The sequence below is a fragment of the Platalea leucorodia genome (assembly GCF_965183815.1).
Source record: "Platalea leucorodia genome assembly, chromosome: 5".
Lineage (NCBI taxonomy): Eukaryota > Metazoa > Chordata > Aves > Pelecaniformes > Threskiornithidae > Platalea > Platalea leucorodia.
The window spans coordinates 12925720-13064011 of record NC_138827.1 but is presented as its reverse complement, the minus strand read 5'-3'; the positions used below and the strand labels follow the sequence as shown (position 1 = coordinate 13064011).

The 138292-nt window shown below is 50.7% G+C and overlaps 6 protein-coding genes across 11 annotated transcripts; 5 read left to right on the top strand and 1 right to left on the bottom strand.

The window, feature by feature from the left end:
• Positions 1-26176: 26176 nt before the first annotated feature.
• Positions 26177-29631, top strand: PSMG3 (proteasome assembly chaperone 3). 3 transcript variants are annotated; one of them, XM_082313231.1, is made up of 3 exons: positions 26177-26289; positions 26802-27019; positions 29096-29631. In XM_082313231.1, the coding sequence occupies exons 2-3, from the start codon at positions 26804-26806 to the stop codon at positions 29246-29248; spliced, it is 369 nt and encodes a 122-aa protein (XP_082169357.1). In that variant the 5' UTR covers positions 26177-26289; positions 26802-26803; the 3' UTR covers positions 29249-29631. The 3 variants fall into 3 exon arrangements, with proteins under 3 accessions (XP_082169357.1, XP_082169355.1, XP_082169356.1); XM_082313229.1 differs by lacking the exon at positions 29096-29631 and adding an exon at positions 28861-29089; XM_082313230.1 differs by lacking the exon at positions 26177-26289 and adding an exon at positions 26384-26690.
• A 2428-nt stretch (positions 29632-32059) lies between these two features.
• Positions 32060-39262, top strand: TMEM184A (transmembrane protein 184A). Its single transcript, XM_082313824.1, has 8 exons — positions 32060-34866; positions 35574-35739; positions 36684-36774; positions 36866-36941; positions 37566-37657; positions 38064-38233; positions 38333-38530; positions 38974-39262. Exons 1-8 carry the CDS (start codon positions 34642-34644, stop codon positions 39222-39224), a joined length of 1269 nt encoding a protein of 422 aa, XP_082169950.1. The 5' UTR covers positions 32060-34641; the 3' UTR covers positions 39225-39262.
• Positions 39263-47050: 7788 nt separating this feature from the next.
• Positions 47051-58038, bottom strand: MAFK (MAF bZIP transcription factor K). The gene is made up of 3 exons (XM_082313825.1): positions 57952-58038; positions 49675-49754; positions 47051-48471 (listed from the first exon to the last, which is right to left on the bottom strand). Exons 2-3 carry the CDS (start codon positions 49708-49710, stop codon positions 48037-48039), a joined length of 471 nt encoding a protein of 156 aa, XP_082169951.1. The 5' UTR covers positions 49711-49754; positions 57952-58038; the 3' UTR covers positions 47051-48036.
• A 2460-nt stretch (positions 58039-60498) lies between these two features.
• LOC309591450 (lysosomal alpha-glucosidase-like) lies at positions 60499-71351 on the top strand. Its single transcript, XM_082313823.1, has 20 exons — positions 60499-60565; positions 61757-62273; positions 62482-62627; positions 63593-63758; positions 64270-64366; positions 65411-65530; positions 65793-65911; positions 65979-66110; positions 66904-67014; positions 67862-67975; positions 68148-68232; positions 68594-68711; positions 69074-69207; positions 69328-69479; positions 69672-69820; positions 69911-70052; positions 70250-70348; positions 70476-70640; positions 70721-70867; positions 71109-71351. The coding sequence occupies exons 2-20, from the start codon at positions 61767-61769 to the stop codon at positions 71169-71171; spliced, it is 2766 nt and encodes a 921-aa protein (XP_082169949.1). The 5' UTR covers positions 60499-60565; positions 61757-61766; the 3' UTR covers positions 71172-71351.
• Positions 71352-71939: 588 nt separating this feature from the next.
• Positions 71940-105126, top strand: INTS1 (integrator complex subunit 1). Of its 2 annotated transcripts, none has more exons than XM_082312723.1 (47): positions 71940-72038; positions 72164-72454; positions 73033-73229; positions 73471-73608; positions 74349-74508; positions 74869-74974; positions 75260-75446; positions 75585-75730; positions 76036-76177; positions 76528-76704; positions 76977-77085; positions 77693-77813; positions 78483-78560; positions 79088-79245; positions 80443-80539; positions 80942-81033; positions 81363-81423; positions 81807-82004; positions 82264-82393; positions 82578-82757; positions 82849-82998; positions 83581-83760; positions 83951-84055; positions 85003-85170; positions 85527-85638; positions 86095-86256; positions 87460-87606; positions 88019-88117; positions 88492-88616; positions 89280-89534; positions 90240-90399; positions 91021-91161; positions 91572-91752; positions 91836-91959; positions 92499-92617; positions 93668-93755; positions 94392-94618; positions 95520-95643; positions 96117-96250; positions 96650-96842; positions 97106-97233; positions 97710-97822; positions 98400-98513; positions 99415-99485; positions 100010-100101; positions 100218-100327; positions 100746-105126. In XM_082312723.1, exons 1-47 carry the CDS (start codon positions 71981-71983, stop codon positions 100859-100861), a joined length of 6564 nt encoding a protein of 2187 aa, XP_082168849.1. In that variant the 5' UTR covers positions 71940-71980; the 3' UTR covers positions 100862-105126. The 2 variants fall into 2 exon arrangements, with proteins under 2 accessions (XP_082168849.1, XP_082168850.1); XM_082312724.1 differs by having other exon boundaries at positions 86098-86256; positions 100746-105116.
• A 5805-nt stretch (positions 105127-110931) lies between these two features.
• Positions 110932-135723, top strand: MICALL2 (MICAL like 2). 3 transcript variants are annotated; one of them, XM_082312503.1, is made up of 17 exons: positions 110932-111095; positions 117427-117475; positions 121105-121246; positions 123728-123888; positions 124569-124690; positions 125081-125752; positions 125962-126137; positions 126997-127072; positions 127390-127505; positions 128029-128175; positions 130970-131025; positions 131518-131641; positions 132244-132334; positions 132711-132784; positions 133124-133238; positions 134206-134252; positions 134345-135723. In XM_082312503.1, the coding sequence occupies exons 1-17, from the start codon at positions 110953-110955 to the stop codon at positions 134440-134442; spliced, it is 2409 nt and encodes an 802-aa protein (XP_082168629.1). In that variant the 5' UTR covers positions 110932-110952; the 3' UTR covers positions 134443-135723. The 3 variants fall into 3 exon arrangements, with proteins under 3 accessions (XP_082168629.1, XP_082168630.1, XP_082168631.1); XM_082312505.1 differs by lacking the exon at positions 110932-111095 and adding an exon at positions 112602-112656; XM_082312504.1 differs by lacking the exon at positions 133124-133238.
• Positions 135724-138292: the final 2569 nt, after the last annotated feature.

Genomic DNA, 138292 nt, shown 5'->3' with positions numbered 1-138292 from the left:
TAAGAAAGAGAAGGTCGCCAATGGATGGAGGAAGCCACGGCATCCACAAGGAGCTGTTCTGGAGCTCAGCCGATGGGAAGGGCAGCGCACATGTCCTCGTGGCCCAAAGTCTCCTTAACTCTTCCCTCCAGCTGAGTGGCAGGCAAGAAGTAACCTCAGTGATTGCATTTCTTTGTATGACCCCATCTAAAAGTTTTGGCATCAGATAAACAACTCCCAAGGGTCAATTAACATGTCTTGAGATGATTAGAGTCTGACACTGATGAAACCCAGCAGTAATTAGCAAATTAAAAAAAAAAACAACCCTTTTGATTAGTACTCAGCATAATTCCCTCCAATTATTCAAAGTTCATGACTACAGGGGGTGGAATATCTCCAGGAATATTTATTTATATCCCTATTTTTTCCCAATCAACTTTGTGAATCTAGTTAATCATCAGCACTTGAACTTGTTAACTTGGAGAGTTTCAGAGCTGTCACTCTGTCTGATTGCTGGAGACAGCCTGGAGAAGAGTTTGGGGAGCACAAAGAATCCAAATACCTGTCTCAGGCAAAGAAAAAGCAATGAAAAAACAAGAAGAAAGCAAAAAAAAAAATCCCAACTCACTGCAGCAGCAGAGAAAATAAAAATACAGTGTTTTCCCTCTCTTTGTTTAGAGTCACAGCTTGGTGCTGGCATGTTTTGCATCAGCCTGTCAGACGGTGCTTTGCAAAGGCAGGCAATACACCTCCTTCTGCACATGGACAAAATCCTCTCCGAAGAGATGCTCGTGCCTGCAAAGCCCAAATATCTGGGCAGGAGCAGCTCAGGCAGCCAAGCTTCCCCTGAAAATGTGCTCCACAGTAATGCAGGCAAAGAATGGCCTTAAGCTATTAAGCTTCTTGGCTGCAGGTGCAGTAAATCAGTCCCCCAGCCAGCTCCCCTCCCTGCCCCCTGTTGCGGCTGGGGCAGGGCTGACCTGCCCACCACCCATGGGAAGCAAAGGCAAGCTGCAAAAAAAGCCAGAGTTGCTCTGGAAGTCGTTGTTGCCTGCAGGGAAGCTTTGCTAAAGCATTTCATGCCTGTCTTCAGATGGTATGAGAACAGTTTTCCTGCCCTAAATCCTCCCACATCCTTTCTAGCAGGAGGAAAGGGACTGGGGACCATGAAACCTCTCCATCCCTGTCCCTCCCCAAAGCTGCCCCAGCGACCAGCACTTGCGGCTGCCTGAACGTGGAGGCGGGGTGGGGACCAGCATCCCCACGCTGCCCTCAGGGGAGGGTGGATGTGTGACCCCATCCCACAGCCCTATCTGCCCCAGAACTACTGCTGTTTCCTAGCTCTCACAGATGCTTCCAGACCTACGGGAGAGGCAGATGAATGGGGAGCCACAGATGCCTCTGTCTCAAAGGATCAAGGTGGTCGGAGCACTCCGGAGCTTTATCAGGAAAACCCTGCAATGGAGTGAATGCAAACCTTTCGGGCTAAAGCTACACTTTGCAGATAGGACAGGTACCCTCTCGTCTCCTAACACAAGGTCTCAGCAGCCCCATCTCCTACAAGTCTACAAACCACATTGTTTGGGCAGAGACACTGTCGGTCCTGGTGGCATGGAGGGACTGCCCTTGCTGACCTACATGGGCAAGCACCGGGGGCATGGAGACATGACCTCCTGGAGAGTGGGCTTGCCAGGCTCTGCGCTGCAACTTCTCCACCCTCTGCTTCATTAAAACCTTCTTCCCTGCCTGAGCGAGCCCTGAGGGATGGAGAAGACTAGTCCCAGATAGGAAGACATACGCTTAAACCTTTCAAAGCCATTTTTCATTGGACTTTTCTACATTCATCACTGCAGACTAACAGAGATTTTCTCTCTAGTTTAGATTTTTTTTTTTTTTAATTTAATCCTATCCAGCGAGAGCCCTCTAGGGAGCTCCTAACCCTGCTTTAATAACATGCTCATTAGCAAGGTTATTCAGGGAGTGGTTTCTAGTTGACACTCCAGCATCTTTCCAATTAATGTTGCTTTAAAACAAGCAAACCTTAAAAAAGAGAGCATATCAAACAGCTCAGAGTCAGCACTGCGGGAAGCCAGCAATTTTCTCTGGATTTTCATCTCCCTTCTCTCCAAAATTTGGTTCCTAGTTTCTCAGCCATTTGCTGAGACAGGACTAAATTAAAAGACTACAAGGCCCTGCCATCCCAGCAGCTCAGGGATCTCAAACCAGCAGCCAGCACACCAACTGGGACACCAAGGGGGGTTTTCTTGAGCTGGATTGGGTCCTGCATGATGCACGCTCCGTGTCACGCATGTGCAAGGTTGTACCAATGCACACAGGCCCTCCCACGGGCCAAGGGACAGCAGAGTGACATTCCTTTCCACCTCTGCAACTGGAAATCCCTCTGTCAGCTCAACACCTCCCAGCACAGGAAGTCTTTCCCCTGGTCCCTCACTTGAGTATGGCAGCATCCGTGCATGGCAGCGTGGGCTGCTGCAGCAGTCGGCAGGATCCCGGGCATACAGGTTGTGTGAGCAAAGGGATGTTGCCACAGTTGCTGGAGCAGGGACACAAAATTCTTCCAATCTCTCTCCAGGTAACCTGGCTTACCTATATATTTACAGATTGACTTTTCCCTTTGGCTTAGTTATTCCATAATGGAATGGTCCAAGGGCTGAAACAGCTCAGAACTGAGCTCTGAGCTCACCTCCATCCAGTGACCTCGCACATGGTATTTGCCAGGCACGTGCCTCAGTTTCCCTTCCATGAAGGTGAGCTCTGGACATACATCCCACAACCAGGCGCTGAGGTCTCTTGGTGACCAAGAAGATGGAGAGCTTTGCACAGCAGCTGCTGCAGAAGGTGAAGCATTGCAACATCAGGACACAATTTACTGAAAATGGTTTCAAAACATGCTCTATTTGCCCACAATAAGTGGGACTGAAGTGCTTCCTTCGCTGCTTACCGCTTACCCCACTGCAGTAACAGGACCCATTAATTTCATTTTAGATGTAGAAAATTGAAATCTGGGTCGGAAGCAGGGAAAGCAGAGGCACACACGGTATACAGCCAACTGCAAAGAAATACCACCCTTGGCAAGTCGGCAGCTCCAAAGGGAGCGCGACAGGGACAAATTCTGCCCCATCAGAGGGCCAGCACCACTCCACCGACCAAAGAGAGCTGCAGCCGTTTGCATCCCAGCTGAGCTTGGCCCTGGAGGGCTGAGAGCAAGTGCTGCTTGGGCCAGGAATGAAATCAAAGCGGTAAAACAGCAAGAGAAGAGATAAGAGGGTTAAGAGCCCGTGAATTCCTAGAGCTGGTAGCAATACCAAGAAGAGATTTGCACAGGGCTTCCCTCTGTGTTGTCCTCAAGTCATTCCCCACGATTTGGACTGAAATAAGTGGATAACTGTGTTGCCTACCACAGCTTGCCGAGCACATGTCTCTGCCTGTGACGCAGGGAATAATGTCGGTGTTACCCGGTTGTGCGAACAGCTAAACTCTGAGTAAGTCTGCTGGCATCCTCCACTCTCTATTATCACAAGCCCCCCTTAGGCTCTTCTCTTTGCCTTCCCCAGTCTTATGCAGAATTTTGGCTCTTTCCTTGTTAATTAAATGACAACCGTCTGCAGCTAGAGCCTGAATTACACCTGCCTAAAGCGATCGACAGTGATTGGAATTGTCGTATCATTTTGATTGCAAAGATTCCCATGCAAGTCAAAACAAGCAGGGAGCGCAGGCATACGCCGAGCGCTATTACCAGGGCTGTGAGACGGCCTCCCTTCTGCCGACACACACCCAAGGTCTATCCTGAGCTCTTCCTTGCAAAAGCTTAAAAGCTAGACTGAACAGAATGATTTATTATTTTTTTCCCCTTGGGCTGTGCCTCCTTGCAATGGTTTGCAGCGGGAGCAGAAGATGCTGACGCTGGCCGGAGCTGTTTGTGGGACCCGAGGTAGTGCTAGAGATGAGGCACAGCCCACGTGCATCCGGCTCCGCTGTTTCAGGATTATTTCTTTACATCAGGCTTGCAGCAGCTGGTGTTTCCCCGGCTTGTTTTATGGCTGTGGTGGAAGAAGAAAAGCCCATGAAAGGAATATAACTGAAATAGGGTAAGTTAGAAGCAGGCACATAAAGAGTACAGAACAGTGAGGCTATATGGAAGCTCTCCGCTGCAAGCATCGTGCCAGGATTTCCCCAGGGATTGTCCACTCCTCTCCACGCTGCACTGCGGTGCTAAGGCCGGTCCTCCTCTGCAGTTGGTCTCCACTCCCCCGTAAAGTCCTGATCATACAGCAGCAAATGGGACGCCCAAGACTCCTCAGTGTATTGGGAAAAGTCTGTCCCTGTTTGATATAGGCAGAGCTCATGGGAGGCTGTGATGGCACAGCTACGTTGGGAGTGCTGGGAGAGGACCTGCGAGCAGCCTGGGGAGAGGAGGGTCAGGCATTGGCTGAACCCCTAATCCCCTATTTCCATCGGCTTTCCCATTGAACTGGGCACAATGTTTTCAGTAAATATCAAACCAGCCAGTAAATGGACAATCCAAGAAGCAAAATCATTGGTGAAATCAGGCAGAATTTGGGAAAATTGCCATGAAAATCCCTGAGGGAGTGAGGCAGAGGGAAGATGTTGCCTTCTGTAAATGAAACTTTCCACCTTGGTTTCAAAGGGCAGTTTTTTTAAGACCAGACCTCGCTTTAAAAGCGAAGCAGGAAGAAGGCAGGAGAAGTTTTTGACAGGTCAAATAACATAAAGCAAAACATTTCAGGTCAGGACCAGTGAGACAGATGTGGTCCCCAGCTGAAACATGATGGGAGAGGAGAAGGGGGGACCTGAATGAAATTCTTCTCCCTGATTTATTGGATCGGATACCAGCCAAAAGCCCTCTGATTTGCCAGCTCTGCTCTCCAGCCCAGGACCATGTCAGGGGCAACCACGGGACACTGCTGGGTGAACATCTCCCTCCTGCTTAATCCTGCTACGGTGTCATCACTCGGTAATTGCGGTGCCCCTTTCTGTTGCTACAGAAACAGCCATGATGTCATCCCCGCAGATGAGGAGCTAGCACAGGAGCTCCCGGGAAGGGCAGAGAGGTCACACAGGATTGTGTCCTCCCTGTGCCGAACTCCAGGCACTCTGTCCCCGAGCACGTGGAGGTGTGTCAGGGAAGGCAAGAGCTGCAGGAGGAGAGGTGAATGGCTTTGTGTCCCCAGGCAGCACATTTAAGCTTTCCATACTGAAAAGTCACATTTTTTGGAGGTCTGGAATAGATTCTTCGATGTATTTGTTTGGAGCAATAATGACATCCAGTGGCTGGTTAGCTTAGTCCTCAAGGGGAATCGTGCATGAGCATCCCCTGTCCTGTCCCTGTTCAAGGGTGTTAAAGTGGGACAGGCTGGAGCAGGCAGAGTTGTTTGCAGGTCACGCCAGGCTTGTGTCACACCTGGAAGGAACAGCACTAGGATGAGCCCTACGGCTCCCCCAGCCACCAGAGAACCTGCTCCTGGGATGTGCTCCTGCCAAATCTTCCCCGGCAAGCCCCAAGCCTGCTTCTTTTGAAGTTAAAAGTCTCTTGATTTCAGAGCAAAGAGCTCTGCTTCTTCTGGCCACCCTGGGCATACCCCGAGCTGGCTGGAGGAGCACGTATGGTGAACACCAACCTACAGAAGCGAGTCAGGCAGTGCGGGCACTATAAGCTGACAGAGTTTGTGGCATTGGGTGACAACAGCTGAGACATTTGAGGCCAGGCTGAGCTTCCTCTGTGCCCAGGGAAACAAGGGAACCCTGAAACACTGGGACACCATGACAGGATACATGGGCCACAGGATGCCAACACAGGCCAACTCAGTGGGGTGTTGCTGTGTCCATGCCAAGGGTGACACTGACTGCTGTGCCCCACAGCTTTCTCAGCATCTGCCCTGGAAGGGGTCCCCAGGCACATACACCATGGGAAGGGGACAATGCCTGGGGCACATCTCAACTCCAGCAACCTCAGCATAGGAGAAGCACCCTTGTCTGCATGGTGCACAGGAGCACGTCTCCGTGGTGTCAGGGGGATGGTCCGGATTCAGCATCTCCTCCCAGCCATGCTGCCCCTCCATCAGTCCTGGCCAGGCTGCGTGTGTGGCATTTGCAGAAGCAGAGTCTGGAGATCCTCTTGGCAGCCCTCCTCCTGCAAGGTCAGGCTCCCAAGCAGGCACAAAGCCAACCCAAAAAAACCAAAGCAGCATCTCAGGGCCTTTGGCAAGACACAGGAGTTCTTGTCCCTTTTGACCAAACCAGGGGCTGGGGCACCACCATTTGGAGATCTGAGGCACCACATATCAGCAGGATTTACATGGGATGAAACGAGACTCAGCAGCTGGGGCTCAGCCACCACAGTGGTTTCGTCACATCCCCTGATGACAGCAAAGGCAGGCGAATTATTTATTTGAAGTCAGAGCCCAGCTGTTGGGTCTTTAAGGTCTCTGAATGCGTTCCTTGCAGAAAGCTAGGTTGGCAAAGCCTGTCAGGAGCAGTTTCTCCGCTCACCCCTGCCAATGATTACTGGGTCAGGCAGAGGTTTCACTCCGGATCTGATGGTTTTACATGCATGGATGTCCCTGGTTCCCCTCAAGGCTCCAGCAGCAAATGCAGCTCAGCTCACGTGCGCCTGCCCAGACCCCGAGCAAGTCACTGAGACGTGAAGAATACAGTTACGCAAGCGGAGCAGCAAGCACTAGTGCCTCTGCTCCGGCAGCTCGCAAGATGGGCTGAGCTGGCAGAGGGGCTAGCAGAGGCCACGCTGCCAGCGCTGCCAGCTGTGGCCAAGCATCCCACGAGGGCTGCACTTGCCACAAGGGCTATGGCACCCTGCATCGCTGCTGGAGTGGATTGGATGATTGGGATCGATGTGGGTGCAGGCCATGGCCACGGCATGGTCTCAGGAGCCTCTCACCCCTTGGCAGCAGCCATGAAGCTCTCCCTCGCATGTGCTGTAATAAGAGTGTGAGGTTTGCCCCACGTCTGCTTCTCATCTGCTTCTCATCTCAGCTGTAACTGCATCACAGGAAGAGCTGCCTTTGCCCTGGATTAGCAGATGGAGCCATTCACCTCAAAGGAGCCTGGGAGAATGCTAAAGTAAGTCAATTAAGCCAGGGGCGCTAATGGCAGAGGGTCAACAGGCATCTCTCACTGCCCTGGAAGATGTGCAAAGACACATGAACAGTCAGGGACCCGGAAGATTAGATGCTTTAAGGAATCACCTCTTTAAAAAGCCACCTTAACAGTAAGGTCACCACCTTATTGCATGATCTGTGCTCTCCACAGTGGCTTACATTTCCCCAGCACCAATTGCACCGGTTTCTATCACAGTCTACAAGCACTTCTACACCTTCATTTCAGTGAGCTGGTTGCTGCGATGGCCTTGCTCATACTCCTCACTCCTTGGAGAGGATCACTACAGGTGCCCTGCACCCCATACAGGGGGAAGATGCCTCCTGCCATTGCTGTTAGCAGGGCAAATCCATGGTTTAACAGTTGCACAGGCCTCAAAACTGCCTCTCTCCAGCTCACAGGGGAAAGGGACTCTGTCAATGTGGTGCTTCTCCACTGGGTGTTTCACCTAGGTGATTAATGAATAGGCTTCTTGTTCTTTTCTGCTCTTAAAATTAATAGCAAGTGCTCAGAGTCGCACCTGCATGGGAGATGCACTGTAGAGTCCAATGTGTCTGTCTCCTGCTGTTTCTGATGGGCCACCAGTGTTTAAGCAATGCCAGGAGAGGAGAACCCCTGAGGCTCCCCCCTTGAAGTGCCATGTGCCGGTGTGACAATGAAACCTCTGCTGAAGCAAGGGAGAGATCAGCCACAGCTTGTCCAGGCGTTACCTTGGCCAACACATCAACTGGATGGGATGCCATCATCCTCGCAGAGCCTTGGCCAGACACTGCCTGGGCCCACGACCCTGGTGGTCTCAGCCAGCTCTTCTTGGCCAGCTGCCGGTGCACGGAGAGCAGGAGGCAATCCAGGACCAGCCCTGCTGCAGAGGTTTCTCCAGTGAGGAACAGAAAAGCTTGTTGCACAAGTGCTGGAAAAACTCCTCAAATGTTTGGTAGGGATTTTTTCTAGGGGACGTGAGGGAGATCCAGCCTTCATTAGCGTGCAGCGCAGTGCGAGAGCAGGGAGGCAGGATGCAGGCCCGACCCCAGCAGTAAGCGGGTGCATGGCCGCAGGCAATGCTGCCAGTTGGTTTGCAATCTCCTTTCATACAGATGCTGTCTTCCCTGCCTTCAGTTCATTGCTGTTGCCCATTTCTGGTCTGTGGGGAAGGGAAGGAAGGGGAAAGGAAGGGGGAAAAGGGAAAAAAGAAAAAAAGGAAAGAAAAAGGAAAGAAAAAAGGAAAGAAAAAGCTAAAAGGTATTGCAGACCCAAAGGATCCTTCCAGCACAACATTTAATAGGCTTTCTCCTGTTATATTAGCACTAGACAATCAAACTGTTCAGCACAAGGTTATTTCCCTCTAGGATAGAACGGTGGCTTGGCGAATGCTTAAGGAGATCTAACAGACATGTTATTGCATTGCTGACGGCTGAGGGATCACCAACAACCCGTGCTGGTCTCTAATTGCCTCTGTGCTGCTGGGCACGCTGGGTTTGGAACAAGACAAACTGGAGGTCTCGGCTGAGGGAAGTCACCCCAAGCCCTGCCTGTGCCCCAGAGAGGAAAGGACCCCATTCCCTGGCCAGCCGCCAGTATCTGGCATTCCTCTCCCAGCTCACCTGCGCAGACGCACAGCTCCGCTGGGCTTCCCAATGCACTGTTGCCAGCTGCCATTGAACAGCTGCCACTTCGCCCCCCTGAGAGGTCTGTTTCCTAATGCCGGCGTCAAATCCTCCATCACTTTGCAAAGTGCTGCGGGAATGAATACAAATTGTACCCACAGCGTTCACCGATTACCTGCAGCAACCCCTCCTGCCCATGCTGGAGACCAGCTGAGCACAGCGAGTGCTGTGCACCGAGCGATCCGCTGCCTGCTTCCACTGCGGGTCCCAAACCCCAGCCAGTCTTACTGCTAAAAAGTGGGTTTTGGTTATATAAATTGATTTTTTTCTCTTCCAGCTCATGCCCACGAGGTACAGTTTTGTCAGTCACTAATTAAAGAAAATAATTTATTTCCTTCCTTTAGGCAGTGCTCCTTACAGCCTTACATCTTAGCCTGAATCTCCCCTGGTTTCCTCCACGGATTTAATTTCCTTAATCTTTTGTCCTGTAACTCCTACTGCAACTTGTCACTCTGGTGCCTTACTGCTGTGCCCCAAGCCGGATGGGATACCCCTGTGATCTCCCCTGTGCTGTACAATGCAAAAAAGCTCCTGGGTCTTACATGCAGAACCTCCAAGTGGCACATGACCTGCCACAGGATCTTTTCTCACTCTTTCTTTCTCTCTCTCTCTCTTTCTTTTTCTCTCTCACTTTCTTTTCTTTCCTTTTTCTTTCTTTCTTTCTTCCTTTCTTTCTCTTTCTTCCTTTCTTTTTCCTTTCCTTCTTTCCTTTCTCTCTTTCTCTTTCTTTTCCTTCCTTTCTTCTTTCCCTTTTCCTTTTCCTTTTCCTTTCTCTTTTCTCTTACCTTTTTTTCTCTTTTCTTTTTTCTCTTTCCTTTTTTCCTCTTCTTTTGCATTTATCTTCTCTTCTCTTCTCTAACTTTTTAATCTTTCTTTATTTCTCTTTCTTCTTCTCTTTCTTTTTCTCTCATACCTCATTTCCTTTGAATGCTCTGATTTCAACCTACAGTAATCATTTCTGTCCTATTGTCCTATTGCCCCCCTATTACTACATTTTGTTTTAGGCCTCTAATTTACCTGGATCATGTTATATTATCAAGAATAAAAATGTCCAAGTAATTAAAGCTCTGGGTCTGAGAGATATGGGTTTAACTCCCAGCCCTGCCACATTCTGTTTGTACACTAAGGTGCTCAGATGTGACAGCAGTGAGCCTCATAGAAAATGCCTCCTAGGCTTATTTATAGAGGATGGTACAGTGCATTTGAACATCTAGTCCCTACAGGTGCAGAGATGCTCAGTCCCACATTTTCCTAGTCCATGCAGCTCTTCTGGGGAGTTCAGAAACCTCAGTGCCTCCCCAGCCTGGCACCACTATGTTGCTACATAAATCCTAGCTCCCCTGTGCTGCAGCAAGCCATTTAGAGCGCTTTTAAATGACATATTACCTTTTCCTTGTATACTTTTGATCCAAAGCACAGGAGAAAGCTAACAGAGGGAAATCAGCATTTTAACTTGGTGATGTGGCAGTTCATAAGCAAGTCAGCTTATACGTGGGTTTGGATGATAAAGAAATTGGCTAGTGGGAAGAATATTTACAGGAGTCTTTTCCCAGCTTTGGAATTAGAGAAAATAATCCTACTAAATTAAACAAAAGTGATAATAATATAAGAGAGTGCTTCTTAAACATAACAGCTTCCTTCCTTGCCAGCAACATAGAACTCAATGTTTTCAACACATGTATAATGCATTTTTAATGTAAACAGCGGGAGGCATAATTCCAGCATAGGATGTGAAATAGAAAGAGAAATTGTTCAGGAAGGGAGCTGGGGAAATTGCTAACGTTGCACACAGAATGAAACTTTCTCTAAATCCCAAGCTCTGTCTGCGGGGCATTACAGCATCAATACCATTATCACTGCACACCATGGACAGCTTATTGCTATTAATTATGTTAGCAAAACAAAGGATCCTTTCTGGCCGGCCTGGATGGACAATGTTAAGCCATACTGGAAAAGCTGGATAAACCTCATTAAGGAGAATTTGGCACTGGGAGAGGGAAGGCTGCATGCTCACAGAGTTCAGGATACTTCAAAGGGAAAAATGGCTTGTGATAATGGATTTCTCAGGAGTCAGGGCATGACTGGGCACCTTACTCATCCTGCAGCCAGCTGCTCACAGAGGAGGGGAGATCCTCCTGGGAAAGCGCCCTCTCGCCTTGCCGCCTTCTCAGCCACGTGCTGTAATGGTGCTGCATCACAACTGTAATTTTGGGGTCACAAGCCTCTGCGCCTTTGTTTCAGGGCTCCTTGGTTAAAGAGCACGTGGTGAAAGGGCTGTTGCCCCAGGTGTGCACATAACAGGATGGCAGATCCCTGGGGAGCTGCTGTTTCCAACGGTTCTGTGTCTGTATGGATGGCTGGGCCGCACATTCTCCTGGCCCCTGCTCCATCTTGTGTCTGCATTGAAGACATGGGTGAGGGATGAAGGAGTAGGTTTATTATGCATGCAGACAAAAGCGATCAGGAAGGGATGGCAAGGACACTTTGGGGACAAGGTTAGAATTCAAAATGATTTAGACAAGTTGGATGAAATGGCCCCAAATACTGAGATGAAACGCAAATTGGGGAAAACAGCAAGGCACTGCACCTCAGCAGGAGGCGCAGACTGCTCACATCCAGGGTGAGAATGAATGGAGGCATGGCCTTTCCTCCAGAAAGGAGCTAGGATAATGGCAGACATAGGGCAAGGGTCTGTTATGAGAAGGCACTGAGTCCTGCAGCTCTGTACCGTAAGAGGAATGGTCCCTCTTCTTACATAGCCTAAGAAGTAGCAGGGGAGGGATGTTAGCCTCATCTCTCCCCCAGCTTAACTGCTAAGTCCTTAAGGCCTTTAAAAGATAACCTTCATGAGGAAGGGAACGGTCTGTTCTCCGTAGCTGCAGCGGACAGGACAAGATGTCATGTGTTTAAACTGCAGTAAGAGCAAATCAGGTTAGACACGGACGACTGTCTAATAGGGCCTCTGGAGCAGATAACCTTGGGCTGCTGGGGAGTCTCCATGTTGAGGGACTTCACAGCACAAGAGCTGTAAACTCTTCTCTCCTCTTAGTGTACAGGTCTTTTCTCCCTTCTGTGGTGTCTAAAATTCCATCTGTGCGGCAACAGGAATTTGGTAATTTTACTCATCCTCAAGGAGAGGAGCTGGTCTGAGTTCCCTTGAAGCATTTTCCCTAGCACAGGGAAGGCAAGGCCAGCTCATCGTCCTATGTACTAATACTGCTCTGAATATTGGGAAAAGATAGAAGTGATGCTATTTTTGAAGGCAATATTAAACATAAATAGACATGGCAAGGTGCCAGCTTCAAAACATAACTGTTTCCAATAGAGCTGGGTGAGGCATTCAGAGAGTCTTTTGAAAAATCCATTAAGGCTCCATCAAAACAAGGAGCTTTTCAGGATGAAAGACACATAGGTGCCTCCTTCAGCTCATTCACTGAAACAGAAAAATCAGGCACATTTTCTTCTCATTTTCTTTCATTCAGATTCAGCCCCTCCAGGGGAAAAAAAAATCATTAAGGTTTCTGTTGCGGGGAAGAAAGTAGCACCATTTCAAGTTTTAACAGATCTTCTGTTGATCAGGCTTAAATCCGCTGCGTGCTGCCTCCAGCCAAGCTCTCGGCTTCGCTACAGTACTGCTGACATGGAAGGGACTTAGCAGGCAAACGGAGAGCTCACCAGTCTGCAACCCTCATCCGGCACTCAAAGCTTCAATATGCAGAAGCCTTTCAAGACTGAAAAGCCCAGGCTTTTGCCTTTCCACCAATAGGTCTTTGAACACCTCTGGGTCTTCATAATAGCAGCGTCTGCTTCATCATTTCAGTTTCTGCATGAGTCACAGTTCCCCCCGTGTACTACTTTTCCTTTCCCGCTCTGCCTCAGAGATAAGATTTCAGTGTCCCAGAGCAGAGATTTGAGAAACCTCAGGCAATGAATTCATGTCCAGAAAAAAATGAATCTTATCTACGACAAAAAGGGAAAAGGAAGGTGGGGAAAAATGGGTTTGTAGTAAAATTGTTAAGAGACAAAATCGGTGCTTCCTTACAAAGTCCCTGGGATGTAAAGTACCAATTAATGTGCACATGATGTGAAATATGAATAGCCCAGGGTTTTGACTCATCCCTGATACAAACCAAGTGAAGAGCTTGAGTCGGCAACACAAGTAGCAATTTGAAGAGGGAAAAGGAAAGCCTTTCATTTTGATCTGGATGTGCCTCCAGCCATAGCAAAGGGACAGAAGAAGAAATACAAGTTAGGAGATGCCAAGACATGGACACATGAGCCAAGGGTGCGTGCGGTCTGCCTCGGACACACGCCAGATGAAGCCCAGGTCAACACAATGCTTTCCCAGTCATGAATCCAACAACCATTGCAGACTTGCGCACATGAGCCAGGACCTCAGAGTGAAAAAGAACAATAAGCACTTCAGCTGTGGATCCCCAAACACTGGGTCACACTAATCAACCAACCCACTCAGTGCCTCTGGCAGCGATGTGTTTTTAAAAGACTATTTTAAGAGATAGGACAAGGACCAAATTGTTGAGAGAGCCACCAGAACTCGTCATATGATTAAAGAAGATGCTTGTTCTACATGTTTGCAAGTGAGCTGAAAGCTAAGGAGATTAGGCCCTCCTCTAGGAAAGGTCCTCAGGACCTATCCCTGGCTGTGCCCTCAAACCGTCCCAGGCAAGACAGCTTCGGTACCCATGTCCTGCCTGGCTGATTGATGCTCTGGACCAAGCAGGGCTGGTGCTCAGGCACTGAGGACAAACCAAAGCCACGTTTGGTGCATCCTCTATTTACAGCTGCAGCACAACCAAATCCATCAAACGGGAAGAGGAGTTCAGTTGTCACTGTCACATCCTGGAGGAAGGCTGGGCTGACTCAATTAGAAGACGTAGATGAGTATTGATTATTGCCAAGTACAAATTCTTTTTCTCTCTCAACTATGTGGTACACTGTTAGTTTATTTGCCCCCTCCAGGTTATTCTTAATTTCAAAACGTGATTGTTGTTGTTCCAAACATACAATACAAATTGACAATATAATATAGCTTGTATTACCACAGTCCCTACTGGCCTCTGATGTGTTAGTAATTCACATACACGGTAATTCAGCCATCTGATTACCTCTTTTTTTTTTTCCTTTTTGCTTGTGGATTCCATGCTCTCTGAAAATGTATTTCTTGTTCATGTTCAAAGCAAAGCCCTGTTGCAGCCATAGGCTGTCTGAAAGATTTTTCTTGCCCTTCAACTCCACCATAGAGGAGGCCGGATCTGTTCCTAAGATGTCCTCCTGTAATAGCAGCCATCAGTCACTTATCTCATTCACAGGGAAACTTGTGCCCAAGGCATTGGTGCGTGGTGAGGGCATGTTCCTGGGAGCCAACCCCTCTCTGTATGCTGGGACAGCTGTTTCGGAGGGGACAGTAGAGCCTGTGAGACCCCTACCTCAGTTTGCACACAAAATGCATAGGCTGGCGCTAAGCAAGGAATGGATGTAGCAAGCTAAGGTCTTCCAGGATAAAGTGTTAGATCCTCACCGAACGCATCTCCCTACAGAACTGTTTCTTCAAGTGGGAATTCATGACCTCTGCCTCTGGAAATAAAGCCATTTGAGTACCTTGCTATAAACTTATGAGCCTAAAGACGGTCTCCCGCGGCTGAAAATGGAGATCTCAAGGTCCTGCAGCTCAGTCAGAGCAATCAGAAAGGTCCAGCTTTCTACACAAGCATCATCACTCTCCTGTCCTTGCAGTGCAATCTAGGAGCCCAACTTCTCTTGCACCTGCAGTTTCTTGCATGGAACTGGCAAAATGCACTGACTGCATTGAATAAGGCTAGGGACTCAGAGGTCCCATGATCTCACCAGAAGATATTAAAATTCTCCATCTTCCTCTTGCCTGATGAAGGAGGGATGAACTGTGCTTGGGCCAGTTAGAAATTAAACAATTTCAAGTGTATAACATCTATTGCTCTCCTTGGGGATGACTCAGGATGTGAACTACACATTTCTGGTGGAATGGTACTGGAGAGGACAGCAGGGCCAGCACTTCAGTTCTGTATTTATGGGTATCATCAGAAAAGCTTTATTGGATACATATTTTGCATCTCTCTCTCTCTGGAGGATCCAGCTGACTTTCACAATATTTTTGTTCTTTTGCTTTCAGTAACCGATTTTATACATGTATGTATATACATATATATATATATATGTTACACAGAGGGGATTTTGGTAAGAATTCCTCAAAATATGGAGAAATAGTAGGTGTTTCCCACTTGACGTAGGGCGGGAACATGGAACTCCAACTTTGAGTGCAAGGCCAAAGGGGCTGGAGTGGGTCTGACCCTCCTATCTGTTACTGCACCATGCTTCCCTCCTCTGAAGGAGAACTGCAAAGCACTTGTCTTGCACAAAGACTACCTGCCAAAGCTGCTTTTTCTTCTGGCTTTCCGCCAAGAAGTGCTGCTTTCTCCATTTAAGCCACCTGTCAAGGGCACCCGAGTGCCCTCCCTGAGGGCTAATTGTGAGAAGTGCCAGATTCCCTGAAGGCTAAATGCCAAGATGCACTCCTCCCGCCAGTGATCCCTGCCAAGGAGCCCTGCGTTGCATTTCAGAGGGCGTGAAGTCTTCAGCACATGGTCCCAAACTCCTGCCTGCCAAGCACTGAGCCCAGCTTCCCCCAGGAACAGTGCCCACACAGTGGCATGACCAAAACATGGGACCGCTACGTAGCTAAGCAAGAGACCCATCTGCATTCAGATGTACAATAGGGTGATTCAGTACCAACCCTGGTTTGGCACCTTAATTTTGGCCTCTGCACCAGATGCTCTCATCAGAGTGCATTCTTCTTTCTCCAAAGGGTAAGAGATCCTAGGATTTCCTCCCAAACAGGGAAAAAGGAAGCAATATTTTGAAAGTCTGCACAAAAACAGCGTGTCCCATGGGCAGTTTGGGTCAATCAAATGTTTTCTTTTGCTCTCTTTTCCCATGTAAGATAAAATGTGGATGAAAAAATGACATGAAGTGAAATGACTGTAACTTTGTTTGAAAAATCATCAAAGCAGAACACTGTAACCTAAAGTTACTTTTGAAAAGGGAGTGATCAAAACAATATGGCCTGATGTGTCAAAATAACATTTCCAACAAAAATTGCTTTGACAACATTTTTCTCAAAAGCTCTTCATTGCACCGTTCCCAAAAGGACCATTCCTGATGATAGCATCCAGGATTTTTCTCATCTTATACTTCCTTTTAAGGCAGTGGCAATGTGCACTGGCCTCTCCTGCTCTCTTTCTGTACTGTCTTTGAGACTTTTAGTCTTTTGTACAAAGGTCTTGTTATTATTGTTGGCCATGGGGAGCATGCGTGTGAAGATACACAACATTATAGACCCTTGCAGACTTCACAGCTGTATCATGTTTGCCTGCAATAGCAGGGGATTGGTCTGAACTGACACAGATGTCCCCAACACAGCAGTGATTTATCAGAAGTGCAGGCACATGAAGGAAAGCGAGCCTGACATGAAGGTCGCACTACTATGCCCCATTCATATTCATAAGTCTAATGTGCATCTGTTAGCTGATGCACATGTATAGCACAGATATTTAGATAGGATGGTGTGTGCTTATGCACTCATCAGCATAGCATTAAGATGTCCAGCACGTAGTAGAAATATATATAGGAAATGATAGCTGGAGAATGATTGTGTGATCCCTCAGCTCGAGATAGTACATGCTGAACTCCGTCCACACAAGCGGGATGGTACAGACCTGAACAGAGCATAATGAATGCCCTTCTTCATCATGCAGGTGTCACTTCTCCTGACTCAGATTCAATTACACTCGTGGAGCTGATTGCAGATTTCAGCCTACTCTTGCATATCAAGAGCATATTCAATGTTCCAGGGACTCGATGAAACAAAATGTCAGCACGTGGTCTTCCTTACAGCCCCTGGGACTTGTTCATTCCTGGTGGAGCTACCTAAAGAACAAGTTTGGCCTATTTTGTCAGATGCAGGGATATCTGCGGAATAGTATGTTCAATCCTTTATGTCAGGCCATCTATCTCTTCTCAGCAAAATGCATCTGCGATTACTTCTCCGTTTGCCATTTTTTTTAAATACAGAATTATACAGTAACCCTCAAACAGAAGGAGGGGGGAATGAAAATGTTTAATTTAAAAGTTTATCTAGTCAAAGTAAAGTTAGGGAAAGCACTGAGCATCTCAGGTGCTGGTTAACCTATAAATGAAAAATAATGAAGACAGGGAAGAAGAATATTAAATGAAGTGAATTCTTAGGGGAATCATGTCTTGGCTCATATACAAGTCTGAGCTGCTTCAGGAGAGAAATGGGAAGGCTGGGCTGGGGGGAAAGGGACAATCAGTGTCTTCCCATGGAAAACAAGGGAAAACCTCAGTGGGGCTCGGGTATGATGGAAAATAGCTCCACTTACAAAACAGTCTAGGTCAGATTCACCCCACATAACAGCAGTGATGGGTTTTGCCCTCAAAAACAAATAGCAAAGCAAGTCCCATGCTCACACAGAGCTTACCCACACATGCAGCTGACATACAGCCCTGTAAGGATTGTTCCCTTTGCATGGAGCTCCTGCCTTATCATAAAGAAGGGGCTGCAGTATCAGGAAAGTGCCCGCAGAGATGGAGTTGCACACTGCTCTTTCTCCTCCAGACAGGGATCCTGTCTCTTGGGAACACACACAGGCTTTTTGCAGATACAGCCCCCTTCATAATTTATGGCAGGCTGCCTTGACATGGTCCCTGGATTCTTTCCTTTTACCCACAAGACCCAGGACCAGCGCAAGAAACATAAAACCCCACAGCAGGTCACTCATCTGGTGGCAAAGATGGGTACTGACACATTTTTCTCTTAGTCCTGCTCTCTCCTGCTTCTCTGTGGGAGCTGATGCTGCGGGACCCATGCTGCACTGTTGTGTAGATAAGTAGAAACTCCTCTCAAGAGCTCTAACTTGGCTTCCAAGTCAACAGCAAATAAACTTCTGCAAAGAATGCTGAGTGGTAATGCGGGTCCCAGCTGGTTTTGGGAACATTGTTCTGCTGGAAACCATATTTCACGGTACGTAACTGTGACAGGGTTCTCTGAAGAAGGCCAAACATGTGGGAACATTTCTCACTCCCTGGAAGTTAATGGTTGTTCCTCAGTACAGATTTACAATTTAATTGAAAAACTGAGAGCAAGAGAAGTTTTGATTAACGCTGCTCTTAATCATCAAAGCTTTCACTGGGCACCACCTGGTTCTGCCAGCCCAACCCATAACATGTATTAGAGGACTGACAGTAAAAACATTCAGAGAGGAGAATAAAGCAAAAATGAGGCAAATGCTGGTCTTGCTTGCTCAGGAGTAATTCCATGACATAAGTAGCTATTCCACATTTATGTGGCCGCAGAAGCTCAGCTGGGCCCAGTGCCTTCTCCATACTGAACATTTTTCCTGCCTTCTAATCTTTAGGACCTTTCCCAACAAGCATCCCTTCAGGCTCCTGTTTGTAATGTTTGCATGATATACCAGGAAACATCTCTAAAAAGAGACATCAGTCTATGGCATGGTATCCTCTCTGGGAAACTATCTGCTGTGCTGCAAGCTGTGAAGGGGAGATCTGTTACCATTCAAGAGCTGCCCCATTCAAAAACTGCTGAAGCAAATAGCAAAAATTCTCTGAGTCAACCCTGAACCAAAGTCCCAGCCAATATCAGGGAGCCCTATTCTCTTAGAAGAGCCTCTTTTTAGATAAGACTTTCATCCAAGGTTATCTGAACACTTGCAATCAAGTGGCATTTTGTGCTAACATTAATCCTGGTGTCCTGGCCACATTCCAGTTCAAGTAACAACGTTCTGCCAACATAAATTCCTCCAGAGTTTTCAGCAGGATGCAATTTTCTTCTTCCTTTTTGTTTTCCATTTCTGGGTAGTTAATTCTGGACAGTGTAGAAGACTGACCGTGTTCCACCCCAGCGCTGGCTGCGTTTCACTGATGGGGAAAGTGGACCTTGAAGTGCGCAGGACCAAAATACTGCGTGAAAACACATTATTAATAATAATTGGCATTTAAAACACATTTGCACTTTTCTTTTAAATTCCGGTATCAGTTTAAAATGTAGAGCTGCAATACTGCTGAGATCCCTCAGAAAGATTATTGGCAATCCCAGCAATCAGAACAGAGAAGTGCATTTTAAGTTATAATCAATACACTTATGACACAAATTAAAGGGCGATGTTATATAAGGATTTTTTTCCACTGGAGAGAGCCCTGACAGCCAGTTACTGCAGTGAGGAAAGGAAGTCATCCAGATGGACTCTCCGTCACACTAATGAAGCTGTCTCATAACTGTAACAGAGACCTCATGTATCTGCTGTGACACTCAGCAAATCCAGGCATGAATAAATAACCAAAGTCCAAGTGAATTAACCTCCAGCTGATCAGCACTACTAAACAGATTATTCCAAACTCTGAACAAGATTAGAAGGACTGGCACAGGCCAGAATCATGTGGCAGGAGTGTTAATTCAGTTTAACAAGTTTAAACCTAATCCCCCAGTGTTCTCTGATCTCAGGGTTTCAGGGCAAACTGGTTCCAAAATGCTCTTGGAAGAGACAGGAAAGGAGGCTCACATGAAGTTAAGAGCAAAAACATGAGCTCAGCCTAGAGTCGCCTAGAGAAACAGAAGAAGAATTGCAAGTGCAGAGCAGAGAAAGACTTCAGCAGAGCATTTCTTACAGACACAGAAGAGAGTAGGAAAGTGACATTGATTTCCTTATGGAATATTCCAACCTCATTTCCAGGATGAAACTTAAAAAGTTGATAGCACATCTGCTTTTCTTGATTATCATGTTTCTTGTAGAGAAACAGGAGATAAGCACCTGTGAAATAAGGGACAATATTTTAATGCCATTTTCCTCAGTATATAATTGTTTTTTTCTCCTAAGAGTACATTTCTGTTGTCCATCAAATGCACAATTCAATTATCACAAACTTCAGTCCATTACTTAGAATGGCACTAACAAACAATTTCAATACTTATTTGTTTTTATGTTGATTCATAAAATTCTTTATGTGGTCAGTTAATTTTAACTTTAAACTTCAGCTTTAACAGACTCAACATTTTGCATGTTTCTGAAATGTCAAATCTGGCTCCAAGAGAAAATATTTATTCTATTACTCTCTAGAGACAGGAGCGGATGTAGTAAACTCCACAAGTTTTCTGAAATGGAGATAACTAGGATTTGAAGCACTTCTAAATACCAATTCCTGCAGCATATGCACATGCCTCAGAAAATATTTCACATCACAATATTCCTCATAAATGTATTTCCAATCTTCTGTCGTAGATAAGTCCTACAATATGGCTTCCAGTTTCCTAAAATCTCACACTTTTACAGAGACAGCAAGTGAATCAGGTTAGTGTAGGTAGATGAAGACTGAGATCTGAGAGCCTCTACAGCCCACTGAAGGGTATCTGCCTACATGCTTTTGCCTTGTCATGGTAAGTCTTTATGCAGGTTTGACTTTGATTCTTTATTCTGATCTACAGCATAACTAATGCTTTATGTCCTAAGCTTCAGCAACAGAGAGGATTTTAATTTTGACTAGATGGCAAAGAAAATTTAATGTACTACGAAAGGGGAAGCATTCAGACACCAGGCATTTCCACCATCTCCACCTTCAACTTCTATAAAGAACTTAAAAATCAGATGGGGCCAATCTTCACCTAATATTCAAGAGTAATTTGTAATACCCAGAAAGCATTTTGTTATTGTTTCATTGGCAAGGCACAGAGTCGCCCACTTTGTTGGGAAATGCTTCAATGCTTCCACATATTTAAGTTTTGCAAAATGAATACCTTCTGTAATTCTCGAACTTTTGTTACACAACCCTCAAAATCGAATCATGACCTGTCTACCGCATACTTTGCTGTTATTTATGCAGTATATAAAGGAAAAGTAAATATTTATTCTCATTTTCCACTGTGTGCACTGACTGATATCTCCCAAAGTTAACAGCAGCATTATGAACTGCAAACGATGATACATTGTCAAAGTTGAAACCATTTGGTTATATGCCTCTTACATTTTCAAATATTCCCAATGCAATTTCATAACTGTCTTGAACATAATGAGACAATAGATTTTTCCTCTTTCAACTGTGTAATAATGAACAACTATTAGAAACACTATTATTTCCAGAGTTTGAGGGATCGGTGGCCACAGAGAAAATATGCCCTTTTCAACCAAGTTTTTAATTGTTTTCTCACTTGAAAGAGGAGCTAATTTATTACTGGCAGCGCACAAGGCATTTGTCTCATCAAGATATATCATTTTAGCTATGGGTGAATTCTAGACAACAACCTTATTTAATTTGCTGTTACAATTAAGTGATTTATACAACTGACTATACTATTAGTATCATACTAACACTCCGACATTCTCTTGTTGCTTCTGCAAGAGCCATGTTGTTATTTTCTGTGCTTTCGCACTTCTTATGAACAGAGTGGTATGAGTTTTGTTCTTAGAAGCTATGCTACAATTATTTTTATGGTCCACTCCATTTGCATGCTGTCTTTCATCTGACAGACCGCCACGAGCAGCTGAAAAACTCCTGCATAAACTATAGTGAGCTTTATGGCAATTACTGCTGTCTTTACTGATCCATGGAAATAATTTCTTCAGCCATTCCAGTAATGCAAAGCTTCTGCTGTTCACAGGGTGGATCTGTTGATAGATGATACCATCCACAGGCGCTGTCATGGTCATGATCTATGTAGGGCTGTTATTTGACAAACGAAAATTATGTAAACAGTACTCAAACTCAATCTTGCTTCATGATGACTCTGTCTGCTCCATACCCCCTGGCTACAGTGTCCAGTACAGCCAGCTGTTATCTCATGATAAATATAGGGGATAAAATTATCATTAGACAGCACCAGGTTGACTGCATGATGTAATCCTGACTCCTTCAGGTAGCTGGAGCTCTTCTAGCTCTCTTAGGTAGTCTGGAACTATTCTGGAGCTGTATTTCACACATTTTAAGAATATCGTTTTCATTTCAGTGGTTGTTGAAATAATTTCTAGAATTTTTTTTGCAAAGAAATGTAAGATCTGCTGGCTTTAAAGGTACTGAATATATGAAAACTACTGCTGTTCGAGATCAAGCACCCAAGAAAGTGTTTTCAGCAACATCCTTCTGTAGGTGTGACTTGCCTCACGTTTGCCAGGCTCTGCAATCTCAGCATTAGTCCCCTTCTGAAACTCTCCCCCAGCACCAAGGGAGCTCCTTTCTCATCCCAGCCCCGTGGATCTGAAGTCCTCCTTCTCCAGCCTGCACAGCAGTTCAGAAAACACAAATGACACAGCATAACAAAGTCCTACAAGGGCTGGAGTACTCCTCTATTTATAGGATGCTAAATCTGACTAAAAAAAATTTCCAGAGAGCTCCAGTCAAATTGCTACCTAGATGTTTCCAGGCCCAGCCAGAGTGTGCTGGCTTACTGCCATGTTTTTAAATCCTACCCTGCACGTTGAGCTTTTGCAGGAAAATATGCTAGTGCTCATATGTGGGCAGTTACTATTTACACAAACATTAATGAGCATTCCCATATTGTTTCCTTACTAAGTTTCAAATGCAAGAAAACAAACCAATAGCATGACCTGACAGTCTCAGGCATGCAGAGACATCCGGCATTTCCATTTCAGATGTGCAGCTGAGTGCAGCTGACACAGAAAGGGAAAAATTTGTTTTTGAGCTTTATGTTTCTTTTTTCTTAAAAGACTGTGTTTTTTCTGTCTGAATTCTACACTGGGGAAAAAAAAAGGTTTAATCGACAACTAAATACCTTAGAGTGGTTCGGCAATGCCTGATTGCTTGTCTTAGCCTTCCTCTTACTCGTGCAACAAATGAAGTAAGAGATGTCCCATACAATAAGAGCCGTGTGGACAACTTAAGGACAAAGCAAACCTCTTCGACTTGTCTCTCAGAATAAGAAATGATACTACTTGTTATCCTAGGGAGCACAGAAAAGGAACAAATGCACAGAAGAGCCAGAATCCCCTTACCTGCCTTCAAAATATGAGCACATAAAATGAGAGCCTCAGAGCTTTAACTCTGAGAATGCTGTTCAGCTGTCACCTAATCCTGGACAGGTCTGAACTCCTCTGGTGCTCACGCTTTAACCTCAGGCTGTCCCTGCAAACCTGATGTCCCATTTCTGTCCATGTGCAAAAGCAGTTGCATTTTGGTCATGTTTGGCAGGCCCATACCCATGTCAGGCTGAGATCCAGAAACCAGGAGATAAAACAGCCAGCTTCTGCCACGGCAGGCTTAACTCCTGACTGTGGATAGCCAGGTTCAAAGCTGTGTTTCCACTTTGCACCAAGCAGTGACAAAGCCTCTTTCCACTGACTGCAGAGAGCACCAGCCAGGCAGATCAGACTTCTGGAGCTAAAGCTAGTCTTTGAGAACAGCCCCAGATGTGCTCCTCTACCCACTTCCCCAAGGGCCTCGATTCAGCAGTATTTTCTGAACATTGCCTCTGCCAGACTCTATTTAAATGCAGTGGGAACCACTTGAAAGCACCAGGAGGTGGGTTTCTGCCATCCCTCCTACCCCTTTGACACAACAGCCTCATGGAGAGAGTGCTCACACAACCCCGCACTACCCACGACCCACTCGACCTTGCTGTGACAGTAATAAGGGGAAGAGGAGCACTCTGATATTGTCTGGCCAGAGGAATGTATTTAAAGGCAGCTCTGCTTCACGTACCTGATTTATAACAAGGGTCAGAATAATTCCCAAGCAGCTCCTGCATCGGGGAGCAAACTAATTCCTTTCCTCTCTTCTTGGCTGCGCAGCCCAGAGCCCAGCTGCACCTGAGGTTCCAGCTCACAGTCTATATTCTGCATCATAAAAGATACAAGAGAGAAATCTAAACTAGAGAAGTAATAACCTGTAAACTAATAAACCAACCCAGCACTTTGATAGCTAGGCACTCCCAAGAGCAGGGATTATTAATGGATGTCCCGAAACACTGTGTGTCTAGTTTTCGAGAGAAGTGGGAAACATTTCTGATGCTCTGTGGATCTTACGCATTTGGTCTATAAAACCAGTTCAGATAAATGCAGAGATTATTATAAAAAGCAGCCTCCTTCCAGTCTACACACACACACAGGTGCTTAAGCAATTTAAAAAGAAGAGTAGTAAGAAACTGCTCAAATAAATAATAATAAAGATATAAAGCTGCAATGTTATGGGTAGTTTTTCTTGTCAAAGTATGGGGCTGCACAGTCATTGATTTTCTCTGGTAATTGAGATAGTGACATGCATGACTAATGTTTCCTCAGCAGTGAGTGCATGGGAGTGGAAGAAGGGATCCTGAAATCCTGCAGAATCTCCAGCCAAGGATTTGATGGCTCTGACCTGCTGTCTGTCTCAATTCTTTCTTTCCCTCGGACTGTAAAATGGGGTATATTAATAATCTCTTGTGTTGAAAGAGAGTTTATGAAGCTAAATGTAACAATGTTTGCAATGTCATTAGGGATCTTTGGAGGAAGTGCTATAGATAACGGGAGTATAAGTACAGATACACGTCCTTCTCAGCCAGAAAATGCTGGGAAGCAGGTGGCAGGCAGACAGATCCCTCGGGAAAGGTCCCGTTATCTGCCACGGTGTGTATTCTCAAGTCTCCATCCCCTGCCTCAGTCACACAGACAACAGGAGCCTTCTCCTTAGTTCATGTTTTTTTAACGTATTTACTGTCAATGATGAAGATTCAGTGCTCAGTTATCTCCTGCCGTCTGCCTCTTGAGTTCGCTATAACCCAGCTCCGCTCCATGCCAAAATGAGATATCCAATTGATTGAAACTGTTAAAGATAATTCTTTTGTCCCAAACTAATGAAAAACAGTGAAGCACGATGTTTCCATGTGAATCTGAACTAGAGTGGACTTTCTTTGTCCCCTTGTCATGGGGGGACATGACAAAATAAAATGGAGGCTGGCAAGGACGGCAGGAAGAATCCGGTCCTTTGTGTTTCCTGAAGTAAAACTATTCTCTGGAGAAGGCAGAGCAAGAATAAACTTCTTTATGAGTCAGGAGGCTTTACTGACAAGAGCTGCTATTATCTCCGTCAAACAGGCAAAGCCTCGAGTGATTGTGGTAAGCAAGAAAGAGGAATGTTGGTTTTTCGCAGTGCTGGAAACAAACTATTTGCCAGATTGCAAGGAGTGCCGAAAAGGTATCAAGCCTCTCCGTCTGAATTAACCACAAGAATAACCTGCTGAATTAAAAGCTTTTCCGTGGACCTCTGCTGCTCTCTAACGGTGCCTTAAAGGATACCCGGCACAAAGTTTACATGCTCTTGCTATAACCATAGTCAAGTTTTGTTAAAACTTCTAATGTAAAACAAACAAAAGAAAATCATGAGGTCCTTAAGAGATGCTACCTGAAGAGATAACCCACAGCTGAGGTAGCTATTGCTGCAGCCACAGCTGGGACATTTTGTGTCTGGTGGGAATGACGGTAAAGGAGAGCTAACGCATAGAAGGGAAGGTCTGGAGCATATTTTAGAAGCAGCAATTGCAGAAGTCTGGAAGGGTGCAAACCTCTAAGAAATCTCAATTTTCAGAGCTTCGTATAAATTAGTATACAAAATTATTATTCATGAGTACTAGTATTTCAAATAAAAAAATTAGCACTGAATTAACTGCATGCAATTAACAGAAACTAACGTTTGCATGTATTGCTCATGGGACATTGTTTCTTTTTGCACTCTTCACACAGATGTCCTCATCTCCCATTACAGCACCATGGGGCAGCTGCCATCGCTCCCTCAAGCCCCACGCTTTGACGAGGCACACGCCGCTGCTCGCAGCGAGGCTGGGCGGCCGGCCTGTGACGGGGAGGGCAAGGCCGAGGGCAAGGCCGCTCCAATGGCCCAACACCAGCCTTCTTTTGATGGGAAAGCACGCTCGGGGGCTCAAAGTGTGCCCTAACACCACACAGGGGGTGGGAGCGGGCGCATCCCATGTGGAAACGGATGGGGGGGGACGACACCAAAATTAGCAGCCCCCAGGCTCACCGTGGCCCCCCACGGGCCTAAGGAGGGGCACACGCCACTCCGCACGGCCACGGGTGGGGTTCCTGCCGTGTGACATGCCCCCCCACCCCGCCACCATGAGAGCCAGTGTAAAACGGGCAGAAACCGGCCGAGGGGCCGGGCCGCGGGAAGGGGCCCAGCCCCGGGGCCGGCGACGGGCGACGTCCCTGAGGAGAGCGGGGGGGGCTGGAGATGGCGCCTCCCCGGGCGCGAGTAATGGCGGCGCGGCGCTGAGGGGAAGGGACGGCGGCGGCCGCCTGCGCCATCTCCCGGCGCCGCCGGCCGGCGAGGGAGGGGAGAGGCGCCGCTTCCGCCGCGGCGGGGCGGGCCTGGGCGGAGAGCGGCGGCGCGGCGGGGCCCGGCGCGGGTAGGGGCGGCGGGGGCCTCTCCTCGGCCTCGGCCTCGGCCTCGGCCTGGCGGGGGGGGGGGGGGGGGGGGCGGTCGTCTCCCTCAGGAAGCGCCGGGGCCTGCGGGGCGCGGGGTGGAAAGCGGGGCTCGGGGGCCGCCCCCTCGGTGCCAGCCACCGGGAGGCTGTGAGGGAGGGCCCGGGCCGGCGGGCCGGGCTCGGGGGCGGCCGGCTCCGTAGGTGCGGTCACTGTTAACCCGTCGTTAGCAGGAAGCCCTGTCAATGGCGGCTCCTCCGTGCGGGGGCAGCGCCGGCCGTTGCTGCGGGGCGGTTGAGGTTCCCCTCCGGGATGTGGGGTGCTGGCTGTTGTTCTGTGCAGACACACGCCTCCGGAGGCTTTTCTGCTCTGAAATCAACTTAACGTGGGTATTTCAAATGAAGGGAGGGATTCAGGCTTTTTATAGCCCGTGGTCCGTGGTTTTAATCTAATGTTATTTTATTGTTATTGTTGTTTTATTGTTCTTTTTCCGCAGCGATGGAAGCGAGTCCCATCGTGACGTCCAAGCAGCGAGAGGAGGTGGTGCACGGGGTCCCGACGGAGGTGGTGTGCACGGCGTTCTCCAACTCCGTCCTGGTGGTAGTCACACAGTACGGCAAGATGGGGACAATCGTCTACGTGGACCCCAACACCGTCGGTGACAACGTGGGCAGGCCCTCGCTCACCACAAAGGTGCTGCTGGGCAAGGATGAGGTGAGAGCGGATATACAGCGCACAGGCAGCAAGGATAAGGGGGAAATGTGGTAGGTGGGGCTGTGCAAGTTGCCAGGGAGTTGATGAATCACAGCAGTTACGTAGTGTTTGCACAGTGGTAAGATTAATTTAAAAATCTCGTCGGAGGGAAGAGGGGTTCATCAAAAAAGTATGCGTGCTCATCTGCTCTTTGACATAACAAAAGTTTAACTGACCATGAGTGGGTTGGGGATCTGTTATTTTGTGTCCTACAGGATACGGATTGCTTCGCCGTGTTTATGGAAGGTTTGATAAAGCTCCTGTTGATTTAAGGGTTGCAAGATCAAACATGCAGGCTTTGATAACCTTTTTCGTGTTTCTGTTCCAGTGAGTTTGTTTTCCTTTTCAAGTCCCTTTTCTCACACACCCCCCCATCTATGCCAGCCCCGTAGTGGACTTTAGTTGCCCTCTCCCAAGTGTGCCTGCCAGCACCTACCCTTGATAAAGTTTAATTTGTTTTGCTTCAACAAAATGAGTTTTTATCGACCATTTCACAAAGCTGGAGAGAAAGTAGAAGAAAATGTATTTCTCAAAGCGTCAACTAGTCAAGCATTAAAACAGAAAGTTACAGAGCTACAAGATTATGAGGCTTTCCATCAGGTTTGGAGCTACCAAATATTACTTGCTAACCTTAACTAGAAAAACTCTAGCAATACAAATTCTGATTCTATCTGCAGCTTCCCCTTATGGAGTTCCCGTTCTTCAGCAATTTTGCCTTCTCTGGATGGGACATGCTTTGCTTTCCCTGGTGTGATGTCTGCTAATTCTGACCACCTCCACCCCCAAGCTATTTTTATGTTTTATTTGGAAATGGGAAGTGCCTTTGTTTACTTTGTTACGTAGTATTTTTAAATTATTTTACCGACTTAATCATTCTAAACTTTAAGAAAAGGCTTTCACTAGTTTACTGCCTTCCTGCTTGTTACCGTTAACGTCCCCGTTTGGGATGGTGCACACTTCCAAACCACACTGGTAGCTAAAATCAAGCAAACTCATCCTTCTGATAAATACATAACTGTGGGTGTAAATAAAACCTAGACAAGCTGAATGGTTCAAAGCTGCACCAGGAGAGGTGTAGACTGGACAGGAGGAAGCATTTCTTTACCAAGAGGGTGGTCAAACACTGGAACAGGCTCCCTAGAGAGGTGGTCGATGCCCCAAGCCTGTCAGTGTTTAAAAGGTGTTTGGACAGTGCCCTTAATTACATGCTTTAACTTGGTCAGCCGTGAATTGGTCAGGCAGTTGGACTAGATGATCACTGTAGGTCCCTTCCAACTGAAATGGTCTATGCTACTCTATTCTAGTCTATTCTTGTTAAAGAAACTTCATTAAGAAGATTATATCCCTTTTCTTCCCTCCTTCAGCCTCACTACTTATTTCTGTTTTTCATTATTCTGTTAAAATCAAAACCAACGTCTTTTACACATGGTGTGCAAAAACTATGTATATAACACCATTTTGGGGTCTCTAGAAATTGCAAAAATAAGAGGTTTTTTCCCAGAGCTGTCAGCAGAACATACCCTCTTCAGCAACAAGTTTTTAAAAGAAAATTGTATTTGGAGACTTCTTCAGAAATCTGGCTGTGATGGAAATAGAGGCATTTTGATCCGTGGCATTTGATATAATTTGATATTTGGTGACGTAGTTTGGGTGGGAGGATTAGCGGAAGGAAAGATTCTGCATACCGACTTTCCAAGTTTTCCAAACCAGTGCAAAACTCGATTCAAGTGCAGCTCCACTTAAGTTGTTTCAGGGTAGTTTGGGTGGCTGTCACTCATGGGCCCAAACTCTTCCCTTTTAAGCTGGTTGAGAAAGTGCTTTCTGAAGTTCCCTGTGCCGTGGCTTTGCTGACCAGCCAAACACACGTCTGTTCCCAGTCATGTTGGAACCACGCAGCAAACTGCGCGCTCAGTCCGCGTCTGGCATCGACAGGCTCTCGATGTGCTCCGTGTCGCGGCAGGACTCTTCCTCTCCTAACTCGTGCGGGAGGGCTCTCCCAGCTGTAAGAGTGTACATCTGTATACCTTTGCTTTTCAGCCCCTCGTCCATGTCTGTGCCAAAAATCTGGTGGCATTCGTCTCTCAGGAAGCTGGGAACAAACCTGTTCTTCTCGCCATGGCTTTGAAGGACAAGACCATGGAAGGAATACAAGCTCTACGGGAAGTGATCCGAAGTTGCCAAGTGTGGTGAAGTTGTGCCATCTGGATTCAAGGAAATGATCTTGAGTCCATGACTCATCACCACTTATTTAAAAGGACAAGAAATGAAAATGATGGAATGTCTTTGTGCTGGTTTTGGACGTACCGAGGAATTTCATGAATTTTTCTCTACTGTGTAGAACATTTGTGGGTTTTGTTACTGTGACAGGTTTGCGGTCCATATAGTCAGTGATGAGACAAGAACAATTGTCTCAACGTACAAGAGAAGTATTATTTTTATCACATTGGGTGGGATATATATTTGGGAAACGGCAGGGCTCTGCGTTTGTGTCCTGAGGAGCGGTAGATGCCAAGCTCTGTAGCTACGCTGTACCGCAAAGGGGGAACACCCAGTGCCGAGTGAATAAAAGAAACATTGACGAATCTAATTTTACCTGTTTTCTTTTTTGCTCTGTGAAAATCACTTCAATTGAAATACAAGCCTCGGTAACAAATCAACAGCAATTGCATAATAGGAAAGATTTTCTTGCCTGTTTTTAAGGAAATGAGTCCTATATGACTGCTTTTGTCCTTATGTCAGTCCCTTTCCTGATGTAGTCTGAATCCATTTTCCACTTTCACTCTGATTTTAAAGAGAGGCAGATAATTATGCTCTGCAAATTTCATGAAAGCTGACGTCAGGGTGGAAGACAGGAACCCAAATTAGTGGTGAGAAAAAGACAAAATAACAGCTTATGGATTACATGGTACCGGCACATTGGAGAGGCAGCACATACATAGCTTGGACCACCTGCAGCGAGCTGTCCCTCTCCTAAAGCACCTGTCGGGGGAGACGCAGGGACAGAAGGGTTTGGGGGGTTACCCAGGGGTGTTTCTTCCGAGGCTCTTGCAAAAAAAAGCGTTGGGTGAAGTTCTGTGAGTGAGTGCAATGCTTAATAGCCAAACTTTTGCCATTGGCTTGGAAAGCACATTTGTTTTTACCTTGTCTTGTTACAAATAACACCAAGTAGTAAATTTTTAAGTGAGCTGTTACACACTTTTGTCAGTTATGAACTTGACTGAGCAGAGAGAGGCCAGGTCTTGGGTTCTGGGCAGGGAAGCCTTGTGCTGCGTTAAGACCTGCTGGGATCAGCAGTGTCAGCACAGAGCCTGGGCCTACCCCGTGTAGATCCAGTTGCTGGGTCATTTCGGTTGCTAAAAAAATCCCCTAAAAGTAGAAAAGCAGAAAATGCATTTCGAAAGGACTCTTTTTCTCTGAAGTAAGGGTTATTTACAGTATTTAAAGGATTATGAGAAATGAAACTTTTTTTTAAAAGTACATCCAAACACTGCAGGCTTGCAGCTGCCCTTGACAAGAAATTTTGTCTAAAAATAATTTTCCGAACTGTGCTTCCAAGAATCAAAGATTTGCATCTGTCAGAACTCCAAATTTTCCCTCTTTTACACCCTTTTTTTTTTTTTTTTTTTTTTGTCTAGGAGGGCTGCAAGAGGCATGTGGAATTTGTTAATGTCAATCCTGGTTTGCTAGTAGGGATTATTTCCAGACACAAAATTCAATGTAGTTCCCAAATCCTGGTGCTCTTATGGTGTCCGTAGCTCCAGCAACTTGTGGAAACCATACATTAATTAGCAAATTGAACGTAAATCGCATCTTCCACCGTGGTGATATGGTGGCGTACCACCGCGATGGCCCAGAGACACGAGTGTTACTACCTAAAAGCCAACCACGAGTTAACTACCTTAATTTCCTGGCTCTGTGTGCCACCAGGTCTGCGCAGGGAGGCAGGTAAAGAAAGGATGTGGAGATCTCTCCCGTTTGATGCTCGGAGCCAGGGCAGACTTATCTTGCTGCCTTTCCACGGGCGATAAATTAGACCACGAGCAATTGGTCCTTCGACTTTGCTCCTCTCTGCTCTGCAGTTAACCAGGGAGAAGGCCTGCCCCAAAAAGCATTCACAGGTCTGACGGTACCACCGGCCACCTGCCTTCTAGTCATCGCCATCCTCCAGGTAAGGATTAATTCCCAATTGCGGGAAAACCTGCCCTCGCCGTCCAGGCAGGGCTCTCACCCACAGCTGCTGGATGTGCGCCAGGCTGCGGGCAGCGGCGTGGGGCTGCACCGTGGCTTCCCATCCGTGTTTGCTTTCCGGGCGTGGGTGCCGAACGCGGCGGACTGGAAAGGTAAGTTTGGTAGCTTTTCCGCAGGAGGCAAAGCCCAACCTGCTGCTCCAGCTCCCGCGGGGCCCGGGGTGCAGCGAGGGTGAGCAGGGCGCTGGCAGGGCCAGCTGCCAGCGGGCGGGCAGGGCTGGGAGGGTGCCCGGAGGAGGAGTCTCCCGCGGGTGCAGGTGGAGGAGGGCGCAGGGGATGCGGAGGCAGGTGCACGGCAGCCAGACCCGCTCCCGGAGGAGCCCTGCAGGGTGAGTGGGGCCCCTGGGGGGATACGCAGCAACTGGGGGCACCTCTCCAAGGAGCAGAGGTTGCCCCAGCCATCGGTCCTGAGCACCCATGGGAGCTGCTGGGGGGGCAGAGCCTGCTGCAAGAGCCCTGTGCCTGCGTCACCCACTTCTGGACGGGCTTTAAGGAGGGCTCGATGCTGCCCTGCCTTAATTTATACCTGTGTGCTGTAGGTCCTTCCTCCTGGGTGGCCTAGGGGTGGTATGGAGAGGCTGGTTGGGTAAATAACACCCGTACCCTGGCTTCATCTGAAAGCGATCAGGAGGAAAGACATGTCTCCTGCGCTGGTGGGGCTGAGCCTGGATGCTCCCCTCCCCGGGATGGGGGTCAGGGATCTCCCCCCCTTACCGGGGCACACAGCCAGCACCATGGAGGCGCTGGTGGGGGACTGCGGGAGCTCGCCTTTCCTTTCTGACTGCCCCAGCCCCACGGGGGCTGCTTCAGAGGTGGGGATTTGTCCCGGGTGCTTCGGGACATGGGGAGGGATGTGAGCTGGGAGTCCTGGCTCTGGGAGGCTGCAGATGGAGGGGAATCCCTGGCAAAGTGAAAAGCCCCATTTGCAGGTGGCCTGCCTGAAGACAGGTTTCACTGCTCAGTTTATCTTCTGCTCAGTGCTCACTTAGCATCTCTAATATCCCAGGGAGTGAGTGTAACAGGTAGACACTGTGTGGCAGGTACCTGCAGGGTGTCTCAAAACAGCCAGACTGGATGTGGCACTGACACAGTTCCATCGAGGAGCTGAGTTTTGCAGCTAATATTATTCTCCACATCTCCTCCCCACCTTTGTTTTGGAAGCAAATGGCCCTCTAACTGCATTGAATTGCCCGGCTACCTTGCACAGCCAGGATCTAATTACCTCTGGAGCTGGGAGCCCTGTCTCCAAATGGCACCGAGGCTTTTGTTTTTAATGACTTGCTCCGCCACATTCAGAGTGTGACAATGTAGGGGAGCCTGCCAGGACCGGCTGCTGGTGGCACCGTGCTCGTACCACGATGGCTGGGAAAGCTAATACGAGTTGGGATGTCTTGGGCCAAGCGTCTGTGCACGGCACTGGGCCGAAAACAGAATAAATGGGTCTAGCGATGAGCACATCTCTGCCATGTCCTGGGAAGCGAGCTGGATCGCCTCCTTCCCTATCGTGATGCTCTAGCAGAGGGAAAGTGTATCAAATCTGGCTGTATGGCCCCAACCTGTGGCAGGGCAGCCCCCAGAAAGAGCAAGGAGCTGCGGGGAACAGGGCACAGCTGGGCTTTCGTTTCCCTCCCTGCACTGCAAGCTATCTCCGGCCTCCTGTTAATGTTTACAAGGCAGGTCCAGCGTTGTCTGTCCAAAGACCAGATCCCTCCCCGGCTCTCTCTGGGATCCTGCTTCCTGCTGGCCGGGGCAGGGCCACAGGACGATCACAGGGAGGAAAAACCCGGCTCCCCGCTGCCTCCGTAACACTATCAGCCCCGCTCTCCCTCCAGCCACCTCCGGCTCCGCTTCCCCGCTGGCGGGTGCAGGTACGCCGGGGTGAGCTCCTGGGCCCTCGCCAGCACGCCGCCGCCCCGAGCATCTCCGCTTACAGGCGGCTCCTGCCAGGCGGAGGGGGGGGAAGGTATTTTTAGGACTGTTGATCTGACACCAGCTGAGTTTCCTCTCCTGTGAAGTTGGGGTTCGGGGAGAGGGCAGGAGAGAAAGCCACCAGGCGAGATCCTACTTTGGGTTCTGTGTTTAACTGGACCGAGGTCGTTCCCACCACTCTTATCTGTGGCAGATATTTTCTTGCCTCTCACCAGTTCATGCTTACAGTTTTACCTCTAGGCGATAGTTACTCAACAGCTAAAATCTTTGTTTATTAACAATGCACCGAGAAGCATCTATATAGTTAGAGCTCTGCTTGCAGATTGTTGGTTTTGTTTTTTTTTAAACCGCTATTGTTATACTTGGGAAAAAGCAGCTTTCCATAGATTAGCAGAAAGAGAGGCCCAACATGGCAGTTTATGCATCTGTTGGCCTTGAGATATGACGCTGCCCTATAAATAAGAGCGTATTATTAGGTTGGTGTGGAGCCACAGGGTACACGGTGCCCGTACGCCCCAGCCACTCTCTGCAGTGGGAATGCTTGGTGCCTTCGGGCGACTGGCTTCGAGGAGGACAGACCTGTCGGGGAGATGCTGGAATGCTTCAGAATCCCCAAAGGGCAGCAGCTCTGCCTGCTCTGCCTGCAGCATGGCAGGCTTGCTCCCTTGTGCTTAATTTGGGTGCGGGAGGGACTGCTGGCTGCCCTTCAGTTCTCAGGATTGGCATTGCCAGCACCCCAAGACCCCCGTGATCCCAAAATGGCCGGGGCTGGCCAAATGCCCTGGTGATGCCAAACCTCTGGCTTCTTGGGCAGCCCCAGGGTTTGCCGCCAGCAGGCCACACGTGAGGAAAGGAGCCAAATTTTGAGGGGGGACCAGAGGGATCCCAGCATTTTCTGGGCTCCCAAGGAGGACATCAGTGTCCTGATGGCTTGTTGGTAAGGGGCTCATTATTATCATGGGTGAGGGAGGAGTTTAACCCTTAAGTCTCTGGTTTCTGATGGAAAAGGGTCCTGAGCCACAAGTGTGAATGCACAGGGGCACAAACGCAGGCAGGTCTTTCCCTTTCAAGCAGGATAGTGACCCCTGAGAAAACCAGAAGTAGCAAGGCTGGGAAGGAGAAGCGTGTGTTTTGGGGGACACAGGGACTGCACACACCTCCTTGAAGAAAAGTGGGTCCGCTCTTGAAGGGTGTTTGCATTTTCCTGCTGGGAGAAGCAGACCCAATCATGGTGAATAGACTGGTTTGGGTGAGAGACACCCTGGAAAAAGCCTGGGGAGGAGATAAACCTCACAGGAGGTTTGTTCACACTGTGTGGGCTAGGAAATCCGCTGTGACTTTCCCCTTCACCAGCTTACCTCCGTCCTGCCTTCCTGCACTGCTCCCTTTGCCTCTCCCTCCCTGCAGATGAGTAATGCCACACGTGCCTTGCCCTCTCCTGTGGCACCCGGCACCCCGGGGCCCAGCACGGTGGCCAGGCTCGCCTCAGCTCCCCCATCCTCGGCCCTCGCCCTGCTCACAGCCGCCCACAACGACTCTGAGGATGGCCAGCAGCTTTTCCTGACCACGACAGCAGCGCAGGTCATCTCCGGCATCTTCGTGTGGTTGGCGCTCATTGTCACCTTCCACCAGGTACGGGCTGGAGCGGAGACAGGGCTCAGCACTGGGGTTGATGCAAGGGCAAAACTATTCATTGCCCCCAAGTTCATTGCAGATCACTCAGCTCTGGGTAAATATTTCCTCCTGTTGCTGCCCGGAGGGGATATCTCCACTGTCGGGAGCCTGGTGCTGGCAACTCGGGAGGGTGGACTTTGCCCACGCGTTCCCCAGGTGGCTGCCAGAGCCAGGAGAGGCTGCAGGGCATCGGCACTGCCTGAAGGCAACACCCAGTGGAGTTTCTCATCTGCCACCCTGGGGTCTGTGCCTTTGGGGTGTGCGCCGCTGGCTGCCTTGAAATGTACTACCAGTGGGCATGTTTTTGGGTGCTGCATGGATCCGTGCTGCTGAAGGCAGCCCTGGGGCAAGCTGGTGCCTCTGAGTGCTGGGACGGGGCTGCACGTGGGCTGCCATGGAGGAGGGCACGCTCCTTGCACAGTGCCAGGGAAGGGACCCTATTTCCATGTGTTTTTGTAGAGGGGATTGCCCCGGGGACCAGGATGGAGCCTGTCTCATGTGTCTGCTCACTGTGGTGGGTCTGTGGTGGAAAGCTGGCAGTGCTTTCATCCCTGGGAGGAGGGTCAACTTGGGACGAGCCTCCTGCAGGCCCCCGGGCTGGGGGCACCTCTGGTTCCCCTCCTGAGCAGTGGTAGCCACAGCTCTATGTGCTGGGCACTTTGCAGATCTACACACACCTGAGGAATTACACCATCCCCAAGGAGCAGCGCTACATCATCCGCATCCTCTTCATTGTGCCCATCTATGCCTTCGACTCCTGGCTCAGCCTCCTCCTCCTCGGCAGCCACCAGTACTACGTCTACTTCGACTCAGTGCGCGACTGCTATGAAGGTGAGTGCAGCCTCTCGTTGGCACGGAGGCTAACGGCAAAGCAGGGCTCTCATCTTGCTGACCTGTGTCTCTGGAGTGTCCTGGATTGCAAAAAGTGTCAAATCTTCATCTCTTTCACTTCCCACTTTCCCTTCCTCCATGCAGCAGTTTTTCCCCATCCTTCTCCACCAGCAGCAGGGAGGGGATGCCCCACTGGTAGACACGAGCTGGTGCCTTTCCACTGCCTGCCTGCAGGCTCAGAGGGACCCCAGCATCATGCTCCTGGGGAAAGATGTTTTCTGGTTGTCTTTGGGGTAGAAATGCAGCTTCTCTAAAGCAGAAAGTAGATGTACCTAAGAAATAGGGGAGTTGGGATGTTTTGAGGCGGAAGGGAAGCTCATCAGGGTTGAGGTTGCTCTTCCATCTTGTTGCTCTCCCCCTGGTGAACAGAGGGGTGTGGGTATGTGTATTACTTCAGGTTTGGAGTATATGAAAAATAAGTGATGGGGATGTTCAAGAAAACTGTTCAGGACCTGCTCCTTGCTGGCCACCAGCCACTTGTGCTGCCTCTTAGCAATTCTGAGGTCCTTCCACGCTGATGGTCCCTGGCCATTGCACTCCTGCCTGGGTTTGTCTGGGTGTGCATGGAGGCCAGCTCCATGAGCACTGCTGGGACGTCCGACTGCTGCCACGTGCACACAGGGTCTGTGTGTGCACAGAGGAGCTGCTGCATCTGCAACGAACCCTGTGCACGTGGTGCGGTGCATCTGACTCTGCTTGGAAGTCAGATGAATTTGACCTGCTGCTCCTCTCGCTGCGCTCCCACCTACCAGTGTCCCAAATTCTGATGCTGTGCTGGGGTGGATGAGAAGACACCTGAGCAGGAAGGGATGTGAAATGTAGTAACACCCCCCCTCCTGGATCTCCATAAGCCCTGCTGATTGTGTCTGCCCTTGCCTTGCCAGCTTTCGTGATTTACAGCTTCCTGAGCCTGTGCTTTGAGTACCTCGGAGGGGAAAGCACCATCATGACAGAGATCCGAGGGAAGCCCATTGCGTAAGACCCAGCATCCCACAAGTTCCTTGGTCCTCCCCCCGCTTTCCCCATCCAGCAGCCCCAACAGCATTTCCTTGGCTTCTGCTTCTAGGTCCAGCTGCTTTTATGGGACCTGCTGCCTTCAGGGTATGTCCTACTCTATCGGGTTCCTGCGCTTCTGCAAGCAGGTGGGTACCTAATGGGGCGCATCAGCTCCGCTCCCCTCTGACAAGGGCTCTCCAGGCGGCAGGTCCCTTCCCTGCTGCCCTGCCAAGAGGGCTCTGCTTCACTGCTCTCCCGAGATGCTCTTTTGTTTTTTTTTTTTTCTCCAAGGGAGGCAGCTCACCCAGCTTGCCAGCACCTGGCCAGCAGCAGGGCGCCTCGCTCGCTCTCCTTGCCTCTGACTCACTGCTGAGTCAGGGTCTCCTCCCACTGCAGAGCTGAGATTGCCATCTCTGTCCAGTCCCAGGTTAGCCTGGACGGCTCTCTAACTCTCCAGGGCTGCGCTGCAGGCCAAATCCTGGCACCGGTCTGTCCCCAGCCACCCGGTCCCCCTCCTCGGAGTGGCTATGCTGCCTTTCAGGAGCTGCCTTTTGGGAGCCCTGCTCCCTCCCATCTGCCGAGCTTGAGCTGGTTCATATTTCACCCTGCAGCATTGGTCACTCCTGTGATGAACTGCTTTCTCCTCTGTGCCTCTGTCCCCAGAGCAGAGGGGTTGGCTCACATGGAGGAGCCGGGGGTGGCAGGAGCTGCAGGGAGGGTGGTGGGATGTCCCTGCTGCTTGGGGTGCACCGTGTCTCTCCCCTGTGCAGGCCACGCTGCAGTTCTGCATCGTGAAACCCCTCATGGCGATCATCACCATCATCCTGCAGGCGTTCGGGAAGTACCACGACGGGGACTTCAAGTGAGGATGCTGGGTCGGGCTGGGGAGGGTGAAGGGGACAGGACAGGTCCCTGCTCCATCACAAGGGATGGGGAGTCCTGTCAGCCCCCCCCAGGGAGCTGCTCCAAGGGTAGTGAGAGCACAGGGAGGCCAAAGCACCGGGGAACAGGGACTCACTGCCCCCAAATAAGAAAGGGACGAAACTCCTGTGAGCCATAATTTAAGATGTCCCACCAACAGAGGAAAAGCTGAGAGTGGCCCCCTGCTCCCCCCTTTCTCCCTGCCTCTCCCTCCCCTCCTGGGCTGTGCTTTCCCCATGGCAAAGCCATGCACTTCTCCCCCTCCATTTCTTCCTCCTTTGCCTCTGGTTGCACTCGCTTTGCTTCTCGCAGGCCAGGGCAGCAGCTTGCTCTCTCTCTCCCCACAGTGTCCAAAGCGGCTACCTCTACATCACCATCATCTACAACTTCTCCGTCAGCCTGGCACTTTATGCCCTCTTCCTCTTCTACTTCGCCACCATGGACCTGCTGCGCCCATTTGAGCCAGTCCTCAAGTTCATCACCATCAAGGCAGTCATCTTCCTCTCCTTCTGGCAAGGTGGGTCTCACCACAGACACCCAGTGCTTCTCCTCCCATAGCCCCACCTGACCCAGGGATGCAGGACCAGAGCTGATCCCTCTTCGTCCCCCTGCACAGGGACACTGCTTGCAATCCTGGAGAAATGTGGGGTGATCCCTGAAGTTCAGATCATCGATGGGAAGGAGGTGGGAGCTGGGACGGTGGCTGCTGGCTACCAGAACTTCATCATCTGCATTGAGATGCTCTTTGCTTCCATTGCCCTGCGCTATGCATTCACCTGCCAGGTGTACAGAGAAAAGAAAGAAAACTCAACAGGTAACTCTTCCTCTCTTCTTCCTTCCTTCATTGGTGAATAAGGAAAGAGGAGACACCCCCCCCTTATAGCATTACCAATGGGATGCTAAAAGCCACCAGAGGAGTTGTTTCCTTCTCTTGTGCTCCATGAGTTCCTTCTCCCTCTTCTCTCATGATACCCATGAGCCGCAGCGAGTGGATAGGAAAAGAGACCTTGGTGTGGATGGGCAGAATTAGGGGATTATGGTATTACAGCACATGCTGCTGGAGAGGTTCCATCCTCTTACAAACATGCAGCTGGGGTTGCCTTTCTTCTCCTTGACGCTTGCCACCGCAAGCTGACGTGGCCCACAATGAGGCCCTGCTTTTGAATTTCTAAGGAAAAGTGTCACTCCAGTATTGGAGCACTTGGGAACATTGACTGTCTGATGTCCCATCGCCCTCCCGCTCTCCCTGTTTTTCAGCAAACCTTGCCCCGATGCAGAGCATCTCCAGTGGGCTGAAGGAGACCATAAGCCCCCAGGACATCGTGCAGGATGCGATCCACAACTTCTCACCCGCATACCAGCAGTACACCCAGCAGTCGATGCAGGAAGCAGAGCGCAAAGTACCAGGGGAGAACGGGCACATGGCCTCCAAGGTGGAGGGACCGAGTGGCAGAAAGAGCAAAAACATTGAGAAGAGAGTGCTGATCCTGTCGGACGAGGAGCTGTAGGAGACGTCAGAGGGGACAGTGACACTGGAGAGGTTTAAACCCATGCAAATGGGAGCTGTCTCAAGGCTGAGACCACCTGGTCTAATCAGAGTACCGAGAAGCCAGGAACTCTACCCAGAAAGCCAGTCTCTCAAAGGGAAGATACAATAACCCAGGGAAAGGTTAAATCAAAAAGTGCCAGCTTCTGCTGTCCCATCTCTACTGGTGTGAGGGAGTGGGCTGACTTTTCTCCTGCGACTAAGGAGCCCTGCGTTGCTGTCTGGGCTTTGCTGCCCCACTGCTGGTGTCTCGATGCCAGCCCCGTGCCCATGCCCACACTGAGGGATGCCATGAAGAGAGGGGAGCCAGGCTGCAGGACAGACCAGCTGCCCTCGCCCTCCTCTTACCTTCAAGCAGTGCTGAGGCCTAAGAGAAATGCTTTTCTCAGCACAGTTCTGCTCTAGTTTCTCCCAATTTGAGTAAAAAATGATCTCGAAGGGCCCCGTGGAGAAAACCAGCCCAGGAAGGTGACTTCACTTCACCTCAAAACCCGGTAACGGTTGAAAGACGTCATTCCTTATTTTTACCTCTTCTCCCCTCTCCTTCTCCCAGAAAAGCCTACGGAGTTGTGCAGAAGACCTTTACTAGGAAGAGTAAGTCATCCTCTTCTCCCTCCAGATGGGGATGCAGCTGTCTGAGTAACTCCCCTGGGAGCGGCAGTGAGGTCCCACTCGGGGGCTAGCTCGGACTCACAGCTGCATTTCTGAGAGCTGCCGGTGACAGAAGCACTTGTTTATGTCTAAACCAACTTATCTCTGAACGGATCAGAAGTTAAAAGGGATTCCAGCTTCCTTATCAGAGCCTTTATTAGGAACCAGACTGTGACTGGTGGTGGTAGGAATGCGCTTATTGCGAACTGTCTGTTCTTCCTAACCCCTCACTATTTACCGTCCCTGGGCTTTGCCCAACCTGTGGGAAGGCAGGCAGGAGCTGAGCCCAGCCGGATGATGGTGGTGGGCATGGAGAGGTGCCAGGGGTTGCCACCGCTCAGGGCAGGACCACTGGCAGGGGAAGATACTACGTGGAGGGATTTTCCCTGTATCAGTGATGAAGAGCACACATCCTTCTGTTAAACTTCCTCTCTGGGGTTTTTTTTTTCCCAATTTTTAATTCAATTTCTATTTCCCTGTTAATCAGATGATCCCTGGGAACTTACTTAGGCACTGGCCAGGCTGTTGTTTGGGGGTGGGAGCTGGGTAGTGAAAGGACGAGGGCAAGCCTACAGCCTCAGATTTGCAGTTGTGTGGCAAACAAACCGATGGGTAAGGCTTAGAGCTGTTTTACACGCAACTCCTAGTGGGTTTTTTTCCCTGCTCTTAAGCTGCAAAATGTAAATCACAGCATGAAATTATTTTATTTATGAATTTTTTTCTAATAAACAGCAATTTCTACCACGGAGCGAGCGAGTGTTTTCACTTAGCTCAGCAAGCAAAGCCCACGATCTGCCTGTTCCTGCTCTAATGCTGATGCTCTTAAGCTCAACGTCCTCCCTGCCCCTTGATGCTGGCCCAGCAGAAATACCTGCACACGCAGCATCCTTCACATTTTGGCATTCCCACGGGATTTGTGCTCATCTTTTTCACTCCACAAAGAGCATGTGTGTCCCCTGCTTCCTCTCCTTGCACTGCACCTCTTCCAACCCTCGCCTAAGCTGTGGGATGCAGCAGTTCAGAGCTGCTGGATCCGCTTTAGCCAAGCTAAGCCCAGACTCCAGCAGCAACAAGACAACCCCTATTTATTATTATTGGAGAAATCTTATCGTGCTGGAAGCCTGGACTCCACACAAGCAGCCTACAGCTAAACCAGTCTTCCAAATCCCTCCAAAGCACCGCTGCTCATACCTCCTCAGCTGGTGAGACTGCTGCCACTTTTCCTGCAACGAGGTCCATAAACAAGAGCCATATGCTCTGTGCATCCAGGCATCCATTCAGGGTCCTGCACATCCTGGGAGCAGGACCCTCTTGCCCGTAAAGTGCAGCCTTGATGCTCAGGGATGAGGCTGCTTGGCTTTGTAACGCAGCCAGCACCAAAGCTGGGACATCCCTCAGCTGAACATCTTGGTCCCCTCCACCCGTCTGGGAGAGGGCCGGCCACAGCTGCAGAAACAGAGGCTGCTCTGGCTCCCGGGGTGAGGACAGACTGCAAAGGTGACGATGGTGCATCTGTCGGCATGCTCACAGCCGCTGAGATAAAGACTTGCACTAGAACACAGCAAGAAACGTAGTTGTACTTCATTGCACAAATGATCAGCTCCGGTGCATAATGGGCTGCATTCATTGCTCTTGCCAGCAGGTGCAAGTCCCACTGCAGACAATAACATTTGCCTATTTATGTCAAGCCCTGATTACTGTATTATATGTAAAACAGGTCTTTCTTGCAAGCAAAACAAGGAGGGGGAAAAAAATCAGCTGTGACTCATCCAAGTCAGCAGTGTGATACCAGCCTGAAGGAGCCGCGCTGGGCTGGACACCAGCTGGCTGCCGCGCCGTGCAACAGCAGGCAATGCTCCTCTCTCCAGCAGGCGCGAGCTTGGCCTCCTGGTCGTCCTTTTTCTTGGAGAGGGGAGAGGCAAGAGCTCACGGCTCAGGCTGGGTACTGTCATGGCCCTCAAACCATTATGCCGTCAAAACGCACCCACAGGGAACAGAAATACCGATGATGGTGTAGGCTGAACACGTTCCCCAGCAGACACGGTCCTGTGCTCCCCTGCTAACGCGTCTCCTCCACCTCTTCAACAAGGACACGGGGAAAGCTGGCGGCGAGCACACGGGTGACCTACACAGGAGCCCGGCTGTGCCTGGAGCCATGCCAGCAGGCAGCTTGGGAGGAACAGGCTTTTCTCGCTGCCAGCAGCAGGCTCCGGTGGTCGGCAGATTTGTTTTCCAGTTGTCGCTTGTCCTCGAGCTTTCCCCAAGGACAAGGCTGGGCTGCGGCTATCGGTTCTCCTGGTGCTTTTTGGGCTCGGGTCAGGGATGCATCCTCGCGGGGCACACCCTGCCATCGCACCCACGCGAGCTGGGGCCAACCACGTGTCCTACAAGTGGAAGGGAAGGAAGGTGGCCGCCAGCACTGCAGCAGAGCCAGCGCCCTCACGCACGGCTGCTTGCCTCACAGCACCCAGTCGGAGACAAGGACTTCTTTTATTGGGTGCTAGCACCTACCAGCAAGCATGGTGAAGGTTGAGTTTCCTTTCTCTGCTGAACCTTCACTTGCCCATTCCTGATGCCCTTTTCCTCCTGAACGAATGCTCCTCCATCCCTCCAATAGACACAACCAGCCCACCTCCCTCTCTTCTCTCCGTCACCGGCTCCTCGCTGCCATCTCTCCAGGCAGGAGCTGAAGCAGCTGATGATTTTCTTGCTAAGCGTGGCAACTGCAATCACCCCCCGGGCTTCACCCACGTCCCTGCTCAGCCAAGCCTGCCTGGCCCCACCTCTGGCGCCTAATGACCATCCATTACCTGCTGACACACAAAGCCTTTTCAGCCCTGCTTCTCTCCACTTTGCCCTACCTCTAATTCCAACTTTGGCCAATGCACCCATCTGCCTCCAACCTATTGCCTCAACCCAGCACAGGCCAAGCACTTTCCTCCTTCAGCTGTCCCCTAAAGAAAATCAACCACCTGGAATAGGGGATTAAAGCTAACACAGACCCTAGGAAATCACTGGGACAAGGTACCACCTCTTTAAAGCCCAAACAGGGAAAAACAGAAAGATGAAATATTAATGTAAGGGGTTAAAGCAGTTTATTCACAAGCAGTCGCATAGGAAAGTGGTGAGGGGATATTTCACAACCCGAAGGAGGAGAGTGAAGCATCTTTCTCCAGCACTGCGACCTGTCTCACAGCACAGGGTCTCCAAGCCAGGAGTGGCCTTGCACAGCCAGCTCTCAGCATCACACCTGCAGGCAGGTGCCGGCTGAGCTATCGGTCCCCGCTTGTGCTACCATAAACACCCACTGATTATACACAAAGGCACAGCCTGGGTTAGAACAGATATACGTGGTCTGAGCGTGGGATCTGCCAGACAGGCAGCTTGGACAAGAGTTATCCCCTGAGCACGTTCCGAATACACGAAGGAAGCACCACAGCAAGGCTGGGAGATGGGCGAGCTGGCTATGCCAGGCTGGGTCAGACACCTGCAAAAGCCCAAGCAGCCATCACACTCTCCTTCGCCCAACCTGCCTCCTAAAAACACATCGCTCACCGGCAGCGCCGCAGCCAGCTGTATGCTGCACCAGGGACGGGCAGGCAAAAAACTGAGGAAAACACTCCACTGAAGATCAATTCAAGCTCCAAAATGCTGACCATAGACCAGGGCAAGTCTGAAACCAGAAAATGCTTTATTGGAAAGGTACAAAAAAACCAGTCACTGCAGCTAAATTTACAGCAATAAATTACGTTGTGGCTGTCAAGAGAAAGTAATGGACACATACACAGGGCTATTCGCCTTACAAACAGGAATCCACATTGCTTGGTATATCAATAATTTATTTTATAATAAAAAAGCAGCACAAAAATAAATATTGAAATGAAATTACTGAGTAACCACAGAGGATAGAATGAGCTGGTGATAAAAAACAACTTAAAACAGAAGACTTCTATCATTAAAAAAATGAAAGCAAGTATCCACCATCTACGGAAACACCCCAGCAGACTGAAATACAGACGAAGGAAAACAAATCCACATTACAAAAGTTTTTCATTTTTGTTTTGTTTCTTTTTTTTTTTTAAATAAAAACAATCATGACAATGAAGTTTAAATGATTCGAGAGAGAAAAAAATGCCACCTTCTCCTCCTCCCCGGGTCTGAGCCGTCCAGTGGCCTGACCGCTCCAGACTCCCATGGCATGACGCCCAGCCCTGCCACAGCTCGCCTCCGCACCGGCTCACCCGCCAGCACCTCGTCCCCTCCCTGGCTGTCCCCGGAGCTGTGGTGTCACCAGGTCTCTAAGCTTGCGCTTTGCGGTCTCCTCCGTCAGACGGTAGAGTTGGGCAAGAACAGAGACGCTGACTTGCTTCAAAGGGATCTGGAGCTGCCCTGGAGGGAAAGGTTCCCCACTCCCAATTGAGAGCACAGCAAACACATCTACAAGAACAGAGATGTCCCTCCCCGTCCCTGCCCAACACTTGCGTCTTCTCCTGCCTCCCGCCCAGCCCGCGGTTCCCACGTCACGCTGTGGATGGGGAGCAACCAAAGAAAGGCCAGGCCCAGGGGAGAGGATCCCAGCACTCAAATCCAGAGCCCTCGCTCCTCAGTGGGGCAGGGGGGACAAATTAAGAGGGGCAGAGAAGGGAGCCCCGGCATCCAAACTACTGCAGCAAAGAGACAAGCGAGAGGTACGGCTGCAGGGGAACGCTGCCGGAGCCGCCGGGGCGACTCCGCAGGCAGCAGCCAGCTCCCCACACGGTGCTCGCCCTCGGTGTCAGGCTTGCAAGTGCAGGACGGAGAGGAAAAAAAAAACAAAACAAAACAAAAAAACAACAGAAACAAACCAAACCCCAGAGGAATGCAATGCGACAACCCCAAGCTGGAGGGCCCTCCAGGGCGGAGGGTGGAGGAGCTGGGTCTCCAACGTGCTCAACAGCTTTCGGGTCATTCCTCCCTCCACGTTACCTTGCAATTCTGATCCCTCTGTGGAAGTTTAGCCAGGACATTTCATTCCCCTCCAGGTCACCACCCAGGGAGCCCTGGACTGGCAAGTTCTTTTAATAAAGATTTACAGTATCAAACTTGGAAAAAAAATTATTTTTTTTTACGAAAAATCTGTACGATAAAATGTATATAATTATATATTTATATATATATTTCTCTCTCTTTAAATATTTCCACGTGGTCCTTATGGATATCCAATATGGATTACCTACCATGGCTATGGTATCAACAGCTTTAACAACACCCAGGCCTCTTGTTCTTTATCGAGTGACCAGAGATTTAAGTGCCTACCAGCACTAAACTAGCAATCACTTGGACAAGCCTTTGGCACCCTTCCAAGAACTGGAAAAAAAGGAATACTTGGCCGCAAGGGAAGTGCCACGTAAAGATATGTTTCTCAACTCATTCCAACAGCAAGAAGACCCCATGGAACAAAGTTCGACCTCTATCCCCCTCAGTGCGACTGGTCTGATTTCCCCAGCAGGGGATCAAGGGCAGCCAGAGGGTGTTCCTATCTAGCCAGGAATGTTATGGAGCTCTGGAGCTGTTTTAAAGACTGGAAGCATTTGGGCATTTTCAAGTCAACTGGCCTTTTTCATTAAAGTTTTCATTTAAAGCCCCAACAGTGCCAGGAGTCTCCATTTTGCCTGTTTTCGGAGGCACCTGTAAGGTCTGGGAAAGTTTCCAATGTCTGTGAGCTGGAGAACATGAGAGGACCAGGAAATGACAGTAACATCTTTCTCTTCCTCAGCTTCTGCTGTGGGAGTCAATAACTGGTACTGATACACAGGACATCGATCTGCCTGTTCGGAGATAGGGAGGGAGTGGAGGAGAAATGAGGTAACGCTAAGTGTCATCCAAACTCCACGTGTTGGAAAATCACTTGAAGGAAACTCCCTGCTCCCCTCCATAACACGTGGATCTGGCAGGGGTAACGAGCCTTCAGGAAGCGTTTCACTTACACCCTTTCTGGCTCAGTAAGGTCACGGATGTCAATGTTGAGGACTGAATGAGAACCAAGTCTGAGGTTTCTCTTTTCATTAACCTATTTCACAAAGGACCCTCCTGGGAAATCCAGAGACTCCGATGACAAGGTGAAAAAAAAGAAAAAGCAAGCTAACAACTTCTTCCAAAGACAAGTAGGGCTTCACTAAATTTCTACAAACTTACTGCCATTCAAGGCAAGACAAAGCCTCAAACAACAAATTATACTGGGTGTCAGATGCCAGTTCACTGTCCCCTTTGCAACAACAGTGGCACTTGATTATTCTCTTTCAGTCCAAAACACTCATGAATTCTCCATGATCTTTGTTTTCTGTTCTGGAGCCCAAATCCTCTAAGCTCTTCTCCTCATCTTAAACTTCAGCCATCTCATTTTCTTCTCACCTGCGTGACAACAGGCATCGTCCATTCCACAAGTCTCTGACCTGCTCTGCAAAACTCACAGTCCCTTTTCTTTCCTACTTCAAAAAGAAAAAAAAAAAAAAAAACAACAACAAAACACACAAACACCAACATAGCTATTTTTTTTTTTTTTACAGTGACCTGGAAACATTCGTCTTTTCAGCGCTGCTGTGCAACAGCAGAATCTCTCCTTTCAGCTTCCCACCTCCTGCCCATTGCCAAGCCAGAAATCCCTCTCCCAAACCATTGCTCAGAGCCATACGAACGACTTCGCGATCCCAATTCTTCCGTCCCCTACACACACAGCCCGATTTTCCATCCTGCCCTCCGTGCGCCTCTCGGGATAATTCACCCATTCCCAAGAGAAAGCATCAAGTTTCAGGGTCACATTCACACAGGTTGTCTGAACACTGAGGGTTGTACACTGTACTCTTTGGATCCCAACTTCAGCGCCTGACGTGCTATGGAGAGGAAAAGACTCTTCCAGCTCCCATCAGACCTCCCCATAGCCCTTCTCTGGTCATCGAAGACCGGTGAGCCCAGCTCTCCAGCTGGGATGTTCATTGCTAACCTACCAACGCTTTTGTCAAAGAGGAGCCTCTATGACTTCTCTCCTCCCGTCTGAACCCTATTGCCCTCTAGTTATACTTCAGTGCTTTAAAAACATCTTTCTAAAAACACTCTGCACCAACCCCTTCTCATAGTGCTGATCCCAGCAGAACTGTCCCACCTTCTCGCAGCCAGTTCTGCCTCCACCTGGTAATACTTGCAGCATTTTTCCTCCTCGTCTCCCCTTCTCCTCCCCATCACACAGCTCTTCACAGCATTTACTGTGCCTCCTTCCCTTCAGCTTCAGGGAATCCAGAAAAAAACAAAGCCGCTACTTCAAGACTGCGGATCATTTGGAAGAAATAAACTGCATAAATATACCCAATTCACAGGCACACCTTAGGGAAGGAGCTATTGGGAAACTTGGGCTTGGAATACAGGAGGCTGCAATGTAGTTTTCATAGGCCACACAGGTAATGGGGCATATTAAAATATGTAAAATATATATTTTTCCATATTTTAACAGCATGGATTGAAAACAAACGGTTATTCCTAATGGGTGTGATCAGACCCAAGCATTAGTCTCCATCGTCCTCCTGCTCCCACCCACTCATAGCAGGATGAAATCTAATCCAAAAAGCCTATATCCCTGCCCTCGTAGTATCAGATGGAAGTGGGGAAGGTAGGGGAGACCCTTCTTACAGGGAGTAGGATGCCACTAAAGGAAACTCTTTTTCCCATACATTCATCTCACATGATGATTTCTATGGTCCATTTGTTTCCTGGCTCTTGAGCATCATTCACGAAGACTCTGGAGGCTCCTCTAGGTATCTTCTCCCAGCTGGAAAGCTGCCCACGGCTGAGAGGGGTTTGGGGAGGCAGGGGGAAGGAGGAAGCAGATCTTGCAATTTGTACTGCATACAGAGCTCAAATCCTGGACACGAGAGGTTGATGGAGCCACCGAGTCCAGATAGAAGCAGCCAGTTAAGTTCCCTTTGTAGGTTTGGGTTTGTTTTTTTTTTTTTTCTCTTTTCTTCTATTTTTTGCACTTTTGGAAGAGAATTGTTAAAATGCCAATTCTTGACGTGACCAAGGACTCCGGAACAATGCATAAGAGCCTTTTCCCCTCCCCTCTGAAAGGCTGCTAGTTCCCCCCACCGAGGGCACTAGGACGCTGCTGAAAATGGCACAGAACTGGATGAGATTTCGGCTGATTTCACAATGGTGATGACACTGGTGGTGGCAACTTTGGTCGGGGTAATAGGCCCTCGCGCCACAGTACGAGCAAAGGTCTGGAGTGCTTCGTACTTGGAGCGCAAGGCGTCCAGCTCTAGCTTCATGCTGCTGTTTTCTCTGGCCAGCTTCTCCACCTCTTGCTGCAGCTCAACCCGCTGCCTCTCTAGCTCCTCTTTCTGCGTCACGCGCTTGATGCGGCAGCTGGCAGCGTAGCCCCGGTTCTTCAGCGTGCGCCTCCGCTGCTTCAGACGGATGACCTCCTCTTTGGTGAGACCCCTCAGGTGCTGGTTCAGCTCCCGTACGGACATTGACACGAGTTCATCATCACTCAGCACTGGGGCATTCTCTCCTGACTCCTCCTTTACCTGCAAATACCAACAGCATAGGGGTAGCAGCAACCCTTATGTGAACGGCTGTTCTGGACAGCGAAAAGAGACAGGCCACCCTCAGCAACATGACACCCCTACCTGGAAAACACCCCCAAAGCACCGTAGAGAGCACATGCTCCACTAAAACAGCTGGATAAAACATGGCAGAGATTTGAGCACTGCTGTTGCCTGGGTTTGGGTAACCCTCTTAAGTCGGAGAAAGCAGTGAGCCTTACACACCCAGTATGAAATGAACAATAAGATTTTTAAGACGATAAATGTAAAGGAGACTGAAGCCCTTTGTGTTCCCTTGTCAGGACCCAGAATTCATACTGAATGCTAAAGATGACACCTTTTCCCAGTATTATGCTGGGACACCAGTGCAGCATCTCAAAAGCAGAAAAGCCAGTTGTATGCAGGGTTTAATTCAGCATTTTGTGGCTTTCCATGGAAGACTGCTCATCCAAGTAGTGAACAAAACCAACCCTGCTTGGCTTCAGGGACCACAGCCTGATTTGGTTTTCCTGGTGCACAGGCCAGACTCTGAAGTTACATGAGAAAGACACCAAGGCCTTGCGCCTTTTTCTCAAGCAGATTTGCTACCAAAATTATTTTCAGAATCATGGAATCATTTAGGCTGGAAAAGACCTTTAAGATCATCAAGTCCAGAACCTTTAAGACATCATCTTTTTTTCTCTTCAGGGACTGCAGGACATCTGGAATGAAGAGCTAAGACACTGGAAAGAAACTGTGACAACACACGCACAACCCATGCGCAGAGCGCCACCAAGCCAGTATGTCCGAGGCATTTACTGCCTCGTGGATCTGAGAGACACCAGCTGAATGCATCCTTTCCCCAGTGCCTCCCAGTCCTGAGAGTAGAAGTACTTCATTGACAGGCCTATGAGCACTGGTTTCAGGACATTGCCAATACCTGCTATAGTCAAAAGTCTCTTGGATAGCAACTGAGATACTCCAGCCTCCTCGCCATCCCAGAGGCTTTAGACTTCTTTCTGGGTATCACCAGCATTCTTCTACCCTATCCTTTCCTGTAGATAGTGGGAAATTGTATCGGCACCCATTTGTAAGAGTCTCTCAGAATGAAAAAGAACAGTCATGTACGACCGACGTCGCACGGAGCGTGGTTCTACATCAGCCTCCCCTGCCACCCAGCATCACCCACTCGGCCTTCTTTCCTACCTTTAATGCCTTGTTCGGTTTGGGATTAGTCGTCATAACCTGAGCACAGTCTTCCGGACAAAACTGCTCAGAAATTGCAACTGGAAAAACAAAACAAGATTTTCAGGTTACGATCATCTCAGAGATGAAGGCAGGAAGAAGATACCCAACACACAGTCCAAACCCCCAACTCAACCACCATTAAAAGAAATAACCACACAGTTGTATAAAACACTGGGGTGGATTCAGAGATCAGTTTACCCCATTCAGATACAAGAAAGAGAAATTTGTGTTGATAAGTGCATTGCTTTTTAATGCTAAAGACCTCATATTTTGCTATTAACTATGCTCAGATTAAGCAACGAAGACAGGGCAGGGAGGGGGGAAAGGACAGCAGCTCCTGCCTGTAAACAACAGTTACGCTAACCGCCCACCATACGCCGCCCTGCAATATGCTGCCCCTTCTCGAGGGAGGGCAGACTGTGGCCTCCCAGGCCCAGTCACTTGCTCACCTCCCTCCGGAGGAATCCCAGACGCTCAGAATGGCCTATTAGGGACTGAATTAAGAGTTACCTCCACTCATAAAAGGCACTGAAAAGCCACAAGACAACAACTCCCTTCATTCCTATTTTGATTATTATTAACCCGGCTCGAAATTGAATCAGCAACCCAGAAAGAAGCTGCCTGGTTTGTAACCTGCTTTCAGTGCCGTCCCCACCCAACGGAGACGCTACCAGAAAACCCAAACAACAGAAACAAAAGCCCCCCCGATAACAAAGCAAGGCAGGAGTTTGCCTCTCCCAACACACCAAGACTGTTGCTTCCCAATCCTCTTGGCCTCAGGCTGCGAGAGCTGACCTGCCTGATATTTCTGGTGACGTGGAGGCATGTCCACTGACAGAGAGACCATCCCCTGCCGAGATGCTGCCCTTCACTCTCACCTTAGCCAGTGGCTACACCTCTTCGATCAGCGCCTTGCGGAAAATCCACCTGCCCGCACCTCCACCCAAAACCTTCACCCCGCGGTGACGGCAGCACGGCGGTCCGTTGGGTACCTACCGCGAGAGAGGCGGCCGCAGCCGTGCCACCATCACAGCCTCTGCCTATCGCTCCCCCAGCGGGGAGGGCGCGAGGTGCCGGTCCCCCCCTCCCCGACGCACGGCGGCGGGCGGCTTCGAGGGCTGCAAACCCAGCGGCACCGCAGAGCGCACAGCCTGTCTGGCGGGAGTCCTCTCTCTCTTCGCCCCCCTCTCCAGCCCAGCCCAAACCCTCCCCATTTCCACGTCTGCATCGTGTCACACATCCTAATCATTCATGAAAAATCCAGCCAAAGCATCCCAAGCATGATTCCCTTCTGATAGTTGCCATGGTGACCTTGGGAAAGTAGCCAACCCGGAGACAGTCACCATGGAAACAGAGAAGCCCAAAAGCAATAATGACTTCAGGTCATGTCTGTGCAAAGACATCACGAGGTCGTCGGAGAGTAAACAAACTCATTCATATCTGCAAACAGGGGGTGGTGGGATGCGGGGGGGCACAAAGGTGGGGTGCGGGGACCAGCGGGAGCCGTGTGGGTGAAGGTGCTGGCTCAGCTCGCGCTGCTGTCACTTGAATTTTATCAGTTGAGACACCTCATCGTCACACAACTTACGTAAAAATCAAGATGAAGAGCCGGGGGGCAGGGGGGAATAATCCTATAAGTGCAAAGCTGCAAGATACTATCCTAGATATTAGGGAGTGTATTTAGGCGCCTCCTCTATTTTTAAGCCGGAGACAGCACAGCTCTCCATGTCTGGAGGAGGGACAAGGACAGCCGCACAGCGCACAAGCCAAGATGCTCGGTGATGAATGGACCACTCGCAGCAACTGGTGTGAGCTGTGTTCTCCAGAGCATCACCGAGTCCTTCCCTCCTCTCCTCCAGCACCGAACCCCACCCCGGGCACACCTCCAGCAGCCCCTGCCTCACCGAGGCCGCCGGAGCGAGCTGGGCACAGGGCAGGGGAGCGAGTCCCAGCCCCCAGCAGGCACCTCTGAGGGCTCGGGATGCGCCCGACCTCTGGCTGCTGCCACACTGCGTGTTTCGCACGAGGGCTGACTGCAGGCAGGCGGGCGGGCAGGATCTCCTGCGAGCACAGGCGCCTCTTCAGACCCCAGCGCTGCCCTTTCGCTGTCCATCGCTTCCCCTCCGCACCGGGCGTTCACCGCCCACCCCTACCTCCAGGCCAGAGGCGCAGACGTAGGCGTTAGCACAGAGGAGGAAGGAAAAAGCTCCTCGTCTCGGCCAAACGGTCCCGGCGAGTTGAGGAGAGCAGAGGCGCTGCCAGTGCGTAAAGGAAACGTCCGGCAGCCCCCTCCCTGCAGACGCACAGCGCCGCGGGCCGCGCAGGCAGTTGGTGCCATAGTTATGCAGTGAGTCACCAGCTGTTTACAGAGTTTGAGAGCTCACATTCCCACAGCATCAGAAACTCTTCCTTCCCTCGGCATCCCCCCCTCCCTTGCCGCCCCCATCCCTACAAGGAAAGGGGCATGCTGCCGTCCCGCTGGCGGCACTCCGCGCTGCTAAAACCGGAAAAGGAAAGTCAAAACGGAGAGGGAGGCCGACGACAGACCCGTCACACCCACCGATTACACAAAAACCCCTTTGATCCTCACCCAGAGCGTCTTCAAAGCACTTTCTACGCCAGCCGATGGAAAAACTGAACAGGGCCGCTTGGCTGCACGGAGACGGAAAGAAATGTAAAATAGCATGGAAAACAAGAGCCGAGGGGTGAGGTTGCCTCCAGCGGGGGTCGGCGCACGGGCTGGCCTGCCAGCCTGAGCAATGCTCCGCTCCATGTGACAAAACCCCTTACAGTCACCTGTTGCTCTGTGTTGCCAAAGCGACATCTCCTTACTCTGCACATCCCTCAGCGGACAGCACAGACGTCTCTTCACGCTCGGTACGGGGTCTTGTGCTGCGCGCCCGTCTCCCTCTGCACACCAAAGCACCCTGGATGGGCCAGCATCTCTCCAAGATGGGCTGGGATCCATCCTATTGCACCAGGGGCGGTGTGCCAAAGCTGCTGCTGGCACAGAGATAAGCAAGGCGGTTCAGGGCACCATCAGGAATCGCGACACCGGGCCGTCTTCAAACAAGGGTGGGAGATGGGGCCTTGCCCTGACTCTAAGAGCAAGATTTGGTAGTGCAAGTAGGAACACTCAAACAAGCTCGAGTCTCGCACTCAGACACGAGTGCCAGCGTGAGTCTTATCTCTGCACTAGATGAACCCACAGGTGTGGTCCGGGCTGCGCTTGAAACCGATACAACACCACTCACAACCCTCATCAACAGTCCTCCAGGGCCTTGGGCTCCGTCTTCATCTCCCCACTCACAAAATCCTTCCCATCAGGACTATTTGGGACTATTCAGCTACTGACAACAAGCAACTAAAATCAGCACAGCATCTCCCACAGTTAGAAGGCAAAACCCTATGACAAAAAATCATAAACCATCCCGCAAACATGCCATATCCAGCAGCATTCCCTAAACATGCCACACAGGGGTCTTCTGGGACCCTGCCTGCAATTTGATTACTAGAACCCTTTTAGTCTTTACCCTATTCCTGCCCTTCTTTTCTTAATTGCATTTGCTGCATCACGTCTAAAATTAGGAGCTCAGCTTTTTGGAACAAGGACCGCATTACATCTCTATTCTGTAAGCAGTACGACACACTTTGAACGCTACATAAATAAAGCGGCGAGTAGTAATACACCAACTGTAAGGGGCAAAGGCTTTTCCAGCGCAACTCCGCACTTGTATTTAAAGCAAGTGTTTTGACTGTGGGTTACATAAAGAGCCCTTGTAATCCTGCAATAAAGTTACCCATTGACAGCCTTGCCAACACCCTCTCCCTCTCTCAGATGACTCCTATGCCTCTTGCGGCATCGTCCCAAAAACATGGAGGTCTCCGGCTGACATCCCAAGCCTGATGGTCTCAGCTTGGACCATCTAGGGATCCCCAGTTCCTTTGCTCTGAAAGGGGAAGATAGCAAAAAGCCTGACTCGGGCAGAGGTAGGACAGAGCTTTCCACACAAGGCTTGCAATTAAGAAAACATGCCAGAATGAGACTTCAGACTTTCCACGCTACAGGGTTTTCAAAGCGCATTACGCATTAAGGAATTACTATAAAGTCACTGCTGACACCTGACAACTGCGGATGAACTCAAATTTTAAAACTCTTTCTACGCTGAAAGACAAACCCCGGCCAGAACATGAGTGCCTGGCAGACAGCCGTGCTGGTGTTTAGCTTCCATCCTCAGACACATACAGCAAACTGAAAACATGCAACTCTCACCTTCAGCCAGGCCAGCGATGACTTCCAGAGGGCAGAAAAACAGCGTAAGGTTCAAGCAGCGATGGGGATCTCTGCCATCGCGTCTCAATTCAGCACCGACAGTCACGCCGGGAATACTCTACTCATTCCCAAACGCAGTAATTGAATTCCCAGGCAGCCGTTTTAGTAAAGTTACCCAAATTTCTCACTTATCCGCAAGTTATTCCCAGCTCCAGAGCGCTAGCCAAACAGATGTGCCTACCAAGGATAACACGAGAGCTGACAGGTGAAGGGAACTACAGATGCTTAAATCTTCGTCGCCGTGCCTCTGCCGCTCGGAGGCATGACACCGATTCCCAGCACATTGCAGCATGGTAGGCAGAGCACCATCCCTCTCCCCATCATTCAAAAAGCCATTCTCCTGCTCTGGCAATCTTCACACATCTTGTAAGGCAGACTGACGCTTGTCACTCATTTGTAATGAGAGCAGGGAGGGACGGGCTGATGGTGTGAATCAGAGAGTAGAAGCATATGCGAGGCAATATATTTGACATGAAGAGAGAGAAGACACAAGGAGGGGGTGAGTCACTGTTTACTGTTCTAGAGGAGCTCCACGCAGCCCTCGCCCAGCTGGCCAGCTTTCCATTTCCCTTATGGATCGGAACCAGCATCCAGCAGCAAAGAGGAGATTCAGGAACCTTCAGAGTGCATTTGAGAGCTGCCAGGACACGGCTCTCTGAGGCGCTCTCTGGGGAAGCCTGGACATGGATCAGACAGTCTTCAGTGGTTTGGTAAACAACCTAGTCAGATGCTGCAGAGAGCCTGTGGTTAGGAGCAGAGGATACAGAGTACCAGGAGGGTACACACTTGTCTGTCACCTCAGAAAATTCATGGAGGAGGTGGCTGAAGGGGAAAGGTATGCAGCAGACAGCCCCGGTACTGACAGGCATACAGCACTTTTTCCATCACGCGCTTATAAAATGCAGTGACAGAGCTACACCAGAATTACGCCTCAGCATCACTAGCCCAGAGACGCATCTCCCCCAGACAGCCAAGCTGAGCCACCGAGCAACAAATAACTTGCTTGGATGCACAGACGGATCCTGGGGCAGAGCTGAGATTCCCAACTTCACTGCTCCTGACTCCACATGCCAGCCACCCAGTCGGACATCTTCACCAACTGCTAATAATGGAACATAACGGCATCGCTATTCGGGGTCCTGCAATATCGCAAAGCAGTGGGATTCGCTATGCAACCCGTCCCTCCGCTCGGGAGCTTAGCAACAGGGTAATCGCTCTCATTACTGACTTTCCCCCCTCGGTTCTTGTGTTGATGGTCACAGAGCGCTGCATCGCTTTGTGCTTGTTTCATGCTTGGAAGACTCTCTGCCTGAGTTTGAAGATAGCCTGAAACAATAGCTCAGACAGGAGTAGAAACTGCCTGTTCATCTCTACAGGGTGCTGAGCCTGAAACTTCCTGATAATTGAAAGTGCTAGCGCTGCTCAAGTATTTCACAGCTGGATGTTTACAAAAATGATCAGTGAGCAAGCTTATCCCACAAACCCCGACTGCCGCGGGGGCCAGTGCTCCCAGCTGTCCTTTCTTCGCTTCCCAAACATCTCACACAGCTAGAGATTTTCAATACCAAGTTCTGCGGCGCATTCCACGCCATTAATCATCTTCCAATGTTGATGGAAATAAGAGTGTATCAAGCTGATCTGTATTTTTCCCTTTCAGGAGGCACACAGCAGTACTGAACTCCTTGCTGCAACAGATTGCCGAGACAGGCGACGGCGCAGAAATGAGATAAAACATGACAAAGCACACTGTCCTTGACAGGCAAGGGGCGGGGGGGAGCTAACAAATTTCTGCCTCTGGTTCAGAAACACTCGCGAAGCAGGGTACAAGCCTGGCGTAATATAGCCGGGAACATCTAACACGGCTCAGGTACAAAGCCCTGACAAGCTCAGAGCCCGCAGAGGCGGGCAGGGCGTCCTGACGGTGAGAGTCACCGCACGCCCCAATCTTGCGGCAATCACCCCGCTGCTGCCGGACCGCCGTCCGGCACCTCTGCCGGGTCTGAGCGGAGTTAACTCCGGTGCCGCGCAGTCCTGCGTGCTGCCATTGGGCAACCGTGGCGTCCATCACCTCTAGGAAGTGACTGCACGAGGAAGGCTTCTCCGCAGGCAGCGCGGCGTACACACGGAAGGAGAGGGGGGAAAAAGCAGAGGAACGCACGCCCGTTTCATCAGTGAGAAAAATCACAAGGTAAATTCATTTGCTGCTAAAACCCTGACAGCACCGTGGCGCAATGTGCCGGGCTAGGGCGCAGGGCTGCGCTTCTCGACGGACAGAGCTTATAAAGACTGAAAGTTCAAGAAAGAGGCGTGCAGCTTTCCGGGGAAACACTTTCCTCTTACCAGCTCCCCCCGCCCCCCGCAGCCCCCGCTCAGCTCTAGGACTGTGCTGGCGAAGGAGGGGGCAGCCAGGTGAAAGTGAAAATGGAGGCCTTTCCCTTTTCTGTAACAACTTTGCCCAAAGGGGGCTCGTTCCTAATTTGAGACCTCATGGCCTGCTTTCGGCAGAATCTGTAAAATAAATCCTCCACGGAGGAGCCCACGAGGGAGGGGAGCGGGCGCTCAGCCTGAGGAAGAGGAGGAGGAAGGAGGCCTTTCTCAAACAGACCCTGACACACTATGAGAGTTTGGAGATCTCAGTTCCCCTCGCTGGTGGCCTGGATGTTTCCCCAGCTTATGCCACTGCCTTCACTGGGAGCTCGTTAGAGGTTCCCCCACCCACCCCATTTCTGACTAAATCCCCAAACCGTCCCGTGCCCACCAGACAGTCATGTGGCAGCGCCCACTCCCCGAATGTCACCGTCCCCTTTCCTCCCACCGGCACGTCCTCGGCAGGCCACGGAGCACCCCGTTTTCCGGGCTGCCCCCCCGCCCCGCACACGCATCCCTCCCCACAGGCTCCGGGACCAGCCCCAGCACCCCACGCGCCTCTCCCCCCTCAACCCACAGAGAAGCCGTGCTCGGGGGAGATAAGCCCCCCACGGCCCTGACCTCCCCAGCCCACCCGAGGGGGAGCCGCCAGCCCGGCCGGCGTTTCCCACCGGCGGCTGCTGCTCCCGCCCGATAACGCGGGGCGCAGAGCGGCTCACCGAGGCCGCCACCACGCCCGGCCGCCGCCGCACGCCGCTGCCACGCTGCCCGGCACCGGCTGCGCCCCGGCTCCCTCCGTACTATAAAAGCAGCTATTTTTAGACGGCGGAGCGCGCGGCGTCACAACAGGTTTCCTCACATGTATTTTAAGAACCATTCAAAGGCAGAGGCAGGCTGCGCGCTCACCCTTGGGGGGGGGGGGGGGGGGAATAAAAATAATAACAAGAGAGAGGAAAGCATCACCCGGGCGCAGACCCGCTGTCCCCTCCCGAGGGGTCCCCAGGGCTGCGGGGGGAGCCGCCGGCCCCGACCGGCGGGCGGCTGAGCGCCGCGCCGGGTTCGAGGCGGCGGGGAAGGTGTGACCGCCGGTCCGCGGGGCCCGCCGAGCCCCCGCCCCGGCTCCCTCGGGGCGGCCGTGCCGCGGGGCCGCCCGGCAGGCTGGGGCAGGGCAGGCTGGGGCTGGGGCAGGGCAGGCTGGGGCTGGGGCAGCGCCGCCCGGGCCCCCCGCTCCCCGCCCCGCCGGGGCCCACGTGCGCTGCGCGCCGCCCGGCCCGGCCCGGCCCGGTGCGAGGGGCGGCGGCACCACGTGCCCGGCGCGGTGGTGACTCAGCACTTTTACCTCAGCCGCCCCGCCCGCCCAGCGCCCGACCGGACCCGACCGGACCCGACCGGACCGCACCGAGCCGCCCTCCCCCCCCCCCCCGCACCCCAAACCGGCGGCAGCGCGCGGCCGCCGCCGCCGCCGCCCTCCCCCCCCCCGCCCCAACTCCGAGCCCCCCCCGCCCCCGCCCCGCCGCGCCCGGGCGGCTCCTCACCTGCGTGCCGGCGGGAGCGCGCGCGCGCGCCCGGGGCGGGGGCGGCGGCGGGGGGCGGCGGCGGCGGGGGAGGGCGGCGGGGGCGGCGGCGGGGGCGCTGCGCGGCTCCCTCCCTCCCTGCCAGCGAGTCCCGCGGACAACAACAAGCGCGGGGCGGCCCCCTCCCCCCCGCCGCGCCGCCGACCAACCAGCGCCCCCGCCGCTTCCGGCATGGCGCGTCACGCCGCGCGTCACCCCCGCCCGGCCCCGCCCCGACGGGGCGCGTCACCGCTCCTCGGCCACGCCCGCGCGGTTCATTCATGGGGAAGGGCGCGGGGAGGGGGGCGGGGCGCCGGCGCCGCCGTCACGTAGCCGCCCCTCCGCGCCCCCCGCCCCGCACCGCGGCGTGCAGCGCCGAGCACCGCGCCCCGGCCCCCCTCTCCCCACCGCCGGGCTCTCCCCGGCTCCCTGCGGGCCCCGCTGCCCCGAACCGGCCCCGACGGAGGGGGCGCGGCGCGGCCGTGGGGTTGTGCACCCCCGCGGGTGGGTGGGTTTGCAGTGGGCCGCGGGAGGCGGCGGCGAGGGAACATGTCCCGGACACCGTGAGGCTCTCGGGGGTGATGGGAGGCGATTTTGGTCCTCGGGCTCCGTGGGGTGGCCACTGGCGGGGCTTGCCCTCCTCCGCCGGGCGCCGGAGCAGCCTTCGCCCCGGCGCCACCGGCTCCCAGAGCCCCCCCGAGCGCTGCCGCAGGGCCAGATCCTGCCGCAGGGCCAGATCCTGCGCCCAGTCCTTGCTCTTTGCTTGTGCAATTGCGAGAGCTGCTAACACAACACCCCGACCCCAAGGGCGTCAGCGGCGTTTCGGACCCCGGGAGCATCCAACAATGATGAAAACGCATCCGAAAAATGCAGTAACGCAGGTGGTTGACCAAACCCAACTGCCTCCATCAAAGCAGGGCTCCCTTTGATTTTTTTGTGTTTGTAACTATATTAGAAAGTCTGTGTTGGCCCCATGCAATTTGTGCTTTCCAGCCTCAGGGCCAAATATCCTTCTTGGAGCGGACCGTAGTTGGCCATAGTTGAGGCTTTGAGTAAGATCCCGTCTTTTGCTGCTCCCTTTGCACAACATGAGCTGCAAAACACAGGGAGCCACACACCTGGCACAGCCCCACGGGTCTGCGTGGCCAGAGCGAGCCCTGGTTGAAGCAGGGTTTGGGCAGATGCACCACCCTGCTGTAAAGAAACCCCTGTTTTTAATTGGAACTGAGCTAATGAGGTTGGTTAAAGCTCCCAGGCGATGGCACAAAGCTGGCGCCTGGTGTGACTGCAACAGCATTGGCCTTCACCTCTCCCAGATTTTCAGACTCTGGTTGAAAACTTGCCCTGGGCGCTGGGATGGGATGAGCTCAGGGTTGGAGGGCAGATTTCACCCATCCCTGTGGTCCCTGCTGATGCCTCTGAGGTTTGTCTCCAAATCTCCTTTACAGCCATGGAGGGTTCTGGTGGCTCAGAGAGCCAAGACAAGCAAGGAGAAGGGTGATGGTGCTGGGAGCCTTGGGGCCACCGATGTCCCCAGCATGGCCACCTGCCCCACTGCCTTCTCCAGGTGGTAATAACCAGACCAGAGCTGTCCTGCATCATCCAAGACTTCTCCCTGAGACATCCATGAGATGGTGGCCCCCAAGGGCAGGAGGGATGGGCTGGCTGCATCCTGGGTGGGGGGTCTCCCCCTCCATGGTGACAGCCCCATGCATGGGGGTCACCAGAGTGGAGGTGTTTTCCCCTGTCTTTGCGACGACATGGGTTTGATGGATCACATATGGTATAGGGGTTTGTGTCGCCTGAAATTCTGTTTCTGGGTGAACCGTCCTGTTCACAACGGCTCTTACTTTTTGTTTTCATTCCCTGGGGAAAGCAACTCTGCTCCAAAGGTCTGTTGTCCTTTGCTGCTGACCTTTAGACTGCAGTAGCCTTCAATACTAAACAACAAGCAGCTCTCCAGTCCCCCAAGAATGGGAAAGGCTGGGCAGGGAGCGTGCAATTGTATACACTCGCTAACCAGATGAACAGGAGTGCATGGGAGAAAGGACCTTTGCTGAAAACCTGGATGGAAAAAGGGCTTTGTTTTGGGAAGTGTGGGGTTTTGTGGGTCTAGCCCACCCACTATGTGCTCAAAACACACCCGGCATCACGATTCCCCGAAGCCACGGTGCAGGATTCAGCACAGGCACCTCTTTCATGCTGCTTTGGGTAAAGTGCTCTTACCCCTAAAAGGAGGGTAGAAGCATTAATACACTGAGTTTTGAGCCCCTGCGTGCATCCAGGCTGGGGAAAATCTAAAAAATCGCTAATCTCCCGTATTCTCCACCTCGGGGCTTTCGAACAGCACTGAGTGTAGATACATACGTGTAAAAAATAAAATACAAAGGACACAGACCAGAAGAGCGAGCGGCTGAGAAGTCGCCGGCGAGGCGTGTGGGAGGCGCTGCTACTAGAGAGGAGCGGTAGGAGTCGGGCGTCTTGTAGGGTTTTTACGGTGGAGCAGGCAGCGCTGCAGCGGCTGGGAGCCCTGCCTGCCCGCTGCCTGCTGCCTGCTGCCTGCTGCCCGCAGCCACAATGTCAAGAGGAGACACGTGTATGTAAGCGCCTGGCATGGCCGGAGCGGGGCCCAGGCGGGCCGGGCAGGGGGGTTCCCGGGGTGCGATGCCTCCCGGTGCCGGGCTGGGACCCCCCCGCCCCCCCGGTGCCACCGCTGCGGGGTGACATCGCGGGGCGGCCTGGCATGAGCACGGGGACACGGGCTGGTGGCATGCCGAGGTCCCCGGGGTTCGCATGCCGGGGGCGGCGGGTGGGTGCTGCCGCCCCCCCGCTGCCACCCACGCGTGGGGAAGCGACCGGCGATTGCGTAAGGCTGAGGCGCTGCGTGGGGCAGGCGCTGCCGCTCACGGGTGGCTTCGGAGCCAGGCCCCGGCAGGTTGAGCCGTTTTGGTGCCGGAGCCGGGGGCAGGGCTGCCGGGGAATAAAATCTGCTTTTGGGGGAGAGCCGTTTTGCTGAGCTTTTGCAGATCGCAGGGCGGAGGCGAGCAGGGTCTCAGTGCTATGGCTTGGGCAGGAGGTGGCAAGAAGAAAGTTGTGTCTCTTATTTAAGGTGCTGAGATTGCTCCCTGCACTCAGCAGGAGCGTGGGGGTCTCCTTCGCTTACAGTCTGGAAGATGTTTGCCTGCGAGGCTGTTAAAATCAGATTTTATCAGTGGGAGGCAAAGACTGACGGCATATTCCCTGCCATCCCTCGCCCAGCTCTCCCTGGGGCTAAAATCTCTGACTCAGGGCTTTGGGCGCTGGCAGAGGATGCTCAGGAGCGGAGCGGAGGATGCTCGGGAGCACCTTGGAGCCGTGGTTCCCAGCACCATGGCTCTGCTCCGATGGGTAGAGGGAGCTCGGTTTTGCCTGCAGCTTCCAGAAACACTGAAGCCCATAAATTCAGACCAGGGAAAAACTCCTTGTGGGGCCGCTCTGCCACCCCCTGAGAGCAGGTGGGGTTCAGGCGGATGGCGCTTAGTCCCTTGGGGCTGCCAGAGAGTCGTGTGGCAGAGTCTTTCCACACTCCAGCAGGGTCAGGACCACCTGGCCCTGGCAAAGCCACCCTTTGCCGAGTTTGCTGTGTGCATCTTAGCTGACATCATGGTGCAAGGTGCCGAGGCAGGCAGAGGGGGTCGGGCTCTGCCTGAAGCGCGGGTGTCGGGAGCGGGGAAGCCATCCACAAGGCTTGGATGAGCTCTCCCCCTCCAACTCCTTCACACCTGCCTCCCTCTCCCCCTCGCTCCAGCACCAGGGCGATGAAGTCATACCAGAAGCTGACGACGGCGGTGCCGCAGCCAGGGGCATGCCAGGTGGAGGAGGCCGGCCGCGGGAAGCTGGCCCCGTGGTGGGTGGGCAGCGGGCTGTTGGTGGCCGCTGTGCTGCTGAGCACCATCACCGTCTGGGTGCTGCGGCAAGTATCAGGGGGCTGGCCCGGACCCGCACTGCCCCCCAAATGTCTCCTGGTACCTGAAAGCCACCGCTTTGACTGCTACCCGGAGCGGCGCGTGGTGGTGACCCAGGAGCTCTGCGAAAGCCGGGGGTGCTGCTTCATCGAAAGCCCCCCACCAGCAGGGGGAAAGCGGGGGGTGCCCTGGTGCTTCTACCCCCCTGACTTCCCCAGCTACACCCTGGAGAGCCTCAACCAGACAGCGCTGGGCATGGTGGGGCTGCTGGTACGGAGGGAGAAGACCTATTACCCCCGGGACATCGAGATATTGAGGCTGGACGTGGAGTTTGAGACAGACATGCGGCTGCACATCAAGGTGAGCTCCCCCCTGGCTGCTCTCTAGAGTTTGTGGCCTCACATCTGCACCCCTGCACCCTCCATCCCATAGGTGACCATCCCCTGCTCAGACCGAGTCTGGAAGTTACCATGCTCTAGGCATGGCTGTATGTGGCCTCAATGAGCGTCTCCAACCCTTTGCCCTCTTGCTTTGCTGGTCTTTAAAGTGCATTTTCTCTCTTTTGCAGATAAGGGATGCAGCCAACCCGCGGTATGAAGTTCCCCTCGAGGTTCCCCAGGCAATGAAGAGAGCAGAAAACCCCATCTACAGCCTGGACTTCTCCTGGGACCCCTTTGGGGTGCTGCTGCGGCGCAGGGCAACAGGGACGGTGCTGTAAGAACCCATCTCTTCCGCGTCCCACAGCGGGTGGGGGAAAGCTCATCCCACTCTAGGCAGGCTCCAGCACGCTTCCCAGAGATTTTTCCTTAGGGAAAACCACACCGCGGGATTTCCAGCCAATAATTACTCTTCATCTTTCTAGCAGTGCTCACATGGGGTTGCGGCAGCACGTGGCTTCCCAGCCCCATGGGCTGGCCATGTGCTTGCTGTGGCCGTGGCAGGGCTGGGTGGGATCAGCACCTCTCCACAAACCTCACAGTGCCCTAATTCTCCGTGAGGTCCTACAGCAGCCAAACATTGTGCAGGTCCCCGACACATCACCAATAAGGGACCTGGTGGCTTGGGGAAAGGGCCACTGAAGGATTGTGGCTTTGCCTGTTTCACCCTGCTTTTGGGTTTTCCTGGCTGTCCAAGCTATAGGGACACCCACAGCTCCAAATTTTTTGTGGAAAAGGACTGTGGGTGGCTTTGCTGCACTACTCTCTGTCACCTCCATGGCTTTGCCCACAATAAGCCATTGGTGAACACCGACGGCTGGTCGATGTATGGCCAGGGTGTTTTGAGATCCCATCCTTTCCTCCTCCTTCCCGTTTACTGGTGCCTGTGGTCCATACTTTACTTGGGAGCTGCTTATCAGCAGCAACAGGCTGAGAAACCCCACCACTGCATCGCCTCGGTGGTTAATAATAACCTGGGTGGAAACTTATGGTGTCAAAGGCAAGGCTGCGCCGTGCTGGGTCAGGCCACTTCAGGCTTGGGCTGTGCCTCAATCCAGCCAGACCCAAATTTGCCGCCTGAGCCAAGGTGTTGGGGCTGGATGCAGGGTGGGACATATGTTGCCATGCTGGCCTTTGGGATGCTTTGAGAGGGGAGGAGTCAGTTGTTGGTGGGCAAATGGATCCAGATGAATCCCAGCATCCCCTCTTGACTCTCTGTCTCCCTCGGTGTCACCCTGGCAGGCTCAACACCACTGTGGCCCCCTTGATCTTCACTGACCAGTTTCTCCAGATAGCCACATCGCTCCCATCCAGGTTCCTCTATGGGCTGGGGGAGCACCGTGGCACCCTCCTGCACAGCCTGGACTGGAGCACCCTCACGCTGTGGGCACGCGACGTCTCTCCCACGGTACCATCTCCCCTCTCCCCATGGGAGTGCAGGCGGCGAGGATGGGAGTACCGCTCTCCAGTGCATTGGACAAGCCCTGGGAAAACATGGCAGGGGGGTGGGCAGCAGCACTGGGAGAGGCAGGGGGTGGTCGAGGCCAACGGGCAGATATGTGCTGTGGAGGATTTCAGAGCAGTTGCAAAACGCTCTTGGCACTCCGAGGGCCCCCGATGTTTTCCGCTCCACCCTGCCACTCGTGCAACAGGTTGTAGTGAGGCAGGAGGTTTCCTCCTTGCCCAGCCTGTCTCAGTAGCAGCCCCTGAGCTGCGAGGAAGAAGCAGCCTCCTATCATCTTCAGCGCCAGCTCTGAAACCATCCTCATCCCTCTCCTTGTCCTCCACGGTGGATGGCAGATGCCTGGTTAGGTGGTGGCAGCAGATGCAACTTGGGGCCATTTATTCACCCTTGGTGACACGGGGCTCTCCCGCTTTGCCCGGGATCTGCTCTCTCACCCGGCACCTCCTCTTTGCAGGAATCATTCAACCTCTACGGCGCTCACCCCTTCTACCTGCTGATGGAGGAGGGCGGAGATGCTCATGGGGTTTTTCTCCTCAACAGCAACGCGATGGGTAGGTGTCCCAGGGGACCCCGGATGGCTTGTCCCTGGAGGATGACCCAGCAGGTGGGGACAGATGGGAGCTGCCAGAGCGGCCAGTTCGGGAACTTGGGGCGAGAGGAAGCCGTAAACGGGAAAGATGTGGTTTGATGGCTCCGTTATTGAGCGTGGCCATCTGTTTCCTGGCTACGGTGAGGCTCTTTAGCAACTGCCGAGCAGTTTAACCACACGTCCAGCTGCCGAGTTGCCATCAGAAAAGCAAGTCCCTCGCATGCGGGTCCATGCCTGTTCCCTCTCCGCCTGAAACAGCCTTGCCTCCAGGCCTGGTGGCATGGCGCAGCTGGGGTGCAGCCGGAGATGCCGTCTGCCGCCTGCACTCTTCCCAGCTGTGCTCCTCCGGCTGCGCCGTGGGATCCACCTGTGTATGCCAGCTGATAACACAGCAGCTCCTGCGTGTTCCTGCTGTGTCGTGGACAGCACAGGCAACCACCCGTCCCTCCCAGCAGCTGCTGCTTGCAGCCAGCTGGGCCAATGCTGCGCACACCAGGGCTTTCATAGCTCCAGCTGTGCTCGGCTTTATTGCAGCGATGCTCCTGAGGAGGAGCTCGCAGGAGATGCAACCACCTGAGCTGAGGTTCGAGGGCTTGTTCGTGGGAAAAGTTCTTCCCAGGAAAGCCCTTGCTCCCACATGTTTGCTTGTACAAGTAGCTCTCAATTGACTTAGGAGGGGATTTGGGGGAAGGACGTGAAGGAAAGCCCTGCATGTGCTTGGTCTTTAAGTGGAAGCCAGGAGAATGGTGCAGCTTTGGGCTTAAAGACCAAATTTTTAAGATAGTGAGCTTTCTCCCTGTGTAAATCAGTGATCTCCCTGGGCTGCAATGATTTAAGTCTCCAGACACCCATTTAGCATCCACTGAGCACAAGGCAGGGATTTCTCCATTCCTCTGCTGGAGACTGAGTGTTGCCTGTGGTGCTGCCTGGTCCCTGCCATAGCGGTTGGGGTCTGGGGGCTGCTCCCCAATTCTCACTGTCTTTTTCTCTTCCCCCTCCTGCAAAGAGGTGGCCCTGCAGCCTGCTCCAGGCCTGACCTGGAGGACCATCGGAGGGGTGCTGGATTTTTACATCTTCCTAGGGCCCGATCCCAACATGGTCATCCAGCAGTACCAGCAGGTGATAGGTAAGTGCCTGCACCCCGACATGGCCATCTGCGGGCACCTTCCCTGCACCCACATCCCTGTCTCACCCCAGCTTCACCACCGTCCCCGGCCCTCCCAGCTGGGAAGGGGTCAGCAGTCTCCAGCCATCCCATCCCCAGCCCTCCCGGCACGTCAGGCGTCCGTGGTCACCTCCTTTGCCCTTCTTCCCTTCCCCTCCTATCCTTTTGAGATGCTGCTGTCATCTCAGGACGCCCCATCCATGCTCCTGCTCTCTCACTGCAGGTTTCCCGGCCATGCCACCCCTCTGGGCACTTGGCTTCCACCTCTGCCGCTGGGGCTATGGATCCAGCAACGAGACCTGGCAGACCGTGAGAGCCATGAGGAACTACCAGATCCCCCAGGTAATCCCCAGACCCGTGGAGGCGGGGTCCGGACTCTGTCACCCATCCCTAAGCCTCTCTCCCGCAGGATGCACAGTGGAATGACATCGATTACATGGACGGGTACCGGGACTTCACCTTCGATCCCCAGAAGTTCGCCTCCCTCCCCTCGCTGGTGGAAGACCTCCACAAACACGGGCAGCGCTACGTTATGATTTTGGTACTCCTCTTCCTCTCCTCCTGCACTGTCTTTGCTGCAGAGCTGGGATGCAAGGCAGAGGTGTAAGGGATGCTTGCAGTCCCAGCTGATCATCCCCAGCCCCGGGTATTTTTATCTGAGGTCGGTCCCCAGTGCTGGGCAGGCAGCTGTAAATTGCCACTGGAAATCCCCCTAATGCAGGGACAGCAGAGACACAGGCAGGTTCTCGTGCTGTGCTCCTGTCTGCTGAGGGACTGCAAGGATGCCGCTGTCCCCCGTGGGCGGAAGAATGGAGGAACTGTTGGTCAGGCAGTTTAACTCATGGGTGCTTGGCTCGGGTGCCCGGCTCAGGTGCCCCCACATCCCCATGAGTGCTGGGATCTCGTGACCCAACTATGATCTCCCTTCTTCCCTCCGTGAGGAAAGGGGGTGCAGGTTCTGCTTGCTGGGGGCAGTGGGGACCAGGGGGTCCTGGGGAGGGAAAGGTCAGGTTCCCTCCCTGTTGAAGTCCCCACTGTAGCCCAAGCCTGGCCGTGACCCAACATTTCTTGCATAAGCATCAGATTTCTTATATTTGTCCCCCCCTCCCCAAAACGCCCTAACGGGTCCTGGGGACTTGCAGAAGTGGCATTTTAGAAAACATGCCTGGAAGTGTTGAAGCAAGTTTCTGTTCCCCTTGGGGGGAAACAGCCACTGTGTGTGGGCTCTGGCTGACCCTGTCTGGGTCGTCATCTTCTCTGAATCACACAGGCCTGGCAGGGGGAAGGGGCCACGGTCTGCCCGGAAAGGCACTAACCCTCTGCTCCGTCCCCAGGATCCTGGCATCAGCAGCACCAACCCTCACGGCTCCTACTGGCCTTTCGATGAAGGCTTGAGACGGGGCTTGTTCCTAAACACCACCCAAGGGCAGCCACTCATCGGGCAGGTGAGGCACTCCTGGGGGAAATCCCAGCCCCGCAGGGTTGTGCAATAGCACGGATGGGATTTCATCCCTCACGCTGGAGGGAAAGCCAAGCAGCCAAGTGACCTCTCTGGGATGATTGCCAGAGCCTGGCTCAGCCCTCAGCCTCATGTGTCACCTCCCGGCGTCTCCACCAGCCCCAGGAGCCAGCCCCTGCCCCGGTGGAGGCACCCGTGGAAGTCATATGAGCTTAACAGGGTCGGCGGTGTTGCTCGAGGCCGGTCATCTGATTTCTCTCCCTTCCCGTTTCTGGGGTGAGGGGATATTGTCTGCGATGGACACGCGCTTCCGAATCTGCTCTGCAGTGGTTCCCTCCCAGTTTGTCCCCCCCTTTCCCAACCATTTGCTCCCACTGGCCCTCCCTTGCCATCTACAAGGAGGGGGCTTTTAATGTAGCCTGAAAACATGGGGAAAAATTAATCGGCCAAAATTCCTGGAGTGAGGCAAAGCACGGAGAAATCATGGCTCTTCCCTGATATGCCCTGGCCTGGGTGGTGTCAGGGTTTGTGCAAGCAGAAGCAGAGCAGCTGCTCCATAAGCCATTGCTGCCCGCTTGTCCCTGTGCCCCTCGCCCGGCTGCGGGGGCGTCCCCAGCACCCCGAGGCTCCCGGGTACCATGGAGGCAGGAGGGATGCTGCGTGTGCAGCATCCAGGACTCGAAGCAGTCAGCCCAGGGTTATCTTCTGTTTTATTGCCTGTTTCAAACCCCAGTCCTTTGACATACTCACAGCCCCCTGACATGCCGTCTGCCACAGCAGCCCCCCATGAGCTGCCTGCCCGCTGAACCCACGGTTTTGTGGTCTCTCCGCAGGTCTGGCCTGGCTTCACTGCCTTTGCAGACTTCTCCAACCCGGACACGCACCAGTGGTGGCTGGAGAACCTGCAGCGCTTCCATGCCCACGTGCCCTTCGATGGCCTCTGGATTGTGAGTCCCTCCTTGCCCTTGGGTCGCTCCCTGCTGGCGGTTTGGCTCGCGCCTGGTGCATGTCTCTTGGTCCCAGCAGGATCGTCTGTCCCTCAAATGCAGCTTTTCCAGGTCTATCCACTAATCCCCAAAACCTCCTCCTTGAAAATTCTCCGCAATTGTTTTTCCTTAGGACATGAATGAGCCGTCCAACTTCATGGATGGGTCTGAACATGGCTGCCCACCAGGAGAGCTTGACAGCCCACCATACACCCCGGGTAAGGAGGGAGGTGAAATACAAGGCTGGGTTGGTAGGTACCACATGCTTTGAGATCGCTGGCAGCCAAGTGCTATGGGAGAAAACCATTTTTAAGAGACATCCTGTCTTCGTTTTACACCCTGAACGTCTCCATCCCTACTTGTGTGTGCCAGTATCCATGCCCAAGCCTTGCACTCATGTCAGGGCCATGTCAGGGTGCAGGATGGGACCATCTGCATGACCTTTTGGCACTGGGTTGGCAGGAATGGCTGGCTTCTGTGTGCGGGAGGGCTGGCCCAGAGCCAGCAAGCTTGGGGGAGGTCCATGTCCCCTGCACCCCTCCACCACCGTGTGCCAACAGGGGCTCTCCCTCCTGGCAGCTGTGCTGGGCGATTCCCTCTCTGCAAAGACGGTGTGTGCCTCAGCGAAGCAGAAAGCCTCAGTGCACTACAACCTCCACAACCTCTACGGGCTGATGGAAGCCAGAGCCACGGCGAGGTACCCGAGCATCCTGCTTCCCGCCAGCCTGGGGATGGGATGGGACAAAATCCTGCTGCTCAGGGCTGTGTAGGAAAAGAACAAGGATTTGAGTGCCCAACCCAAAGAGGAGATGCTCTGGCTGCTCACAGCCTCTAGGATGGGAATAACCCAGCAGAGGAGGGGAGTCAGCACTGCTCTGGGAGGGATGGGTGGATGAGGCCGGTCCTGGCGCTGAGCCTTCCCCGTACCTCTTGGGCTGACTCTCTGGCACTGCAGAGCTGTGATGGGACTGGACCTCTCCCTCCACTTTTGAGGGATAAGGTGAACTCCTGGTGGGCTGCTCTCACCTCCTGCCCCTGGCTCTCCCCATTGCCTTCCAGCGCCTTGATCCAGATCCGGGGGAAGCGCCCCTTCGTCATCTCCCGCTCCACCTTCCCCAGCCAGGGCCGGTATTCAGGGCACTGGCTGGGCGACAATCGGAGCCAGTGGAAGGACATGTATTACTCCATTCCAGGTGGGTGGCACGGGCTGCACACAGACCCCCCTACCAGCACCCCCAGCTCCATCGAGCTTTCTGCTTGTTCAGAGACATCTCCAAAACTCCCTGCACCCTGCTGACCATCCCTGCCCTCAGGGCTGCTGAGCTTCAGCCTCTTCGGCATCCCGCTGGTTGGGGCGGACATCTGCGGCTTCTCCGGCAGCACCTCAGAGGAGCTGTGCACCCGCTGGATGCAGCTCGGCGCCTTCTACCCCTTCGCCCGCAACCACAACACCCAGAACGAGAAGGTCGAGGGCAGCGTGCCTTGTGGGAGGCTTCCCAGGGGTGGGGTGCAGGATATAGGATGAGGGATGCGGGATGAGGGTTGCAGGATGTGGGATGCGGAATGCGGGATGCGGAATGCGGGATGCAGAAGGGCAAGGGCAGTGGGGATGCCCAGCAGGAATGGGGCAGCCACTGACTCCCCACATCTCCCCCAGGCCCAGGACCCGACTGTGTTCAGCCCTGCAGCAAGGACAGCCATGAAGAACGTGCTACTGACCCGCTACTCCCTCCTGCCCTTCCTCTACACCCTGTTCCACCGTGCCCACCTACAAGGGGATACCGTTGCCCGGCCCTTGTTCTTTGAGTAAGAGCATCCCCGCCGGGAGCTGGGGAGATGCTTAGGCTGGATCATGGAGAAGCGGCTGATCCGAGCGGTGTCTCCATCCCACCACAGGTTCCCCCAGGATGTGGCCACCTTGGGACTGGACAGGCAGTTCCTGTGGGGCCGGAGCCTGCTGGTGACGCCGGTGCTGGACCCCGGGGTGGACTCGGTCACAGGCTACGTCCCTCGAGGCGTGTGGTACGACTTCTACACGGTGAGGAGCACCATGGCACTCAGCTGGGGGCCAGATGGTCCCCGCTCAACCATTTTGGGGCTGTGGGTGGGAAGCCGCAGCTGAGCCCAGCAAGCCCCAATGGAGGAAGGAGTGGAGATGGCTGCTTCCCACACCCATGCCCGAGCCCACCGCCATGCCCGACACCCTCACACCCGTATCTCTCACTGCCTGCCCAGGGCTCCTCGGTGAACAGCAGCGGGGAGATGCTGAAGATGTTGGCCCCCCTGGAGCACCTCAACCTGCATGTCCGGGAGGGTGCCATCCTGCCCACCCAGGTGAGTGCCCACCCGTCACCTCCCCGGGGGCTGTCCACAGTGTGTGTGTCCCCCACCAGCACCTCTGCTCCCAGATCCCCATCCTGGGTGCTCACAACCCTGCAGCACCCATGTCTTTGAACCCCAGAAACCGGGGACCACCAGCGAGGTGACCCGAGGGAACCCCCTGCACCTCATCGTGGCCTTGTCCTCGAGTGGCACCGCCTGGGGGGACCTCTTCTGGGACGACGGCGAGAGCCTGGACACCTTCGAGCGGGGCAGCTACTCCTACCTGGTGTTCAATGTCACGCAGGTGGGACAGGGTGGGGAGGGGAGGAGTGGGGGGTCCTGTGGCACCTAGCCACCTTGAGCTCATGCCATCCCCTCCTGCAGAACATCTTCACTTCCACCGTCCTCCACACCAGCACCGAGGCCACCGAGGTCACCATTGGCACACTGAGCATCTTTGGGGTGCAGGAGCCGCCCAGCAAGGTCCTCCTGAATGGCCAGGAGAAGCCCTTCTCCTACCTGGACAACCAGGTATTGCCCCATCTTGGGGTGCCCTGTCCTGGGTGTCCCCATCCTGGGGGTCTCCATCCCTCCTCCCCTAGCCCTTGTCACAGGGTTGGTGGCCGAGGAGGTGGGTGAGGACTCCAGGGTGGCTCTACTGCCATGTCCGGTTCAGGGGGAGTGGAGCTCATCCCAGCTGGCTAGGGGAAAGGATGCTCTGCATCGCACCCTGCTGACGCTGTACCCCAAAATGTCTCCTCCCCTCCCGCAGGTTCTCACTGTGAGCGACCTTGGCCTCAGTCTCAACCAGGGCTTCTCCCTGCGGTGGCTGTGAGCAGGGGCCGTGGGGTCACCCCCCCCTCGCCGAGACCACCCGTCCGGGAGATGCTTGATGCTCCAACCCTTGAGGCCGGGATGCCGCCATGCAGGAGGCAGTGGGGACCGTCACCTGCTGCTGTGCAGCCCCCCTTCGGCACAGCTGGGGACGGGGGGCGCGGGGGCTTGGCCGCCGGGTGCCCGCGGGGTGGGTGGTGTGGGTCAAGGTGTGGGCGCCCGCGGTCCCCGCTGCAATAAAGGAGGTGGAGAGCTCGTCCTGGGAGCGTGACCTGGGGACAGTGTGGCATTGGGGGGGCGGCATGGGGGGGCGAGGGGGGCAGCTGGTTGCTGCAGGGCCCCCCTATTTTAGTCCCTGATCTCGGTCCTCCCTATTCCATCCCCCCAATGTCAGCTGCTCAATTTCAGCCTCATTCCAAGCCCCCTCAATCCCAGCCCCCCCAATTTCAGCCCCTAATCTCAGCCCCCACAAATTTCAGCCCCTGATTCCAGCCCCCCTATCTCAACCTCCCAATTTCAGTCCCTAATCTCAGTCCCCAATCCCATCCTCAGTTTCTGCCCCTAATCCCCCCAGATTCCAGCCCGCCCTATCCCAGCCCCTTGACTCCCTTCTTTGATCCCAGACTCCCCCAACCCCACTGCCCCCCCCCGCGCCGCGCCCTCCGGCCACCAGGCGGCGCTGTCCCGCGGGGCGGGGCGGGAGGTGCCGCTCCGGCGCAGCAGTCCGGTCGCGGGAGCGGGGCGGGTGCGACGTGGGATTTCCGCTTCCGGTCGGCGGCCCGTCGGCAGGGGCCTGTGCTCGGCGGCACCATGAACCGGCCGAAGGCGGCAGCCGTGCGGCGGCCCAGCGCCGTGCCCAAACCCTCCGGTGAGTCCCAGCGGGCTGCGGCGGCCTCGCCCGGGGGAGGGCCGGGGCCAGGGCCAGGCGGGCGGGCGGGGGGCTCCGGTTGCCGCGGTCCGGTGCTGTCACGTCTGCCCCCTGTCCCCTTGCAGCGCACCCGCCGCCGGGAGACTTCATCGCGCTGGGCTCCAAGGGGCAGAGCGGCGAGGGCAAAACCGCCGTCACCCTGCTGAAGCCGGCGCCCCCCGGGCTGCCCTCCGAGCGCAAGCGGGACGCGGCCGCCGCCTTGGCGGGCCCGGCGGGGCTGACCGGCTTGACCAAGCGCCCCAAGCTCTCCTCCACGCCGCCCCTCAGCGCCCTGGGACGCCTGGCAGAGGCGGCCGTGGCCGAGAAGCGAGCCATTTCACCCTCCATCAAGGAGCCGTCCGTCATCCCGATTGAAGGTGAGGCCTCGCTGCGCTTCTGCCGTGACAGGCAAGCGAGGGTGCGGACTTCAGTTTACCTCTGCCGGCAGCTTCAGCCCAGGAGCCTTTCAGCCTTTCTTTAAGCCCATACACTAACACTAATATCTTTAAGGGTTTTCCCTGCTGGATGTAGGGCTGAAATCACAGTTTTGTCTCCTCTCCTGTTTGCATTGGGTTGTGTTCATCCTGTCTGATAGCTGTTTAATAGCAGCATTTGAAAGACTCCCTGAGGAAATCTTTGAGTCTAGATTGTGGTATTTTATTCATATACTTCTTTAGTACACGCTGGATCTGAACGTTGCTTGCTTTTTGAAGTGTCATTCCATTTTCTGGTGTTTGATACATTTGCAGAGCAGTATTCTAGCATGGACCAACCAAAAAATAATCAAGGTGTGAAACACAACTTCTAACAGCAATTGGGTAGGGAAAAGCCATTGCAGGGGCTAAAAGTGAGCAGGTTCACGCTTTACATTCCTGGTGACTGGCCCCGCCAGCATCTCGGGGCAGGTTATTTTGTGTGAGGGTAAATACTGATGCCTGTGTGTTGATGATTGCAGTTGTCCCCACGGTGCTGCTGGATGAAATTGAGGCAGCAGAGGCAGAAGGCAATGATGACCGTATTGAGGGGGTGCTGTGCGGAGCTGTGAAGCAGCTGAAAATGAACAGAGCCAAACCTGATACCACGCTGTACCTGAGCCTCATGTACCTGGCAAAAATAAAACCAAACATATTTGCCACTGAGGGGGTTATTGAGGTGAGGGCTGTGCCGCGTTGGGACTCTTGGGCTTACTGACGTATCGTTGCTGCCAGATTGTGAGCATAGTTGCAGCTGCTCTCAAGCCAGAGCGTGATCTGCGTGTCTTTGTAAATAGCATAGCTCTGTGGCAAGCTGCTGCAATTTGTATTTCTTTTTCTAAAGCTTTTCTGTATGCTTTCTTGCGAGGTGGCTTGATTTTTTTTTTTTAATTTATTTTTTGTGGATGATATTCACGCAGGCACTGTGCAGCCTACTCCGAAGAGATGCCTCTATCAATTTCAAAGCCAAAGGGAATAGCCTTGTGTCTGTCTTGGCCTGCAACCTTCTCATGGCAGCTTACGAAGAGGATGAGAACTGGCCAGAGATCTTCGTCAAGGTTGTTGAACCAAGGGGGCTTCCGCCAGAATGTGGGCAGACTGGGTAAAACTGACCAGGGTTGGGAAGGCTGTGTGTGTTGGGGGCAGGACAGAAGCAGAGGATTCCTTCGTGCTGCAAGGGAAGGGGGTATCCAGTGGCCTGTTGCCCAGCATGGGGAGCACAGCTGGAGGAGGCAGAAATTGGAGATTGGACCTATGCTGTATTGACAAGGGAGAAAACCAGAGTCCTTGGGTTTTTAAAGGAAAATCTCAACTGGTTGATGAAATGCTGTCGCCTCCTTTGGCTTTTGTTGCCTTGTCTCTGCTCCTTTCTGAGATGCCTTTGACATCTGTACTATATAAGTGTCCCGGAGACTTCTTACTCTCTGGTTTTTCTATAGGGATCAACACAACTTGTTGATTTAAAAAGGCTAAGCTTTTAAAAGACCAGCTTCTATATTTTGGTGGTAGAAGTTGTTGTAAAGTCTTTGCTAAAGCTTAATCAGATTTGCTGCTTGAGAGGGTTGGTGCCCGGTAGAACTTGGGATGTGATGGTTTGGTTTTTTGTTCTTATGTGACATGCCTGCAGTCATCCGGTCTCCGTTTTTCTTCCACGCAATGGTTATGCTACTTCTCTTCTTCACAGCTGTATGTTGAAAACAAATACAAACTTGGGAAGCTCGTAAATACTCCTCTGATTAACCAGTACAAAAAAAGGCTTGAGCATGGTTTGTGTCCTCTTCTGTTTTCTATCCTGTAGGTTTACATTGAGGACTCCCTTGGGGAGCGCATCTGGGTGGACAGCCCTCACTGCAAGACATTTGTGGATAACATCCAAACAGCTTTTAACACAAAGATGCCTCCTAAGAGCATGCTCTTGCATGGGGAAGTTGGACGTAGTGGAGGGGACCTTAGTGCTGGTAAGAAGATGTTTAGGGAGCAGGAACAAAGGGGTAGGGAGAGGAGGGAACCTGGTGAGCTTATTGACTGGTGAGAATACTTTGTTACTGGGTGGAGTCACATAGACCAGGCTTTGAGTTCCAGGCGTTGCTTTTGCTCTCTTTGGGGCTCTTTCATTTCTAGGGGATGTTTGAGGGCAGGTAGTGAAAGAGGCTTGGGGAGTGTGCCTGTATGTGATACAGTGTGAGGAAGTGACTGGCTGTGGCTTCCTTCAGTGTTGCTGAAGAGGATCCTTGAAAGAAGCTGAGCACATAAGAGTGTGAGTGAGTGATCTCTAGAAAGTTGTCTCATGAAGCGTGCTGGGTTCTGGTCTCTCTTAGGGAGTAGTCCACACCCTTCCATGACGGAGGAGGAAGACAGCCAGAGTGAGCTGCTTATTGCAGAGGAGAAAATGAGCCCAGAGCAGGAGGGCCAGCTCATGCCCAGGTACAGTGCCTTTTCTCCCGACGTACCCGTGTGGCAGATCTGTCTGTGCTCTCCCACTCTTGCAGTGCTGCAGCAGGGAGCTCCCTCTTTGCACTAGCTACCCTGTGGCACTTGCTAGAGGATGCTAAGCATCAGATACAACTGGTTCCAGGAGAAAAGAGTAGATTTTTTTGTTTGTTTGTGACGCATACCACAAACAAGAAAGGATGCTGATCTCTAGGCACAGCAAAGTGTGACCAAGCTGGCTTGTGTGGAAGTGAATAAAATGCCATTTGTGTGGCCCAGGTATGAAGACCTTGCAGAGAGTGTGGAGGAATATGTCCTAGACATGCTGAGGGACCAACTCAACAGGCGCCAGCCAATGGACAACGTCTCCAGGAACCTCCTTCGACTGCTGACAGCAACCTGTGGCTACAAAGAGGTGCGGCAGATGGCTGTGCAGAGGCTGGAGATGTGGCTGCAGAATCCAAAGGTAAGGACAGAAGCTGTTGAAGCACAGCTCTTCTGGACCTGGGCTGGAATCCAGCCAGGAGGGCCGCATACTGTGTGCCAGTTACATTTCTGATCTGTGATGGCAGGTGGCTGTAGCCTTTCTGCTCTTCCTCTGCAGTTGACCAAGCCAGCTCAGGACTTGCTGATGTCAGTCTGTATGAACTGCAACACCCACAGCTCAGAGGACATGGAAGTTATCTCCAACCTGATCAAAATTCGTCTCAAACCGAAAGTCCTTCTCAACCACTACATGCTGTGTGTCAGGTGAGTGAGTGACCGGGTCTGTGACGGGAAGAGAAAGCACTCTGGAAGATGTGCCAAGGGCCTTGATGGTCTCAGTGTCTCTGCATAGTGGTTTTAAATACCATCTTGGACCATGGGGTGTTCTGTGTAACATTAAATGAATTTCATTGGCCTGGAAGTCTTTCAGTAATCCTTTGATATTGCCGGACATATGTGCTGCTCCATCCTCTTCACTTTTGCGTGTTAAATACTTCAAAGAGAAATCAAAACAGTAGGTCTAGCTGCAATGAAGCCTCAGCTCTGATACCTCTGGTCTTCCCTTGCAGAGAGCTGCTGAATGCGCACCGGGATAACCTGGGCACCACAATTAAGTTTGTGATTTTCAACGAACTGTCAAATGCAAGAAATCCCAACAACATGCAGATCCTGTATACTGTGCTTCAGCATAGCTCAGAGCAGGCTCCGAAGGTAGGTGTAGTGTCTTGTGTGACTGCCGGTGATCCCAGAACCCCACCCGAGAGATTTAGTTGAATTGAGGCTTAAATGAAATTTTTCCACAGACAACTGTGTGATCTGTATCATACTGTTTTGAAATTATATTATTGCCCTTGTTAGGAATAAATGTGCATAGGTGTTTTCCAACTCCCACATTCTGGGTGACCAACCTTGTGGTGATGAAGTGTCATGAGAGAAATGTTATTATAGCTCCCTGGAGGACTGAAGGCATACCACCAGCATTGTTCCCTTGTGTCTTTTCATTTTGTGGACGTAGATACATTACAATGCACTAAACGTTTTCTCTTTCTGTATGGCCTCAGTACCTAGCAATGGTGTTCCAGGATCTTTTGACTACTAAGGACGATTACCTGCGGGCTTCACGGGCTCTGCTGCGAGAGATCATAAAACAGACGAAACATGAGATCAACTTCCAGGCCTTCTGTTTGGGTCTTATGCAGGAACGGAAGGAGGCGCAGTACGCAGAAATGGAATTCAAGGTACCACTTTTTTTGACCCTTGTGCTGTTGAGTGTACCAGTGGTGTATTGGGCTCTTATATCTGGTTTTCTGGCCATTCTTTCTTTTGCTCTTTGTTATTTGAGCGAGTCAGTGTTTGTGTCTCACATTTTAATAGCAGTGCTCCCACATCCCATTTCCTAACATCCATGGTTGTCATTTTTGAAGATGAAACACTTTTCCAGAAGGCAGCTTTGGGTATTGCTGATTCAACTGACTTGGGTGGTGTGTTTGTTTGTTTGTTTGTTTTTAAGGAAAGATTTGTCATCCACATAACTGATCTGCTAGCTGTCTCCATGATGCTTGGTATCACAGCCCAGGTGAAGGAGGCTGGAATTGCCTGGGACAAAGGAGAGAAAAAGAGTAAGCAGAACAACCTAGGTTCCCTCTGAAGATGGGCAGATTGGTAGATATCTTCTGGCAGTGCTGGGGTTGGGGGAACATTGCGGCAAGAGTTAGGAAGGGGTGTAAGCCTCCGTTCTGAGTAGAGGCACAGGGGTCCTTGCTATCATCCTGAGGCTGACAGAGTTGGCAGATGTGGCATTTGCATGGCTGGGTGAATATACAGCTGCTTTTCATATCTATGGAAGCTGGGGAAAAGGGACTGGGTATGGAGGGGACTGAGGAACTGGGTCACGCCTGGAGGGGCAGCTGTAAGGATTACCAGGTACTTAATGCTGAGAAGACAGGCCTTTGGGGTGGCACTGAAGTGACTGCCCAGATGTCTTCTTCTCACGATGCTAATTTGTCCATGCTACATCTCGGGGTTTTTTTGCAGTGCACATCAGAAAGCGAAGCACGTGTACTGTCAGTGCTGGGATGCTTAAGACTGTCCAGTATACCTCTTCCCAGTTTACTGTTGATGCTTTGGAGCCCTAGTTACTATCTGCTCTTGAAACAGCCACCCTGTCCTGCTTGGCTTCTGATGGGGCTCTGATACGTGTGTAGTTTGTAACCTTCTGTTTTTCAGACCTGGAAGTGCTGCGCTCTTTCCAGAACCAAATTGCTGCTATCCAACGAGATGCTGTCTGGTGGCTTCACACGGTTGTTCCGTCTATCAGCAAGCTGGCTCCGAAGGACTATGTGCACTGGTAAGAGAGTCAGCCTGGTAATCTGCTGTGCATAACCAGTCACTTTCCCAGCAGTGTATGACATATTATGAAAAACCATGCATATGCCAGGGTTTGGTTAGATTTCTCTCCCCTTATCAGACAGGGAGCAGAAACAGTGTTTTAGCAGGGTTCAGGCCAGGACTGTCTCCTTCTCAGGAATTCCTGCAGATGCATCCTCTTACCAGAAATATATGATAATGGAAAATATTTCTGATTTGTATTATTTGGGTCCACCCAATAGGGAATTTCCAGTTGCCTGACCAAGCATGATCCCTGTGGACCCCTTGATGTTCTTTTGTCTGATGTGCTTTTTCAGGCTGTACGGTTGAGGGCTCCATAGACAATGCTGACTTCTCTGCCTGCTTCTGGTTGTATCCTGGGGTCTGGCGCAAGGCATTACTGAGGCAGGTCAAGCCAGAATTAGTAGTGTCTGAGATGTGTTCACTGGAAGCGCAAACGCCCAATGCCCATACTATATAGTCCTCTCTGTTGTGATTTGAGTTGTTACTTTTGCTAGACTAGCTTATCGAGGGGGGCTCCTTCATGTGTAGGATGGGAAGCGTTAGCAGGAGTTTGGGGAGACTGAACTGTTGAATGTGTTCTTGAGCCTCGCACAGATGGTGTTTACTGTCCTCTTCATCTCTACAGCCTCCACAAGGTGCTCTTCACAGAACAGCCAGAAACCTACTACAAATGGGACAACTGGCCCCCTGAGAGTGACCGCAAGTGAGTGTGTGCCCCACCCATAGCTGAGTACAGGCAGGGAACTGCTGTAGCTGGAGGCAGAGGAACTGGTGTTTTCTGGTGTTCCGTATATAGATCTGTGTTGGAAAGGCTTGGAACTGCTTAGATTTTCTTCATCTGTTACATTGCCTTAAAATTGAGGGATGTTGCTCCATTCTCCATCTGTTCCTCTTCCTCCTTCATTCCTGTTCCCTGTGCCAAGCTGTTCTGTGTCTTGATGCTGTAATTGTAAGAAGGGCAGCCCTGCACTGTATGGTTTGTACTGAGGTAACATTAGGGAGTTCGGACTCAGGCAGGCTGAAGTGCAGAGGTACAAGGCAATGCAAGCAATATTCCATAAAACAATTTGTTTCAGGTAGTTGCATTTGGAGCTGGAGACCAGAGAAGGGGTTGTAAACTAAGCTGGGATTTATCTTCTGCTCAGATGAGCTCTAGGGTCTGTGGAGGGTTTCAGCAACCCTCATGCTGTTGTCAAAAGAAGCGTGATTGGTGTCTCATGTCTCATGCAGCTTCTTCCTTCGCCTCTGCTCCGAGGTGCCCATCCTTGAAGACACACTGATGCGGATCCTTGTGATTGGTTTGTCACGGGACCTTCCTCTTGGCCCTGCGGATGCCATGGAGCTTGCTGACCACTTGGTGAAGCGAGCTGCGGCTGTGCAAGCAGATGGTAAGACTGCACAAAGCTTCAGCCAGCAAGTGGTTGCTTCTGTCTACATGTCGTCTTATTGTCACCCAGGGCTGAGGTGGCTCCTACCGCGTACCAAAGAACCTTTGCATCACTTAAAGTATGTTTTAGTCATGATGGCTAAGCATTTGGCTCAAAGCCAGACATGTATTGCTGTTGCTTTCTCACTAGAGAAGCTGCTTATTTTCTACTATTTCTCCCTTTTACTAATTTTCTGTCATAGAGTGTTTGGGAAATTATTGATTGTGTTGAGGATGAGGGACTGTGAATAGCCACCCAAAGTTTTGAGTTAGTGTTTTAAAATGCAGTTTAGTCCTTTATACAGACTATAAAATGAATAGAAATTTTTAGGTCATCAGAAAATGAAAGGGTTGGAAGTTAAAGCAATTAAGCCAAGTATTGTATGCTCCTCGCAATTCCATTATTCAAACACTGTTACAGAATATCAGTTACAAAAACAGCCTTAACTCTTGCCCCTTTTATTAATTCATTCAAGGTTTGTCCTGAATTCCTGCATCCTTGAAGAGTATGTCTCTTCAGTTGAGCTATACGTGTTTGTGTCAGAATAGAGGGGGTTGTGAGAGTTTGATTCTAAAGCATCTTATGTGCTCTTGGAGCCGACTGGTTAATAGCAAAGTCTAATCCGGATCTGGTCAGTGCAAGTGGAATGAGCTAGACTTTGCTGTTGAATATCCTGTGAAAATGTGTCCAGCCTCTCAGTATAGCATTTTAAATGCTGCACCATTTCAAATACTGGAGGTCTCAGAATTAAGTTAGAGCGAGTCTGAAAACCTGCAACAAAGTTGAAATGCATCTTTAGTTCCTCTGAGCTGCAGAAGTTCTGAGCAGATTCACTGTTTACCTGAAGGAATATATTGCAGTTCTGAAAAAAGATACAGGTATCACATTGGATGCATTTGGGAAAAAACTGCCGACATGAAGAATTTAAACCAAATTGCAGCTGAAAAGCTCAATATCCTTATATATTGACTTGTAACTTTTTTAAGTGTTGCTGCTTCTTAAGCGTTGTTTTTTTTGTTCCTGTAATATCATAAGAACAAGCCCACAATAACATAGTTGCTTGAAGTAAAATTTTTGTTATACTGTGATGCTTTTCTTGAAGGACTTTCAGCCAGGTAGACAGGTCAATAACTTGCTTAGTCTTTTCTTCTCCTCCAGATGTCGAGGTCCTGAGGGTAGAAAGAATCCAGCTGATCGATGCAGTCTTAAATCTGTGCACTTATCACCATCCAGAGAATATCCAGCTGCCCCCAGGGTAAGGCTTATCACATAGACAAGCTTGTTGTGATCTAGCTCATTTTTTGCCTTGTGACTAACAATACTAGCTCACAGATTTTAAGATGTTTTTCCCTATTACAATTTCTAAAAACAAAATCATAAGGAAACCTTTTCAATGTCACATTCAGGTGGGAATTTTTCCAGGGCAAGTAAGACTGGAGTCATAGAACGGACTTTCCTCTGCAAGCAGTCTGACCTTTCTGCTCTAGAAATTTTCATCTGAACCCTGCTGTCCCTTCTGAGAGAAGCTTCTTATTTTTGAAAGCCACTGAACTGATGTGGCTGTATCTAAACAGTGCATGATTAAGGAGAAAAGCAGTCTTGAGATGGGCTTAAGTAACCAAATCAAACCACTTGTATCTCTCGATGGCTTTTGCAGGTACCAGCCTCCAAATCTAGCTATTTCTACCCTCTACTGGAAAGCCTGGCCTCTCCTGCTTGTAGTGGCTGCATTCAATCCTGAAAACATCGGTGAGTGTGGACATTTTTCAGGATGCTAGTTCTGCTGCAAAAATTGGCCAAGGTGCTGTCTGCTGAAGTCTGGTTGCCTGTGTTCAAGGCATGTGCTGGGTTGGTGAGATAACCACACTTCACTAACTGCGTATTCCCCATGTGTGCAAAAATACGCAGCGTGGGAGTTTGGACCAGCATGTGGCTGGAATCACGTTGTCTGTGCTGTAAGTGTGGTGGGCTGTTCCAAAGTGAGTTTGTTGTGTGTCTCCCCACCTTGGAGTGTGTTAGAATATATGTAAAGACCCTCACTTTTTTTTTGTATCCCTGATTGCCCTTCTCTGCTGCAGGTCTGGCTGCATGGGAGGAGTACCCCTCTCTAAAGATGCTCATGGAAATGGTCATGACCAAGTTAGTATGCTTAAATCCCTACATAAATCAAATAGGCCACTGAAAACACATATTTCTGAATGAAGTTTGTGCCAGCTGGCTCCTTCCTTTCCAGTGGGACTGGTGTAAAATAAGCTGGCTGGCAGCAACACTGCAGTTTGAGTGGGAAAGGTGCCTTCCCCCAACAGAAATATTATAAGCAAGGGAATAAAGCTGAGAAAAAGGGAGGGATGACTGCGATGTGCCTTGCTGAAAAGGTCTCAGTCTCCCTGGCCCCATTGGGAAGCTGCCTTGTTTTTCCTGTGTTGCTTGATGGAGCCAAGGTCCTGGGGACTTTCTGACTGTGGTTCAGGAGTTTTGAATAGGTCAAAATAACCATTTTCTATTTTAACTTATTTTCTCAGTAATTATTCCTATCCTCAATGTACCTTGACGGATGAGGAGACGCGCACAGAGATGATTAATCGTGAACTTCAAATCTCCCAGAGAGAAAAACAGGAGATTCTTGCATTTGAGGGTCATCTGGCTGCTGCATCCACAAAACAAACAATTACAGAGAGCAGCAGCCTCTTGCTATCCCAGCTGACAAGTCTGGACCCTCAGTAAGTAGCCTTCTGCAGTCTAGTGCCATAAGGAAATCCCAGTTAATGCTAGTCAGGAAACCCTAGGGCTCATAGGGTGGTTGGTGTGGGCAAGAAGAGCCCTGAGATTTGGTAGCCTGTGGGATATGTGTCACATTTGGTCCTTGTCTTTCTGTTGCCACCTGCACGTGGCCCTCATGTGCTACTAAACTGACTGGTCCTCATCCACACCAGAATGAAAGTATGTCTGCCTGTGGATAACTTCTTATTTCTCTGGCAGGGGCCCCCCACGCAGACCTCCACCACATGTCCTGGAGCAGGTGAAAAGCCTGAACCAGTCACTTCGCTTGGGCCACCTCCTGTGCCGCAGTCGTCATCCTGACTTTCTTCTCAACATCATTCAAAGACAGGTGGGCTCCCTTGATGGCTTGGCTATGTTGTGATCTGATCCCTCGTCTTTGAAACTTGAGCAGAGTGAGGGGCAAAAGGAAGCTAAGTAAGGTGCAGGGGAAGGTGGTTTACTGCTCAGGAATTAAATGATCAGTGTGCTGCATCCATGTTCTGCTGATCTTGCATTGTTATTCTGCTTTTTAGGCCTCATCGCAGTCAATGCCATGGCTGGCAGATCTGGTTCAGTCCAGCGAGGGCTCCTTGGATGTCCTACCCGTGCAGTGCCTTTGTGAGTTTCTGCTTCATGACGCTGCTGATGAGTCGACCTCAGGTGAAGAAGAAGAGGAGGGCGAGAGTAAGGAACAGCGTGCCAAGAAACGCCAGGTGAGTAGTCTCCTTGAGATCAGTTCTGTTATCTACTTTCTGTGCATCCTGGATTTGACTTCATTGGAAAGGCCAACTTCTTGCTCCACAGAGACAACAGAAACAAAGGCAGTTGCTTGGACGATTGCAAGACTTGCTGTTGGGTCCCAAAGCAGATGAACAGACAACCTGCGAGGTGCTTGACTATTTCCTACGACGCCTGAGTTCCTCCCAGGTGGCCTCACGGGTCTTGGCCATGAAGGTGAGCAGAATGAAAATCTTCTTGACTAGGGTTTGTCAGAAGCTGAGGGCAGAGTCCTAGATTCTCATGAGTCCAGAGCCAGCGCAGTGAAATTGTTTCATGTCATCCTTCTTCAGTAACTTGTCTCAATCTCCAAACCCCACCAAATGCACTTCTACTCCCTGCTGCTCAGAAGCCTTCTTTGTTCAGCAGACAAGCATTATTTTCTTAAGATAGAGTTGGATTTTGCTATGTTTCCTGTGAAGTTCAGGTGTAGACTCAGCAGATCATGTGCTACGTGGAGTAATTGGCAGCAGCTGTTGTCTGTGGGGAATGTAAATGAGTGAGTGCCTGGTGCTCTAGAGCATAGTCAAGGCAAGCAGAATTGCAAAGAGCTCAAAAAGATTATGCCTACAGAGGACTGAAATGGCAAGCAGGGTAGCTGTCAAGCAAACACATTCTATGAGATATGAAACCTGTTGTGTCGTGCATTTGGATCGTTCCATGGTGTTTGAAGCTTGTTTCTATTATATTCACTACTATGAAACTAGTGGTCCAGCTGTGGCTTCAAATGCAACAGCTGTGTCCATGTGACTTCTGCAGGGCCTGTCCTTGGTGCTGTCAGAAGGGGGACTGCGTGATGGAGAGGAGAAAGATCACCCCATGGAAGAAGACTCTGGCGATTCTGAACTGCTGCAGGGATATCAGTGGCTGCTGAGAGACCTCCCGAGGCTGCCACTGTTTGACAGTGTTAGAGCAACAACAGCTCTGGCCTTGCAACAGGTAGGTTTTAGTCGCTGGAAGGGATAAGTGACTAGCTCATTCTTTGTCCTACTCACACTAAAACAAATCTGAGCAAACCGCATGTGGGTGCGATATTGACATGTTTTATATGCTTGCAGAAGAATTTTTCTTATGCTGGTGCTTGTTTCCATTAAATCCTGATTTCTCATGAGAGGAATTCTCATTCTAGGCCATCCACATGGAGACAGATCCCCAGACCATCAGTGCTTACCTGGTGTACCTTTCCCAGCATGCCCCAGTGGAGGAGCAGGGACAGCACAATGACCTCGCTCTGGTGAGACGCCAGGTTGCTAGGGCAGAGGGATTGCACAGGGCAGGGGGGAGACCTGGCATGTCTCAGGATAGTGGTAGGCATGTGACTTGCTGTACCAGCACGATGAGGTTCCTGGGAGCATGTGAATCTGATAACTCTGTGTTTGCGTTTCTGCATATGTCTTAGAAGGCAACCTGTGCCTTCCGTTTCATATCACGAAATGATATCAGAGCAATAACTTCCAGTCCAGTAGCCCTTCTCAGATGGTATGGGGAATGCAAGAGTGAATAGTGATTTGAAGGAAATCCCACCACCTGGTAGTGTTTGACAAGTAGGCAGGTGCTAAACCTGCAGTCACATATATAATCTGGGGAGAGAATGGGAAGTCAGGAACCTTAGTGGTGGGATATGCACTCTGCTATAATCAAAATTGGATTTCTAATAATTTTTTTTTAAAAGGTTTTGGTGATTTTTTTTTTATGTTTGGCTTTTATACAATGATTTTTTTTTCATTGTTCTATCTCTGGGTTCTTTTTTTATTGCTTTTAAGTCCATTGAACGACATCGTTCATAACAGTCTTTTGGAGATTGATGCATGGATCTAGAGCTCATGTGTTCTTTCTGCCTGCATAGATCTGTTTAGATACATGGAGAATGTTAAATGATAAGAGTCAGTAGATCTGTTTCTTCAGAGAAATGCAGATTTTTACTACGTAAATGCTCACTTTGTAATGGGATGCATCAGAATGCAGCTGTGCTACAACTGGGGACACTGTAAGGTATCACAAGGTGCATGCAAAGCACTGGCGTTTTCCCTGTTGTGATGGTTCTACTCTTGACTGTACATTGGGATCTCCGGAGTGGTGTTAACTGGGCTGATGATGGAAACTGGAGTATGTGATGCAATGAAGCAGGAGGACCTGGCCATTTTGTTCAGTAAAGACCTCATGGATATTTTCCCCTTGCAGGATGTAGCCCGACTCATAGTGGAACGCTCTACCATCATGTCTCACCTCTTCTCTAAGCTCTCGTACTGTGCTGAATCAGACGCAGTGCTTGTTGCTCTTCTCTCCATCTTTTCTCGCTACATCAAGCGCATGCGCCAGAGTAAGGAGGGCGAGGAGGTGTACAGCTGGGTGAGTGCCTCCCTGCCTTTCTTAAGCAGGTAGAAGAAACTGGATAAGTTAACAAAAGAGAAGCCCATTACTGAGTATGAAGAAACTGTGTCTGGTTCAAGAATTCCCTGATCTGAAAATAATCGTAGGTTGGCATAATATCAGAGTCAAGTGTATGTGTACATAAAAAGCTTTTTTAACTTTTCCTTGGGTATCTTTTGTGGCCACTGTTGGAGATACTGGGCTAGGTGGGACTTTGGCCTGACCAAATTTGTTCATTCTCATGTTCTCCTATCATCTGCATCTCACATATCTCGTTCTCCTTTCTCTCCCCACTTCTGTTCATCCTGTTTTTTTTTTTTTCTGCCTTTTTCCAGTCAGAGTCCCAGGATCAGGTGTTCCTTCGTTGGACTAGTGGGGAAACAGCCACTATGCACATCCTTGTGGTTCATGCCATGGTTATTCTCCTGACACTAGGGCCACCTCAAGGTTAGTGAAGTGTGCTCAGATTTATTCAAGGGGTCATGGACAATACAGAGAGCCTTTCCTCTGTCTGTTGTCTCCTAACAGGTCAGCCTGGTGTTAATCCTTCTACTCACAGACTTGTCCCTTGCAATATTTGTTTGTAGCTGTAAGATCTATCAGAATATTGCTGCACGGAGTGAAGGATTTGCAGGCTTATTTTTTTGCCTTCTGCAGACAGCAGGAAGTATTAAAATGATGGTATGTCCCTCCCTGCTAAACAAGAAGGACTCAGAGACTTACTGTAGTGTGAGAACTGGGCACTCAGATATGTAGTTCACATTTCCACTTGATAGTGTTTATTCCCAAGTTGTTTCTGACCTTTGAACAGGGAAGTGTTCTGGTGTATTGATTTGTATAGAAAAGGGTAGGGTGTTCTAAGTGCTTATGAACATGGGAGATAATTTTGTATCCACTCTTAAGCAGGGGATGGTGATTTTTGTACTCTACTGGATATATGGTTCCCAGAGAAAAAACCCCTTCCTACTGCTTTTCTGGTTGACACCTCAGAGGAGGCTCTGCTGCTCCCCGACTGGCTAAAGCTGCGTATGATCCGCTCTGAGGTCCCGCGTCTTGTGGATGCAGGTGAGCCTGTAGGGTGTTTTTTGGTGTTTCAGACCCTCCTAAAAGGAAAGGGAGAGGCTTACCTGTTCTGGTCCTCTCTGTGCCTCACCATCCTACCTGGATGCCTTTGGGTGGGGCCATCAGTCACTGCAGACACTGCAGCTGAGGAGGGAGCTTGGATTTAGAAAGCAGTGTGTCTCTGGATTTTGTGACAATCGCAGTCTAAATGTACAATAGATTCTTTGCTACGTCCCTTAGGGCTGTCAAACAGATGTACAGAATATGAGGTGGTTCTGGGCAGTGAATGTTACAGGATGTCCCAGGCTGATTCCCTACTCAGCTATGATGTGTATGTAGTTCATGTACCAAGGGTTTGAGAACAGATACAACCTTGCGAACCATCAGACCCCACAGGTTAATTCCCACAGCATTAAGAGAGGAACCTGGTGAAAGCTGAGACTGAAGAGGAGGTCAGCGCCTTTGGTGGAGCTCCTTACTGCAGTGTGGAAGGAGTTCCTCCTACTCTGATCCAAGTGCTGAATCTTGCTGGCTTTTATAGGCAGTGACTATTACTTTTGAAGTAGGGGAGAGAATCTGTATAACTATTGCACTTTCTGTGTATTTTAAAGGAATTGGGGGACTTTGAATTGGGTCCCATCTTTGTTACAACAGTTCAGATTGAATTAAGCTACACAGTCACCAGACAACAGGCACAGCACTGCTTCCGTAGGACATGGTGTGCTTGCAATGTGGAGAGCCGTGTCTGAAGGATGTAAGCTATACCTGTAGTTACTTTTGTCCTTGCATGGCTCATCAATGCTCTTTTTCTTCTTGGTATTCAGAGCTTTCGTCTCTTTCTTACTAATTAAATGACAGCTCTCTATAGCCAGTGATTGAATTATTCAATAATTCCTGCCTGCAGCCATCAACAGATAGGGTGGAAGTTATTTTTTTAATACAAATTATTGGGTTTCTGAGGTTTTGATCAAATTAAACAGAAGATCAAATTAGCTAGTGAGTGAATTAACTGGAAGGTGCAATAAGAAGGCAATGATTTGGAGAGCAAAGAAAACATAGTAGGCAGCTGTCAGACTCCTGGCTTTGGGCTCTCTGCAGCCCTGTCATTAACGTGTCACTGTTGATCCAGCCAAAAGCACAAAGATCAGGTAATAAAGATGGCCTTCTCTGAGCAGTTCAGAGGTCTGAGGACTCTGTGTATTTCAGCCCTGCAGGACCTGGAGCCACAGCAGCTGCTTCTCTTTGTTCAGTCCTTTGGAATCCCAGTTTCCAGCATGAGCAAACTTCTGCAGTACCTGGATCAGGCAGTATCCCACGATCCACAGACGCTAGAGCAGAACATCATGGACAAGAGTAAGAGCTTCATATGAGGCTGACTATGCATTTTACTTTTTCTTGAACAGTTTTCATGAGTATTTCCTGTGACTTCCTTGGAAAAATCCAAACTAGTTCAGCAAACTCTGTGCACAGCCTGCTTTGACAGCCTGTTGTCGCTGTAGACACCTCCCTAAGAGCTTGTCTGGATGGCCCTTGGCTGTATTTCCTGCAGTAGAGAAGGATTTTCTGGATTGGATTGTACAGAGTCTAGAAAGTAATTTGGAGGCTAACTATTAAAAGAAACAAGGCTTAAAAGCATCATGTTTACAAAGTCCATGGGAACAGCAAATTCCGTTCACTGTGGGAGTTGTACAAACAGCAACCGTTTCTGTCCTGCTTTACTAAAGAGGGAGAGATCATGATGTGTTCATATCTTCTCCTTTTTCAGACTACATGGCTCACCTTGTGGAGGTTCAACATGAGAGAGGAGCGACAGGAGGCCAGACTTTCCACTCCCTGCTCACTGCATCCTTACCAGCCCGCCGAGGTACTGCCTGGGATAGCCTAAACTTCTGAATATCAAAGTCGTCTTCCAAACTTCCTTCCTCCGTTGCTGTTGAGCTGACAGGAAGAGCTGTCTTCAAAAGGGGTTGCGTTGCAATATATCAGCAAGCAACAGTTAGACACCTTGCTAGAGTTTTTCGCTCCTGGTGAAGGGAGAAATTCCAATATTCCTAGAGTTTACTACAATGAGTTGTTCTGAGTGATATGGAAAAATAGGTTTTGCTTGGCCTCAAGAGAAAAGCTACTGAATTCCTTGGTAGTTAGAGACTGTAAAGTTGAATGTAAGCTGGTGTTAGGACTCCAGATGTTAGCTACCATAATGGCATTTTTCTTTCTTTTCTTGTATTCCTCTTGCAGACAGTGCTGAGACTGCAAGGTCAAAATCTAGTCCCGAGAACTCTCAAGGCCAGAGCCGAATCCGGGCCTTAAGCCAGGTCCGGGTTCTGGGCCCAGAAGATGATCTAGCAGGCATCTTTCTGCAGGTACTGGTATAATCTCTAGCTGATCAGCTACTTCCCTGCAGAAGAAACAAAATCAGTTTCTCTTATACTTGCATCTTCTGACCCCTGCCTCCTGCAGTGTTTGCAGGCAATGAGGCTGTGCCATTACAGCCTGGTGGAATTGACACTGGAAGGATTTTTTTTCTTGTAGTTTGAACATGATGAGGCTTTTGATCATGCCTAATACTGTCAGTGCCTAATAGCATGTTACTGTCTCTGCACATTGTTTGTTCTGTGTATAGTGCCTTTCCTCTCAGCAGCGGATGGAGGATTTGTGAAATGCTCGCAGGGCCTTGGTGGCAAAGCTGTGTGTAAACAGCATTTGTACTCTGGCTTGTCTGCTTGCAGAGCCTCCCACTCTCCATTGATCCAGAAGGAGCCTACGGGGAATTAATTGGCCAAGTTGGTTGCCTGTATTTTGGTAATATGGTGATTCCCCCATGGTGTCAATATTGATAGTCACGTTGGGGTCTCATAGATGCTGCCAGGTGCTAAAATATTGAAAAAGCTCTATCAGAAGGTTCCAGTTAGCCTACAATCAATATGATTGTACAAGGTAAATCCGTCCCCTGCCTCAGGATGTGTATTGTATAGCAAGTCCTTTCGTTTGCTCTCATAAACATATTTCCTTCTGTGTCCTACCAGCTTTTCCCACTAAATCCAGACCCACGATGGCAGAACTCAAACCTGCGCCCACTTGCCCTGGCGTTACAGCAGGCCCTGGGGCAGGAGCTGGCTCGCATCCGCCAGGGGAACACACAGGTGACCGGGATCACGGCACGACTTCTCCAGGCAGTAGCTGCACTGATGAACTCGCCACACAGTGGTGCGTTGGTGATGGCAATGCATCGCAACCACTTCATCTCCTGCCCACTGATGCGTCAGTTGTACCAGTATCAGGTGAGCAGCTCAAGATGAGAATCTTTGTAGCATTTAACAAAAAGGGGTAAGGAGGAAACAAAGTCTGCAGTGCATCTGCTCTGATGTGTGCAGACCCTCTACCTGTGTAATGCTGGAAATGGAGCCTTGGGGAACATGATACAGAGGGACTCAAGTTGCCTGGACATAGGTATCTGGATGCAGGCTGGCCACATTAGCCTAGCACTGCTGAGAATTGGGGCTTACATGCAGGGTTAGGTATACCCTACCTAGTCTCGTAACTGTGCAGTAACGTGGTGGCTTGTGGCTGTGGGTCTCTGTTGGTTTTGTGATCTCTAGTCTGTGCTGTTTTGTAGCATGGACATGTCTTGCAAGCCAGGATATTTGCAGACAACTTGAGAGCTGAAGTCTGTAATTCCTTAAAGAAATCTTCAGAGCAGGCTGCAAGTTATTCAATGAAATATCTCATTCCTTTTATCATGATGAAAGAAGGCACAAAGTTACCCCTAGTTATGCTGGGAGAGGTATTTTGTGTGTGTGACTGAGTCTTCTGCCTTGCATTTGTATACTAGAAGCTGCTGCCTTGATTTGGGTGAGCTATGGTCCAACAGATTAGGTGTGCACTATGTATTCCTGGCAGTACGTGCCACTATCTGCATCTTTCCTGCTATCTTTGTTGTGTTCTTGAAGCATGTATAAGCAAGTCTCTTTTGCTGTTCTCTCCAGCGCTGCATGCCACAAGACACTGCCTTCTCGTCACTCTTCTTCAAAGTCCTCATGCAGATGCTGCAGTGGTTGGAGAACCCTGCAGTGGAAGATGGTCCTCTGCGTGCTCAGCTGAAGGCCTTTGCTGTGCAGTACTCCTCAAGGCACAGGATCAGTGATGGTACTGGTGTTGTGCAACTTATGGGACTCAGAGTGGGAGAAGAAAAGGACAGAAACACAACTGCACCCAGAGCAGAAAGTGGGCGGGCTGCCTTTTGGAGAGGTGTGCTTAGGAGTAGCAAAGAGAGGTTTTGTACTGTGCTATATAAACTCCATGAGGATGCAGACAAGCAGTTTAGCTCTGGGGGTTTGCAGTAGACACCTGGTAGCATCTCACCAAGCCCAGCAGATCTTTCAGGGAAAACTTCTAATTGCTCAGGCCGGGGATTCTGTGCTAGCTGTAGTCCTGAAAGATGAGCATGCAAGAATGCCTCTGGAACAAGGTCACATCATGACTTGTAGAGCTGTTTATCATCTTCCACCTGTTGGCAGGAGGAGTCTGTAACCAAGTGCTTAGGCGTGAAATGGGTTTGTGGTTATAGAGTTTTCTCTTAGCCACATGTCCCTGTAACATTCAGAAGAGCTGTCAAGGGTTTCGGTGGGAGTAAAATGGCAGTAGAGTGTAGTGTGTTTGTATGTTTGAGTAGTTGTGCTCTGGAGCCACATGGGGCTTCTGTAGAAGGGAAGCCTGATGTGGGGGCTGGCTTGGCCCTGTGATGCCAACGCTGTGATTTCTTTGCAGTTCGAGGTGGCTTCTTGCACCTCACAGAAGCTCTAACTTTCCGTCGTGACCCTGACTTGATCAGCTCCACAGTACGTGCCATCATTGCAACCCTGAAATCAGGAGAGAAGTGTAACGTGGAGCCAGAGCTCATCAGCAAAGGTATGGCTGTCCTTCTGCTCTCCTTCCCTGTTGCAGCAGCAGGTTGAACTGCCAGCCCAGCAAGGGAGTGCCTTGTGTGCAGGCTGTGGGAAGCTGCCTTCTGCCTGGATCAGAAAATATGAACTGATCTAAACTTGGTTCCATCTAGTATCAACTCCTTCCCTGCACTGGTATGTGGGTTTATAAACTGTGATCTGGGGCTGGGATTAAGTCTCTCGGCGAACTGTTGGTTTCCACTAACAAAATGAGAAATAGAAGCCTACTATCCCAGCTAAAAACAGCTTCCCTCTTCCTTATTGAGCCAGGCTGTCAGGAATGCCGGACTGGTTGCCTTCATGATATTCTTACAAGGTTCCATAGCTTTCACCACATCCTGAAGTTAACGAGTGACATCTTTCTCCCTCTGCTAGTCCTTCAAGGTCTGATTGAAACTCAGTCTCCATACTTGGAGGAACTCCTGACTGTCCTCTTCTCAGCTACTGTTGAGACAACTGCCAGGTTTCCTGCCATGAAACCAATTGCTGTGGTGAGCTCCTTGTTGCTCCAGGACAAAGAAGAAACACCAGTGAAGAAGGAGCTGGACAGTTGCGGGTGAGCCTAGGCAATGATGGGAATTCACTGGTAGGTCTGGGTTCATGACATCACCACTCGTACTGGCTTTGTTTTCTCCTCAGTACTGAAGCAGCTTGGCTAGGGCCGTCCTCTGGTCTTCTTAATGACTGGCTGGAGATGTTGGACCCAGAGGTGATCAGCAGCTGCCCTGATCTCCAGCAGAAGCTACTGTTCTCCTGGAACAAAGTAAGAGTTGTCGGGTAGAGGGACTACTGTGCTGAAACCACCTTCCTGGGGTACTGACCTGCACCTCGAAACAGGGCAAGGGGTAGTTTTATGTTTTGCCACATGTTGCTATACCGGTTCCAAAGCAGTACAGGCTGACTAGGAGGGGGATTCTGGTGCATCCTTCTCAGTGCAAGGCTTATGTTTCATCTTATCTTTATATTTCCTCAGCTGTGTTCTTTTCAGGACTTTGAAGTGCATTACAGACACAACATAGTCCCATAACAGCCCCACCAGCTGTGTTTTCATTGGTATTTTTGCAGACAGATACATAGCTTGCCCAGAAGTGCTATGCTGAAGCTCAGACTAAAACTGAATTTCATGGCTGTTGCCATGTTCTGTTAGAAAGTACTGCAGTTCAAATCCTAAATCCATGTGTTGTGTTCTGTGCTGTCTACTTGCCTGGATTGTCATCCTTCTGTAATATACGTAGTATCTCCTATATCCACCTCGCAGCAAGGATCTGTTTGTTACATCTCTTCCTTGTTTGGTCCTTTCAGGCAGGGTCCCAGGTGCCCTCCTTCCACCCTTATCTCTTGGCTCTGCTCACTCACCAGTCCAGCTGGACCACGCTGCACCAGTGCATCAGGCTTCTGCTTTGCAGAAACCGGGAGCAAAGGTGAGTCTTCTTTTTTGGGGCATTTTGAGTTGGGCGACTCATTGTGTCTGAGAGAGAACAAACAGAAGCGGAGAACAAGAGCTGCCACATTCCACAGCGCATCTGCCAGGAGATGTAACCCAGCCAAAACCAGGCTTTGTAAGAAGGATGCTGATTTCAGTCATGCTGATTTGTGTACCTTGATATAAATATTTCCTGCTGTTTGATGGAAGCAGCACATAAAGACTTGGCTGTGTTCTAAACAGGAAGTGCTAATCACTGAGTAATCCGTCTAGCATTGCCCTTGTTGATAATCTTTAGGAACATGGGGTTTGAAAGATGGCTTGGATAGCAAACTGACGGCAGTCTCTGTACCTGGGCAGGCTGTGCTGGATCTTTTAGTTGTACTAAACTCCATTACCAGTCTTTCTCTAACCCCCTTCCTGGCATCAGGCTCCCAGTTCTGATCTCTGGAGCAGGCCTAGCTCTCAGCTTCTATACATTGCTCTCAAATACTGAAGTGCCACTGTAGTAGTATCTTGCTTAAACTTGTTACGCTTATGGACCAGGAAATGCTAACACCTGATTCAGGACATGACTAAACTAGCAATACTTCTAAAGCTGGCAGTATTTCAGTTTGCTGATTATTTTATTATTGGTCTTTTGCTCACTAACAATTTCATTAATTTCTGCAATCTAGGATAACAGCCAGGATAGGATGTTCTGTACACTGGGACAGTAGGATCACTGATCTGATTGTACCAATTGTTTATGTTGATGACCAACTCCTGGCCTTGTGGTGCAAGACTCCTTGTAGCCGCTACACTCTTGCTGAATGCCATTTGTTCAGCTCCATACCCTGTGCTGTGCTCATTGCAACAAATATTTAGTCATAATCTGGGAAGAGAACCAAACCCCTTCTTGGGACTTAATGGATCCTATTTTTACATTTGCAGATGTTTCTTTCTTCACAGTACTCATGATGTTTAGAGACATTACCATGTGTTTGTGTGCTCCTCGAGGGCTGCAGTGACTCTAGTTGCAAATCTGTCTTCTTTTGTCTTCTGGCAGGTTTGACCCAACTGCATCCTTGGATTTCTTGTGGGCCTGTATTCACATTCCTCGGATCTGGCAGGGAAGGGACCAAAGAACTCCTCAGGTAGTGGTTCAGTTCTTCCAGGATTCCTCTCTGGATGGAGTGAGAGGCAATGCTTTCACAATGCCTGATTTTTCCACAGCCCCAGAGGTGGCTGGAGTGATACAGGTGCAGGATGCCAAGTTTGCTGCCTGTACCTCAGCTGGTTACTTAGCTGCTCTGCTGTGTTACATATTACAGTGGCAATTTTGAGTCCAAAAAGCTGATGTGAACACACGTAAGTTTACCCACTTGGCATTTCCTCTGCAGCTCCTGCAGCAGTTGCCACAATATCCATTAAACATCTAGGTACAGGGCTATGGTGGTGAGCAAGCTAAAACCCAGTGTGGGATAATTCCCATTTCACCGAGAAATGGGGGTTGCATCTCTTCTCCACAGAGGAATTTCTTTGGTTTGGTGACTGAGTTATGGTTTCTGTCCCATTGCACGTGCTGAGTTGGAAGTAACTGAGTTCAGAAGTAGAAGAGGGGTAAAGAGATTTCATTTTGGGCTGTGATGCATGCTTTCAGAGCTCTAGATATGGGGCTGTTCTTTAGTCCTAAGAGATGTTCTATTCCAGTTGGGGAAAGTGTGACTAGAAGGAACTAAGGATCTAGGGATTCAGTTTGGATTAATTTTGGGTGTTCTCTTGCATTACAGAAGCGCCGTGAGGAATTTGTGCTCCACCTAAAGGCATCAGAATTGATCAGCATGGTGGAGCTGATCCTGGCTGAAGCAGAAACCAGATACCAGAACACAGAAGAGGCCTCCTGCACACTCATCCAGTCTCGACTGCCTTTGTTGCTCAGTTGTTCTCATGGGGACCTTGAGAGCATCAAAAAAGTAACGGAGTATCTGACCAGCTGTATCCAGCAGTGGGGAAGCAGGTGGGGTTGCAAATGGGGAGCACTGTCTACTCTAATTGTAGTTACTTGTCATTTTAAGTGGTACTTGGACCAGGAAGGTGACTTTTAAAGTTACATTTCAAGGCCCTTTTGCTTTTAGGACTTCAGAACAAAATGCTTGCCATGTTTTTTGTGGGTTTTTTGTTTGGTTGGTTGGTTTTATGTTTGGCTTTTTTTTAAGTCAATAGTTATTTTTAATTACCAGTTCATAATGTGGAATTTCTTGTCTACTCATCCCTTGAATCACTGCTCATAATGCATCCTGCTTCTGCCCATTACGATTGCTCTCAAAGCTGAATGGAGACTAGATTGTTTCCTAACAGCTATGTTAGCACTGTGGGAAGAACAGGAAAATGGTGTATTTGTGGCAGTGAAACAAACTGACCTAATCCTAACCTTGCTTAATGGTGGTGTTAGAAAAGATACTGAGTAATCTCAGTTGCCGTTGCACTGTACTGCCTCCCAGTGCAGACTATGCCAAGGATCTATGGAGGGCAGGTGTGTAGAGAACAGGCTGGCTAGTCTGAATAGTTGTGCTTCTGACTGCTCTTCCAATTGGGATGTGGATGACCATGAGTACCATGTGCAAGAACTCTTCACTGGAGATGTAAACAGAGCCTTCTTGTCCTGTGCCCCTTCGTAACTGCAGTTTTCTAACTCCAAATGGCCCAGTGATGGATCCTCATAGACTGTGGATAGATCCCTGTAGATTGTGAATGATTTGAGTAGTTCAAAAGAAGCAAAGACTCAAAAAACACTGCTGCTCTTTTACATGGTCTGTTTGCCGTACACAGGAAGGCTGTTACTAATCTGATGGGCCTGGTAGGTTTGCTGGTTGAACTAACATAGTAACCAGTGGCTGACCTCTCCCTTTTTCCTTCAGCTCTGTGGGAAAATGCTGCCAGGACCTTCTGCTTCAGATATACCTTCAACTGCCCGAGCTCCTTGTGCCTATGCCTGAGATGCTTCTCACCAGTGAAGGAGCCAGAGACAGCAGCACTTGCAAGGTAAAATTAGAGGCATAGGAAGGCCCCTTTCCAGTTGCGCACCCAGAGTGGATGCTACCTTGATGACAAGTCTAAAAGGAGAGGACTGGCAAAAGCATCCTGGGTCACTTTGGTTTCTTTACCTTGCTCTTCTGTTGCCCCTTCCCTGCCTGCATTCAGGAGCAGAGTTCAGGTATGGCTTATTTTCCAGCATCCTTCTATAAAATAGTATAAGCTCCACAAGCTCGTGTGTGCCAAAGGCTTCTGTAAAGCACAAGTGGGCAGGCGTCTGATCCTGCTTTGATATCTGTAGGGACTGTGGACTTCAGATCCTGTGCCAGCTGGAATGTTGCATCTGCTCGCAGATTCCACCTGAAAATAATTTCTGTTAACCCCCTCTGTAGCTGGAAAGGAATTAGGAAACACTGCTGAAGAGCCAGGGGCTTGATTGTGCTTTAAACTTCTTAACTGTTTACTCATTACTTTTCTTCTAGCTCGATGCCCTGGTTCACAGATTCATTAACCTCCTCGCAGACACCAGTGACTCCAAGTCATCAGAAAGCCGTGTGTGGGATGCCAATATGGCCTGCAGGAAGCTAGCTGTGGCTCATCCCATCCTACTTCTTAGGTACCACTCTCCCCTTTCACCCTCTGTGTGTCTGACCTTCATTGAAAAGCATCCACCCTTGTCCTAGAAGGGCAACAAACTTGCAGCAATCATGACGATTGTGACAGAATCCACATTCACGTACAAAAGTCAAGAGAAAGGGCAGCAAAGTCATATTTCTTATAATGAGGCAGCACCTCATTTGGCTCCTTGTCTGTCTGGAAACAGTCCTCTTGGAGCTGGAGACTAGAGAACAGAATATGGGTGGGAAATGGGGCTTGCTGATTCTATGGATAGAGGGATCAAATCCAGAGCCCTGGGAGAGGATAAGAGACGCTTCCTTTCAGGAACTGAGGTGTAACAACATGTAATTTTCTAGGAAGAGGCTAGATCTGGCTTTTCTTCTGTTTGGCATTTCAGGCACTTGCCAATGATAGCAGCACTGCTGCACGGCCGTGTTCACCTCAATTTCCAGGAGTTCAGGCAGCAGAACCACTTGACCTTCTTCATCCACGTCCTGGGGATCCTGGAGCTGCTCCAGCCACAGGTCTTCCAGAACGAGCACCAGGTGGCACTATGGGACTGTCTCCTGTCCTTCATCCGTCTGCTGCTGGTAGGAAAGTCTCTGCTCCCCCTCCATGCGCGGGCTGCTAGCCACTAGATGGAGAAGCTCATAACGCAGGGCCAGCCCAGCTCTCTCCCATTTGAAAGAAAAACCGTCATATACCTAAGAACACAAAAGTGTATCAAGTACGTTGGAGAGCTTAAAGAGGAGGCAGGAGATCAAGAGGCTACTCCCTGGTCCCCAGAGGTGCAGGATGGGGCAGTGCATCGCTGCTTTTTTTGTTAACTCTCATCTTCTTGATCCTTTCTCAGAACTACAGAAAATCCTCACGGCACCTGGCTGCCTTCATCAGCAAGTTTGTTCAGTTTATCCACAAGTACATCACGTGCAATGCCCAGGCAGCTGTCTCCTTCTTGCAGAAGCACTCGGATCCACTCCAGTAAGCTTCCTTACTCCAGTTAGCCCATGGTTAGCTCATGGAGAGCTTGCGCAGTCAGACAGAAGACGGCAAGAGGATGTGACAAAATAGCTATGAATATGGCACTTTTTCACACTTAGCTCCCTTAAGTCTCTATTGAGATGAGCAGCATATCCCTTGTTGTAAGTAAAAACTGATCCCAAGGAAGTCAGATGATGATTTCAACTCACATAATGGCCTACATGTTCTACTGAGGCATTGTAGTGCCCTGCAGTCATTTCCAGAGGGCCAGCAGGAGAGTCTTTTCCCTGAGTGATGGCTGCAGGGTTTGACCTGCAGATACGGGGGAAAATGCATTTGAGTTACAGTTACGATGAAAGGAAAAATCTTGTTTCTGCTTCCGAGAAGCTATTTGTTTTAGTGTGCATATATCTGTTTTTACTTGTCCTCATGCCCTTATTGCTATTGACAGCTAAACATGCCATCTCTTCCCCCAGTGACCTATCATCAGACAACAGTGACCTGGCCATGCTGAAGTCCCTCCTGGCTGGGCTGAGTCTGCCTAGTAAGAGTGGCATCTTGGACAGGGGCTCTGATGAAGAGAAGGATGGTGAGTCTGAGTGGGGGCAAGAGTTATCCCAGCTGGTGAACCTGCAGTATGTTTTGGAGCACAGATGCTTTTATGGGCTGTGTGCTGTGCTCGTACTTCTCGTAACAGTCCCGTGAAAGGGTATTTAGAGTGGAGAATGCCACTTGTATACTCAGCAATTTTGAGCCAATATCTGGGATGGGTTAATTTGTTTTCCTCTCAGTGATATCACTACTGCAGCAGAAAAACAGCTTTTAACATGGGCGAGTTTCACTGTTGTGGATTTTGCCTTCCTCAGCCACACTTAAGGATTGACCTGTCAAGAGACCCTAAGGGTGCATCCACTTCTCCACTGTTTTCTTTACAACTTGCATGGGAAAGCTTGCACAGCTCAAGAAGGTTTCTTCTCTTTGCATCAGCTGAGGGGTACCAGAAGGTGCAGTGAGGCTAGAGACAGTTTGAGAGCCAGGAATTGTATTGCAGTATTGCTGGTCGGCTCATGATACACCACTATACTGGTAGGGAATACTGGACCTGTATCCCTGTTAAAAGTACATAGTCAGGAGTCACCTGTTCTCTCTCTCTCTCTCCGCCACAGATGAAGCAGCAGCTGGCTCTCTCCCCCTTGTCAGCGTGTCTCTCTTCACTCCTCTCACGCCAGCTGAAATGGCCCCATATATGAAGAGGCTCTCTAGAGGCCAGACGGTTGAGGGTAAGTGAGGAACTGCAGAGTAGTACAAAGACACGGGGCAAATGCAGACAGATGCCAGCCATGTTGCTTATCTGTCAGCTACAGGCTAGTTTCCTGTTTCAGTCTTGTGTTTGGAAGTCTCCAGCAGTTAGGATGTGGCTTTGTTTTGGATGAACTTGTCCCTAATCTTCTGTGATTCTGTGACAGAGGCTTCCTATGATGCTGTTATTACTTAGTTCTACAGTGCTTCAACTGCCTCTGCTTTGGGGCTCTTCAAAGATCTTGTAAGTGCTCTGGGAGATAGTATGAGTAATTCAAGGAGCGCTGCTGTTCATGTTGAGCCAGGTCTGGAGTGCTGATAGGAGTGCCATTTTTTAAATCATATAAAAATACCAAACTGATGAGAAGCAGGATTTTGTTAGAAATCCCCAAATGGCCTTCATGGAAGAAAATTGTGTTAATCTGGCATATGGGAACAACATGCTTCTTCTCCAAAGGTCTTCTGAAATCACAGGTGTCCAGACCTAAGTTGTGGTATGGGGATGACAGTTTTCCTTCCACACTAGAAACAGGGGGAAGAAATCCTGCCTGGACACTGTTTTTAAAAGAGGCTTTCTGTGAAGATCTTTCAGTTACAGAAGAAGGTGTTCTGGCATTGAAACCTCACACCCCACTCCACTCCTTCTCCTGTCTGAGGCATGACAGTGCTGCTGGCCTCTGCCTGGGCAGGTTGGCATGTGCTGATCTAGCACATCACCTACCTGTTCTCTTCCTTTTTGAGGAATGCCTTTATTACTCTAGCTCTGTGTGCAGGTGGGAAGACATGACTGCTTGGGAGATTGGATCTGTAAGCAAAAAGAAAAAGATCCTTTGCTGGATCAGTGAATTTCAGTCACCCCTTTCAATCTATGTCTTCCACCAGACATCCTGGAGGTGCTGACAGACATTGATGAGATGTCCAGACGGAGGCCAGAAATTCTCTCCTTTTTCGCTGTGAGTATTAGTGTCTCAGACTGCCACTGGAAGGAAAAGATTCTTTTCACCAGAGTCTGTATTGCACAGCCAGCTTAAGTACTACCCTTCCTCTGCTTTTTGGATGGTTGTTGCAGCATCTTAGGAGAAATTTATCTTCAGTTAGACCTTCTGACAGCAGGCAGTATTTACTTCCCTACTATCTTCTCTCCATTGCATACTGGGTCTGCCATCATCCTTCTCTTTATGTCAGAGGAAGAATTAACCCTCTGTCCTCTTCCCAGTATTGGGGCAAGGAGAGAGCAGAACAGCTCTGTTGAAAACACTGGAGCCTAGGGAAAACTCAGCTGTCCCACTGGAATAAGATTACAGAAGGGTGCTTTGAAGTATTCAAATCCTTCTTACAGAGAGGGATTTCTTGGCTCAGCCAGTACCTGCTGGATGTGTCTTGGGCTGGATTGGTGCTGGAGGGGTAGTAACGCAAGTCTGAGGAGTTTGCGCTCCCTGGATGGCCCTGTGATCCTAATTTATGTATCTTCTTTCAGACAAACCTACAGAAGCTGATGAGTTCATCGGAGGAGTCGTGCCGAAATCTGGCCTTTAGCCTGGCTTTGCGCTCCATTCAGAACAACCCCAGGTGAGGACCACTGGAACTTAGTCTATCCCAAGTCACTGATGGGCACTGGCTGCCCGTCTTGCGTGCCTGTTGATGGTGATCTGGACTGTACTGACACTATCACGTTTTACTCCCAGCATTGCTGCAGACTTCCTTCCGACCTTCATGTACTGCCTTGGCAGCCGAGACTTTGAGGTGGTGCAGACAGCACTGAGGAACCTGCCTGAATACACCCTCCTTTGCCAAGGTAAGTTAATATCTGCCACCTTTGGTGCATGCTTGGCCTCACAAAGGTCAAAGCTGGGCTCCTGTGCTGGGAACAGCCTCCCTGGGAAGCTGCCAAGAGTCAGTGTTGCCTAGACCAGGCCATCAAACACGTAGGTGATCTACATCAATAGTAGCTTTGGTCTGAGCATCACGGGAGATTTGTCATAGGGAGGCTTCCTTGAAGTAGATTCGCTCCTTGGGATTTTCTCTGAGTTGTGATCCCTCATGTGATCACGTACCCACGGAGCTATTAGAGGGTGGATTGTGCCATGTTCTTATGGAAGGAGAGAATTTCTTGCGCAGCTGTGAATGTTCATCCCGGTGTTTGTTGGTGGATTGTTCGTGCTTGTATGTTGGAGCTCTTGGGTCAGTCCTCATGCTGTCTTTCCTTTTCACAGAGCACGCAGCAGTGTTACTGCACAGGGCCTTCCTGGTGGGGATGTACGGCCAGATTGACACCAGCTCTCAGATTTCAGAGGCCTTGAAGGTTCTGCACATGGAGGCCATGATATGAACATGTGGTTCTGGGAGCTCCATTTCCAGAGGAATTAATTTAACTGGACTCATCAGCTGCATTGAAGCCCTGTCAGAAGACAGTGTATTTCAGCCCATGTACTGGAAGATCAAAGAGGTGATGTAGCAGGCTAGACTGTGCTGGAAGAGGAGAGCATGCTGACTGAAGATCAGAATGGGGCAAGGATCAATCTGTCTGGCTAAGGCACCATTATTGTGAGAGAAAAATCTCCTGAACATTGTGCCAAACAGGGACCACTTCCTTCATGGGGTCTTGGGGCAGTGGCTGTCAGTTTGTTGTTTGGGATTTTTGTCTCTCCAAGAAGGCAGAGCTGCTGGGAGAGTAGAAGGGAGTGCTGGCCCTTGCACTTGAAGTCTCTGCACTCTCTTGTGTTGGAGGGAATGTGCAGGAGGAGAGACCACTTTGGTTTCTGGGGGTGGGTGGGGTTGGTTTTTCTTTTTTAATTAAAATTCTCTTTGTTTCCATTGTGCCTTTCTCTGTTCCATGCTGCCTTGGGTGTAGCTCAACATCCCTCTCTCCCTGTTCTTCAACCTCTTGTTATTCTAGACAAAGCATGTCCGTCTCCATGGCCGAATGCTCACAGAGCTATCTTGGCCTTTTACAGTATATGCGGGAAATGGAGGAGGTTTAGAGGGGTCAATGGGGTATAATAGATGAGTTTGGTCAGCAGTAACTGCTGACAGGACAACTTTTAAGAGGTTCCTTACAAAACTTTTCTTTAAAAACAAATAAAGCAAACTTCTTGTTAGATCTGCAAACATCCCAGCAGCTGGCCACTGTCGCAGTGGAGCCTTCAAACAAGCAGCTGGGTTTTCTCTTTGGGATCCACCAGTTCCTCCCTGTGACTCTTCTGACCGCTGCTCTCTGGTCCTTGTCTGCTGATAGGGATGATGGCTTATTTGCCAGCTGTCATTTGAGGACAGAAAAGGAGGTGTCTTCCTTCCCTCTGCTCCAGAGAAATAACTGCCGCATATACTCATTCTCCAGTCTCGCTTAATTCTAGTCACCAGTTCGCTTTCATGTCGTTTGTCTCTATTCCTCTGGCACTCCACTTGTTAGTAGAGAATATTTGTAGTATTCTAAAGACAAAGATCCTGGAGGAATTTTATAGATAGCTGTAAATAAGTCTGTATCTCCTTGCTGGTGGCAGGGACAGTTGTGACCTCATGGGTGGCCGGGTGGAGAAATATTGTCCATTCTTGCAAATGAGGAGTGCCACAGCTGAGCACTTTTGCTAATGTGTCAAAATATGAATGAATGTCCGGCTGGCTTTGCAGAGAGAGGGAGGAGAAAAGGGAGAGCTCTAAACCTCCCATCAACAGTAAGTAGCCTTGCCTTTAAATAAAGAGATTAGAGCCATCACTTAAGGACGCAACATGCTCTTTTCCTCAGCAGCATCTGCTTCACATCCGGAGCCACTACTGTGGCAATTAGCTACATATAAATTATGGGGAGGAACAGCTGAAGAAGATCAAGTCAGTGAAATGGTTTTCCTGAGGGGCTTGGTGACAGCAGGATTAATGCCTGTCTAAAGGGTTCCTGGTGAGATTACTGGCTCCTGTTACCTTAGTCCCTTATCAGGCATCATTAAGGTACTGCTCAGTTTGTCAGAGCAGGGAGGTAGTTCTTTTGGTGCTGCTGTGGGCCTAGAGCAACTGAGAACTTGTGGGACTGACTGGGAAAGGACTTTTCACAGGACTTTCAATCAAGGAGCAAGGAAAATGTCTCACAACTGTTACCATGCGGAGGCAGCAAGTCAAACAAAGTAGTGGTGCTTTGGTGAAGATCCTCCCTGCAGGCTGGGCTTTCCAGAAACCCCTCTCCAGGGCAGTAACTAGGAATGTTTATGGGCAAAACCAAATTGTGTGGTTGGCCCCAACTTCTACTCTCTCTGTTGGGCGACGCCTGCTGTGAGCAGACCAGCTCCAGAGACCTGGTTTGGAGGAGTTGGGGACATTTGGATGTTGGCAGAACTTTTTAATGACCTCTCACAGCAGGACAGCCAGGCTTTGCAGACCAGTGGGGAAAGAGATGTGTTTGAGAAGGTGGAAGGAGCCTCTCTTTATCAGCAGCAGCAGAAATCATCTTTTGGGAGATCAGGAAACAAATTCAAAGGGAGGGAGAGCGGGTGGAAGTTATTCTGCAGAGCTGGGCCTTCCCATGGATCTCCCAATATAAAAAGCATCGTCTATGGTTGATCTCTCTGCTTTTTGCTGTATTGAAGGTTCCCACCATCCTCTGCTTGGACCCAGTGAAGTTGAGCAGGTTTGCCTGGCTTGGCGCACATCGCTGAAAATAGATCAGGGCTGCGAACGGGGCTGTCAAGGAGCGCCTGGCTGTGCAGAGACAGCTCCGTCCCTCCTGTCTGCAAAGGCAGCTGTGACAGCTCTAGAACAGTTAGCAACGGCGTTACTGATGCCCTGACACTCGCCTGCCTTTTAATCGGTGCTCTGTAACTTTCATCTCCGCCTGGCTGAGCACCTTCTCTCCTCCCATCCCTGCTGAGCTGACAGTGTTATCCTTCACGGGTCTGCCGGGCGCCTCCCGGGGGCTGGGGCTATCTCTGTCTTCAAGGAGAGCTGGTGCCTTGCTCAGAAGAGGAGTGGGGAGGAGGTTTGCAGGGTCGTTCCTGGCCAAGCCCGTGGGGCCCCCGTGACTCACCCAGTGGAAATCACTGCTCCCGTCTGCGTTCCAGACAACACATCCCAAAGTGGTGCAAAATCCCTGCTTAGACACTTCTCTACCACAATCTGCTGTAGTCAAGAGCTTCCTAGGAAAGCCATAGGCTGCCAGGGCTGGTGTCTGAGGGGAGTCCACGTGGGGCTGGGGAACGTGCTCAACATCGGCTCGTGGGGAGGTATTTATCTCCTCGGATACACTGGGAATTGCATCCCAGCTCTAGGGGGAGGCAAAATGGGGAAGGGAAAACTGGCTGCAGGCTTGTTTGGTGTCCTGTGGCTGCAGCCAGCTCAGGGCACGGCTGGCACAACCCCTGTGCATCAGCTGGCCCTGCTTTGGTGCCTGCATGGCTGGCGCTGGGCAGAGGTGGTAGAGGGCTGGGGAGCGAAGGGAGCCCAGGAGGAGCGGGGCAGTCCTGGAGCAGCCAAGGGGCTGCAGGGCCCTTTCCCGGGCAGGAACGCAGGAACAGCCGCATCCAGGCTGGGAACAGGCCCCAGCGTGCCTGGGTGGAGGTGGTGGCGTGGTACAGGCAGGCTGCAGCGGGACAGCCGAGGCTTGGGAGGAGGGGGACGTGACACCTCCTGACCCATGTTGTGATAGCATTCACGTTGGGTCCTCTCAAAGCCCACCTGCTTTCCCATGGAGATGACCAGGTCCCACCTCCATACCCTGCAAGCATCAGGGGATCACAAATCCCCCGCAAACACCAGGCACCTCTTGTGATGGTTTCCTACTGCAAATTATTTCTCTCTGCTGCAAAGATCAAATGTTTTCATGACCCGTGATCAAAACATCATGGTTTTATGACCCAGATGTGGCAGCCTCAGGAGGGAGATGGACATTTGTCCAGCATGCACGTTGTGGACCTTCGCTGCCTTGGCTGGACACAAGCAGGCATCTCTAACCCGAGCGTACCCCCTTCCTGCCAGGCCCGGTGTGGCTGGGAGCGTGGCCCCTCATGCATGCGGATGCCCCGGAGCAGGGGTGCAGCTGTTTGACCCAGCTCCAGGCAGGGCTGTGCATCCCAGGAACTGTGAGGGGTGTCCTGGAGCACCATGTGAGTTTGGCTGTGAGCAGGGTATGAGTAACCAGAGGGGTGCCTGCCTGCTCCTGACTCAGCGGCAGCTGCCTCTGGGGTATGCTTGACGTTGGGGAACTGGAAGAGTCCCAGCACTGAGCTCAGAGGTAAACCTGCCCAAGCCAGTACATCAACAGCGGAAACGCAGGGAGAGGTGTACAGGTAACAGCCAACAAATGGGGTTTCATGGTTAAAGGCATTGACGTTTTGCCAGCAGTTAGAAAAGAGGAAAGGTAGAGAAAGAGAAGCCTCCCTTTGCAAGGAGCAGCATGCAAGAAATCTCGTGCGAAAAAGGGAGAGGAAAGCTCCACCTCCGTTACTTATTGTCTGTGTGTAAATGTGGGCCGTGGAGTCTATTCTCGGGACTGCTCCCCGGCGCCCTGCCATCCTTTTCCTCCAGCCAACCTCATCTGTGACCTCGGTCAGTGACAAACAATCCTGGCCCTGCCTGCCCTCAATGAACTTCCTTCTGGCCATGCCACGGTTCAGGACGGTATGATTCATGCTTAACTCGAGGAGTTCTTCACTAAAAGCTAAAAATGGTTAGACTTTTGTTACCTTTGGGTATGTTAAAGCCAGCCCCATACCAGCTAAGTAGCCTGGCTTCTATGGGGGTAGCATTTGCCTAAGGTGGACTGATTTTTAAACCTCTGCATTGCCTCTCCATGTATTTAGATAATTTGGCCCTAAAGCAGCAGAATATAGAGCTTGCATTTTCCCCTCCTTTTAAATTCAAGAGACCTTTATAATAATATATCTGTCTGTCCTGTGTAGCTGGTGATGTCTTGCCTTTGGCATTACCCTGTTGGCATGAACAGCATCTCTAACACAAGAAGATAGTGGGCAAAAGAACGTCAAGACCCCCAGCAACAATTACAAAATTCATTAAGCTACAATAGGCCAGTTATTGCTGGGTAATTATTAAGCTGTAAGAATTGCTAATTGTCTTATTAGCATTAAACAATTACGCAAATAAAGGAAAACGTACCATAAGAGTAATAAAATTACCTTCCTTTCTCTCTCTCTCCCTCTTTTTTTTTAAAAAAACAATAATGAGATTTAAAATCTAAAGTGATGCTTGTGGTTTTGCTCTCCAGGGTTTATTGGGAACATCTCTGGAGAGGAGCGAGACCTCTAAAGGCACTCAGCACAGGGTGAGTAGGATATCTTGAACCACATCTACCACAAGTCATCTTGCAGGGCTTGTAGTGCCACCGCACCAGGCTGTCCCCCCGTCCTGCACCCACTGCAGCCACCCAGGCAGCAACACGGGGACACGCACGTGCCAATGGCTTTGGAGGACCGCACAGTGGTCACGCTGCTAGGCCAGGACTGGAGAGAGAGAGTTTGAATTTTGCACTGTCATAGACTTCCTATGGGAGCCCCCGTTCTCCCCCAAATAAAGCATGTGGTGCTTCAGGTTTGGTCTGGGTGAAAACAAGGCAATTTGTAGTTTTTCACATCAATTCAGCACGAAAGTGGAAAGTTCTGGCCTTTGAAGTTATGCTATCTCAAGGACTTTATTACTATCAAGTTAGTAAACTGAGGTAAGAGCCAGCCTCTCTTCCGGGTGAGGTTCCAGCTGGATTTTGAAGGTCAGCAATAAGCCAAATGCTGAGCAAGTGCCCTTCTTTTCCTGTGAAATGAGAAGACGACCTCATTTTCCCCCACCGCCAGGAAAAACAGACTTCACTTACATCGCTTCACTTACTCATGTCCACAATGAGCTTGGAAGAAGCAAAGTACTTCTTTGCTTCAGCACGTTAACGTTGTTAATCACTAACAAATATTATCGGGTTTCCAGGCTTTAAACTCTGCTCTGCTGATAAGACACAGCATTTCAAAGCAGCCAAGCCAGCTCCTGCTCCAGGGTGGGTCCTGCTCCCATGGTGATGCCAGGATAGATATGGGTCACCTCACCCAATCTCGTGATCCCAACAGGTTTTGATGAGCACAATGCACCTTCACTTTCACTTTCTGATAAGAGCGGTGAAGTTTACAGCTCCCAGAGGACCAGAGGGAGCACTCTGCCACAGCAGTGCAAAGACTGGAGATCACCACCGCCTTTTTCAGCTTCCTCGGAAGAGGAGGGGAGGTCAGCTGAAACAAACACTATCCCTGATCCCCTTGGAGAGCTGCTTTCAGCTCCCTGAGACCCTCTGTTGACCCACCAAGCAGCTGTTTATGGGCTCTTCATTGTTTCCTTCTCACCTGGTGTGTAGGATGCAGCATCTGAGCAGTCTCCCATCCTTGTTGCCTGGAAATAACTTTCTGACATCAACCTCTAGCCTGTCTCACACCTCACTGTTTCAGGGGACAGGAAAGCCGGCAGGTCATCTTGCCGGTGGGCAGGAGGGACAACAAGGGAGAGAGACTGGTTTCTTTTTTGATGTGACATTGTGTTATGTGGCAGGACATGCTTTGCTCTGATGCTCACTATTTTTGGTCCTTTGAGATTTTAGGACAATGGATTTACCATTTGTGAGCTTAGAGGCATGTGTTGTGGAGAGATTTACCAAAGTGCATCTTTCTGTAACTTCACATTTCACTTTCATCTTCTTTCAGTGGAAATTCGTGTTCAGACTTGAATTTTGTAATAACGTTTTTTCTGCTACTTTGCAGGTCACACCAGCCAGACTCTGAGGAGAGGCAGGTATCACGCGGAAGCATTTCTGTGTGAGTAGCTGTGAAATTGTTGGGGCTTTCTTTTCCCTGGCTTGGGCCTTTCCGTCTCTGTGGAGTCAGCCTGGCTGCCTTCTGAGAAGAGAGAGCTGATGAGGCATGTTACTGATGAGACGCATACTTTTTCCTTCTCGTTTTGAATCCCTCAATTTAATACAAGCCATTGGCATGGGAACGTATGAGAGCTCTTGGCTACGACACACACTTCCTATTGTTGGGAGTGAACAGCCCTGCGTGCAGCCTGCAGCAAAATGATGAAGTAGCTCAATTTGATCAGCTGATTTCCCACAATAGTTAAAAGATGTGATTTTTGTCTATGATGTTGCAGTCTTGTGAAAAAGAATGCATTACTTGATTCTCAGCTTCATGAGGCTCCACGTTGTCTGATATAAGGAATCAACCCTTTCCCCCTCCCTCAAGTCCTCAAGCTAACAAGTGTTGGTTGTTTTTCTTTGGGCTTTAGGGTGGTCCTAGTGATATATTTAAGTTTTTTCTCTACTAATGGTAAAGTTCAGGCTGCTGCTTATGGGAACTAGGATAACTTTATGAGTAATGGCAGAGGGTGATCCCCACTAGTCATAGCGACTGTCAGGAAGCACTCAGTATTTCTCCTTTGCAGTTTGGTATCTAGGAAGAGAACCAAAAAGGACTGTGGAAGAGAAAGAAAAGGAGACATGTCTGTAAGTAGAGAAGAATAAATCACTCCATATCTGTGCACTGCTGCTCTCCAACAAGCTTCCAAACACGCCTCAGGAAGGGATCTAGAGGAGCAGGCACTGCATTTGCAGGACACGCTCTGCTCCATGAGCCAGCAGTGCATCGCAGGTGGGAAATTTCACCCAGCAGCACTGGGAAAAGCTCAGTGAGTGTGGGCAAGGTCCACAAAATGGGCTGAGGACATACAAGGCTCCTCCAAGGAAAAGACAGGGAAAAATACAATCCAGAGTAAGGATTTGTAAGCATCATCCCATGAGGAACGTCTTGGGAGAACAGCAGTTGTGGGTAATGGGTAGGCAGCTGCACCGGCAGCTCTGCTCCCTTCCTGCCCTGTCCCTCCATCTAGTGCTTGTTAGTTTACCTGTTGGTGCATTAAAGACTCATCATAGCTATAAACTCCCGCAGAGCTCTTGTTAATCACCAACTAAAAACACTGCAGAAGTCGCTGATGCCTGTATTTTGAAAAGCCATTATTGGGCTAGTAGTAGTACTATTACTGCATTAGCAAACTCCTTCAGCGATGGCATTTTAATCACCTTAGCATATAATGTGGACCTGATTCTTCTGGTGTACCAAGGGCTATACCTCCATCCTAACCCTCTCTTGGGATGCACAGCTTGGAGCCAGCGACTGATAGTTTCTTCTTCTGGTTATCTGCAAGCCTGGATGCCTTTCTGATACGACCGGCTCAGTCAAACACAGATGACCAGGCACAGTGCAGGGAGGGACGAGGTGAAATGCAGTGGCCTGTGATACACAGAAAATCGTGGCTGCTCTCCAACTCTGGCCTGGCTTTCCACTCCGTGGGTCTGTCCCCTGCCACCCAGCCCCAGCTGCCCCTTCCCAAAGCACAAGGTAACGAAAAGGGACTAACCGCATTGACTCATTAAGCCGGGTGTGTTAGAAGACAGATTGTCATGTTAAACAAATATATTTAAAAAAAAATAAATATCGTTCCCTGGGCCGTGCCCCATCTGGGCCATTAAATCTTAAAGGGGTAACTACTGCTGTGTCAAAGCTGGGCTCAGAAGCTGATTTTCGCCATTTGTACTACTATCAGTTGGCGACAACTCTGTTTTCAAACATCATTTTCTTCTCCTCGTTTCCCAGTGCTGCACTATGTAGATTACAGGCATGGCAGGGGGATGCACACTGCTAAACAAAACGGTCTTTGGGACTTACAAAAAGAAACCCCACAAATCCATTTCCTAAACCCATTGCGTGCCCTTTATTTCTCACCAGCCCCTAAGTTACCTGATGACAGAGGATGGGTAGGGCTGCTCATCATTAGGCAGCTGGCTTTTCGTAAATTACACAAATTTTATCAATCTGATGAAAAGGTGGTGTGGAAATGAAGCAGGACAGCTCAGCTTTCACGGCGCCAGCACTGCAAGTTTCCAACTTGCAAGAAAGCAAGCATCTTTTTCGAGGGAGGGGAAAAAAACAACAACTTTGAGTTAACCCAGCATTTCTTTTGATCGGTCCCTTGATAGCCTGATTAATTTTGAGTGCAGATGTTTATGCTTTCCTTCACAGAATACACCCAGTACTCGGGAGCAGCCTCACCGTGCCATATTTCCTCCTTGCCACACCGTTCTTGTTATGGTTGTGCAGCAACATACGCTAAGGCCTTATTACAAGGGATTCCTATAAATGGCATAAAGGATTAATAATGTATTTATAACACAACTTTGTTTTAGTATAAAGTGATCTATAAATTTGTAATAAATGTTTTATAATGTTTTTGTAGCCTGTTATAAATGATAAATGGAAGACTATAGATGCCACATCAAATATTCATGCTGCATTGTGTGCATTATTATGCCGTTACTGTTCAGGAAACCATTAATAATAAAGTGAATGGAGATGTAAAAGTTGCTGACATGCCCAGCAAGGCATTTATAATGAAATGTATAATCCTTACCATAAAGTAAATACATTGGCCAGTGATTGTTGATGAAATGGAAACACACTGAATTATTTGTGAGGTATTTATATATTAATGTATATTATCCATATCATGTCATAGAAATGCCATTAATATATTATATGTATTATTAATTATTTTTACCTAATTTATAGACAAGCGTTACCTTGTCTCTTCGGCAGTTTTGTCAGCCACACGAGATCTGGTGAGTTATTTTACGATACATGCGCCGCGGGGCAACCGCAATGGGTTGGCGGTGATGGCCCTGGCCCTGGCCCTGGCTAGCCCAGCCGGGGCAGGCCCGCAGTGGGCGGCCGCCCTTTTGGCTCCCTCATCCAGCCACCCCGCTCGTCCCCTCCGTGGGGAAGGGGAAGGCAGGTGGCTGCAGGTGATGGCCGCCGAAGCCTGTGCCCACGGCCGGCCTCCCTCCTTCCCCAGCCAGGATGAGGCCTCTGGGCGGCCATGCTTCGTCCTCCCTCCTCCTCCTCCTCACGTCTCCCCTCTGTGGCTGCCCCTTCACGAAGGTAACCCGATCTTTTTTGTGCGTGGGTGCGAAGGAAATTTCCGTTGTCCCCACGGCAGAAGCCCAGCGTGTGGGATACCGTGTCGCGACAGGGCCATGTCGGGAGGGCGGGGGTGCCGCCGCCCCCAGCCCCTGCGGAGCAGCAGCCGCCCCCGCGGCCCCACAGGCCGCCCCGCCCCGGCAGGACGGCCGGCCACGTCCCCAGCGCAGCCCTCTGCTGCCGCTTCTCCCGCCGCTCCGCCAAGCTCAGCCCCGGGGCGAGGCGCAGGGAGGCCCTGAGGGGCCGCCGCCGCCGCCCGCCCCTCGCCCGCCCCTTTCCCCGCCTCCTGCCCGCCGCGGCCAGCCGCCACACGCCGGCAGCCTCCGGCTGGGCTCGGCACGGCGCGGCGAGGGGCTCCCTGCTGCCCCGCCGAGCCGCCGCGGGGCGCGGGGCCTGCCGCCGCCTCCCCCGGCCCGTCGAGGCCATGGCGGCCATCCAGAACCTGCAGCTGTGGTGCAAGCAGCAGTGCGAGGGCTACCGCGATGTCAGCATCACCAACATGACCACCTCCTTCCGCGACGGCCTCGCCTTCTGCGCCATCCTCCACCGGCACCGGCCCGACCTCATGTGAGTACCCTCGCCGGGCGTCGAGGCCGACGCGTGGGCCGCCGCCTCGGCGGGGCCGGGACCCTCCGCTCGCCGCTGCGGACCCTCGCCGGGCTGCGGTCAGCCCGCCGTTGAGCTGCGGGCTCCAGGCCCACCGTGGGACCTCACCTTCCCCGCGGACGCAGCCCTGACAGAAATCCCGGCTGCTCCTTGGGAGATGCTGCGGGCGGGCGGCCATCGCCGGCAGCTCAGCTGGCACCCACGCTGAAAGTCTCCAAGGGAAGAGCTCCGCTCTCGCTGCCTGCGTGCTTTTTTTTTCCCTATATTTTTCATTTTTCTCCTTTCTCTGCTCTGTGGCTGAAGTATAAGTATTTTAAATGCGTCCTTTCCATTGCAAAACACATTCAGGCACCAATTTTGGGGGAAGTGTTTCCTTCTTTGCTGTTTGTGTTTGCTTAGGCTGGGCTTTCCTCGCTCAGCCCGGCGGCTCGCGAGTTGGGACGCGAGGGTTATTTAAACACAATACAATAGAAAGGCAGGGCCTGGCAGCCACCGGATTCCTGATCATCACTCATTTTTCCCATCTAGAGCTCTGTCTGTGGGACGCAAAGTGTTTTCCAGCCCTTGTTGGTGCTGTTGCTGGTGCCCTGTGGGTTTTGACCTGTCCCTGCCCAAACGTTAACGTCTGGGAAGGTGAAGTACGTCCTGTTTCCTAGTTTGTTTTTTTTTAACTCATGAGCTCTTTGGACTTTGAGGTGGGGGGGGTTGAGGGGGAAGGTCGAGGCAAGGGAGCAGCACAAAGATTGCCCAGGAGTATTGATTTAAGCGTAGGTCCCTCCCAGTCAGATGTGTCTAGCTGGTGGAGGACCAGGGTGGGTTTTCTGTTCTTTGAATTCTGCCTTTTTCCTCGTGCTCCCAGGACAGCCTGCTGCTTGGGTTCTTGTGCAGAGATCTCTCTTACAGGTGTCTCGCTTCTGGTGGAAGACTAAGGAGAAGATCTCTTCTTGCTCTCTCTCCTCTGTTGTTTTGAAACTTGGAAGAGGCAGGAGCAGGCTGGGCAGTGGGAGGTTAGTGCAGGAGCTTCAGGCACACTTTCTTTGTAGTCCCCAGTGCTTGGGCAGTCACCATGGTGCTGCTGTGCATGGCTTCCTGACATGCCGTCATGTCTATGTGACTTCAGATATTTCCTTTCCTTCCTTTGATTCACAGTCCCAAAGACACAAAATACCAGAGCAGAAGGGCTGACGCGACCAGGAGGTGCTCGTAGAGAGACCGTGACTGCTTCCTGGCCGACTCTGCAGCTGGAGCATGGGTGTAAACAGGGGCTCAGCGACTTGAGAGCTGGAATAGTCCTGTTGACCAGTTTAGTGGGTTGTTTATAATCCTTGAACTGCGCATCAAGGGTTGTGGATAGACGTGTCTTAAATAAGTTCTCCTGTGCTGAAGAGAGATGTTCCTTGTGGCATCTCTCTGTTCCCATTCGTTTTCTTTTAGGATGGAAATACTGCCTGACTTCATTCAGGACCTTACAGAAACTCTTTCTGACTTGGCCCAGCTCAGCAAAGGCTGCCTGACGGTTAAAGTAAGAGAAGCTTTTATTAACGACTTCCCTCATCAGTATCAGTGGTGTAATGCAGGAAAGCACCAGGTGTATCCTTGGCTGGGCAAAGTCCTGTTGGAAGGAAATTATGCTTTCAAGTGGTTGGTGGCCAGGGCTGCTGGGTGTCATGTGTTGAATCCTGGGGCTGAATACTTGTGCAAATTCTCCATGTATCTGTAAGAGCTTCTCTGAGGTTGCCAGTGCAGGAGCCACCGGCAGAGAAGTGCAGCTGGCTGCACATGCGGCTGTGACTCCTGCTTCCCAGGGGCTTGAAGTGGTTTATCCTGAGCTGCTCCCCTTGCTTCTAGCAAAGATTCTAGCTGAAGATTAAAAGCATCATACTGAAAATAAAACTAGAAAAAGATAATTGGTATTTGGAGCACTCAGAGTGTTTGCAGCAGCTCTGCTATATAAATCACTTGCAGAACATGATTCAGTCATGGCATCCAAGTTTTGCAACAGTGTGTTTTCCATCTTGGTTTACACAAATTACATTCTTGGGCTGAGGAGTGCAGGGGATTTCTCCTTGCAGGAGCCTGAGAAATTCCCAGGAAAACTTCACGCAATTACAAAATGTGGTCATAGTCACGGGCTTCTCTTGTGGGGTGTGTGGCTCAGAGGACAGGCTGGTGGGGGTCTCTCCCCCCTTCCTGTTTTCTTGCTGGAAAACATATGGAAAATATGATAACTTCTTTCAAACTTGGCTGATGTAGGTTTGTATGTTATCGGTGAACAGAGCAGGCTGTGTAAAATTAAAAATGCATTTCCCACTCACTTCCTACTCACCCAAGGATGCTCTGGGGGCGTGGAGATGCACGCTGAATTACCATGGAAATTCACTTCTCTTGTCCCAGCTGAAGAGTGCTTCATAGCCAGCCCCAGCCAGGCATGCACGCTGTGCCAGGCAGGTCCCAGCCCATTTTCTGGGATGATTGCGGAGCCCTGAGGCTCCTCTCGTCAGAGGGACGTGAAGCCTTACGGCGGCGTGGTGGGTGGGAGGCTGAGGTCAGCAGCTGCCGCATGTGGTGGCGATGGCTGTGCAAGCTCCAGCCACAGTTTTAGTGGCCTTGGCCTGATAAGTGACTTAGAAGGAGTAGGGGAGCCATGCACACTCGCTGACGATATTAATGCCAGATGTCGAGGAAAGGTTTTGATTAAGCTCCTTCTCTTCATCCGGGATCTTGTTCTTTCCCAGACTGCGAGGTGGTGTTCAGCTTGGCGTTCTGGGAATTGCCTGGTTGTGAAATCCCCCTTGGCAGCTGAGCAGCCGCGGGCGACCGTTCCTCCAGCAGCATTTCCCGGGCGGCTGTCAGCTCAGCGGGGCAGGATGAGGCCAACAGTTGCCAATACAGACAGGGAGGGCTGTGGCTGTGCTGATGGGTTGCTTTCAGTCTCCATCTCCTTAGCAAAAGGCTGGGGTGAAGCAGAGCTGCCGCCTGCTTGGCCTCCCCGAGGTTGTGGTTTGTGTGACAGGCGTAGGCGAGGGGAGGGTGGTTCTGGGGTCAGGGAGTCTCGTCTGTTGTTAGAAACCCCCAGCAGCACACTGCAGCATGCCAGCAAGACCAGAGCAGTGTGGAGCAGGCATTGCTGAGAGGAGGATGAGCGCATGGGGGACATCTTCCACCTGGGATTCCCAGACCTGTCCCCTCTCCCTGGGTTGCTTGCACCTCCAGAAAGAGCACAGCTGAAAGGTGTTCCTGTTCCCAGCAGAGCACGCTGGATTGGGACCCTCTGTTCAAGGACTGTGAGCTGGCAAAGGGTGCTTCTGTCTTTTTCAGTGATCCTTTTGACTGTGGATATCCTATTGTCTATAGAGAAAATAGTCCAAAAGTGACGAGAAGCAGAAGCTTTTCTGATACCATCATGGCTCTGGGATTTTTTTTGCTTGATCTGCTCCAAGGTCAAGTTTCCAACCAAGTTAGTGCTTGCAGCAGCAGCAGAGATTCCTCCTGTGGAAGCACATGTGCTTGCAAAGGACTGTGGCGTGCTTTGCGAGTGCTGGGGCTGTGCAGCTGGAGCAGTGGGTGGTCACAGAGATTTGTGAGCATGAGAAATGCTTGGCCACTTTTTGCTAAGAGAAGGATTTTTTTGGGAGCTAAAAAACTTCACTTCTATTCCTGTGCTAGTAAACTCCACTCTGATTTGTTTCTAACACTAGAGGCCCTCTCTTGGGTCAGATTTATATTTCTCACCTCTTCCAATTAATTCAGTTGCCTATGTTTTCTCAGCAGAGAACTCTTACTTCTCCATCTGTATTAGCTTTGCTTTCTTAGGGTTACCTCGGTCAGAGGGCTTTGTTATTCCAAGATAGGAAATGCACCAGCAAGATGAATTTCCAAAAGAAATATTATATGTAAGCAGTTCACCTGACTAGCCAGGGAAGGAGTGATGCTGAGAGGGCAGGAGGCTCTTGAAATGACCAAGTAACCTGTTTGCACTCTCCTTCGGGGAACAGAAGGGGATTTCAGACATTCACCATCAAGAGATTCGGGTTTTTGGGTCTCAGTTACATGCCACGCGGTGTGAAGCTGCACACACGCTACCATAGCAAACAGCATTCAGCCTTGTGGAAGGCTACTGACCGACAATAAATAGGTAACTCCAGTATGTCAAGTCTTACGTGTCAGCATGACCGAGGAAGCTGGAGCTCCCCTTTGCTCTTGCAGGTGTTTTCCTGCATTTAGGATGTCCCTGCTGCAGAGACTATTTGGGAGCAGAACCGGGAGTGAGGCAGAGAGCTGCAGTCACTTCCTTCAGCTGGATCTTAAAAAGCTGATTTTCTTGCCTGACACAAACCAGGTTGATTGTATCTATTGTTTCACTGAAACTATTTTGGCTTTTGATTATTTTTGTTGCTCTTTTTAATCCATTGTCTCAGGGAAGGAGCACTGCTTGAAAAAAACCCTCTGCAAGTCCCTTTGATTTTGCACAGGAAAGAGTATATGATTTAGAGGTGGTTTGTGCCTTGTCTTTCCATGCTTCTTGGGGGAGTTTGACCTTTGGGTCTTATCTGTCATTCGTTCTCTCCTTATCCCACATAGCAATACCAGATGTGGGAAGCAGGGAGGAGGCATAGGCTGTGGCGTGATGGACAAACCTATTTGAAGGCGCCTCTCATTTATAATGTAATGCTCCACTTTCTGTACTAAGCAGATAAAGGACCTGGCTTGCTCCTTGCTGTTACGAGTCATGGAAGAAGTTCCCCTGCTGCGATACAGATCATGTGTTTGTCTCATGAATAGGTTGCTGCAAGCCAGCTTTGCCCTGGCTTTCACACAGTTATCCTGGCTCCTCTCAGAGGTGAGGGACTGGCTAACAAGGGTAGGTCCACATCGGTTGTAAAGGTGCAATGTACAAAAATGCAAAGTTGGTGCTGTAGCCTTTTCTGTTTATCAGTGAGAATTTCCTCTCTGATATCAGCCTTTTGCTTAGCTCTGTGCCAGCAGGTACAAGGACTGTAAAGTGAAACTGGGTTATCAGAAAGGAATTGCCCCTGCCCGCCTGCCTGGGCAGAAAGAAGCGGTGTTGGAGAGCGGGGCTGCCAGCCAACAGTCAGTTTTGTATTCCCAGTTTAGCTAGTGACGGTCAGTTTAAAACAAAGCTGATGGTGGCTGCTTCCTAAGCAAGGGACACGCTGCTATGGGCGAAAAAGCACACTTTGTTGTGGCTCTGCTTCCAATAGCACAAACTTGCTCCCCACCGTGCTTTCTTGCCTGTCCTGCCAGCTCCCTGTTCCTGAGTTCCCAGCACAGTGCAGAGAGAGGTGGCATCTGGGTTGGACCAGAGAGGGGGAGAGCAAATCTGGGGAGAGGGGAAGAGGGAGGTGATGTCCAGAGACAGCAGAAAGGAAAAAGGATTATTGACTTTGGCTTGTAACTGCAAACAGTAATTGTTGCTTCCTTTTCAGTTATTCGTTATGATTACAAATCAAAAGTGACAGCCCTAAGGAAAGGAGAATAAGATTTCTACAGGCCACTTTGGTGTTATCAGCTGTGGTATTGCATTGTGGGCAGAGGTATTTCCCAGGCATTATTCCTGGTGCTGGTTTTGTGGAGCTCTGCCAGAGGAGAAAAGAGGATTTGAAACCAGAACTTGTGTGCTGGTGGAATCAGCAGCTTCTGAGATCGGAGGATACGGGTGCGTCAGAGAAGCGTGCAATACGTGCAGCATCTGAGGTATCCACGCTTCCTTGGGACTGTGAGGTCTCTCTGTGTGGAGACAACTTGCAAGACAGGAGAAGAGCCTGGATGTGACTGTTTGGAAAGTACTTCCAGGGAGAAAAGGTTGCAAATCTGGCTGGCAGGCATCAGTGTATCTTTTTGAGGTGGTAGAGGAGCAAGGCTTTTTTTGGGAAAAGAAACCGACCCCATGAGTTAGAGGTTGCTCCTGGCTGTCTCAGCAAAACCTGTGAATCTGCATGGGATGTTTTGGCATCAGCATGTCCTGTCCGTGGGAGCCTGCAGGAGTCAGCCCTGCAAGGGTAGATGTGCCAAAAATGTGTTGTGCTGCCTGTGGGCAGATGGCTGTGCCTGCTGGGTCTCCTGCACGTCTCCATCCTGGGACGTGCAGCAGGTCTGTGACTGTTTTGGACAGGATCTGCCACACTGCTCCCTCTGGAGCATCTCTGAGAAGGCAGGGTGGGAAGAGGTGTTCTGTCACCTGAACCAGCGAGGCTCAGAGAGGTTCGAGAAGCTGGAAGTGGTTTGCTCTACATCACCAACCTGAGATTTTTCTCTTCTTTCTATATTTCAGAAACTTCAACTCCCTCAGCAAAGAAAATGTGTACGAGAACAACAAGTTGGTAAGTTACTTTTAATGATTTACTTTTGGTCTAGTCTATGACCTGGCACCTTTCTTATGTGGTTTAGTGACAGAAACCCTGCGGATACGGTGTTCTATATTCAAATCATTTGCCTTATTTTGTGTGCATCCAGCCTTCTGATTTGAACGGCAGTGTTCAGGCTTGCTGGCTGCCTGAAAGCACTCTCAGACTGCTCACAGTTCTTCACTGGCTGCACAGTGATGCCTATGTCCAGTGCGTCCTGTGGCAGAAGGAACTTGGACAGAGATGCTGGAGGTCAAGACATGGGCATGGACGTGTTGCGTACATGATGCTCCTGAGGGGTGGAGCAGGAGCTGGGAGGTAGCTGATGTGAGAGGGGAAGTGTAGGAAGTCTCCCCCCACTCCTGCTTATTCCCAGTGCAGGGAATGGAGGCTGCAGGAAGGTGGAGATGTCCTAAAACCTCATCTGGCCTAGACACTTCGCTCCAGGATGTGATTTGAGTTTCTTTTGTTCTCTCCATGAAGAAAGTAGAAATTGGGCAGGCCAACCCCCTCCTGCACTGGATTCAAGCATGGGCTTAGTGCTCCAAGGAAGGATTTTTTTCCTCCCTCTCTCCCTCGCAAAGAGAGAGGCAGTGGATCAAAATGCTTTTTTTTCATTGACATTGCTCCGCACAAGCTTCGTGGCTGCTTGGCAGGAGCTCAGGATGTGAATGAACCACGGCAGCTTACTCTTGTCTGGACTGGAGGAATGACATCCTCTGACGCAGTGAGCCATCTGAGGTGGTCCTTGCCTCCAGGAGAGCTAAACTTACCCCTCCATGCTCCTTAGCTTCCGCTCCCCTTCGGCCCTGGCCGTGTTCACAGTGCCTGTGACGGACCCTCCTCCCCCCTCAAGCTGGGGCTGCAGTATGTGAGCAGTTATTCACACTCCCTGGGGTTCAGCCCTGTGTGTTCCTCTCCTCTAGGTGAGGTTCAGACCAAGCTTTTTTGCTTGTGAGGTTTGGTATTTGGCAGGCATTGGGGCCTCTTCGCCATGGACAGTCATCCCAGCCAGAGTGCTGTGAAGCCCTGAGTGTTGCTCCTTCCCCAGCTGTGCTGGTGGTGTCTGCTCTGCTGGCAGCTTTACTTGTCTCTGGGAAATGAGCTGTATGAGCCGCCTCCACTGCTTTTATTAATTAAAAGCTTCTTTGTGCCTCTCATAAAAAGAGTTGCTCCCCTCCTTTGTTGCAGCCTGTGTTTCCCCGCCTCTCCTCCCTCCATTTCTTAGTTTCTTTTATGTCCTTTATTTTGCTCTCTCTTCCTTATTCCACCTGCTGTAGGATGACTTGTCTGTGTTGCCCTTTCACTGCTGGTATGCTGCTGCCTTGGCTCTGTGAGTGGGGCTGACTCCTTCATCTCCCTGTGGACTCCTGGGTTAGCCTCCCGCCTCGGACTGCTCTCCATCTTAGCTCCTACACTTTCTTCCTCTGGCTGCCCTTGGGATACAAGTGGGTCTGATTTCTCCCAGGACTATTCCTCTGCTATTGTTCAGACCCTCCTTGATGCCTCACTATTCAGTAACTTCTTATGAGGGGCTGTGTTATTCAACTAAAAAAATCTTGTTTGGGCTGCAATTTGCCATATAAGGTCTTCTGCCAAGGAAGAATGTGTCACTTCTCAAGTGCCAATAAAAACAACCCCAAATGCTAGAAAAATGTCAATTGGTGGCATTTTTTTGCTGAAGATTTCAAAAATATATAAAGATGAGAAAGCTTTCTAGAGACCTTGGATGCAATTCTTCCAGTGCTAATGGATGGTGGTGTGGTATAGGTGATACAGCGGTAGCCTGTGTCAGAGGAAAGCTGTGCCTGGCCAGCTCAGATGGCCTCGAGCGTGTCACTTTGCCTCCTCTATGCAAAAAGGGAACAGTGACACTTGCCTCTTTCGTAAAGCACTTGGAGCTGCACTGAGGAAAAATGTTATGCAGAAATAACATATTGCCTCTTTAAAGGCCAGCTTGGGCAGGCAGGTAGAGGAGAAGGGCAACTGGGCCATGTTAGGTGGTGATTTTGCTGGATCTCTAGGCAAGAGCAGTTCCCAGGAACATGAGGATGCTCTAGGCACAGGGAACACTGCATCCTAGCGCTGCTCTCTGCGTTGCTCACCTGGTTCTGGCCAAACCAGTTGTGTGCATAGAGCATCTTCCTCTTTGTGGTCCAGGCAGCCCCTCGCACTTGTTCTGTGCCTGTTGCACTGGTCTTGCCTGTGGCACCGTCTGGCAGGAGGTAGCATGGCCTGCGTTCCTGCTAGACTGCACACCGGGAATGTCCAGCAAGAAAACTCCACTGGTCAGACCAGTTGTGCAGCCAGTGCAATAAGGAACACTCCAAAGAATATATTAAGTACCACGTTACAAGACAGGCGAGTGCCAGGCTGGGCTGGCAGCCGGGATGACATGCCGGAGGTAACTGGCTGAAAGCGTGTTTAATGTCAGCTTAGTTACATTTTTACTGGGATACCCAATGGAAAAAAATGGTAATTATCTTGCTGAAAAATAATGGCTGTTTGTTTCTTCTAAGCAGGAATAGTTGGCGTGTACACCAACACTGTTGTGTATCTGTGCCAGAGGTCAGATGCGGAGGGTTGTAATATGTTTGAGTCTTTCTTTAACCCTTTCGCTGTGGTGTTCAGCAGTAGCCTTTCTTGTGCCTCCCCTCCTGCCAGTGCTGTTTTGCTTCACTGTGTTGGCATTTTGAAGGGGATGCTCCAAAGGGGGAGGGAAAGGATTTTTTCCTATAAGCCAAGAAGGAAGAGGGCTGGAGAAAGTCCCTAATAAAAGCCCTACACTGAGTTGAGCAAGAGCAAAGTTGCTTTATGGATGTTGCTTTTTTTTTTTTTTTGTCCTCCAGAAAGGCTCTTGTTCAGAGGCAAAAGAAAATGGCTTTTCCCTCCTTTACCTGACTTTGATCCTGCGGTTTCAAAGCAGAGGGGACCACAAAGAGGAATATTTGCCCCAAATACATGTTAGGCAGCATGGAAATGGTTAAGCTGGAAGGGAGCTAGGTATCAGGAATTCTTCTGCGTTATTCCCCTCTTCCCCCTCTCTAGTCTGGGAGAGCGAGCAAGCTCCTGCAGCCCAAGACTTCCCCTTTTTCAGATGGGGAAGAGCAGGCAGTAGGCAGGAAGCATTAACATTTGCGCAGCACTCGGAGATAGAAAGCTGCCTGCAAACACCTATCAGCGCACCGTTAATTGGGGAGCGCTCCAGGTTGGGCTGGAAGCCTGGAAGCGAGTCTGCCAGCCTGGACTGACACATCCCCCTCTGCCAGGCCTTGCTCTCCACAGCTGTGCATATCCAGATAGAGGCAGGCTCGAGGAAGAGCAGGGGAAGCCCAGGTGAGTTCCTGTGCAGTGAGCTACGGCCAGCTTGCCAGGCCAGATTTTTGGCTTCCTGCCTGAATTTCTCAACACGATGGCTGGAAGCCATGACTCCATTGGTTCCTGTAACGGCCGTACGATGTAGGAGTTAAACTGGTACAGCTGTTCCCCAGTAGAGTTATTATTCTAGTCGGGCTGTTTGCAGTGGAGTTTCTTACTTCTGATGAGGAGCAGCTCTGCTGCCTGGGCTGGACAAGACCCCCTTTTTTTTTTTCTTCCTTCTCTAGGCATTTCGAGTGGCGGAGGAGGAGCTGGGGATCCCAGCCTTGCTGGATGCAGAGGATATGGTTGCTCTGAGGGTACCAGACAGGCTGAGCATCCTCACCTATGTTTCCCAGTATTATAACTACTTCCATGGACGGTCTCCTAGTAAGTACCATATTCCCTGGAGGGGTGGGAAGGATCAGGGCTTAGTTTTGTGCTTTCCCTTGCCTCCTAACAAGCTTGGAAAAGCAAAATAGACTGCACAGAGGCCTTTTGGTACTAGAACTATTTCAGTGGAGGATCTGAACTCTTTACACACTGGCCTACAGTGCTTTTGGAAGGGCACAGGGCCATGCCTTGTCTTCAAATCTAGTGCATTAAAATTTAATATACAGTCTAAAATTTCTTACGGTTCAGCCAGACAGGAGCAGTGAAGGTTCCCCTCCGTGGTCCCCACCTCAGCTTTCCTTTCTCAAGGACCTCCGTCCCTGCTCCAGTCCTTGCCCCACCGGAGGGCTGGTGAGAACACGGAGTCTAACAAGGCTGAGCTTGTCTGTGAGGCTGTGCCAATGTTACAGCATCTGTGGTAGGGCTTGTACAGCACAGCAGTACTGATAAGACGGAAGTAGAAGAAAATGACCCCCTTAACTGACATAATTGTGATAGCAATTCTTTCAAACATAAAACAGGCCACAGAGCTGTCAAAGCATTATATTCACGTACTGGAGAGTTTATCTGGGCTCACAGGAGCATTATTGTAGACTTGGTTTATATTTGGCTTTAAGCTCATACAAAATGAAATAATACGATAAACCAATTTCACAGGTTCCTCCAGAGGAAACTTTAGAAAGTGGGACATGAATGACTCTAACTGGCTAAGGTGAATCTAGATGGAGAAGACAGATATGTATTGAAAATGTCCTACATCTTGGAAAGAAAGCACAATTCACTCTGAGAGCTGCCTTTAGTGTCTAAACTCTTCTTCCTTCTCCACCTCTACACATTTAAGCACGCTTTTTCTCTCACTTGAACCTCTTCCCTCCCCCTCTTCACTTTTTATTTCTTGTTTTAAAACCATTCTGATTGGAGTCAAACAAATTCCATCGTGTTTGTGCCAAGTGGTGGGAATCTGGGTCAGTTTGGGGTCTTTACCCCCTCCCCCCCAGCATCTTGCCTACCATGTCATCCAGCACAGCACATTTTTATAGTCTCTGGTGTCCCACAAAACGCTCTGATTGCATTCCTGTTGCTGGGGTGAATGTGCGTGTCTGAAAATGAGCCAAACCAGGAATGTGCCCTCTGACACCAAGCAGACTCCTAATACCACAGTCGTGCTCTTCGAATGGGCTCCAGCAGGACCATGAAATAAGCAGGACCCAGGAGGCCAGAGAGGGCCAGTGGCCAGTACTTTATTGAGGTCAGGTGTTTACAGAAGAGCAGAGCTGAAACCACCCATCTTTGTGCTGGGCTTTGGGAACTCAATAAATGACACAAGTGGGAAGTGAGGGGGCAGCCCGAGTCTAAACCATTTGGTGGGTCGGCTGTCACCAGTCCACTGGTCACTGCGGTAAAAGAGCCCTGGGTGTTTATTTGGATAGCTAGCTTTCTTGAGAGAAGACTCCTGGGAACTGGGCTTCCTCTCTGCTCCCTACACCCTGCCCAGACTCCCTCTGTATTTACTGAAAAGGGTATAATCTCTTTTCAGACGGGTGGTCATTTAATTGGTCGCTTTTAAAGCGAATCTGTGGCTCAAATATTCCACAAGGAACACAGAGACATCTCATTCAGAATAGGAGGTGGCGCAAAAATAACATCCCTATGAGACAGATGGGGAGTCTTGTCTGTAAAAATTGTGCATGAAGCCTTATTTCCCAGGGCAGTCTCCCTGCACTTCCCAGGGCACGGGGCATCGTTCTTTGCTAGGCTGAAGTGTGTTGGGGATTCTCTTTTCTCCACTTGTGAATTTAGAGGGTTTCTCTTTCATCTGCAAAGAAAAGAAGATTGGGCATTTGCAGGCTTCTTGTGGCAAGTCCTGTTTGTTTCTGCGTCAGCACCATCATGGCACCTCCAAGTCTCAGTTGCAGAATTACCCATTTTTAGTAGTCATTTCTGCATTCGACAAACCTGTTTGCTCCATGAGAGTCCCAGCTGGGATGTGGGGCGGACACCCACAGCAGTGAAGGTTCAGGGTGTGTAGGAAGTCTGGAGCACAGCAACTTGAATGAAGCAAACCCTCTGTGCTTCAGTTCCTTAGCTGTAATACCTAACAGCAGTGCCTGTTTTAGTGGTGATCAATTCCAGCCAAACTGTGGGCCAGGTACAAACCCAAGGTCTCGTTCACACCATTGACCGATGATGTTTTGTATTTTTCCACGTGTTCATTCCCCTTCATGGAATTCCCTGAGAAGAAAAAAAATTAGCAGTTTCAGCTACCAGATGATTCCAGCATATGTTGGTAAAATTCACTTGATGACTCTTGCCCCTCACTCCACTACAAAACTGCGTGTGAAGGAAGCCTGTGTCCCCTTGTATGCTTTGCATGTTATCCATCAGGCACTTCTGGATCTTCTTATGTTGTAAATGACTCCTAAGCTCATGGGTTTTCCTTATGTTACCTTAAAATCTTCCCTTCTTCCTTTCTTCCAGTCGGAGGCATGGCTGGAATCAAGCGTCCTTCCTCCGAACCTCAGGAGCAGCCTCTTGGGAAGAAAGCTGTTTCAGAGCCTCCTAAGCCAGTGCCGCCAAAACTGCCTCCTGCCCACCCACCAGCCAGAGCTAAGCCAAAAGAAACGTCCCCAGTCACCACGGTAAGAAATGTGTTTTGGGGTGTTCTTTAAACCTTAAATCTGTTCAGTGAGCTGGAGAGTATTATGCTAGTTCAAGGCTCCTAGTGGTAAGGACTTAGTCTCTAAATTTTCTGCTCACTATGGGGGATTTAATCCAGAGGTCTGGTTACTGAACAGATTCAGGTAGGAGTCATTGGAAAGCCATCAGTCAGCTGGGATTTATCTAGTAGTGAACAGCACATGGGTGTCTTAGGACACATCTATGCTGTTCCTAGGTCTTGGGGATAGAGATTTTTAACAGAATATATTATTTTTGCTAGAAAACATTGATTAAATACTTGGAAACAGTTTCAGAGCACAGCAGGGACAAAAACAGGGTGGAAGAAAGGAAGCTCCCCTCTTAAAAGGGTAAGGACCTTTCCCAGCTAATTCAAATCAGAGACCTTTGCACTTCAGCTTTCCACAGACGGACAAAACACCCTGGTGCTCTGGCGTTGTGGGAACAAGTCCCCCTTACTCTGTCCTCCGAGGACTGTTCCACTTCGTATGAGCACAGGATTAGTGGGAGCAGGGATTTTCTGGATATCACTTCTGTGTCCTAGCCAGCTGGCTGTGCATGTTGAACTCTCGCCTGCCTGAGAGATTCATAGCTGTATGCAGGGCCACAGTGCTGCCTGCTCACCCACTGCGTTTCCCCACAGAAAGGGATCCTGGCAGAGAGTGGGAACATCCCTAGCAGCAGCTGTGGTATCTGCGGGAAGCACGTGCACCTGGTGCAGCGCTACTTGGTCGATGGGAAGCTTTATCACAGGAACTGCTTCAGGTACAACTCTTCAAAGCGGGGGCACATGCCTGTGGGTCACAGAGGGGCAGCCTTGTTCCTTTGGGACTGGAGGGAGAGTGGTGTGAGGCACTCAAGGTGATGGAGGACATTTTTGTCAGAGTAGAGGCAGCCTGGGCCTGATCTTGACCCGTGCATAGGGGAAACTCTTTGCACAGGTCTATTTTCATCCACACCTCTCCTACTTCAGGCCGTGCTATTGGCAGTTCCTGTTTTGGTGCCTGAGGAATGTGCACATGGGGTCTGGTCGCTGCCAGTGTGATACCTTCACCCTCCCTGTGCTGACGGTGGAATTGTGCCTACACTCTCAGCTGTGTGTCGATGGCCTCCTGGTGCTCTGGAGGATGTTTTCTGAGACTTTTGTATCCACAGGTGCAGGCAGTGTTGGAACGTGCTTCTTCCTGGAAGCTACAAAGCTGGGCCCGAGCCCGGTACGTTCATCTGTACCAGCCACCAGCAGCCAGACAATGTCCAGATCTCTGGTCTCCGCAGCACCGGGAACAAACCTGAGAGTACCCCAGCCCCTACTGCTGCCAGGGCGTTCCAGAAAGCAGCAGAACCCAAGAAACTGGAGCAGGTGTTGAAGAAACCCAGCCAGGAAGGCCTTGCTAATTCAACCAAGCCATCTGTTTCATCTTCTGGAAGCTCTGGCTTCAAAAGTGTAAATACTCCATGGTCCTCTTCAGCTGTAAATAAATCAGATGACTGCAAAGGTACCCCATTGGGAAATAAAACAGAAGACCGTGACGGTAGCCCATCGGGGCCTCTTTGGACAACCTCCACAACAAAAACACAGCAAGCCCGAGACATTTTTTTTCGGTCATTAGAGTCCTCCAGCAATAAAACCTCTGACACTAAAAACCAAGTCCCTTCTTCTCATGGCCCTGGTAAAACTGCCTCTGCCAGAACTACTATTGAGGTCAGTCCAGTGAATGCTGAGAAGGATCAGGCACGTAACCATATTATACAGGCTCTGGCTGAATCGAACACCTTCCCGAACAGGCCAGGAGGACCCAGTTCCACTGGCTCCTCAGCATCCAGCAGGTAAGTACTATTTCTCTTTCCCTTTTTACTCCCACGATGATCCTTGGGATAGCTTGGAGAAGTCTCTGCATCTTTCTTCCCTTTTCCCTGACTGCTTTAGTGGCTGAGATTTAAAGACATGTAGAGGGACTCATCCAAGTCTTTGCAACAGAGGCCAATAAAAAGGTCCATCCTTTCAAAAAGACTCACTAGGTTCTTCTTTTTTGCAGTGGCAAGTTTTCTCCCACCAGTTCTCAGTGGCAGAGTCCAGCTCCAAAAGCACAGCCCAGCAAAACAGGGTACACAGCGCTAAAACAGGAGAAGATTACAGACCCTCTGCCCAAGAGCCAGGCTGCCAGCAAACCTGTTGACTCTGTGCACAAGCCAGAGTCGAAAGGCATCAAAGGTGAGGATGACAGATTCACATGCAGCTCTGCCTGGACACAGTGTGCCAGCTTTATGCCTCTTTCTTGGACCGGTACAATGAATGTGTCAGTGACTCCTGTACTTTCTGTCTGTACCACCACATAAGAGTTTTCTGAGTTCTGGGGCTCTGCACACTTCCATTTGTCCCTGTGCAATTGCTCCCTCTAACATGGTGAGTTTTTCTTCTCTGAAGATCTCCAGGTATTTAAAGTTGTACTAGCTGTCATCAAATGTTGGGATCATGGTGGATTTCAGAGGCTTACGTAGACTTTCCCAGATGGGAGACCTTGCCAGAACTTCGGGATGATTCCATGATTGCAGTTGGGGCTCACCCAGCCTTCTTGTCTGTTTTGAACCAAGCTTCCACCATGGTGACTGAGCAGTGGGCTGAGGGATGATGTTCTGGGGGTCCCCAGTGTCTCAACCACTTCCAGATGGCCTGTCTTTTTTTGGGCCAGAAGCAGTATCTGTCTGCAGTTTGCTGTGAGCTTGTGGATGTTTTGTCTCCCACCCCTTCCTGCCCCATCCTTTGGTCTCTGAGATCTGAGCTGTTTGTGTTATTTTGCTGCCAAACATTTACACCATGGCTGTGTTTCTGTAGCTGTGTAGGGTTTAAAGGATTTGAGCCGAAAGGGGCAAAACGCCACCAAGATTATTTACTACCTATTGTATGTGAATCTATCCATGTTAAACTTGTTGAACTGGTGCTGGTTTGCTGCAATAACATCATAGTATCTATCCCAGTGCATAGCTTATCTCCTAAGATCCTCCTGAGACACAAATCTGTCTTGTTTCTTTTTATTGGATCTTATATTATCTTGCTATGTCCCTTCCTTTAGGAAGCATGAATGTTGGTGAAGACAAGTCTGAGAGCCCAGCAGAGTGGAGATCTCGGTTGAAACCTGTAGTCAGCAAGTGAGTGTCTTGGAGCCAGTGGGTCTCTGTGACAAGTGAATGGGGATGTCCCTGTCTGCAGCTGTGTTTATTGCTGCAGGTCTTTGTGCACATAGGAGGGAAGACCTCCTGTGTTTTAATGCTTCTGTTTTCAACAATTTGATGGAAGAGGCAAAGGCTTCCATTTCTGGGGAGGGAAAGCATATTTCAAATTGCTGGACTCTGATTAGAAAAGTGTGACCATCCTGGATGGAGATCCAGCCCAGGATGTCCAGAACATTTCTGTGGACCATTCTGCAAGAGGGATGGTTTCCTACCTTTGTCTTTCTTCTTTGCAGAGACCAAGGTGGCTCTAAGAAACCTACTGATAACTCCCAGGTGGGAACAGGGAGCCCAGCACACAAGGAGACAAAGCCAAGTCCGTTAGTTGTCCCATCAACAAAGCAGGACTCTGGTATGAAGGATATAAGCTTTGCCTTCATTATGCTAGTCAGGCAGAGGACAGGCATTAGTGCTGCAAGGCATGTGTAAGGAACATGTTGATGGAGATTGTGCCTGGCTTTCAGGGATTTTTGCTCTCTGCACCTGCTTTGGCCCTGTGGTGCTTTTATTTGGAGAGCCATCCTTCCCCAAGGAGAGGAACTCAGTCTTCACAGGGTGCCCTTCTTCTGTAAGACAGCTAGCAAGATTTTGCTTACTCTCTCTTGCATAGATGTGTAATGGTGAGAAATCTTGGTGATGGTTCCCAACCATTTATTCTTCTCTTCCACCCTGCTCTCATACTCTCGCCTTGTAATCAGTGGTTTCTCCCTGTTTCCTTTGGGCTTGCGCCCCTTGCTGTCATCAAGAGAGGAGAACTAGGACTAGAAATGAAGGTGGCTAGTGGTGAGTGCCAGAGATGCTGGGCAATAAAGGGATTTTTATGAGATGAGGGTTGAAATTTCTTTCCCAAAACCTGTCTGTGCTTCTTAATCCAGCTTCATCTGGTGGATTCATGAAGAAGAAGTTGATCCCCAGCTCAGATCTTATCAGGAGCTGTCAGAATTCAAAGCAAGGCTGGGAAGACCCTGGGGGCTCTGCCAAGGAGGAAGAGGGCAACCAGTTGAAGAAAAGCACTACTACGGGTAAGGTCGCTTCTGCCTGCTTAAAGGCACTCTCTCCTCTGCACAGTCAGGGGACAGCCTGAGTGGTCAGTATGAGAGATGTGTCCCCAGGTTTTCTGTGGCTAAGCCTGTGTCTGTAGTCATGGGGGAAAAATCTGTGTCATTACTTGTTATTAGCCAGTTTGACCTAAGCAGAAACCAGCCAGGCCAGAGAATTCAGTGGGAAGGGAAGGAATTAACATAAGGATTTGTCAAGGTCACTGCCCTGTCATTCCTTAGTCTCAAAGCTATGAAGAGGACCATCCCCTAATTGGGGGAACTGGGATCTAGTTGATGTCTCTGTTCTGTTCCAGTTGAGTGGCTTTGGGAAATGAAAGGAATGCAGAGAACTGTCAGCCAGAGACTCTAGCTGGCAGGACCCATGGTAGCAGCAGCCAAGGCTGCTGCTTCTTGGACTTTCAAAGATGTCCTGACCAGTTCTGACCAGTTTGTCCCTATCCTTAATCCAGCTTCTTACTTGTGTCAGTTCAACTACAGCTTTACTGTGTACCTCTCCTCCTTTGCCCAGTTGTCCTTGCTCCTACATATCCCACCACAATGCAGATGAAACTTCCTGGAACTAACCTGATGTTTGTTGCTGTCCTGTTTGCTTGGCTTGTTTGTTCTCCCCTTTCCTTACCGCATCTGGCTCTGTCTTATCTGTTTGGACTAGAAGGTCTTCACAGCAGGGCTCAGCCCTGACTCTGATGTTTGTCTTGGAGCAAGCAGGATGGGTCCCGATGGCTTGGTGGCCTCATGCTTCAGTATTTGTTAGCTGGTTCCAGCATTGTCCTTAGCCTGCACCTCTGACAGCTGTGAAGCATTCAGACTCCAATTGTGTTGTCTATTTTAAAAGTTTAGCATGCCTCCACTGCCATCATCTTCCCAAAACTTTCCATCTCCTTTTTCTTCAGACTCAGCCACAAGGTTCAGCATTACATCTTTCCCAGGAAGTGAGCTGTTAAGATAAGGGAAGATGGTTTTATATCCGTCTTTCTAAAGCTTAATGACTGCTGTTGGGGAGTGCCCGCTATGGGCAACTTTCCCAGCAGTCTCCCCCCATTTTTCATGTGTGTGCAAGTCTGCCATCTGAAGAGCTGTTCTCTTGCTGCTGTCACTTGGCAGCCGGTGGATTAAGGACAGACTTGTTGCTCCTCTGTATAGGTCTTTGCCTCGGCATTCAGAGAGACGCTGTGAACAGTCAGCTACCATTCCTGCCCTTAATCCTGTGTGTGTTGTCTGGGGCTGTGGATGGTGAGCATTTCTGTAGATCATTCGTTTTCTTTGGCATAGGTAGTGTTTTCTGTTGAGAAAGCAGGCTCCAGGGTTTTCTTGCCAACTGTCCTACTTCCAGTTTGCAGGCAAGCAGCCAACCCATCCTGTGTCTATCAAGACAGAACTTGTGGGTATCAGGGGATATGAGACCCTGAGCTGGTCAGGAGATGTCGTTTTACTAGCTGTTCCCCTCCAGTGACCTTGGTCTTCTCATGATTGGTGCAGCTTTCTGCCTTGGTTTGGAGGTGCTGCAGAGATCACTCAGAAGGAGCCTGGAGATGCAGGGCTGAGCTGGAAGGGGGAGGTGTTGCTCAGGCAGTAGCAGCAGACTGCTCACAGCAGGCCAGGTCCCTCTTGGAGTAACCTTTAAGAGAAGTGCAAGTCGCAGGTAGTGTACAGGGCAGCAAACCAGCAGCATCCAGAGGGAAGAGCACCCTGACAGAGGCCAGCAGTGCAGGGACAACACAGCTGATTGCCACATCCAGCATCTTCTCCTTTTGCACTTTTCCTAGAAAACACAATGGAGCAAGGGCTGGGCAACTGGAGAGCTGTCCTTGAGCTCTTCCTCGAGTCAGCACCAATTGCCAGAGTCTCTCAGGGGGCTCTCCTAGTCTGTCTGTCCTGTCTTTCTCCTTGTGTGTTCTGAGCCTGCACCGCTGCTGCCTTTCTTACAGCCCTGCTCTTTTGATACTAGAGTTTTCCTTCCTTATCACATTATCCACGTACGCCTCTGTTCTCTCTCTGTGGTAATTATCCAGCCCAGCCCCTCGGGTATGCGAATACCTCACACTCTTCTGTAGTTATCCTTGCAGCACAGTTGGGCAGAGGAAGCTGAGGCACAGAGGAACAAATACACATTGCTTAAGGATTGATTTTAATAGGTGTCCAGGGCCTAAATAATGCTGTGTAGCGGGGCCTAAGGGACTTCTCACCTAGGAAGTGTTTTGTGGAAGGAATTGAACCTTAGTTTCCTGAGACCTATGCTAAGGTCCCCTAGACCATCTTCGTTTCATCAGTATTTACTGATGCTCTTTGTACAAGAGCACTACAGGGGCATTTTTAAGTATATCTTGGTGTTTCCTGTGACAGTAAGCCAGTATTTCTGTTCTATCCTTTGGAAGCTTAATAAGGGGTGGCTTTTGCCACAGTAGATATCTTTGAGTTTTAACAAGATAATGAATGAACACAGAAGTCAATGTTCTCAGGTGCAAGGTCCCAAGTCACACCTGAGTTAGGTGACTGCCTATGCCCTGGGGTTGAAAGCAGCACCCTGTGACCGGAGGGTATCTGAGTGTCCAGCCACGAGGAGTAAATCAGGCTGTGCTGTTTCCTGCGGACACATCTCTCGCCTTACTCAGGCATGCCAATGCATGCATGTCGTCAGTGCCCTCTGTTGGGTGGCAGGGACCTGTTGTGCTCTCCAGTGGCGTAGGCACTGTCCCACACCACAAAATTATTTAAAGTTTGTTGTGGCATTCTTTGTTTTTTCTCTCCCTTTTAGTTAAACCCTCTGTTCCAAAAAGCATCCAGAGCCCTGAAGCAGTGTCCCCAACCAAGGTATGGCTGGAAACCAGGTGTAAGGGGAACAGGCTGGGGTTGTTGGGTATCCTGCTGGAATGCTTGCCCAGATATATCTCAGTTTGTCTTATTGGGAGGGTTTATTTGAATTCTGAGGGAAAGGGTGAAAGGCTCTGGGGCAGAGACAAGATGGAGAGACTGCAGGTTATCTCCCATGCAGGGGAACAATAGAGGCTGGAATAAGACAGAGCCAAACAAAATTATGGTAGACATAGCCTCCTCCAACAAAGGAGGGGGAATGTCTGTGGATTAATGAGTATGGGTAGATGTTATCACTCACAGCAAATGTATCACAGTGCTGTTACATTGCAGTGGCCACTGCTCTGTTGTGAGCAGCCAGCTCTGCATCTCTGCTGACATTTGGCTCGTCCAGGACATGGCTCTGCAGTTTCCCGTCTCTGTTGGGGCTGTGACCTCAGCAGGCAGTCTTAGGGCACTAAGCTGTATTTGTTCCTACATTTGTTTTCCTAGCTGCGTCCAGACTACCTCCCTGAGGAGGAAATCCAGGAGAAGGTGCGTGACATTGAGAAGCAGCTGGATGAGCTGGAATTGAAAGGAGTGGATCTGGAGAAGCAGCTCCGTGGCTGCGAGGGAGGTAAAGGAGACTGGGGGCCATCTCTGTTATGGTGGGGAGGTGTGAGGCTCATGTCCTACCCCTGGGCGTTCTTGACTCCATTTCTAGGAGTTCACGCTACATGTGAGACTCCAGGTTGTCAAAGGTACCTGGTATAGCAAGATAAAGCCCTTGGAATTTTGAACCCTCTCTGGCTGTTTCCTAACCTATTGTTTGAGTGAGGTCTTGTGTTTATTTGGCTGAAGATCAGGGAGTTCTGGAAGTGGAAGGCTGCTATTGATCTGGCTTTTGGATCCTAAGCCAGACTGGCCATCATGGCTGGCTCCAGTTTCGCAGGGCTTAGTGAGTTCATTCAGAATGGTAGAGTTGGGCTGGCCACATGGAAGATGAGCTGGGTGCCCTGTGGCAGAGTATCTGTGAGCAGCTTCCCTGAATCTGCAGGGGGTGGTTTGCATCCTTTCCCTCGTACCCAGCAGTACCAAAGATAATCTGTTTTCATTTGAGGTTGGCTATGGCTGATAAAAGTTATGCTAGGCTCTCCCTCAAGCAATTGTGTGTTTGAGTCAAGGGGAACTGAACTGATGCAGCTTCTGGAGGTGCCTTGCCCTTTGTCTCCTTTGCAGATGAGTCTGAGGATGCCCTCATGGTGGATTGGTTCAAACTGATCCATGAGAAACAGCTGCTGCTCAGACAGGAGTCGGAGCTGATGTACAAGTAAGTACAACCAGAAATTCAGCCATCTGCTTGTGCCCTTCACCTGTGAGCAGTAAGCAGGGAAGGATAGAGAGTGTGGCAACCCAAAAAATAATGTGCCAATTGGTGGGATGAGGGAGGGCTTGAGGACATCTCTGGAAGAACTGCCTGGGGTATTACCTTGATGGGCCTTTGAGCACTGATGAACACCCAGGGTCTGTGGTGAACTTGTGGGGAGGGAAACCTTACAAATGTGATGGAGGAAGATTTCCCCTGACCCACCAGCCCCTATCCAGGTGGTGGGCAATGCAGAGATGAGGATTTAGCATGATACGAGAAGGGTCCAGCCCTGGGGCATGGAGGGGCAGTAACTCATCACTTCTGTGGTTCTTTCCAGAATGAAGCAGCAGAAGCTGGAGGAGCAGCAGTGGAACATTGAGATGGAGCTGCGACACCTCATGAGCAAGCCAGGTAAGGCTGCACTGAGAGTCCTGCTGGCCCGGGCTGTGTGGAGCCCTCCCCTCTGCACGCCAGCCCTGGGATGCCCTTCAGATCTGAATGACACTGCCAGGGATTGCAGTTTCCCTGGGGGATCTCTCCTGATTGCACTGTTGAGCTGTCAGGTGCAGACCACCTGTAACATCCAAGCCACTTGCACTTTCTGAGGGGATGTAAGATTTGCCCCCTGAGTTTGGGGATAATAAAATTTGGGCCCGTGAGAGGGACTTGCTGGAGCAGGGTGGAGGCAGGAGCCACAGCGCGGAGGTACTCACCTGTAGCTGTGAGATGGGCTTCCCTTGTCTTGTGCAGAGGAACTGAAGACTCCCAGGGAGAAGGACCGAGAGAAGGAGCTGCTGAAGTCGTACATAAACACGGTCAATGATCGGAATAATATTGTGGAGTGCCTGGATGAGGACAGACTCAGGTGAGGGCCTTCAGGTGGTGGGAGATGAGCCAACATCAGGGATGATTTCCATTGTACTTCCTCCACTGCCCAGGCTGTAGGGGTGGATGGATGGCTGTAATCCAGACTTCTGCTCCATGAGAGGTGGGTGGTGACCTGTCACCAACTATCTTGTCCTAAATGCTGCTGCCATTGCTTGCTCGGCAGCTGTTAGAAACTGAGATCAGGACCACAGCCATGTTCAGTGCTCTCTCTCAAGCTAATGCTGCTCTGAGGACAAGGGCTGTGAAAATGTAGAAGGCAGGAAGAAGAGGGGGAGAGGCTGGAGATGGGGAGGATGGAGGCAGCATGAGAGCTGCAGCAGGACTCTGGGAACATGATGCCAGGAATGTGTTCGTCTGCTGCAGCAAGTGAAAGAACAACTGTAGCTGGGAGTTGGATTCTCCCCAAGTTCAAAGGAAGACTGCTGTGTCAAGTAGCTGGATTTGTGCCTCCTGTTGCTGAGAGCAGCCTCTGTTTCTTAACCTCAGGGCACCGACTCCAGCTCAAGGATTCTAGTAATGCCCAGGCTTTTGGCTCCGGCCTTGCCCCAGCACGAGGAGATAGCTGCATGGTTGTCCCTGATGCGAGCACCTCTGCAGCACCCCAGGCTACTGGTGTCTCAACCTTTATTCATCTCCTCAGCTGTGGTGTTGTCTCACAACTCAGTGAACTCGGATGATTCATAGGCCAGCTGAGGGAAGGGGCTCCCTGCTGCGGTGCTGGACTGCCACAGTCTGGAAATCCCCACACAGGCCCTTGCTTTCAAGGGAACCAGATGCAATTTGCTAATGTCTAGGACTCCTCTGTTTTTTTTTCTCTCAGGGTGTGCTATGGAGGTCGATCATTTCTGACTGGGAGAATAACAGTAGCTTTTACATGTTTTTCGGTGTCTACCACCTTGACATGAAACAGCAAAGTTTTCTAATGCCATGCTGTTCCATTACAGAGAACAAGAGGAGGACCAGATGTTGGCAGACATGATCCAGAGGTTGGGTAAGGGCCCTTTCTACTCTTATGGAGCAGCGCTGGGTGGCACTGGGGCTGTGGGTCTCAACCGGCTCAGTGTCTGCTCATTTCTCCTGCAGATGGATCTCTCGAGAGCCAGGAGCCAGAGAAGAAGAAGAACAAGTTCCGCTTGTCCAAAATATGGAAGCAGAAGAATAAGAGTAAAGCGCAGGAGTGATGTTCCCCTGCCCAGTGGCCCAGAGAGGGATGTCAAAGGGATGTTCCTTCCTCGCTGCTGCTTTCCTGGAGTTGTGCAGGACTGTGATGAGGCTCCTGTGCTCTCTGACATGGAGACTGCAGGCTTGCAGACTAAAGGGACTGTGCATCCCCTCTGGCCTTGGCATGGGGCCCAAGGACACCTTTCCCAGAATATCAACTTTTAAGACTGTTGTTCTTCTTCGGACCTAGCTCAGAGCTGGCTTCAGCCTTGTGGGCAGCTCAGGAGGGCAGAGCTCAATCTGCCCATCCACTGCTCGGGTCGTTACAGTCCTGAATGCAGGAGCATGGCACTGCATGTTGCCCCATGGTGCCTGACTCATGCCAGCCAGGGCTGTGCCAAGGATGCTGCGCCGGTCTGCTAAAGGACAACTCTCCCTCCCTCCTTCCCTCCCTCCCTGCGTTTGCTGTGGCTCTCTGGCCAGGATCAGAGATGCAGAGAGGGAGGTGCTTTGGGGCATGGGAGATCGAGGGCCTCCCCCTTACTATGCCAGTGCAAACTGGAGCTGCAGGCTCTACAGCCAGGGCAGGCAGAGAGCAGAACCACCTCCCTGTCTGTGGGGTGGGATGTCCTAGACCCAGAGGGATTTCAGCAATAGTACTCTGTTTCCAGACCTCTTTTTGGGGTACCTCTAGCCTGGTTTCTCAAAGCCATGAGGGGTTGCTCACTGCTTCATTCCCTCTGTGGGGGAGATTTGTAGCTTCCTTATTTCTCTGACTGCACAGCAAAGCAGGGTTTTCATTATCTGTGGCCCATCCTACTGAAAATGAACAGAAGTCATCTTTTAACAACGTGGTGCTAACTGGGAGTGGAAGGGAGCTAATGGGATTGCCTCATCTGTGAGTCTTCTGCCTGGGACCAGTATTTCAATCCTGAGGCTCTGTCCCTGGACAGCCAGCGCCCTCAAGGGGTGCTGCGGTTCACCTCGGTGGGACCAGGAGCGTACGAGCAGGTCCTGGGCTGTTGGCAGTGAGTCTTTCTACTCTTCCCTCAGTCCAGACTGACTGCAGCCAGACACCTGCCCTGTGTGGCAGCATCCTGTCTTCCCAGTCAACCTGGGGAGCAGGGATGGAGACAGGCAGAGAAAGATCAGATTAGTTCATGGTGCTTCTAGCTCTGGTATGTGTGGACTTCCCTCCTCCCTCCAGGCAAGGTACTCTGAGGTGTCTCCGGGTCCTGTTCTCCAGCCGGGCCTGGCATTTTGCAGGGAGGAGGTTTGGTGCCCGCTGTGCCCGGTGGCGGAGCAGAGGCGATGCGTCCCTTGCCCACGAGGTGGCAGTGGGGCTCTCTGTCCCAGGCAGCCCGCCCTGGGCACGCAGGGGTCTGCTCGGTGGGCTACCCAGTGCCCGAGGGGCTTCCTGGTGCCCGCAGCGTGTGCCATGTGTGTACATGGGGTGGGTCACCCTGGACCTGCATATGCTTTTGTCTAATAAAGAATTGCTGGAGCAAATCCCAGAGTCCCAGCATGACTTTGGATGTGGGTTACTGGGTGTGGGCTGCCCTGGTCGCTGCAAGCAATGATGGTTCCTCTCCGGAGATGAGAGTTCCCGGAGCCATGGGTGGTAGCAGGAGTTTGGTGAACCTGTGGTGGAGAGGCGCCTCTGCCCAGAGCTTGCAGACCCAACTGTGGGTCCTGGGAGAGCAGCAAAGCCAAGGGGAAGGTGCTGACCACGGGTGCTGGCGTGCTGTGCCTTGCCATCCCAGTCTGCTTGTTGGGAAGGAATTCCTTTCTTGGGGCTGTGTGTAAAGGGGAGGGAGGAGGACCCCTCTTCCAGACCTGGGCATTAGCAGCAAATCCCAGAATTAAACCTGCCTGCATGGGCTGCCAGCTGAGAGGGAGGGAGCTGAAACCACCTCTGCTGAAGAAGAGAAATACCCTTCCTAATGAGTGGGTCCCCCTCCTAGAGCTACCCCAGGCTGTCATTATTGCTGGGCTTTCATCTTTTCAGGCTCAGATTCTCCAACCGCAAGAAGTTTAGTCTGTATGGGTGGCAGCACCGTCCAAACTCATCCAATCCTCCCCTCTCCAGGAGACACAGGGCAGTTTAACCTTCGCCCATCTTGAAGGCAGGCAGGAGATGGGTCTGTGCAGGAACATGATTGCAAGGTGCTTAAACTACAACCCCCTGGGGCCCTGCAGTGGCAACGAGTGCATGGTTTGCCCTGCTGTAGGGTTTGCTTTTGTGAGAAGGCCAGCTTCTGCCAGCAAGCAGACATTCATTGCACCTGCTAGCTACGTGCTTACCTGCCTCCAAGGAGAGGTTTTGAAGGGAAAACTCTGCTACTTCTCCCATCTGGAGTCTGTTGGACATGGTAGCCCTTGTCTAGGGGATATAACGCTCACCTGGAAGTGCTATGTGGGCTTGAAAGTTTTAAATGGTCTCCTGATACAGAAACATTGAGGACAGGAGTGGAGACAATCAGGGCGCCCAGCCTTCCTTGCCGCACTGGGAACAGGTTGACTCCAAGATTGATCTCAACTATGTTTTCACCAAAGATGAGCGGATAAATACTGGAGCAGTGATCCCAACGGATCCTACCCAGAGACCCAGACTCTTGTCTGCACTGATGGAGCACTGTCTGGTCATGGCCAGGGTCTACCGGTACCAAGCCCCGTACAGCCTGCCCAGCCCTACAGCTCCTGCACACCCAGACAGCTGCTGGCTGTGAACACAAGGACAACCCAGTTTGTTCCTTCTTCCTCTACCTTGAATTTGGGACTCACAGGATTTGCATTTCTAGCACTGTCCTAATCCAAGGCTTGAAACGAGCCCTAGATGAACTAAGCTTTTTTCCAGCTGGCTGCTTTCGGCTGAGCCGATTTCCCCTGCCTGACCCCTGTTTGCTCTCCCTGCGCAAGCAGCTTTGCTCGCCCCGTGGAATTGCTCTAGGAGGCAAAGCAGGAGGATTTGGCCTTGGGACTGAGCAGGGAGGGAGGCACTGGGAAACCAGCTCTCGGCTGCCTCTCCATAGCGATCACCCCTGAGTAATTAGGCAATCCAGGCACCCTCCTGTAACCGAACTGGAATCGAATTCCTCTCCATTCTCCACGTGAAAGGAATGCTTGTGCTCTGCTCCAGCCCCATCAGGTGCCAAGCCCCGAGGTCAGGCTAGCAGGGGGTTGACTGATATGTTGCTGTGTGCATGTGGGTGTCTGCAGTTTGGAGATGACTGAGAGCTTAATTACTCTTCTAGGTCAGCTGCTCCACTTCCAAAATGGTTTCACGGGGGCTGAGCTTCCCGCTTATTTCCTGATGGCCTCCAGTCGGGTTCGTGGCCTTGCCGCTCCTGGATACGGAGTGCTGCCGCTACTTTCTCTGGAGCTGAAGAGGAGTGCGGGGGGCTGTACAGGGCCTGGAGGCTGCAACCCTGAGCCTCTGCCGTTTAGGAGGCTCTTGGGGGTCCTTCTGCAGGCTTGAGGTGCCGGAGAGGGTGCTGTCTGCTCCAGCACTTCAAGACTTGCAGATGAAGCTGTGATTAGGCAGTGTGTGTGTGTGTGTGTGTCTTTCTCTCTCTCTCTCTTCTGCCGTTTTCTTTAATTACAATCTCAGAGGTAATTTCTGACGCATCATTAACAGTTCTGAGTAAACAAGGGGAATTCTCCAAATTATTCGCCATGAGCACAAAGGGAAATTGGCTTTCATCGTCTCCCTCTTCATCCAAGGAAGAAGCTGATCTGCAGTAGGCACAGGGAGAAAGGGAGCATCGTGGTTGCCCTCGGATGCCTCGAGTCAATTTGAGATGGAGCAGCAACCCATCCAGTTTATCCAGCTGACTGAGAGGCCAGCTCTGCCTGCAGCTTTTTGTCCCT

Bases quoted from the DNA above. Each gene is read 5' to 3' on its own strand.
- PSMG3 (XM_082313229.1), top strand. From the start codon at position 26,804: ATGGAAGCGAGTCCCATCGTGACGTCCAAGCAGCGAGAGGAGGTGGTG. The intron at 27,020-28,860 runs GTGAGAGCGGAT...TTCCCTTTTAAG, and splicing joins TGCTGCTGGGCAAGGATGAG to CTGGTTGAGAAAGTGCTTTC.
- TMEM184A (XM_082313824.1), top strand. From the start codon at position 34,642: ATGAGTAATGCCACACGTGCCTTGCCCTCTCCTGTGGCACCCGGCACC. The intron at 34,867-35,573 runs GTACGGGCTGGA...GGCACTTTGCAG, and splicing joins TCATTGTCACCTTCCACCAG to ATCTACACACACCTGAGGAA. The intron at 36,775-36,865 runs GTAAGACCCAGC...TTCTGCTTCTAG, and splicing joins ATCCGAGGGAAGCCCATTGC to GTCCAGCTGCTTTTATGGGA.
- MAFK (XM_082313825.1), bottom strand. From the start codon at position 49,710: ATGACGACTAATCCCAAACCGAACAAGGCATTAAAG. The intron at 48,472-49,674 runs GTAGGAAAGAAG...TGGTATTTGCAG, and splicing joins AACCGAACAAGGCATTAAAG to GTAAAGGAGGAGTCAGGAGA.
- LOC309591450 (XM_082313823.1), top strand. From the start codon at position 61,767: ATGAAGTCATACCAGAAGCTGACGACGGCGGTGCCGCAGCCAGGGGCA. The intron at 66,111-66,903 runs GTACTCCTCTTC...CTCCGTCCCCAG, and splicing joins AGCGCTACGTTATGATTTTG to GATCCTGGCATCAGCAGCAC. The intron at 70,053-70,249 runs GTGAGGAGCACC...CTGCCTGCCCAG, and splicing joins TGTGGTACGACTTCTACACG to GGCTCCTCGGTGAACAGCAG.
- INTS1 (XM_082312723.1), top strand. From the start codon at position 71,981: ATGAACCGGCCGAAGGCGGCAGCCGTGCGGCGGCCCAGCGCCGTGCCC. The intron at 76,705-76,976 runs GTACCACTTTTT...TTTGTTTTTAAG, and splicing joins ACGCAGAAATGGAATTCAAG to GAAAGATTTGTCATCCACAT. The intron at 78,561-79,087 runs GTGAGTGTGTGC...TGTCTCATGCAG, and splicing joins CCCCCTGAGAGTGACCGCAA to CTTCTTCCTTCGCCTCTGCT.
- MICALL2 (XM_082312503.1), top strand. From the start codon at position 110,953: ATGGCGGCCATCCAGAACCTGCAGCTGTGGTGCAAGCAGCAGTGCGAG. The intron at 117,476-121,104 runs GTAAGTTACTTT...TTCCTTCTCTAG, and splicing joins TGTACGAGAACAACAAGTTG to GCATTTCGAGTGGCGGAGGA. The intron at 125,753-125,961 runs GTAAGTACTATT...TCTTTTTTGCAG, and splicing joins GGCTCCTCAGCATCCAGCAG to TGGCAAGTTTTCTCCCACCA.